Source organism: Chaetodon auriga, chromosome 6, assembly GCF_051107435.1.
Source record: "Chaetodon auriga isolate fChaAug3 chromosome 6, fChaAug3.hap1, whole genome shotgun sequence".
In the NCBI taxonomy this organism is placed as follows: Eukaryota; Metazoa; Chordata; class Actinopteri; order Chaetodontiformes; family Chaetodontidae; genus Chaetodon; species Chaetodon auriga.
The window spans coordinates 25,539,556-25,683,734 of record NC_135079.1 but is presented as its reverse complement, the minus strand read 5'-3'; the positions used below and the strand labels follow the sequence as shown (position 1 = coordinate 25,683,734).

Here is a 144,179-nt window from a genome sequence, read left to right as displayed (position 1 = left end):
AAGCGCCCATCAAATGCACCGAGTGCAATAGTGAAAAACACATAGCAGCTCTCCACCCTGGTCCTCCTCCACCTGCAGAGAATGCCCCAGCTCACAAAGAGGAAAGCGGGGAGCCGGCACAGAACACACCGGTAGCCGTGTCCAGCTTCTGCACTGAGGTATGTGGTAACGCAGACACCCCACGCTCATGCGCCAAGATCTGCCTGATCAAAGCATTCCCTGCAGGGGAAAGAGAAATAGCAATCAAGATGTATGCAGTGCTGGACGAACAGAGTAACAAGTCTCTCGCGAAGGCAGAGTTCTTCAACCTCTTCGGGGTCAATGCCAGCCCAGCACCGTACACGCTAAAGACCTGCTCGGGGACTACAGAGATCTCTGGCAGGCGAGCCAGCAACTTCATGCTCGAGTCCATGGATGGAGAACTGCAACTCCCACTACCCACGCTGATCGAGTGTGACATGGTGCCCGACGATCGATCAGAAATCCCGTCTCCAGATGTGGCACACAACCACCCACACCTCCAGTCAGTCGCGCACAAGATTCCTGCTGTGGACCCCAGCGCACCCATCCTCCTGCTCTTAGGAAGAGACATCCTGAGAGTCCACAAGGTACGGGAGCAGATCAACGGGCCACACAACGCCCCTTATGCGCAACGACTCGACCTGGGCTGGGTCATCGTAGGCGAGGCCTGTCTGGACGCTGTCCACAAACCAGCTGAAGTCAACGTGTTCAAGGCAAGTGTGTTACCCAATGGCCGTGCATCTTTTCTCCGTCCCTGTCCGCACAACATCCAGGTAAAGGAAGACTACAGTGGCAAGCCACACCGTCACCAATGCCTCTCCTCCACCCAGCAAATGGATGACCTGGACCGGGCACCGAGCACAGATGAGCTGGGACACACCGTCTTCGAGAGCTCACGGGACGACAACAAACCAGCGCTGTCGATTGACGACAAAGCATTCCTGATCATCATGGAGAAGGAGGTCTACCAGGATGACGATCACAGCTGGGTAGCGCCGCTACCGTTCCGGGCACCACGGCGTCTCCTCCCTAGCAACCGGGCACAGGCGGTGAATCGTCTAGCCTCACTCAGAAAGACACTGGAGAAAAAGCCAGAAATGACTAACCACTACACCGAGTTCATGCAGAGAATGCTGGACAACGACCAGGCCGAGCGTGCACCGCCCCTGGAGCCAGGTAAAGAGCACTGGTACCTCCCCACGTTCGGGGTGTACCACCCGAAGAAGCCGGGTCAAATCAGAATTGTGTTCGACTCTAGCGCAGAGTGTGAAGGAACCAGCCTGAACAATGTACTCCTCAGCGGCCCTGACTTAAACAACACGCTGCTAGGAGTGCTCCTTCGATTTAGAAAAGACCCGATCGCCATCACAGCAGATGTGCAACAAATGTTTTATTGCTTTGTGGTCAGAAGTGATCATAGAGACTACCTCCGCTACCTCTGGTATGAGGACAACGACTTAAGCAAGCCTGTGGTGGAGTACCGGATGAAAGTCCATGTATTTGGGAACACCCCATCCCCAGCTATCGCCATCTACTGCATGAGGCGAGCCGCCGAGAGAGGCGAAGCACAATACGGCTCCGACGCAAGACAGTTCGTGGAGCGTCAGTTCTATGTCGATGACGGGCTGACCTCTGTCGCCACACCCGAGCAAGCGATAGACCTCATCACAAGAACCAAAGACATGCTCGCAGAGTCGAACCTGAGGCTGCATAAGGTGGCCTCAAACAGCGAACAGGTGATGGAAGCCTTACCTGAACAAGACCGTTCCAAAGACCTGAAAGACTTGGAACTCGGCGTCGATCCTCTCCCCCTCCAGAGAAGCCTGGGCCTATCCTGGAACCTGGAAACAGACAGCTTTACCTTCTTGGTGTCGGAGGAAGAGAAGCCGTACACCCGCAGAGGTATCTTGTCCACGGTCAACAGCCTATACGACCCCCTGGGGTTCGTCGCTCCCGTTGTAATGCAAGGAAAGGCACTAGTCAGAGAGCTGTCTACAGAGCAGGGGTGGGACACTCCACTCGACCCAGAGAAAGAGACCCAGTGGAATGCATGGAGAGACTCGCTAAAAGCTCTGGAAGACCTGCACATTAAAAGGTGCTACATCCCCGTGCTACTGACCTCCACTCAGAGGCGAGAACTCTGCATCTTCTCCGATGCCTCCACAATAGCCATAGGCGCCGTCGCTTACCTGAGAGCAGTCACCGCTGACAGCAAACCGCATGTGGGCTTCGTCATGGGGAAGTCCAGGCTGGCCCCCCGTCCTGCCCACACCATTCCCCGCCTCGAGCTCTGTGCGGCCGTGCTAGCTGTGCAGATGTACGAGCTGATCAGAGACGAGATGGACATTGATGTGGATGCTGTCAGGTTCTTCACTGACAGTAGGATCGTGCTTGGCTACATCCACAATTCGTCGAGAAGATTCTACGTCTACGTAGCCAACAGGGTCACCCGCATCAGGCAGTCCACACATCCAGACCAGTGGTCCTACACCCCTACAGACCTAAATCCAGCGGACCATGCCACCAGGTTCATGCCGGCAGCAGAGCTACAGCAAAGCAGTTGGCTCACTGGTCCCAGCTTCCTCACACGTGAGAACACAGAGGAGACTTCAGAACCCAGCGTCTTCACCCTTGTTGAACCCGAAGCAGACGCAGAGATCCGGCCCGAGGTTGCGGTTCTGGCCACCAGAGCCCTGGATGCTGGTCTTGGGTCTCAGCGCTTCGAAAGATTCTCTAAGTGGAGGAACCTCTGCAAAGCCGCAGCCAGGCTTATCCATGTTGCCGCATCCTTCAAAGGCAATCCAGCCAGCTCGGTACGCAACAGGTGGGCCTCGTTCAGAGACACACTCACCACAAGCCAGCTGGCCCATGCAGAGAGTGTCATCATCCGTGCTGTCCAGCATGACGCCTACGAAACCGAACTAGACTGCCTCAGAGAGGGCAGAGCACTGCCCAAACAAAGTCCCCTCAAGAAGCTCAACCCAGTGACCGACGAAAGTGGCCTGCTGCGGGTCGGAGGTCGCATCTCATCCGCCCCGGACCTGCCAAGGGAAGAGAAGCATCCTCTGATTATCCCACACACTCACCACATCGCTACACTGCTGGTGAGGTACTACCACGAACAAGTAGTACACCAGGGGCGCCACATAACAGAGGGTGCCGTGAGAGCAGCCGGATACTGGATCGTCGGAGGTAAGCGTCTGGTGTCTGCTGTCATCCACAGATGTGTGATCTGCCGCAAGCTACGCAGGCGTCTGGAGGAACAGAAGATGGCCGACCTGCCTCCCGACAGGCTCACTCCAGAGCCTCCCTTCACCCACGTAGGCCTGGATGTCTTCGGACCATGGGCCATCATGACGCGGCGGACAAGAGGAGGAAGCGCGGACAGCAAGCGCTGGGCAGTGATATTCACATGCATGTCGACCAGGGCTGTCCACTTCGAGCTCATAGAGTCCATGACCACCGACAGCTTCATCAATGCCTTGAGAAGGTTTTTTGCCATCCGCGGCCCAGCCAAGCTTCTTCGTTCCGATAGAGGGACCAACTTTGTTGGGGCCTGTAAAGAGCTGGGCATCGACACAGAAGACTCCCCTGTCTCAACTTACCTCCAGGGCAGGGGGTGCTCCTGGATCTTCAACCCGCCCCATTCTTCACATATGGGGGGGGCTTGGGAAAGACTCATCGGCGTTGCCAGGCGCATCCTGGATGCCTTGCTGCTCCAGACCACACACACTCGCCTGACACACGAGGTGTTGAGCACTCTTATGGCCGAAGTCATGGCTATAATGAATGCAAGACCCCTCGTACCCGTGTCATCCGACCCAGATGCGCCCACAGTCCTTACCCCAGCTATGCTCCTGACCCAGAAGATGAGTACCGTCTCCGCACCCTCTGGAAACTTCCAGATGGCTGAATTGCATGGAAAGCAGTGGAAACATGTGCAGTGCCTTGCAAACACCTTCTGGAAGAGATGGAGGAGAGACTACTTATCCACGCTGCAGGGCCGCCGAAAGTGGACCGCCGAGAGGCCGAGCGTCAAGATCGGCGACGTCGTCCTACTCAAGGACAGTCAAGCCCACAGGAATGAATGGCCTGTGGGATTGATCGTCAACACGCTGCCGAGCGGAGACAAGAGGATCCGCAAGGTGGAAGTGAAGATCGTCCGTGATGGAACTGTGAAAGTTCTTCTGAGACCCATCTCAGAGATCGTCGTTCTGCTTTCTGAAGAAAGCTGAACACTATATCCTTTTGAAACTTAAGTGCATTTTGTGTTTACATAGTTTGTAGTGGCATAATAGTTATACGCCAAGCGGGGAGTGTTCTGCCTTCTATAAGAAGCCCTGTAATTTGCCGTAATTTGCATGGTGAATAGCGCCATCTAGTGGATGTTTTAGGTATTGCGGCATTTGCCCAATTATCCACTTCCTGTTTTTATCATTTATCATTAACGGGACGGACTTTCAATGCTCCCTTTTCGTTTTCAATCCCCACTTGAGTCTTGGACAATATTTGTCTGTGAGTATTGTTTCATGTTAGATTCATTTTGTAAGCAAGATAGCACTTACACCTTCTTGTTTGTACCCGTAATTTCGGTCTAAATGTCCCCAAATGTGAAGTTTAATGTCATGCCATGTTTGGCTAGTCAGATCGCCCTAGCTACGCTAGGTCTCGTTTCGTGAGGGCTAAAAATAGATTTCAGTGTGAATCGCTTTGTGTAACGTATTCGGATTTCTTATGTGAAATTCATGTATGTTATTTTCTTGTTTTATTGACAGTTTTACAAGTAAAAAGAGAGAGTGCTACGGAAATGTTAAGTGAAAGACAAAGTGAGAAAGAAGAAAAGTGAATAAAAGGAGAAAAGGAATTTCCATCGTGCAATCTCTTCACTGTTAGCTAGCTGTCTAGCTCTGCACAGTCACGCAGTTGTGAGGGCAGCATAGACGTACATATGAACGCACACACCGGTGACACAGCATCGGAGTCAGTTTTGGGGTTCAGTATCTTGCCCAAGGATACTTCGGCATGTGGACTGCCAAGGCCAGGGATCGAACCACCAACCTCCTGATAGCTGGACCGCTGAGTAGTGGGGGAACCAGTTGGATTTCGAGTAATGTGCTGAATGGAACAGAAAAGCAACACAGTGACGGTACACTGATCCTACCACACATTCAGCTATGATGCACCAGCTCAACAGGGGTTGAGTCTGGCAGCCCCACATGTAAGAAAAGACACTTGTTCTTTTCTGTTCAGTTTGCTTTGTATGAATTCCATCAGGGGCAAATTTTGGTTTGATAACATTGTGCTATTTTATGAGTAAATAAGAAGGCCCTAAATCTCTACTGAAATTATATTTTCAACTTCTTATGCAGGCTGATATCAATGCATTTCTTTTCATACTAATGAAGAACAATTATTCATAAACAACAGAACAGGGACAAAAGACACAACAGTGATCTCTGTGCATGCAAAAACAAGAGCAAACAAGACAGTTTCTGGGGACTAGCTACCTTACTCTTTCCATTAAAGATTAGGTTTTACCTGTCAACACTGAGAATTGAAAATAAGGGAAATTTTCCGTTGCCCTACCTTGGGTCGTCCCAAATCCCCCTTACATTTAGAGAGGGGTACACACAGTGAATCTTAAAATCACCACTTGGCAACCACTTGTTTTAAAATATCAGAGCAATAAGGATTGAATTAACTAGTTCCTATGTTAAGTGACTACATCCCTGCATTATTTAAATTAAAAGGCCACAAAAGGCCAGATAAGTTCAGCACTCAGATTATTTATATATTACTTGGAGGATATGAACACATCACTTACACATTATACTTATACACACATTATGAGACAATTGGTGGGTTATTATGAAGATGGATGGCAGAGATAGTGTAAATGCAGTCATGAGTGGAGCATCATCAGAAAACTTTCCTGCATTCTCATCACAAAATCTAGCATCAGAAGTTTGCAAAGGAACACAGGGGAAACATTTCACTGATAGAGGAAAGAATGGATTCAATGAAATAACAGCAAATTTTGGAAGCAAACATCACACCATCTGTCAAGACGCTAAAGATGAAAAGAGGATGATTTCTACAGCAGGGTAGTGATTCTAAACACACAAATTTCAAAATTCACAATGGACTTCCTCAAGAGGCAAGCTGAAGGTTTTGTCATGGCTCTCACAGTCTCCTGACCTAAACATCTTCAAAAGAGCAGTACAAGCAAGACAAGACTCTTTTTTGCCTTTTGCAAGGAAGAAAAGGGTCAAAATCCCCCAAAGAAGAACTGAAAAACTCTTAGCTGGCTACATAAAGCATTTGCAAGTTGTGATACTTATCAAAGGTACGGTAAAGTGCTGACCATGCAGGGTGCCTAAACGTTTGCTTCGGGCCAGTTTTTTTGTTTTTCCATTTTTATTATTTCAAAACTGTAAAAAAGTAATCTCACTTGAAATGGAATTCTTTTGGAAATCAGGTCATCTTTTACTTGCTTAGCTATTCACAGTACCCAAACCTTTGCATGCTACTGTGTATTCTAAAAAATACAAAAATCAACTGGGTAGCATGGGTAAACAATTCCATGTACAACAAGTTTCACATCGCAATTTTATAACCATAGTTATTCATTCAGTAAGGAGCAATAAGGAGGCTTTGTTGTGTTGGCCGCATCATACAGGCTACTTTAATGTTAGATCTGGAATTAGTAATGGCAATGGCGGTACTGTTGCCACAACCAAACAAACTTTTCCTCTCTTTTGTTGTCCCACCTGACAGCAGCAGCCTCAGCATCCCTCCTCCTCCTCCTCTTCCCCATGGTTATCTGATTGCCCTCTGGAGAGAGCACCTGATTGGTCAACAGTCAGGAAAATGTCATGGGACATGTCACACTAGGCGTGTCAAGACAAAAAAATTCTGACATGCTAGTCTTTTCATCTGGCTGTCATGTCATTGGGGCGTCCAGGTCATTTAACATGTCACACTGCACAGGTATAGATGCCCGACTGTCATTCATGATCAGCCACAACAACATTGTCTCAAAACTTTTAATTTGTATAGTCTGATCCAAGCATATGTGTTTGGTCAGTCAGACTTGCTGGACAGTTATGTGAGGAGAGCTCATGTGAGAAGAAGTACTCACAAATGCAGACACATAAGTGCATATAACTGCATATATACAGCAAAGCTGCCTAAAAACCTCAATGTTCTCTCTGTTTATATGTGGTATGTCTTTTATGTTCTTCTCTCATCCTCTATTCCTCTCACCACTGCTCTCTGCTCCTCTTCTCCACAGACAGACTTGTTTATTCCTCTGCTTTGCCTTAGATTGGTTAAGCTGTCCATGGCAGAGTAGCAAGAAGCTTGTTTGTTAGGACTGTGGTTGGAAGGACAGCGAGAGGCTTGATAGATTCATTAATGTTGCTTTGGTCTTCCATTTCAAGGCCGCACAAACATTCTAATGTACATGTGCGTGTGTTTTTGTGGCTGTGAATTTGTTTTTTCTTGAAAACATGAGGGAAAAAAGCAATCTAAGTGTGTGTGTGTGTGTGTGTGTGTGTGTGTGTGTGTGTGTGTGTGTGTGTGTGTGTGGCCATGTATTGCTCATGTTGTGGGGACATAAATCTCAGTCACATTGTGAGGACTAACATGTTCAGAAGGCTTAAGTGTTATATGGGGTTTTTATAGTTTCTCATCTTTTTTTATAGGCATTCTAGCATAATTTGCATTGTATTAGGTATGTGGCTGCAGAATCATGAATAATTTGACACTTATTTGACACTATCAGGCCACCTGAAGGTCTTGTCTGTTCAGGTCAAAGAGAAATCCTTGGCAGAAATCCTGGAGGAGCCGGGCTGCTGTAGGTCACAGCCGCTAACCACTGTGGTTGTCAAAACCAAATCAAAAAAACAGCAAGTCTCCACAAGACATCCAACATCATCTACTGACGCTACTGCCTCTACTACCCTACTACCCACACTGTGTTTAACTCCTACTGCCACTGAGATGGGTTCATGCACTTAACTTTTACTTTCCTCTGAGGTCAGAAAGGCCAGATAGAAGATTCCAGTGCTTCACTGTGAGCTTATTTGTGCACTGGGATGCTGCTGTATAGCTGAGGTGATGGACTGAACTGTTAAGGCTTTATTTTATGTGACATTACACCATTTATTTAATGCCTACACAAACACACTGATGAGTAATGGTTTAATTGAGGACCAACACTTGATATTAGAGGTTATCACAGGTCCATTTGAACCAGTGGATCTGAGATCCAACCCAGGACCTGTATGGGTTTGGAACCAAGTTTTATACGATCAATCAGATCCAGGTCAGGTCAGGTGCCATATCGCCATAGCAATATCCATGAAAAGACACAAAGCATCATACTATCATTGGGTAATAATTAAATACCTAGGAGTACAAATACCCAAGGATTTATCTGCCATCTATGACCACAACTATGCCCCCTTGACAGGGGACATTAAAGCAAACCTAAATTGCTGGTCATTATTACTGTTGAACATGTACAACCGAATAGATGCCATAAGAATATATGACCCAGGTTGCTCTTTCTTTTTCAGTCAGTGGGTGTTGAAGTACCTCCTAAACAATTTAAGGAATGGAATGGAATGGAATGGAATGGAATGGAACAGAATGATTTCAACATTTATCTGGGGAAAGCAAAAACCAAGAATTAGATTTCAGACATTACAACTGCCAAGGGCAGGAGGTGTTCTGGCTTTACCCTGCTTGGAAGATTACTACAGAGCAGCACAGATGGGTTTTCCAATTTTTTGGTGACCCTGAGAATGATGCAAAATGGAAGGACTTAGACCAAAGTCAAATAAGTATACCTCTCCAGTCTATACTGGGAGACAAAACTCTCCTGAAAAAACAAAAAACAAACAACAAACTGGATTGCAGTCCCTCTAAACATTTGGCATAATGAACTTAAGGATGTTGAATCTGAAAGAAATGCAAGTATATTTCATTGGATGGCATATGATGCAGGCTTCATACCAGCTCAACTGGATGGTAGATTTAAACACCAGGGGCCTCATTTATAAAACTTGCTTACGCACAAAACGGGGCTTGAAAGTTGCGTACGCAACTTCCTACGCAAAGGTTGTGATTTATAAACATAAACTTAGCGTGAGAATGTGCGCACCGGTACGCCAACTTTGATGCTTGATGGTGAGGTGGTGAATTGAAGCCATATTGATCTCATACATTTAATGTCATCACATATCAGACTTATAGACCCGCGTAATCATAAACACCCAAGTCTGCAGTGTTATAGATGTGTTCCTTTAGTGAGCCGTTAGGCCTACTACTGTATGCACAATGTTCATATATCATACTTTCATCTTCAAATGATACAGAGCAGTGGATGGCACTGATGGATTAGTAGTAATTCTGACAAGGTGTGTAACAATCATTCAATTTGCTGAGTAAGCATATAAATAGTGCGGTGACACTCGTGCGTAATGCTGCACAATGGATGCGCTGGCACTGCTGGAAGATCACGCAAATGGTAGGATCAGGATGGAGAGAAATTTTAGGGACCATGGAGATTCCCTGGCCCATGATGATGACTGGCTAATAAGCCGATTTAGATTCCCTAGAGCGGTGCTGTTGGATCTATGTGCTGAACTGGGCCCAGTGTTAGATAGACCCACCCGCCGGAACCGCGCCATCCCGGTGCATATCCAGGTGCTGACCACTCTGGGGTTTCTGGCGACTGGCTCCTTTCAGTGGGAATTAGCCGACAGGTAAGTGTTTGATATGATTAATATTATATAATGTCACATTGTCTGTCTAAAGCCCCTTTTGGGTATGATATAATTCAGTTAAATTGTGTCCTTAGGTCTGGGATATGTGCAGCAATGTCCGGTTTCCCAAATATAATCGACGCAATTGACTGCACTCACATTGCTATAAGGGCTCAGAGTGAAAATGAATTTGCTTATGTGAATCGAAAAAATGTGCATTCACTCAATGTACAAATTATTTGTACCTCGGACACGATCTTGACGAATGTAGTGGCACGGTGGCCTGGGTCAACACATGACTCATTCATCCTGACGCAGAGTAGTGTAGGGATCTGTAATTTCTGCCACAGATCACTCTGTGGCACTGGAACTATTCACTGCGGTGACGACGTGCCGCCACTCTTTTTTTTTTTTTTTTAATTGTATTCGTGACGCCACTACTGTGACCACCAAACAAAATATCCTTTCTGGCCTCCACCTCACCCACAAGCGCCTCGATTTCAGTCTCCGTAAAATTTCTTTTTCTTTTCTCTGCCATGATCGAACGTAAAATGCCATTGATCAGCAGGCATATTTATATGCAAAGACATTCATGAGGTACTTTGCATTGACCATTCATGGTAAAATGTGGGTGTGTCGGAGGCGGGATGTGAGGTGAATCCACCTGCGCAATCTTCCAGGTGGAGTGTGATTTATAAAGGGAAAATTGCGTGCAGGTGTGAGTACGCACGTTTTATAAATCCGAATATTTTTTGGCGTACGCCATTTTCAGCTTTTGGGCGTACGCACACTTTTAGTATGGATTCTACGCAATGTTTTATAAATGAGGCCCCAGATGCATATGGGTATTACTTTATACTGTATGATATCCTCCAGTAAAGGTTCAGGACACAGGACACATTTCAACAACTTATAGACTTATAAGATGTTTTCAGGTATCTTCAAATCAGACATCATTTTCACAAACAATATTATAACTACAGAAGAGAAAGGAATGTCTCTGATTAAAATATTTATTGAGGATTGTAAAGGTAATACTACCAGAGAACTGATTTCCAGGATTTACTCAGTCTTACAGCTACAAAGGGGTCACTCCACAATGTATGTTAAATCAAGGTGGGAGAAAGAAGCTAACAATTGTGTAAATAAAAAGTTGAGGATATAAGGAACTCATAGATCTGGTAATTTAACCTTGATTTTGAGTCCCTGCTTTTCAAACCTATGGAGCCAAAAGCGACATTTTAGGCTCAAGTCCTCCACCCGCTTCCTCAGGTTCAGGATCTCTTCTCCATTTCACTCTCCACACATTCAAAGCCAGGTCAACGGCAGCAGGCTCATGAATCGTACAGTAATCATGTTGACGAGACACTTCCACTCCACCCTCACCATCTGTGTCTTGTCAGTGCGATTTGTATAGTCAGCCACTGGTTTTTCTCTTCCGTCCCAAACACTCACACATTGACGGACGTGATAGCCATTCGACGCGAACAGCACAGGCAATGCCCCCTTTCTAAGACAATGAAATCCACTCGGAGTGTCAATCTGATCATCCGTTGGAAAATGTCACTTACCGCAAATCGCTAGGTGATGGTGAATATCTCCCTTCAAATGTTAACGTCCCACTTTGCTCTGAGCTCAGCATCACCTGGAAGGGAGTAAATGTAAAGGTACTTAGCTGATGAAGAGCAAAGAGGAACAGAGCAAAATTCCATAGAGCTTACTGCCCTCTTCATAAATTTTGCATTTTCTTTAATGCAGTTGCCAGCTGAGCTAGCCAATGAAATCAAATGAACAAATGATTAAAAATGTTAAAGGCACTATATACAAAAGCAACTGGTAAATACTATTAACGATGGGAAGCAGGAAGTAAACAGACATGCAGTTTGTAAAATGGATATACATCACTCTACATTGTGCATGTAGGCAAGTGGTAAAAGTGTTCATACAGACAAACACAATTTTGCTTTCTCTGAGAAAGTTTAATTCTCTTCTCATGTCCAATATTAATTTTGTGTCAATATATGCAGGCATATTTTATTATTCTAATAATTGTAACTATTTTAAGGCAAACCATTATCTTTTCCTAAACTTAACCAAACTGTGACCGTCACCTGAAATGTTTCTCAGCAAGCTTTATTATGAAAGTGTAAGTGGATGTTGCACATTTATTATTGTTAATTTGACCACGGAATAAAAGGGTGTTGTTTTCACACCAAGAAGATGCAAGATGTGAAAGACATGGTAGAATAGCTTGGACCAGCCTGCTTGGGCTGCAGGTAGGCCAGTTTAGCACCCAAACTCTTTCCCTATGGAGCCGTGCTGTTGTAATACGTGCAGAACGTGGTTTGGAATTGTTATGCTGAATTAAGCAAGGCCTTCCCTGAAAAAGTTGTTGTCTACTTGGTGACATATGTTGCTCTAAAACCTGTATACATTGTTCAGTGTTAATGGTATCTTCACAAATGTGCAGTTGACCCATGGCATGTGCACTAATGCACCTCCATACCATCATGGGTGCTGGCTTTTGAACTGTGTGCTGATAACAAGCTGGATGGTCCCTCTCCTCTTTAGGCTGTGTGAGAGGACAGAAATGGAGTTAACTCAAGAAATAAACCAAAATAAACCATCCGACCTGGATTGACTAATGAGCCTCAACTATTTCTAACCTAGGTGAAAGTGGCTTAAAAATCTTTTAAAACATTAATTTTTTAGTTGAGTGCAGGACCATTAGTTTGATAAAGAGATACATTGGATATATGGTCTTTGTTGAACATAAAGTGCTGACTTTGTATTTAAAGTTTTGGGTCTTTGGTTTAACTTTATATTGTTACCCCAATTCCAGTCAAATCTAGAACTGGTCCAGTATGTGTAAATAGTGTATTGGTGGATACAAGTGCTACACATTAAGCCTCAGAGTGTGACCCCTGAGTAATTCAATAGTGTGAAAGCTGTCGGTATCTGTATGAAAGTTTCCAAGTGGAAAGTCTTAGTTTTATCTACATGCTGCGTAGATAGAAGTTTCTCTGTGGGGAAGACTTCAGATTGTGTGAAAACAGCAGAGGGTAAGCAGTCCAGCATCCATAATACGTTTACAAAATTGTCACCCCTATCCTACCACCATTACTGTTATTATCCAACCTCCTAAAGACACAGCAAGGTCAATTAACCTCCTTCATTACCACTGCTATAGGCCTTGTGCTCCAAAGGATAGAACAAGATGGGAAACAGGATGTGGGAATGACTGAGGGGTGTCAGTGTGGCAGGAATAAAGGAATAAATCAGCGGAATGAAAAATAAGAAAATTTGTCTCACCATTGTCAGCTTCCGCTCTCCCATCCCGCCTGTTGCAAGAAGAGCATGGATTCACGAGCCAAGGCTTGCGTGTCAGCCCAGCTGCTGCATCTATTTAAATGAGACTCAGCTTCATGAACTGAGACCGCGTTTCCTTTCAATATGCAGCTCTGCAACTGCTGTGCATGTCTAGATGAAGGGAGGTAGACACAGCGTTGAGACAGAGGGAGACGGAGAGGGTGCCGTGTGAGCTGATCTGAGGGAGAGAAAAAGAGCAAACCGATTTTTGATGATAGCTCTGTGGATGCATGGGTGAGATTGAAAATGTGGAGGAGGTTTATAGCGCTAATGGGTTGCTGGGATGCACGCAGTGACTGTAAAAAACAAACTGTGTTGACAGGAAAGCCACTGACTCATTACTCAGTGTGTCTGTGGAAGGAGAGCAAAGGTAAACCAAAAACTCTCTCTCACTGCATGTGTTATATTTTATCCGATAAAGGAAACTTTGGAAGAGGCAAGCTGGCATTCATTAAAAATGCTTGTCTCGTGTGTTAGGAGGCTTCAACTTTAGATGGAGTATGAATGATACACCTGAGAGCTGTTAATAAGATATGAATTAGTAGCTTGACTTGAATCACAAATGATCTGATAATATTATATCACAAATACGAAAAGGAGCAAAACAAATATTTTTGTTTATTTATTTCTCTTTTATTTTGTTTGTTTGTTTATTTGCTTGCTTGTTTTTTTCTTTTTAAATTCAAGAGAGTTCTTCAAACAATTTGAAGGGGGACCAAACGTCTTGGGTGCTCATCATCGGAAATCAGTTGTATAATGTCTTCTGTGACCATGGAGGAGCTTTGTCAAGTCTGAGAAAATACCCCTGGTTACGTCATCAGGGTTATCCGAGCTTGGGCTCAATATTTTAACTGAACTGAAAGTTTTGGCTGCTACTGAGGCAGTAGATATAACCAACTACCTGTTGTTCTACTCTAGGAAACAAATGAAAGCATACAAAAGTATGGAGGCATGCAACTTTCTTGTTAGCAGTTGGGTCCACACCCTCAGTATGGTATATTCTTCTTCTTCTTCTACTTCTTCTTCTTCTTCTTCTTCTTCTTCTTCTTCTTCTTCTTCTTCTTCTTCCCCTCTCTCTGGGAACATTTGTTATATGCATAACATTCAGTTTGTTTCCTAAGTGTCAAAACTTTAGAATGTTTGTGATGCCACTGCTACCTCTGCCTGGTTACATCTTTTTCATTCAATAACCCAATCTGATACAAGATGTCAAGTCAACTAATGCTGACTAATTGCAATGGATGAAGGATGTGGAAAATGCCATCAGCAAGCCAAATTAGTTTCAATTATGGCCGATAAGCAGATATAGCAGAACTGTCAATCTCCAACTCACTCCGCAACTGGGACAGAGGGGGTGGGTGGGGTGAGTTGAAAGGAATAACAGCATGGACCCAAAGGGCAAGGGAGAAGAGAAAGGGAAGTCTGCAAGAGGAAAGTATGGACTTCTGAGTGCATTGGAAAGCGCTTAGAAGTATCATCACCTGTATGACTGAGAATCTTCACAGACGTAAGGTATGGAAAAAGAGAGAGAGGCTATGATAAATAAGAAAAGCAAGGAAAAGAAGGTGTTTGGCCAGCCAACACATCAGAGAAGCTTTCGAATTATATGCAGTAACAATTCACTCTGAGTGAAACTCTGCTGCCCTCTAAAGGTTAAATCTTGCAAAATATGTGCAGATTTGAAAGGCAGCGTGTATCCTTGTGATTTTGTGTGGCTATACACATGTGGAACGTGTGTATTTGTTGGTGTGTGTGTGTGTGTACGTGTATGTGGGTGTCCTGATTGCTCGTAAAACCGTGAAGCCCTTTGAAGGCAGACCAAGGGATTGGATAAGCTGTGGGTGCAGTGTCAGGTTACCAGAGGGTGGAGAAGGAGGAGAATGGTGACGATGTGAGGTGAGAAGCATGAAGGAGGGCCAGCGTCAGCAACCAGGAAGAATGGATTAACACACTTGGATGAACCCTCCCTTCACACACACACGCACACACACACACACACACACACACACACACACACACACACAGAGGACATCACATCGACTTACATTCCTTTACCCTCACCCTAATCAATCATAACCACTACTTGTCTAACTCTTACCCTTACCATACGCTAAATCTAAACCTAACTTTACCCTAATCTTAACCAAAGTTGTCACTCTAAAATCTAATGACTAATGTCAAGGGGACTTGCCTTTTGTCCCCCAAAAGAAGGCAAATCCCCACAATATGTAAATAACATGAGTAATACACATCCACACGCACACACACACACACACACGCACACACACACACACGCACACACAAAGAAACTTTTTCTTGAATTAAATTTGCAATAACAGATTTTTTCCCCAGCATAAACAAGATGACAGCACTGACCATTACCTTTTAAGATGATGTGCAACCTTGTTAGAAAACAGTTGCACATTTACACATCCAGCAGTTGCAGAGTAACATTATCATTTGTTTGGAGCCATGTTCCTGTCCACATGATGAATGTGCATGTTGACTCTCTTTTAGTTTTTGGTTGTCAGTAACTGCCGATGGGATGCTCCACTATGCCAACCAGCTAGTGACTAACTCTGTCTGCCATTTGGGTCTGGTATTTAGAAGAGTTGTATACCTCTTTGAATTATTCTACAAATGAAGTCAGTCTTGCAGATACAAGAAAACCAAAAAATCTGCAATTTTTTTCTGATTAATTTAATGGGTATTTATTTTTTACTAGTTTTTGTAGGCAATTCAGCATTTTCAATTCAAGCCCAAATATTCTGTCTGTGGAATGTGGGAGGAGACCAAAGCACTCGGAGTAAACCCATGCGGACATGGGAGAACATGAAGACTCTGCACAGAAACAACTGGGCTGAACCCAGGACTTCTCTGAAGCTGCAGTGCTCGACACTCAACATTGCCCTGACACCACGCCACTCAGATGTTTGCCACTCTGACCCAAAACATGGTTCTGCCGCCTTGAGGAGGGCTTCATTTGTGCTTGTTAATTTGGTGTCTTGGGTCAAGACAGAATGGTGATTTTCTTGACTGGAGGAAGTTTACAATCTTAGGAGGGATTTAGATGTCTCATGAGAGATCATCATCCACGTACAGCATCATAGGTGTGCTACTTGGCTGCTCAAATGATGATATGTCAGGTGTACAGGAATGCACAGATTACATATTTTCATTTGGGAGGTCTGGTGTTGCCGCTACAACCCTCTCATTTACCAGCTTTCTCATTTCTTGAAGCTGCACAGTCCTTTCATTGAGCTCTTTTTTTTAACTTTGCAACCTCTCTAATCTTTTCATTTAGCACATTGATGTAAAGCTGTTCTTGTCCACATGCAAGATCTGGTTTTGTACATCCATGTCTATGTAGTGTCTTTTGAGAGTGACAATGCTGCTTTTCAGTTTCTGGGGTTCATTGATATAACACATGCATGTTCATCCTTAAGACACAGATTATAGGTCTCCAGTCGTTTGACCTTAGCCCTCAGCTCATCGTGCTCTGACATACTGATCTTCACTTTGTGTTTGAGGTGTCTGACAGTTTCATTCAGGTTGTGTTTGTCTGAGCAGGCCTTGTTTAGCTTATTTTTGTGCATCTAGACTGTTCCTGTCTTTTTTTTCTTCAAGAAACTTGTTGGTGTCCTTCATTTCATTTAATGTAAAAAGTAAAATAGCATTCTTATTATTTTCAGTAGACGGATGCACCTGCACTTTTGTCATTTTCATCTTTGAAGCAGCTAGCTTCACATTTGTGTTTCCAGTGACTCAGTTTTGTTTTTTGTTTTTTTGACAGTGTCCTCTAATACAGACTCCTTCTGAGCCAGATCCTCTTTCTCTTTCTTCAGAGCTATTATCGTCATCTCCTGCTCTTTGTTCTCTTTCTCCGGGCCGAGATGTGCAAATTTTGCAGCCTCATTCAGTTTCTTTTTTCATCTTCAAGGGCTTCTTGTTTTTCTTTTTGAATAAATTGTAAGCTTTTTGCAAGCATTTTGTTTGTCATTCTTCTTGACTCTTTCCAGTCCATCAAATGTTTAATGTCCCAGGTTTTTGCTTCACTGTTTAATTTGCTTACATGTAATTTGGTTTTTAGTTTCCTCTCCTCTTCCTGGCAAGCTCTAGAGTTTGGATTTTCACCTCAAGATTAGCTATTTTGTGCTTTTGAAACATAGCCTCATTCAGATAATGCCTCCAGTCTGCCACAGTTGTATCTACCCTGAGTATTTTTGCTTGTTTTTTCTCGTCTCTTGCTATCTTGACTCTTGTTTTTTGTGTCCAGGTGCCTTACTAGTCCACAAGGTGTGGACTAGTTTGCTTCAGTCCACACCTTGTCAGTCTGTCCCTTGTGAGTACTCTGGATTTGGATTCCTACCTTGCTTGTGCTCTCAATTATCTCGTCGACCCCTTTATATGTGGATCTTGAAGATTTGTTAAACTGATATTTTCTTACTCTACTCCTGTCTCTGTCTTCTGTGTTTCAGAGTTTGGGTCCAGTTTCTCTGTTTGCAAAACAAAGCACAAACTCATTAACGTTACATTACATTAATTTGGCACGCTTGGTACATTTGACATTTTTCATTTTGTAGTAATGTATTTTAGTACTTCATAGTTTCACTCATTACATTTTTGAGGGAAATATAATCAGAATCAGAATCAGAAATACTTTATTGATCACCAAGGGGAAATTGTTTTTGTTACAGGTACTCCTTAAAAGAATAGAAGAGATAGAGAGATTTACATGAATTTACAAAAATAAGTTATATAACAGTGTAAAAAATAAATAAATGTATGACAGAATAAATGTATGACAGTGGATATTACACAAGTTGAATTATTGCACTATTGAGTAATTACACTGTTGGTTATTGCACATGATTATTACAATAGGTCAGTAGTGAACTGCAGTATAGATATGGATGATCTGACAGAGAGTGAAAAAGTCCAAGGGCCATTCAGAGGGAGGAGTTGTACAGTTTGATGGCCACAGGCAGAAATGATTTCCTGTGGCATTCAGTCGTGCATTTTGGTGGGATGAGTCTCTGAAAGTACTCTTGTGCCTGACCAGCACATCATGAAGTTGGTGTGAGACGTCCAAGATAGTCCGTAGCTTAGTCAGCATCCTCCTCTCTGACACCACCGTCACAGAGTCACACTCCATTCCCACAACATCACTGGCCTTGCGGATCAGTTTGTTGAGTCTGTTGGCGTCCACCATCTTCAGCCTGCTGCCAAAGCACGCAACTGCATAGAGAATAGCACTAGCCACCACAGACTCATCGAAAATCCTGAGCATAGTCCGGCAAATGTTGAAGGACCTCAGTCGCCTCAGAAAATAGAGATGACTGTGGCCCTTCCTGTAGAGAGCGTCAGTGTTCTTTGCCCAGTCCAGTTTATTGTCAGTATGTACGCCCAGGTACTTGTAGTCCTTCACAATGTCCACACTGACCCCCTGGATGGAAACAGGGGTCACCGGTGCCTTGGTTCTCCTCAGGTCCACCAGTTCTTTAGTCTTTGCCACGTTTAGTTGCAGATGGTTCTGCTCACACCATGTGACAAAATTGTCCACAGCAGCCCTGTACTCATCCTCACCACCCTTACTGATACATCCAACTATCGCAGAGTCATCAGAAAACATCTGAAGATGGCAGGTCTCTGTGCAATAGTTGAAGTCCATGGTGTAGAGGGTGAAGAGGAAGGGAAAGAGGACAGTCCCATGCGGGGCCCCAGTGTTGCTGGTCCACTCTGTCTGACACACAGTGTTGTAAGCACACGTACTGTAGTCTGGCAGTCATGTAGTCCACAATCCAGGACACTAGGGTGGCGTCCACCTGCATTGCTGTCAACTTGTCACCCAGTAGAGCTGGATGAACGGTGTTGAAAGCACTGGAGAAGTCAAAAATCATAACCCTCACAATGCTCGCTGGCTTGTCCAGGTGGGCGTAGACACCGTTGAGCAGGTAGATGACGGCATCCTCAACTCCAAGTCGGGGCTGATTGGCGAACTGGAGGGGGTCCAAGAGTGGCTTGACCATGGGCCGGAGCTGCTCCAGGACGAGTCTCTCCAGGGTCTTCATGACGTGGGAGGTCAGTGCCACAGGTCTGTAGTCCTTTGAGGCCCCGGGCCATGGTGTCTTTGGCACAGGAATGAGGCAGGACGTCTTCCACAGCATGGGGACCCTCTGGAGACTTAAGCTTGGTTTAGGCTTCTGCGTCGCGGCGACGCCGTACCTACGCCGTCGACGCAGACCCCTACGCGGACCCTACGCCGTAGCCTGACGCGCACCTCCAAAAAATCCTGACTACGCATCGCGTCGACGCGTAGTGACGTGAACGTCGAGGACTGTGATTGGTCCGTTCAGAACGTAATTTTCGGTTCAGTCGCAGCCCTATGGTCGCAGCACAACAACACCGCCATTTTCAAAGTTTCTGTGGTGAGAGCTACAAGAAAAACTGGACCAAGTCGAAGAAAGAATTATCGAGGAGGTACGCAAGTACGACCACCTCTACAACTCCTCTTCGCGGCAGCAAGAGCCCCCGAAACCATACAAAGACACAGCCGCACCCCCCTAGCGGCTTGGCGGTGAATTGCGGAGCAACGCGTTCCGTCGACGCAGAACTACGAATGCTCAGTGACGGCGTAGGGTGTACGCCGTAGGTACGGCGTCGCGGCGACGGCGACGCTGAAGCCTAAACCAAGCTTTACGCTCATGTCGAAGACATGGTGAAGAACTCCACACAGCTGGGGGCACAGGCTTTGAGCACCCTGGGGCTGACACCATCAGGGCCTGGAGCCTTGTTTGAGTGGAGTCTCATCAGCTGTCTTCTCACCTGGTCAGCAGTGCAGCACACTGTGGAGGTGACAGTTGGGGGAGGGGTGTAGTCCTCAGGTTGGAGAGTACACTCAGTCTAGCAGCCGGAGGAGGAGGAGGTGTGAAGAGCGCTCACACAGGAGGATGAGGGGGTGTAAGAAGGAGGAGGAGGGTTAGTATGTACTATTATGTACATTATGTACAGTTTATAGAAATACTAAATGCCATGAAAATCCTACTGTCCATAAAAATACTTTTGCCAATATTCATCTGAGAAAAGTACCAGCGTCGTATATTGTAGTGCACTTGAGAAATGCTGTCACATAGAAACGACACTGAATTTAACAAGTCTATGTATGTATATAATACATGCAATTTATAGAAATACTGTTGCCAATAAAGATGATTAATAGTGTTATTGCGCAGGATGTAATGTATTGTACTAGATGAAATGGATAATATGAGCATACATTAGCATTGATAACAGTAGTAAAAAAAAACAAAACAAAAAACATCAGTAGGTTTATGATGTAGAATTGGGAAAGACAGCATCAACACAGTGCTACATTACATGATACTGCCGTTAAACAGTCAGACTGTCCTACACAATGGATGCAGCAATCTGCTACTGAAGGAGCTGCTTAAGCCCCCCACCATCTCATGCAGGGGGTGGGCCATGATTGATGTCAGCTTGGCCAACATCGTCCTCTCACCCACCTCCTCGATGTTGTCCACAGAGCAGTTCAGGACAGAGGCATCTCTCCTGACCAGTTTGTTTAGAGGACCTGCTTCTCTTTAGTGAGGCATGACTGGGTGAAAATCATGTGTTTCTTTTACACATCCATCCACCCCACCTTCCTCATTTGTGGAAATCTTTGGTCTATGAAGCCAATTGGTGTGATAAAGCATTGTTATTTGAGTTGGAGAATCATCTGATTCTGTTGCCAAGGGTTGGCATGCTAATCAATGATCACTCTCACTACAAACTGTGCCTCCTACACTGGTGAGTAACATTAGATGCACAAATTTTCTGAATTCATTAATATTATGTGAGCCAGATGGGAAGCTGTGGCAGGCCAGATGTCCCCACAAGTCATTTTTATTTAATTCCAGCAGCCTTTTCTGAAGTCAGATTCTGAAGTCTTCTGCTGTCCTTTCCAACTTTATCTTGTAAAATTTCTTTGCTAATTCCAAACCTTTTTTGGCTTGCGAGCCATTAATAGCCCAGAGATGATACGATTTGTCTATCAAAACACAGTGTTTCCTTCACACATTGTTTCATGTCAGTTGTTGGAGCTTGAGGAGGTAAAACCCTTCAATAGTTCAAACAATTCCAGAAAAGTCCAAAGAAAGAAATAAAATTTCTATAAGTTCTGCTACTACTGTTTGACAAAACCTTGAAACGTTGACTCATTAAGGGTAAACAGTTTAAGTTTGTTGTGTCTGTGTTGCTGTATTGCTGACTTATGGCAACATTTCCAGAGGAATGTGTAACTTCTTATACTGCTAATATTTTAAGAAATAAGAAAGACACAAAAAGACATCAGGGCTCAAAACATACACAGAGACAGACAGGCACACACATGAGCGCACGCGCACACACACACACACACACACACACACACACACACACACACACACACATATGCACACAATGCTTTTCCCTAAAATTTAATGGTTTACTTTATGGGGACTTGTGTCTTGTCCCCTAAAGGGAGGTGGGTCCCCACAATGTGATTGTGTAAACAGATTTATGTTCCCACAACATGAGCAATACATAGCTACAAATGAGAGAGAGAGAGGGGACACAGGAGACACAAGGGAACACAGGAAACAGGACGTATTTGGGAAGCAATACAGTCAAATCCTGACATAGCCTGGCGGTAAAGCCAGCCTTTGGGAAGGTCTTCTCTTCCTCTCAGGTTTAACTGAAAATTCCACTTTCCACACGTCACCATTTACTTGCAAATACAACTATGAATAGACAAAACAATGAGATTTAGAATATATGTGAAAAAAGTGTACAAAATTTTCCAAAATGTCAAGAAAACACCACACATTGTCAAATTTAGGATACATCCTTCAACCTGAGCTGATGCTCCGAAAAACCCAGAAAGTTGATTAACTTTTTTCAGGCAAATAAAGGACTCTTTGATGTTGACGCCACACCAGATACACTTTACTGACTTTACTGAAAAGTAGGTTATGCAGTATAGCTAATTGCCTGGTTCCAGGACTTTAAATCCACCCACTCCAGCAAGTTGACGGATTGGCATCATGACATGAAACAGTGGTTTCTCATCTGAAAAAGCAGATGATCTAATGAGCGCCATGGGGACTAACGATTAGCCAATTAGCACCATAGGTGGGACTGACACCGTTGTCATGCTGTTGTCAAGCAATGTCAAACTGTGTGTCAGAACCGAGATGGAATAAAAACAACAACGTGACCATTATAGACAAGATAGACGCTGCTCCCTCCCACTGTTGTTTAAATATTTTCCCATTTTCCTGCATTTTTAACCTTTCTTAACAAAAAAAAAAAAAAATTATAGCGAAAAGAAGTTTATGTAAGAGATTTGTGTGCATGCTGTTTATCCATGCTTTTCTGTGTAGTTTGAAGCTGGCAGGTGGACCTGGTGGGAAAAGGTGATGTCTCACACTGTTGTTCATCAATTAGAATTTGCCAGCATTTGAATCAAACTCTCATGACAGGTGGTGGGTTGTTTGGTTACTGCTAATCAGATCTGATTCAATCACATTCATGTAGTCCCAGTGAAGGAGATTAGCCTGTATGAGTGTTAAATGCTTCAGAAATAATACTGGGGTGTTTTTTGTTTTTTTGTTTTTTTAAAATGTTTCTTATTTAGTCATAAGTATTGAACAGTACTTCAATGAAATCAAACGATATTGAAGAATTTCATTTGGGACACCTCTAGAGTGTGGAAGCATTTTTGGACCCATTTGATGAATAGTTGTGACATTGTGACAATGTGACATTAGAAATCTAGTGCAACCCTTTACAATCAGAACTCATGCCTGTATTGTTTCAGTGGTTTTGGAACGTCCACATGTTTTGAAGTCACTCTTTCACATTCACTTGAACTCAAAGAAGAACCGGTCACATTTTAGTGGTCAAGGGTAAAGGTCACCGTGACCTCACGTACATCACATACTCCTAAAGACAACATGCCAGGAATATCTGTAGGGAATTTCAATTCAAGGATGAACTGATTAGAATTTGGTGGTCAGAGGTCAGGGTCACTGTGAGCTTAAAAACATTTTTTTGGCCAGAAATCAAGAATTCATAGGGTAATTATGTCACAATTTCACTTGAATGTCTCGTTGAATAAAATGATGATGTAATGACAATTTATATGCAAAAGGTAAAAGGTCCACTTCACTCTAACCTCAACAACTGTTGGGATTGTAAAGATCTTCTGTGCTGCCGGCTTGAAGACATTTTACAGTTTGTAGCTTCTTTGCAGCAGCATCCATATTTGAAGCACTGTAGTCCACCTCAGGCTCATTGGTTCTGCTGACACTGAGCTTCAGGTGATTGTCGTTGCTCTGTGTTCTTCTGTGAACATAGTCTGTAAGTGAAGACAGCATGTCTCTCACTGGACATTATTCACTCGAATCATACAAACAACTTCCATTTCACAAAATAATACCTTGTATTAAATTCCATCAAAGTCATATATTATCAGTCTGGACAGACATGAATGTAAACTTCTTCTGTTTGTTTGCTTCTGGTTTATTGACAATATATTATTAAATATGACATATTCATCAGTGATACAATCCCACACTTATTTCAGTTGTTGTCCTTTTGAACTTGCCATGCAGATGAAGACAAAAGGTGTTTATATCTCAGACTCTCAGGACATGAAAATGCCACAGCCACCACTTTACCATCTCTCTCCGACCACTGTGAACTGTAAAAAATGGATTAGTTTCATTTGTAAGGCAATTATCTCTGAATGAGGGACAAGAAATGGAATACACCGCTGCCACGCACACACGCATTTGCAATCTTCAAAAAAAATAAAGGATTGTCTGAATTACTGAATTATTTTTAGATGAGGCATGACTTTCCACAGCAGACAGTTTCTAATCAATTTTAATCAGGTCTTTTGCTGCTTTTTGGAAAGTATTGGATCAGAGACGTGTCAGGCAACAGAGTAGAACAATATTGAACTTGGCTTTGAATCCATTATCAACATGCTGGGCTGAAAATGTGACAAAACTGCAATCTGATTAGATACAAATGAAGACTGGTCTAAGTCGACACTACACCGATGTCAAAAATTCTCAGTAGTTGTTGCTACATTTGTCTACAAAAAGCTCTAAAATAGCTGTCCAACTGAACTGCTATGAGATAACACATTTAATAAATGAAATGGTGACTTTGTTATGATATCTTAAGTAATTACATGTTTAGATTCCATTCATTCTGAAAAAACATTTTTAAATGAACTGCATTTAAGACATGACATGTGCTTTACCGTTAGCAGAGGTACAGCAGGATTTGACTCATCCACTGAGGAGGTGTGTATCATTTCATTTAACGGGACCCAATGTGTCCATAAATGAGATTTCAGCACTGTAACTGTTTGCTGTGTGAGCAATTTGTCTTCTTAGAGCTATGGCTAAAGTTATTATTCTCACTATACAACACATTTCTAAAATTAGCTGGTGGACTCACACCTCTCTGTGGTCGCTGCCACTGGCCATTCATGGGCAAAGTTGACTCAAAGCAAGCTCGAGCTGCCAGCAGCAAGTGTGGAATAGGTCATTGTTGTCTCCATGGCAACCCATGCCACAGCATGCATCATCCTCTATTGTGTGATGTTGTGACGGTGTCACTCTTTTCTGTCTCCCACACACATCTGTGCACAGATTGTCTCCAGTACCTGTGGAGACGCTCATACTGTCTGTCAAGGGCATCCTTTAAACAACTGTACTTTTTATGCTTTTTATCCTCCTCCCCCCATCTTCACAACTGCACACCATCAATCTAGTCATTTACTTTAACTTTATTTCTCACTCCATTAGTTTCTAGGACACAGAGTGGCACAGCAAGAGAAAGGGGTGTGGGGGAGGGACAGAGAACATGAAAAAAAACAAAAGAAAGTTTGGCTCCTCGGAGAGCTAAAATGTAATTTCACAGTCAACTTGCTGTGATATATTATTTTACAACAATGGGGTGTGGGCTGATATGAGCCCTGCTTGGCACCTGTACAGAGCAGTTAGAACATCAGTGATGGCTCTCTGGAGAGTTTGGTGGTTTGTGTGTGTGTGTGTGTGTGTGTGTGTGTGTGTGTGTGTGTGTGTGTGTGAAGGCAAAATTATCCCCAAAAAATACAATAAAATCCACTGAATGGAGACACAAGGAGGGCTCAGCCCAGTGAGCACAGTCCACTGTAAAATATGAGCAGTCATGATAGACAGCAAAAATAATTCCAGTTTTGTTTAGTTATTTAATATGAACTAATATTTCCCAACTGTGGTTTCGTGCCTTTCTGTGCTGAGGTTTAGTAGGAAAAATCTGTGTGACAGCTGGCATATATAAACCCAATCTGAGAGACTGAAAAGACAACATCCAATACTCTCCCATTCTTCAACAGGGTAGCAATGAGACAGCTCAGCCAAATAAAACAATCTAAACATCATTTATTGTAGTAGCTGCACACCCTTCTTGCTCCTGCTTCACCATTAAATACACTCCAGGAACATAGTGGAGCATTGACAGATGCCTCTTGCTTCATTAGCTGCGGTCCCTCAGCCTGGGGAGCACCACCACAGTATCAAACAGCTTTGACCACAAACCCAATGAGGCAACAAGGCTAACCTATACACAACGTACAGAAGATGGGATTAGACACATCATGTGATAAAATGTTTTAATTTCACTTCAAAAATAAAATCAGCTCACGTGCATTCAAGTGGTGCTTCTGAATTTTTTTCTTTTTGGATGTTTGATCACACATGTCAAAAACTGAAAACAAATTAAACAGATTCAAGTTTTTCAGTCAAAATACTGATGGTATCAAGTGCCACCTAACACATTCACGGGTGAGTCCTTGTCTCGTTCTCACAGTTTGCTGTTCTTCTGAAACTGAGCCACCAGTCCGAGCACCTGCTCTGATGCCTTGATGACCTTATTCTGCAGGTAAAGAGCGCTGTTTTTAGACGTCTCATTCAGGAAGTAGCGATAGTTCACCATGATGCCGCAGGAGTTCGCCACACCCCTCGGGCTGGTGTCAGCGTGCCAGTTGAGCCGCCACATGGTGGCGCCATTTTGCAGGTGGAAGTTGGCCACCGGGTTGAGAGCGTAACCTCGCCTCTTCTCCCCGTAGAGATACCACGCACAGAGACGCATCAGGGCAGGCTCCAGGACACGGCACAGCCGCTCGGAGTGCATCCACTCACTGGTGCCGATCATTTTGCGGAGGGCCTCGGTGGGTGGGGTCCCTGGGGCTGAGTCAGTGGCCTGTTCCACCTCCTTCCACTCCTGCTCAGAGAGGAGGTCAGGGGCCCGGCCTTCCTTCCTGTACTGGCTGAGCAGGCCTTGGAGCCAGGAGGAGAAGCCAGGGATGGGAGACAGGCTGGAGAACTGAGCCATGTGAGGGAATTCACTCTAGAAGACAGCAGGAGAGAGGGAGGGAGGTCGAGTTCAGTCTTTTGAGATCCAGGACCATTTTACACCCTGTCTAATTCATTGGACCCTTTACTCCCTTCTATTCCTCAATTTCAGGGGTCAGGCTACCTGTTAAAAAACCTTGTTTAGTTTTTTTTTTCCAACATCTTTATTAGTTACATAACAGCCCTACAGCTGAACAATACAAGAAAGAACAAAAATACTGTCAGACTGATGTCAGTTCATTATCTTTCCTTTGGTAGAGGTGATGGTAATTCATTAGTATCCATGTACCGCATGCAGGTGGTTGTTGATCTTTCTATTGCATGACTACACACCTGCTGGCTGTGAATAAGGTCAATTCTAATAAATCTGAGTTTGTTTTTCATTGACTGCTATCATAGTTGTGTTGTCCAGTAGGGTTACTCTTAGTTCAGTGGGGATGGTTATTCCTGTGATGTCATCAAGCACATTGATTACAAAAGTCCAATATGAATTTAGATATAGGCAGGCCCACAACATATGTACCAGTATTACTATTCCGGTTTTACATCCTTGGCATAACTGGGAATATTGAAGCTTAATTCTATTTAGCCTGTCAGGCATATACCTGATATAAAATTACACAATACAGTCGATATATATCGACTGTATTGTGTAATTTTATTACTAGTGTTAAATGAGAAACATTGACAACCAATACACAGGGCTTCCCATTCCAAGTCTTCACAATTACACTCAAGGTCTTCTTCCCATTTCACTCCTAACACTTCCCACCCTATGATTTGTGAAATTTCAAAGTATAAGATATAAACCCTTTTACTCTCTGATTGTCATGCAGAAATTCATCTCGAGGCAACTCTTCTAATGAGTTTAGATGGCCATTTTATTTGAGATGATTAAGTGCTTAACCTGGAGATATTTTAAAAAAGGGAGTGCAGTGTAGCCTGTACTTGGAGATCTCAACAGTCTGAAGGGCTCCATCTTAAAACCAATTCCCAAAAGTTGTGGTACATTTCATAAACTATAATTTTGTGATAACATCTCTCAGGGCTTCAGGTGAAGATGGATTTATGTGAAAAGGGGATTTTGTCATACTGTAAAAGATTGACTACAACCTGTTTCCTTCCAAACTTGTTGCCAGACAAGTGTGTATGAACAGTGTTTGGATTTGTTGTGTTAACCAGGAGTGAATTTAAAGAGCCGATACATGGTATTGATTCCAACTTCAGCTTTTCAGGTGTCTGTCTAATTTGCTTCCATATAACTGGGTGAGTTTTCCCTGCTTGCCATGTCCATACTGCTCTAATTTGAGCTGCCCAGTGAAAGTATTCAAAATTAGAGATTGTCTGTCCACTTTTTTCAAGAGGGCTTTGTAGTGCTGTCAGTTTTATCCTGGGTGGTGTGTTTCTCCATATAAACTGTGTGAGACAAGAGCTGAGTTGTTAAAAAATAGTTTAGGGACTGAGGTTGTTAGCTTCTGGATAAGACAGGTATTTTGACGTTATATTCATCGTAACGCTTGAATTAAGGACAAAAGTACGTCATTCCATCTCTTACAATTCCCTTTTGTATTTTTAGTAATGGCGTGTAGTTAAGGGAGAATATATTTTTAAGTTCTTAGTAGGTGATGTGATTAGGCCTCCACTGACACACAGTCCCAGAAGACTGAACATTAGCTCTGCCATTAAGAGCCATGACTACTCTTTTGTTTGCATTAATCTAGTAGCCTGAAATCTTCCCATACTGTCAGTGATCCATCAGAGCTGGGACAGACTCATCTGGCCTTGAGAGGTATGCCAATTTATTCTTATGGCTTTCATCATCTACTCTTTTGTAATAGTGACCTCTACTGTCTCATCATCTGATTGTTCAGGATGATCAGGCTTGCCTAAAAAATACTTAACACTCACACGGTGATGTCCTTGTGATGATTCAGAGTAGCTACAGGGTCTGAAGTGTCAAATTTAGACCATTTCTTTCTTTGCAAATGTGAGACATGAGGTATTTCCTACTCCCTCCCACCATATTTCACCCAATCACACACACGCCTGCACACACACATACACTTTCCTATAGGAAACATGTAACCCAAATTCCCCAAGCCCCTCTTTCTTCCTACATCAAAGTGCAGAAAAGTTATTATGACTTTCATGAGAGCCTTATTTGTTTTACTCAGAAAAACTGGGGGAGGAGCAAAGACTCTGCACTGTCGTCTTTCTGACATTACACTCTGCAGCTACATACAGCATACTCACTGTCAGAGCTCGACAAAATGAGCAACAGAAGCAAAAGTTTGACAGGCCTGGAGGCTCTGAAACACATTCTTGATCACAACAGTGAAGCAGAGGAGGATGTGTCTGAAGATGAAGACCATTTTGAGGTCAATCCAGTTTGTGACAATTCTGATTATGGATCCCCCGATATTGGTCAGGCAAGGTCTGCAGAAAACATAATACAGTGCCAGGGTCCACCAGGATGGCAGGGTCACAGACATCAAGTCAGCTTTTGAGCTGGTCATTCCCAATTCGATACAGAAAATCATTCTACAAATGATTTGCACTTCTATCTATTTTTATCTCTTTCAACTTAGGATTATTCTAAGGACATTTAGCCATCTAAATTGTGCCTCTCTGTAACCGTGTGGATTAGAGCAGTTTTGATCACTTCTCTGGTGGTAGGCAGACTTTCTTCTGATCATCAAGCCACCAGTGCACAACAACACTACAGCCGGGATCAGCTGATGGTTCTCTGACTGGCCGGAATGTCCTACCAAGTACACCAAATCCCAGAGGAGATTAGGAGAAAGCTTTGGGGGCTACAGGGAAAAGAAGGAGGTCAAGGCAGCGCAAGGCAGAGGCACAGAGGGAGAGAAGGAGACACAAGCCGTGTCTCCCCTCTCTCATCATGGGTAATGTGAGCACTAGCCAGGAGACAACAGGAGCTCAGAGAATATTAGGATTATTGATATATGTGAAAAAACGAATGAATGAAAATTTCCCTGCTCATAAAATTCAGAAATTTTGAATCTTTAAGTAAGTGAGATGCAAATCTCCATCTGTTATGTCTGGTTAGAGCACTAAAAAATTAACCAAGGGCAGTGTTTGTCTTACAAACTATATATGTCAACAATAAATACATTTATTGAGTCTGTGCATGAGAAATGATTGATTTTTGTTTGCTGAATGTATGTATGGCAGTTCAGGAAGTTTGGAAGTTTGAGGACATAATGTGCAAACTTTTTTTATTTTCAAGCATGGGGAGGCAGAGTTCCCAGAAGTTGTAGTTGTAGGAGAAGGGGGAGGAGGAGGAGACTGTGCACCCCAGTCTGTGCTAAATATGGAAGTAAAGACCTGAGGTATGCAGGAATGTTTGGAAAAAACTTTCAGTGTTTAAGGGTTTAAAAAATCATTTTTAATCCACTAACAAAAAAGTCTTAGAATCATTTATATGCATTCAGAGACAGCTCTTTCTCAACCTGCCTCAAATGGTTTGATGAGAGGAAAACAAAACAAAAAAACTCAAGGCAGGGACAGGGATGGCAATAAGCGAGATAAACACTCAACCTCAGCATGAAAACACAGAACAACATTTTCATCTTGGTGGTTTTCCTGCTCAGCTCTTCAATTCCTCAGACAGGGAAGACATTGTGAATCAACAACATTGCTTCATGATGCTGCCCTGCTGATGGAGATGGATGATCCCCTCTCTCCTTCCCTGCCTCTCATTCTGTCCTCCTCCTCCTCAGTCGCCTGCACTCTTACCTTTAATACCAGTCCCAGTCTCTGACCCTCTGTCTAACATCAACCAAACACACACACACACACACACACACACACACACACACACACACACACACACACACACACACACACACACACACACACACACACACATGTCTTTGCGTGCAGGTGTCTGGTGTCTGGGTTGATAAGTGACAGTGATGTGGCATAGGAATGATTGGATGCAGATCAAACTGGTGTGTCAGACAACCCCTGGAGGGACACACTGCCGTCTGTCTGCCTCGCTCTGCAGCATTGTTCTCACTTCTTCCTCCTTGATATCGCTTTCTTTTCACTTTAAAACTCAGCCATCTCACTTTACATGTCCCGCTGGCGCTCACCTGGTGTTTCAGTCACCTCCCTCTCCAACCTCTACTTTGTCTCTACTGGGTTCTACCTGTGTTGAGTGTGGGCAGGGTTAACAAAGAAAATAAGGTGGTGGATATAAGGACAGAGGTGATAGAACAGCTGAAAAGGGAGCAGGGAGGAAAGGATAGAGAGGAGAAGGAGGAGCAGTGCCAGAACTGTGCTCTAGGGTCCAATCGACAAAGACAAGCAAGACCTCCTGCATTCACCTTAAATCACGACAGTGACCTTTTCTTTTCTACTCTATCATCCATCCATCATCTCAGTGGTCCCTCTGTGGCTGCGCTGCTCCTCTCTTCGCCTTTAAGAAGGTAAAGCCCTGTCAGAAAATCAGGGCCTCTGGAGAATATGACTGTACTATGGTGTGGAGCCTCGAGGGCAGAGCACTGCACTGACACTTTCAGGGTCAGGGGTTCAATTCCCACCAGGGTCATAAAAAATAACTGTGGGATAATAAAAGGGTCCAGAAAGGGGTATGAAAGTCACACAGAAAAGTTCAATTTCTAACAGTGGTTATTCTGCCCAACAGTGGAATCTTCATGATAAGGTGAAGTTAAGATAGTGTAAAATCAAATATTCTTATGCTGCTGCTGGATTGCCTTGCTTTTAGCCTAGTGGCTAAGGCTAGCTTATTGCTTTTATTGAGGTTTTTGAGGTTTTAGCACTTTTACAGATTTTTATTCTTTTAGTTGTCTCTATGCCTGGCTGATTACCCCCTCGCTGCCATCATGGGTATATCTCTACAGCGAGTTAGCCTCCTTTGAGCAGCTCATCTTGGTCTTTCTCCAGTGGCAGACAAACCTTGGCTAGCATTGCTGGAGTGTCCCTATTCCACCAGTCTACCAGCAAACGTAAAACACCCTGACACAGCACACTCATCTCCTAGCTGTTCCACCTTGACCTCAGTGGTCAAGGATAAGAAGAGATACTCCCAGCCCCCTCTATGATTCCCAGGATGATGCCAATGACTTTGAGTGGTCTAACTCCTTTTCTCCAAATGTCACCTTCGCTGCTGAGTGAAGGTTGTACTGGAAGAAATCATGAAGTTCCATCGAACGCTTCCGAAAGGCACAGATTTCCGTACATCAGCTCCTGCTTCAACACCCGGAGCTCCTGCTGCTCTGCCTGTCCACGATCCCTCTGGCCAGTGGACTACATCACTGCATTCACTAAGCCCGGGTATCACATGCCTCAGCTTCCACCAAAGTTAGCCATCTAAATGGACAACTTTGACCTGACTGAAAATGTAACTGAAGCCACTCATCACCATGTAACACTCTGGATACAATGAAAACTATAGGGTTATTGGGTTATGGTTGTGGACAGTGTTTCAAGTCATGTCCTGAAGATTACAAATACATCTCCAAAAATAGGAATCTTCCCAGCTGCCTTGAAAACAGCTATTGTAAAACCTTTACTTAAGAAATCCAACTTAGTTGGTAACACACTCACCAACTGGCTGAAATCCAACATTCCTTTCATCCGTACGATACTGGGAAAGATTAGAAAGTTAACTCCTTTCCTAAAGAAAATTATATCCTGGAGGGATTTCAACCAGGCTTTAGAAAAATACCACAGCACATAAGCCCTGAAATGACTCTTACTGAAATAATCAGTGACCTCAGACAAAATTCTTTTGAAATTAACGTCTAAAATCTTGTCCTCTTAGACCTAAGTGCAGTGTTTGATATGATTAATGATGACATCTTAATCAATCACCTTGAAAGTTGGTGTTTTGAGTGTGTGTTAAACTGGTTTAAAACATTCATTGAAGCAAGAAAGTTTTTCTTCTTGGTCTCACTAAACATGCTGCCACTTCATGACATCATTAGAGAGCACTACGTATGTTTCCATACATGCGGATGACACACAACCATAAATCTCTACTGAAATAATGCTGCAGCTATAGACTTAACTTACTTAACCCCCTTGATTAAATCTGAGTCCTGGTGTTATACTAGATTCAGGTGTAAGTTTCAGACTCAAAATGGTGATGAAAACTTTTTTCCACCATAGAAACATTGCTAAAGAGCAACTATTCATAAATCAAAAAGATAATGAAATGCTGATTCAAGCCTATATTTCAAGCAGACTCCAGTACCGTAACTATATTTACTGGCACCAGAAAAAACACTTGCAGAGCTCATTCAAAACTCTGCAGCTCAGCTATTAATCAGAATCAAGAGGATTCCTGTATCTAATATTGATTTTATGGTTCTCCTCCTTGTATACAAAGCTCTTAATGGGCTACATTGGCAACTTGCACGTTCACTATTTTCCTTCAAGAACACTGTGTTCATCTGCTGCTGGTTTAGTGGAAGTTTAACCCTAACCCTAGCTGAAAGAAAATCAGGGATGCAGCCTTCGTCAATTCTCCCCAAAAGCTATAGACACACTACTACAGATATCAGTGAAAGGATTTTAAAAGAAAGCAAAAAACTAATCACTTCAGCCTTTAACTAGCTATGATTTTCCTAACGCAGGCCTGACACTTCTGCACTTCGCCTTACACAGCTGCATTTCTTTTAAATGTTGTATTTTACTTGATTTTATACATTATTTGCCGCTCAAACGTGAAGGAAGCTGCAAGGGCTTGGGCAATGTCCATATGAACTAGTGTAGTATTATATCCAAAGTGAACTACGTACTATATTTAAAAACTCTCTGTGCTGAATTCAGTCTGAATGAATTCGACCCAGTAGCATCTGTGACATGAAATGACAAAGATACAAAGCGTGAATCACAGTCAAAAGAAATTTTTAAACACTTCTGCACAAGCATTTTTTTTTTTATTTGTACTACAGTGATATTGGGTTTACCATGACAATTCCTGAGCCAAACTCGGTCTTAGACTTTTTATGAAAAAATTTAATTCCACTGCAGACAAGCATGTCGCTTTTAAGAGACTGAGTTTTAAAAGAGTTAAAAAAAAAAAAAAAAAGGATTCTGTTCAGAAGTTGCAGATATATGACTTGTTAGAAAGGGGGCAGAGCATGTGTAACTAAATGACCAGCTGATTGGCAAGATTTTCATCAACAGTTGCTCTTACATTAGATAATGAGCAGGACTGAGCCTGTTTTTATCAACTTATCTAAGGCCTTTGATATGACTGACCATCAGATTCTTTTGAAATGTACTGTATTAGTGCTTTGACTTGAATTAGTCCAAACTGCTCAGTCAAACTTTTTATCTGTTATGGACATTAATGATGTTATTTTTGTCCGTTCTTCTGCTCTCACTCTTAAACCTCGAGATGCAGTCTTTCATTCTGCCATTAGGTTGACAACTGGGGGTGGCATCAGAACACATAGATGCTTACTATATGAGAACGGAGTTAGAAAAGAACGGCACTGCACTCTGTTTATCTATAAACCACTTCTAACTATCTGAGTATCTCTCATGTCTTCTGAACTATAAATCAAGTCTGCACTGCACAAAGTCCCAAGACTGTTTGGTCCTCAAGCATCATATCAATACTGAGACTGAGAAAATACCATGCACCACACAAATCAACAACCTCCGAGCTGATCCCTTTTAATCACTTTTAATCTCATTTGATAGATTTAGAGGGGTGTGAATGTAGGTGATCTATTCGAACTGACATTTCTCACATTGTGCTGTTTTACATGTATTGTAATTTTTAGATGTATTTTTTATGTGTTCTTATCAGGTTGTCATTGTAAAAGTAAAATAAATAAAGAATGAGTAAAAAAAATAACTGATTTCATTATAAATATCAATAGCAAACACACAGCAAAACAGATGTGTTTAGGTTATACAGCAATAATTTCTTTGGGTAAAATAGTCGGTAAAAAATGAACACATAGCAACCTCTATCAAGATTAATAGTACCTCCTTCCCAACCTTGGACACAAATAGCCCTAATGCTACAGCAGGAAACACAAAACAATATCTGCTGAGCTCACTGAACAGCATTCTTGCCATTAATAAAAAGGCGAAAAAAAAAAAAAAGCCAATAGGTGAAAAGCTTGCAGCACTCAACAGTCCCGTTGTATGAATAACAAAAGTGGAGGAAGTTTAAAGCTCTGAAACCTGATTTTTATGAGGATACACTATAAAGAGCTATTTCCCATCTGCTGGGGAGAGTGGCTTTTGATGTTCCATTCAATGTTCCAATCATTTAACAAGTGCGAGCTGGAGTGGCCCGACATGAAGGGCTCTTCTGCGCTTATTGAGAGAGATGGATGAGATTTCATTTCTGCCTGTCTAGTGACGACTGCTGTCTATGTGTGTATGCATACAGCAAGCGCTAAAACAAGTGGGAGATTTATGATTCAGCACAAAACAAAAGCTTTTCAAAAGCAATCAAAAATGATACCGCTATGCCAGCTGGGCCACACCTGAAGGCTTCTGTATGCAAAGTGAAACGTGTTGTTTCTGGGAAGGAGACAAATCACACCTTTTGCAACTCCACCACAGGGAAGGAGCTGAGGAGCTCTGCAGGAGGAGGACAGCTGTATCCTTGCCTTTATTGCGTCATGTGCATCATGATAAGGTGTTACTATCTAGCTACAATCAGACAGGAGGGTTTAAAAGCTTCACTGATAAGAAAGGATATTTTATGGTTAGGTGTTTATGTAACCTTGCTTCTTTTGTGACCTTTTGTACCTTCCCTCAGCGTTACTCAAGCTAAGTCTTCATAGGAATTCAAATGGAACCATTCAAATAAGTATTTTACAGTGGTGTTGGCTTCATTTTCATTTAATTTGTAAAACTATTCCTAAAAACATTCTGCAAATTTAATCTCAGCTTCATCTCGCATATCGAAGCAGGTAATATACAATTCAGAGGGTTTATTAGAACCTCACAGCATTATGTTCATCACTGAATTTTAATCATTGTTGCAGTTATTAAATATGCTGTATTACAGTAAATGAGACATTCAGACAAGGCAAAATTGTGCTTGTGAATGTACTTCACTGAATTGGTTTCTTTTTTCCGTTATCTCCACCACTTGTGAACATACCCCAACTAAACTTAAATACGTTTGTTTTTTCAAGTTCATTTCTTGGCTGCCACATCCATAGTTCTTAGACCAACATGCTGCTGACAAATGTACCACACGACATCCTGCTTTCCACCCACACTCACCCGTAGTTCTCGGACCACCCTCTTGATGAGGTAGTTGCCCAGCTCCACCCCTTGTAGGCCCCCCTGGGTGGAAGAGATGGAGTAGAAGATGGCTGCATTTATCTTGTTCACATCCTCCTCAGAGTGGAGAGTAGCAAACTCACGGACGATACTCTAAGAAGAGAAAACACACATTTTTGTCGAGTCACAAAGACAAACTCTGTATTACTCACCCAGATAAAAGCCCATTCTCACTCTTCTTAGCTAGAGACAGCAGTCCCTTACACTATTTCAGAGCTGCTGGTGCACAACTGTGGATATCGCTGCACTATTTCACACCATGGAATATTTCAGTGTTGTCAAAAGCACCTTTTCCTCACTGTAAGTGGCAAGAGAAAGAAGTCAGCAGTGTGGAGGTACTCCCGCAGGTATATGCACTTTAAAGGTCTCGGTATTGTTTTTCACGCAGCAATAATCCATTTGTCAGCAGAGCAGAGGAACAAAATAGTAAATCCCAGAAGTTTAACTATCCTCCAAGGTGAGGCAAAGTGAGACAAACGACTGTAACAGCCTGCAGCTATTGCTTCTAACCTGAATGTTATCAGAGATGTCTTCAGTGAGAGCCACGTGGAGCACAACCAGAGGTTCTCCTGGCATTGCGGCATGGGTGAAGGCATAGCAACGGCGATATGGCCCCACTCTGCGCTTCAGGTCAGTCCAGTTCCTTACAGGGTGCACTGCCTCATACCTGGCAGAAGGCTGATGGTCAGTCTTTCAGTTTTCAATCAATCACTTCAGACTGAGGTTGACAAAAGAAAGACTTTCATTTACAGCTCATTTTGCTCCTGAAACAACTGTCACTGGCAGATTTGACTAGCTGTAGCTAGCAAGGTAAGAGTTAGCCACAGTTATCTTAGGGGGTTGGTTTAAGTGCCATCTCTGGATGACTTTTTCATACTTTATGCTAACGTGTCTTAAATATATACTTAGGTTAGATTTGCACTTTCAAAATTCTAGATAGAGTCGCAAAGCTGTGATTGGACAATCACGATTCAGGGGAGAGGTTTAGCAAACTTGTCATAATGTGCTGCATCATTAGTATGTAAGAAAAGAGGTTATGATGAAATGAGAGAGGAAGAGAAAGAAAAGAGAAACACAGGTGCTCTTACTGGCTGATCTTCTGTAGGATCTCACAAGGGGACTGCCAGGTGATTCTCTCCAGTCGGAGCAGACCGACAGAAAACCACTCAGACAGCAAACTCTTCAGCGTGCCGTTCAGGTCCTGGAACAGAAAAAAGGTGAGAGCTTAGAACATCCACATCCAGCTGAAAATTGAAAATTTACCACATTCTTTCCCTCGGCAGCTAGTCTGCTGGGAAAAATACAAGCAGAGTCTTGCATTTGTATTTTTCAATGGAGCAGGCACCATATATTATATAAATAAAAAACTGGAATGCAGGTAACTCTTTCATGCACATGTTGAGTAAGAAAAAGGTCATGGTAGCCACTATATTAAGTCATGCCAGCACTGCAAGAATGTCCTTTTACTGTATCTATGGAAGATTTTTTTTGTCCTTCCGTCATATCTTATAAAGAAGAAACATCATAAAAGTGTTCTCCAGAAATTACAGCTTTTATATGACTAATAAAGAGCCGGATAAACACACTGTCTTTACAACCGCACCACCTCTTTTACAGCTCACAAGCTCTACTTCATTGACTGACAGCGAAGCTGCTTAAGTTTGTCTGGGGGCTATAAACAATTCCATACCAGTATCTTCCACATGGTGTGGGGTGCACGGTCCCCCGGGTGTCTGTGTGCTGCTTTAATGTTTTACACATTATGAGTAGTGATTTGTTTGAGCTTGCAATGGCTGTATAGGAGGCACTTCAATAAACAACTTGCCATTTCAAAGCAGGCATGTCCACCTGCAAAGGTCAGACTTCATTTAAAGCAAATCTCCTGCAAACACACAAACAAGCGCACACAGCATGCGCACGCACGCACACACACACACACACACACGCGCGCGCACGCATGCACGCACACACACACACACACACACACACACACACACACACACACACACACAAATAAATACAGCTTGTAAGCTTCAGGCTTACATTAATGCTCGCTTGTCAGTCATAATAAAAGCTAATGCAAACATGCTCATATACAGTGCAAAAGGGACTAGCTGAAGTTCTCTGCAGCAACTATTGAAAACAAAGCTAAACCACACTTGAAATTCTTCCCCACATATATGCATCAGGCTCTGCATTATTCAGCGAGCGGTTGAGAGGTTTAAAAATTCAGTTGGAAAAAAAAAATTCAGCTAAATTTCCATCACTACTTATGTGATGATGTATGTGTGTGTAAGTGCATGTGTGTATTTGTGTTCCTCTAACTTCACAAACTGCCTGAGGTGAAATAATCTATGATGGTTGATAATCCCAGCCTGGCATTTCTGTGGAAAAAAAACACAGCGCATCAACAAGCCATGAGAGTGCAGCTGCTGCCTTGGGTAGCCAATTCTCACCCACACAAAAGGAAGGCCAAACTGAGATGTGTATGCCATTGACCCAGCAGAAGATGAAGTCCTTTGAAATGGAAGAAGCCTGAGGTTAGGAGGGAGGTGGAGGAACGGAGTGAAGGCACCACAAGAAAATCTTGGACTCCATTAAAAAGAAAATAAAGCAACACTTTTTGACACTGCTGCTGTATCAATGCAGTGAGGCACCGATGTTAGGGGCCAATACAGCCTCTGATACCTTGAGCTGCAGTTGTATTGTGAGGGTGAGTCTATCCAAGGCCAAATGGCCTCACTGATACTTTGTGAAATCCCAGGAAGCCAGCTAAAACAGCATCACTGACTTGTCTTTACATCTTCCATCCACTCAGTTTGTGGACAGGTGAATGAAAGGAGGAGGGAGGAGCAAGCAGGAACATCAAAAATCAATCAACCAACCAAGACAGATTAAACTAGCATAGAACTCAAAGAGACACTCTTGTGAGACCTGCAGTGAATGCAGTGTTGTGAAATCCAAACTTTGATTACTTTAGCAGTTCTACAAGTTGTATCGTTCTTTCCCTCTGTGTTTCCGTGGTACTTTGATTATCCGCTTCATTGTTTTTGCAATCTTTTCCAGTTCCCTGGTATGCACATGATATAAGCTAGCAAAAGCTTCATATCTGCTATGACCTTTTCTATTTTTAGCACAATCAATTCTGGCAATAACAACAAGATTGCTTTGCACACCCAAGACCAAGGTGGTCGCACTCAGTACCGGTAAGCACTCTGTAGGTAGCTTAGACCTTTTAAAGCTACAAAAGGTCTCAGTGGGCCTTGGTTATTGAGATTAAATGCATCTGAATCACCTCTCAGCAGGACAAAAATAGATTCTGAGCAGGAGAGAAGAGGCTAGAAGTCCTCTGGCAATACAGCAGTCAGGGTCTTTGAAAATCATGTTCAGCTCAAAGCAAACAAAACACAAAATCTCTCATCAGGAAGATGACAGAAGGCTGTTCTGGCCCAGGATGATCTCTAGCAGGACAGTTTGAGTTGGACCATTATAGCTTCAGACGGTACACACATCAGGTTTGTCATCTTCATCACTGCATCTCAGCATAACAAGTATCCATTCAGCCATTTGCATTTCATCTAGTATGTTGACATCTATTATACACTATGGAGGCTTCTGCTTGAAGAACTACTGGCGGCCTGTGACACACAAATAACAATTCTCCAGCCAGCGAGCTTCTAAAAAGACACAGATCAATTAATGTGTGCAGCTTCACGTCGGCTCGGTATGATTTCAACTTCGACATAAAGCTAACATAAGGAATACAAGCCAGACTAATGGATAACAAACACCCTACTCCAACAGCTCTGTAGTCTATGTGCAGCTTCAAAATTCAGTGATTAAAAAAAATAATATATCCTGTTTCACCTTGTGGATAACTAAATACTGCAGGACGGATATTGATTGCCCTCACTGAGACGCATATTCATTTCTATTACGTGCTACAGCCTCCCATACAAACAATGAAACTTGAACTGGAACAAGTAATAGATTAGTTGATAAATTCAAAAATAATGGCAACTGTTTTTTACAACTGACTCACTGACACTTTGCTTTTCTCTCTCTAATGTGATAGTAACTTTAATATCTTCAGCCTTTGGTGGCCTTATGTGGTAACACTGGGTTTTAGGAAACCGTGATGGACATTTTCTCTGACTTTGTGATATTTAGACCAAAAAAATTAATCAATGAAGAAAATAACTCGTAGTTGAACCAATTAAGGAAACACCTGCAGCCCCAAATAAAACAAAATAAAACTACTGCAGACAGAAATAAATACACTCCCATAGATTATGGTTGGAAAAATAACTACCTGTGCATTTATGTACACAGTGCTTTAGTGTAGGTGATGCACCGGTGGAGAAAGTTGGATATGCTCATCTGTAAAATGATTCTCTTTGCACTGACTGGGTGAGCATGAACATCTATGGTACATTACACATTTTCTATACATTTGTGCTTCAGCCTCAGATGCTTGATTTGGTAAAAGGTCTCAGATGGAATCAAACCATTCAGTTCATTTGAATACTCAAATACACTTAATGCAAGTGATTAACGTGAGAGTAAGCTTTCCATCTGAAAACTACTCTGCTCTTATTTCAAGGTGTCCATTGAGACTCTTACACTCCAGTGCTGAGCTGAACTGTATTGAAAATTGTAATTATATTTGACTGAATATGAAAGACTGAACAATGAAGTAAATGCCACAAAAAAATGTAGCTTTTATGAAAAATATGTTGGCAAAAAAGTGCCCTAAAGGGAACAATAAGGGGACCATGGGAGCCATGTCTGTGTGATGGATGTTTTTTCTATCCCACTGCGAGTCATTTTTTTTTTTTCATTTTGACTTCAAATTATTCATGACATTGACATGACATAACGTTTTATATTCTGCTCTTTAACCTGGCTGCAGCATGGTGGCTCTTGCCCCTTCATGAATACAATTAAACTTTGTTATCGGGTCTATTTTAACCCACGAGCTATCCAGCAGCAGAAGGAAGAAGCAGCTCTGACCAGAGAAGCTGATCTCTGCAGACAAGACAAACAGAAAATATGAAGAAAGGCCTGAAACTGAGCTTGACTGGTGTATTGTGCCAAGCAAGCTGTTAAAACTATCCCCCCCAAAAAATCCAAAGCTATGAAGAAACAAGATCTAATTCGCTTCCTCTAGCCTGGTGAGGAGGGGAAACTGGGGCAAAGGTAATTGCCACTCAAGCTGTGCTGTCATGTGAGCCAATGTGATGGGGCAAAGCCAGGGGTGCAGTCTGTGCCTCAGTGCTGACGTTCCTTCTGTAAGCAGCTGCACTGCTGATGCTGTTCACTTATACCACATGCAATGCCGCTAGAAATCCAAACATTCAAGCTCAGCAGGGTGCCAAACGCCTAAACGCGAACGACACCGCTTGACTCATGCGAGCACCCGTAGAAATAGTAAACAATGTTTTACCCTAATGTGCGGGCTCTCGCTCGGTTTGGATGAGATTATTTCAAGCACATCGGCTCGGAGATCCACCAGAAACTTCACCCCACCCTCGACCCTGCTTATATGATTCAGCAACTGTTTATATCGGGGGGTCAAGCTGTACCGCAGCCTGTCTTCAACTTGCAAAATGGTCGCCAAGTCTCGTAGCTGAGTGTCCAACAGCTTCACAGCGAGCTCTGAAACGCTTTTGTGCTCTACTCCGAAGTCTTGAGACAGCTTCGCCAGGAAACTCAGTTTGTCTTCCTTGTCGAGGCTGTTGTAGAAGTGCATAAACTCCAAGCTGTTTGATTCGGGGGGAGGAGGGGATTTGTCTCTCGTTTCGTATGTAGGTAAAGGTGCAACGACTCTCGCTAGTATCTCATCCATGCCCGTGACACCGCCACGAATTGGGGTCGAGTACCAGCGCCAAATGCCGACGTTCGAGCCCCCCAGAGTCGCTCTGAGTAGTGCCTGGTGTCGCCAGCACCTCACACTCCTGCGGAAAGCCAAAATAACAGGGTGGGATATCATCGCCGGGAGGGAGCTGCGCTGTCTGTTCGGGACCCGCGACCAGTGAGCACACAGGAAGACACTTCCGGGTTCTGGGTCTCTTAAAGAGACAGTACGGATGTGCTGGCGTCAAGTGAGAAGGTTTGAGTTGAGGCAAAGACAAGTCAAGGCCATTCTTAGAAAAATAACCCAAAAATATGTATCATAATTTATCAAATGAACACACACACACACACACACACACACACACACACACACACACACACACAAACACACACACACACACACACATCCGTGTATCCTTGTACCAAATTCATACGTGAACAGAAATATGTTTGTCCTTTATTTTCATTATACAAATCAGAAATACTATTATTGATATAACATCTGTTTTAACTGCTGCTACTTCAAACATTTTGTTTCAATTCTTTTTTGTTTATATTTTCTGTATTAAGCATATTCATGTATTTGTCTCAATGCATGGTTTTATTTTCTGCTCATACAAAGTTGATTGTTGATGACTGTAGTGTAAATGAATAGGATGCAGAATGAAAGTTTATTTTTAAATCAAGTTTTCTTATTTGCATGTGGCCACAAATTAATACGCTGTCATTTGGATTTTTTTATTCCACAATCTGTTAACCTTTAAACAAACAACAAAGGATGATTCTCTATGATATGAAAACTTAAAAGTCTGCAGACAGCATGTACGTAGAGCTTGGTTTTCAAACCAGCAACTGACTAATGAGTTATATACGGTACCCATAAAAGGTGAATCCAGAGAGGATCTGTAGCTCAAAAATGAGTCTGCTTGACTTTAACTGCTCAAATTTAATGTACCACGATATGAAAACCACACTGGCACATTTGGCACATTTTCTGTGAGCATCATATCGTATAAAACAGTAGGAGAACATAATAAGAAAATAAATGCAGCATTTCAAGAATGCACACTCTGACTACTACCATTTGTCCTCCTTTCCTTATGAAAAAAAACTTGGTGTGTACATGCAGGATGTCTCTAGTGAGTTTAATCAGGATTGCTCAAAATCGTCTTGGGTTATGGTGAAATTGGTGCAAGTGGGTGCATGTCGTGCACATTTTGGTTAATTCTTGCCCCCACAGCATACACATCTAAAAATCTGGTAAAAATTTGTTCACTGGACATCAAGTTGGTTAAAGCCCTAAAAGGCTTGAACCCTAAAAGTTCCAAATTCTGTTTTTGACCACTTGTTAATACTGCTCTCTGCTATTGAAGCTGATAAATTAAAGGACAGTCTTGGAGCTGTAAATACTCCATGTTTTTTTGTGTTTGGTATATCACAGTATGTGATGTACACAACAATATATACACATCTGTGTCCCAATCTATTCTCTTGCTCTGTAATCACTATCAGGAAAAATCATTGCTCCGTACGGTTAACAAATGGTCAAGGAACACAGTAAGAGGTCATCTGACAGGATCAGGGGTATCTTACAAACACTTTCCTTTTACCTTCCATGTCCTCAATAATCTGCAGATCATAACCTCTTAAACACATTTTTGTAAGCAGATTTCTGTTGGCATCCGTGACAAAACTGGATGATGTTACAAAGGGTCATCCAAGTCCTTTGTAGTCATGTTACATTTTTTTTCAACTACCATATTTAATCTGTTCCATTTAGTTTAAAGCATTTTGTGTATATGAGGTAAAGAACAATCTCTTGTTAGATTTGGCCAACAGTTTGTCATGAATATTTTCTTCTGGTTAAGGAATGCATTCTAATTAACATACTGAGACCCCAAATCCTAAATGTTTATGGCAGATACATAAACATATTAGATAAATGACAACACTTGTGATGTGTTTCAGTGAATATTAGTATTAATAGATAATTTGATGGGAAAGGCCTATACTCAACATTGCTGGCAATAGTGCATGTTCCTTTGGTTTTGGATAAGTATGAAATACAGTATTTCGGAAAAATTTTGAATTGTTCATGCTCATTCTTGCCAGTTTATTGTCTAACATTTGAGTAACAGGAAACCTGCATTTGAAAGGGACTTATTGTTATGTATTTGCTAATTATTCCTCACTAGATAAATAAATAAAGGCAAAAACAGGAAGATGATAATGATGCCTTCCTATTGTTATATTTGATCGAGAAGAGCTGTAGGGTGACAGACTTACAGTTACATACACCACAGCGCATCATTTTACAGTCCTAATCTACTGGCTGTACAGAGAATAGAGTCTTACTTATGTGCTTCACATCACAAAGGGTTTTTAACAAACATTTTCTAAACCTCTATGCTGCTTTAATGTAACTTGAGGTGTGTTTATCTTCAGTCAAATAGTCATTTTTATTGGCTTTTCTTATGTGTATTACTCATACCTGTGAGAATACAGTAGCCTCTTTAGAGAAAAACTCCACTGACAACATTCTGCAGTCCACCTCTGTGGGTACATGCTGTACATTATTGCTTCTGTCTGCTGCACTTTTCCACTCCATCACATCCTCCAACTCCCCTACTGGAATCCTTTATCTGAGGAGAAAGCATCAATCATCTGTCCTGTGTTGTCTGACAATGTTTGATCTGCCTCCCCACAGACTGATATATCAATGCTTGTAATACATTAACTATGGGCAGCTCAATCCTGTCATTTACTGGGATTTTTTTTTTTTTTTTTTGTTACACAGTTGAAGAATAGAAATTCGAAACAGTCTGCATGATGTTTGAATGCTAACATTTTTAGTGAGTGAAGTTTTTTAATTAATCAACAATGTAAATACAATACAATATCTGTTATTGCTTCCACATAGTCAATAGGGCATAAGGCTCCAATAATCAAAAGTAACTTAATTATCCAGTTTTTTTAAGAAGAACTTTTAATAGTCTTACTGCTGATTTTCCATTCTAACAAGAATGAAATTATGATGGGAATAAAATATGGTCTCTAATTTTACATTTAAATGCAGTCTAAATTAATAGTAATAATTATTTAAAAGCTTCAGCAAAACAATGATCTTAGTATTGTCTGTTAAAAAAATCACAGTTTTGACACTCGTGTTAGCAGAAATTCTGAGCAGCTTCCAAGTATGATCCATACTGTCGTATTTCTCCTCTGAGTCTGGGATGAAGTGCAGCTGATGGAGATAAATTTTTGCCTCAGGCAAGGATGAGCAGACACTACAAAAAAGACTTGATTTCTCTGTATAAATGGCAGAGAAAGTGAGAACAAAAAAACTGTGGACTTAAAGAGGGGATGTGATGACTATAATGCAGTGCAATGGCAAAATGTGAAATACACTTGTGTCAAGAGGTTAATCATGAGGCAAACTGAGGTCATAAAGCCAAGTGCTCCTTCGGACTTGCTTGTTTGACCCTGTTCGGTGCAACTTGGCGCCTCCAATGACTGTGACAGTTTCTTAGTCCATTATTTATGACCTGGCAAATATTCTCTCCTTCCAGCAGTGTTTTTTTTTTTTATTTTTTTTTTTATCACACATATACATCAGTTCACAAAACATTTTACTCACTAAACAATAATATGGCGCAACGCAAGATGAAACAATGATGCAGATTTTGATCACTACCAAGATGCTTCACCCATTGGAGTTACATAAAAATAGAACAAATTGTGTATAGCCTTTTAAAAGATATGCCCCTATCAGCACACCAATCCTTAAAATAATTCGAACGCCCCAAAACAGTGATGCTGCTTCTCATGCTTTGTGGTGTAGTCAGATTGGTGATATCCCTGACATGACAAATGTCTTGGAGTTCCCAGCCAGTCATCTCTGCAACACCTAAAGCTCAGCCCTGAAGCCACGCATATATCTGACTTCCGCACAGACATCACCCTGTCAGAACAGGTCACGGAGTCCGACGGGCCACAAAGTACGTATTAACACCATCGAACCTGGCAACTCTGGGTACTTCTTCAACCAATCAGAATTGAGCTGGAATCCACGCCCTCCCAGCTCAACGCCAGGAGAAATCGGCATTGCGCCGTGTCCATGACATGAATTCAACAGCGTGAAAGGTTCGTATTTTCACTGAACATAGTCGAGTATTTGACGACATTGCAAGCGGTGAACGAGTCTGTGATACTGTAACGTCACATTTTCACTAGCCAACGTGGAATAAGAAATATTTGCTGACTAACGCTGAAGTTAAAGTTGCTTTTTTCTGCCGGCATTAGCTGATGTTAACTAGCTAGCAGTTAATTGGCTAACTTGGAAAAGCTAAAGCACTCCAGGCCGCTCGTATTTGTATTATGAACCTTGATTTTTTTTTTTTTTTTTTTTCCAGCAAATATCTTTGCTTCCAGTCATTTATGATTCACTGTGCTCTACGGAGGAACGTGTGAAAGATGGGAAGAGAGAAGGATGTTAAAGGAGAGGGAAAGGCCAAACTCAAAGCAACCAAGCTGAAAAGGCTGAGTGACTGTGAAAGTGCTGGTGCGGGCGGAGATGCGATCAAGAGCAGGTGAGCTGTGTGTGAATGTGTGTGAGAGTCAGGACGGGTAAATTACTGGCTGACACTTACAGTTTATCTGGCACTTAATCATTATTCCATCAAGAGCAAGTCAGGTGCCATGATCAAATAAGTTCCCCGTATGGCTCCCTATCGTTATTGCCAAGTTAGAGCAGCTCCTTAATCTATGCATGTGACCTGATTGCTGCCCATCCAACATCTGTTCAGCAGCAGCTCAGGCCACACATCACAGCTGAGATTTTTTGCACGGATCCTGTAAATAGCATTGCTTTTCATGTTGAAATGTGGAGACAAATTAATTTTGAAAAAAATACTTGCAATGGTGATAAATGAGTAGGAACCATACAGCAGTGCATGTGTGTGTGTGGCCACTAAAGGACGGACTCAAAGAGGTGTTACAGAGAGAGAACTGCACTGGCTGAGCTGTCAAGCCGGCCGGTGGCATTGAGTGCATGCATTCATTTCACTCAGTACAGTGGGTACTCCATCTTCATATGAATAAATTAATTTACCTTGATATCTGATGTGTTTATTACCATGCATACTGTATGAGAGCAGACAAATGAATGTGGAGTGATTTGTCATTGGCTTGTGTAATTGATGAGAGCAGGGAGATGAATAGACAACGGTAAGCGCTGCAGGCAGTAGAGCAGGCAGCTTTCTGTGACAGCTAGCCTCATGTTATTTCATGGCACACTGACTGAATTACTGATTAAGGATCAGCTTATCCTCATCAGCTACAAGATTCATGGATCTAATTTTCCTGAGCATGGAAGGGCTTCCTGCTTTGAGTGTTGTACTGCCTTTGATGCTCTAAAGTTGTGATGTCAGATTTTTTTTTTTAATTAGAATAGCGGGGGGAATAATTGCAGCTCAATTTCATGTTACGTCGAGCCCTGAAGGGTGAAAAGGTCAAACTGAAAAGAAACATGTTCAGAGCTGTAGGAGGATCCTCTGAGACATTGCTTGTCTGATTGGTGGCATTTTATTGCATTGTCTGACTAGAATGATACTAACCAGGCAAAGACATGAATCTAACATCAGCTTAATATGCTCTCACTCTAAGCCTGCACTTAAAAGGGCAGCTCAAAGTGTCTCGTAAGGGCTTATTCAGTCATGACACAGTAAAAGGGAAAGCAGCCTTCCCCTCGCAGTTCTACAAGATTTCTCTGACTGCTCATGTGTTACAAACACTGCATCACTAACAAGCCTTTTCTCTTCCTCTCGTTTTCATCTGTGACTCATCTTGATATCCTGATGAGCAGTTCAAAGTCAACTAAATCTACAGAGAAAACTGATAATGGAAAGTCTCGTAAGAAGGTAAATCACTCATTTTCTTCTCAGCGTACTGCACAGGCTAGAATTTGACCTGTTTAGTCTGACCCCGGTTTAGAACATCTCAATGGAAATCCGGTGTCCTCTTCTCCAGGGGAGGGATTGTGATTGTCATGTGAGTCCATCCATAACTCTTGCCCTGTTTGGAATTAGCACGTCAAATACCAGGGTGAGAATTCCAGCTCCTGTTACCCAGTGAGCTCAGCTCTGCCTGTCAGAGCTACAGTGTGCGCAACAGCATGTCCTAGTTCATCATCTCAATGCTATTTGATTCCTGCAACAGTGGAAGTGTATATTTACATGCATACCAATACTCAGAACCGTGGAAATAATGATCTTAATCCTCCCCTCCAAAATAAACAACAAACACTCAAACCAAAAAAACATTTTCACATTGTTTACCAGTAAATTGCGAAATGGAGTAGTAATTTCCACGAGTTCACTGGATCATGCTCTCAGCTTTTAACCAAGAGCCTCAGATAAAAGATTTCGCTTTGCATGTTAACGTGTTTCATGTTGATATGCAACAGCTATGCATACGTCTCACCGGGAGTCTTGGCAGATATGATATAAGCGTGTGTGGTTGTATGGGTATTTGAAGACTTCATTTCCACATTTGTTGACGTTATAGCATGAACTAAGGCTGGACGATATGCAAAAAAAATGTAAATTGATAAAGAAAATATATATCACTGCAATTATTTAGACATTTTCTTTGAAAAAATATACAATTGACCGAGTTCCCATGTGTCCTGGAAGGCAGTTGACACATTTTCCAGTCATGGAAAACACATGGAAAATGACAGAAAAAGTAAAAAGTCTTGGAAAATCTTGTGTTGTCCTCAAAAAGTTTTTCAGCATTCCAAATATTTTCCTCGAGCTGAGAATAAACTATTAGGCTCTCTGTCGGAAGTCCCCAAAACGGATAACATTGCTTTGTGAAAGGCTATTTCCAGGATCTTATTAATGTTCAGATGGTAGTTTATGGATGAGAGTGTTTTGAATAGGCTGCTCTTGGTTATGTTGTGGAAATGCTGTGAACTACAAGTCACATCACATGGTAACACATGCAGGTTGGATGACATTTATGATTGAAATGGCCGAAACTCTGAATAATGTAAGTTACATTATCGTTGGAAATATTAGTCACTGCTGGCTGGTAACTCTGGTAGTTTTTAATAGATTTATAGATTAATGTTCCCTTCATCCCAAGTTGTTTTAAATGTTTGAATAATGTTGAATGTTTGGTTCAGTTGTCAAATTTGACATGCTTGCTATCTTATTTTGCCTGCAAAGGTTCAAAGGTTCTATATTTGACATTTGAACATTGATATAGCAGCAAACAACTAAACTTAGGGGATACACTGGAGATCCATCATCTCACCCGCCAAACAATCTCGCTCTCAAGTCACAGTGGAGAAGACTCGTTCTTTCTGTTGTCCCCTATACCACTCTGGATTATGCTCAACTGCTCTGCACTTCTGTCATTCAGGATTTTTCATTCACTTTCAACAGCATTTGTTTTGGTCCTGAGATGCTGATGCACTAGTGTGACATCTAGGGGCTGAAAATCTCATAGAACCTTTAGAGTTGGTGATTTAGCTGTGGCTAGGAGCCGTGGCTTGAAATGTGTGTTGGTTATTGTAGATAGATGCGCATGGTGTCCTAGGCCATCTGTGTGCATGCTCTTGCATTGCAGTTGTGCTGTGTGGAACTTAAGACATGGTCTCCCCTCAGGTCAAGACGCCCAAGATGGAGAGCCCAGAGTCAGCCGGCCGTCTCAGGTAGGGATGGAGTCATATTACCAGTGCACTGTATCTTATTAAAGGCAGTCATAAGATGCTGACGAGCTGCTGTGGAGTGGTTGTGGCAGAAATCTTTTCTGTCTCGTCTTTTTTTTTTGTCTTTTCCTCCATCTTCCCTCCTGAAGTGATGGAAATGAATTTGTGTGTTTTGATGTCCAGGGCCCTGGACAGAAGACATTGCCATTTTATACAATATATTAAGCTGTCTCACAGAAAATTAATTTTGGTCTACACTGAGGACAAATATCTGTGGCTTGTCAGTAAAGTAATAAATGAGAATGCATGGTTTGAGTAGTTGGACGCTCAGGAGGGTGTTTCTGGGATGACAGACTCTGGCCGAAGGCCTGCTGCGTCAAATCTGTCTCACAGCAGTGTTTTTACAGAGTTGTTAATGGATTGTTTCCCAGATGCAGACTTAACCCAACTCAATATTATGAGTGATATTTCAAAGGACATAAAGTTTTCAGCTAAGTTCTGGCTTTTAAAGTTTTGTTTTTCCTCCAGTTACCACCTTTACCTTTTCCTCCAGAAAGGTGATAACTTTGCTACTGAGTAGGTTTCATCCAGGGAGCAAAGTTAATACCTCATAACAGAGTTTGTAAATGTCGGTGGATGCAGTAATTCAACCTCCTTTGTACAGCTTTGTTTTGTTTTTTGATTTTGCTCAGTGTAAAAAAACAGGACCGTTCCTACAGACACGTTTTTCTCCTCACATTGAGCAGTCAAACCGACCACAGCACACACTTAGGTTTGCAAAGTAAACTAAAAAGACGACGCGCACAGTCAGGTAAAGGCTTCCTCTGCTGTATATGTGTAATCACCACGATGGTGGAATGAGCTCTCCACATCTTCTGTCAGTTTGGGGTTGTAGCCGCATGATTGAATGCACTTATTTTAAGTCACTTCAGATAAAAGCATCGCCTAAATAACTGTAATATAAAGTCATTTCAAGTGAATAGAAAAATAGTTTCACAAGTACTGCTGCAGAGGTTAGGCACATTGACGTGTCAGTGTGAATGTGATTGTAACAGCTGCAGGCAGGCCGTGGAGTCTCTGCATTTACTGGTCATTAAGAATCCCTTTGTCCCTGACAGGAGCTGACGCACAGAGCGTTATTCAAAGGAAACCTGTTTGAGTGCATTTAGTCAGTGCAGCGTTTCCTCTACATTCATTTAGGAGTGGTGGGCCGCCATTCCTAAATCCTAGCCGCCGCTCCTTCAAATTTCTTTTTTTCTTTATTGTCGCAAATACACCACCGCCGCATGTCTCCAGCTTCACAACAGAGTCCGACGTTAATTACTCGCCAGAGCGCGGCCTTGAAAGTGACATCACGTCAAGCACCCAGGCACCTGATCAGAGAGTCAGAGGAGTGTCATCTTGGAAAGTAGGGCAGCGACTTACCGGAGAAAAGGGAGACGTATTAGCCTAAGATAACTCATAATAGATTTTACACGTTAAATAGACATTCGCAAAATATTGATGGCCAGCTAACGTTACGTAACATATCGGTAGTTTAAGTTACTTGTGCCCGATGCCAATTCAGTGTCGCTAATGTGAGTAAACTAATTGATAGCATTAAGCTAATATCTACACGCCATGATTCTACGGCCCCATCAAGAAATTATTTATTGTTTTTATTTTTATGGATTTAATTTTATTGTTTTATTTATTTATTTATTTATTTTTACATTCAGCCTTTAAAAAGCAATTTTCAACTGGCCATTCAATAAATAGGTTGTAAAAGTAAAATCTGCAGTCAAGTGTCATTTGTTTACGCCGCCACGGCTCCCTGGAGAGCCCGCCCCTGCTGCTGAAAAAAATCCTAGAGGAAACACTGCAGTGTGGCTGTATTTGGTCCTTAGTTGCACATTATGGCTATTATTGCAAGCACGATGCCTTGATGAAGAATGTCAAGCAAGTTGGAAAAAGCACTTCAGGTGTGAGCAGACTTTCATGCAGTGTGGGTGTAGTTAGGACTTGAGTCCTTGATTATGTTGTCGTGAGCTGTGCAAGTGCTACTTTCTTAAGCGTGATGTTTTTGATGGTGTTATTATTGACTCTTGATGAAAGCTGACAGCTCAGCATTCTTCTTACCCTTTTTTTTTAAAGCTTCTCTTTAAAAGTAACTAACACTTATTCACCCAGAAACAGCTTATGTTTCTCTTTATCATATCTCCTCTTTATCTGCTGCTGTGTGTCTGCAGTGAATCTAATGCTGAGGAGAGACGAGGAGTTTCGCCTTGAGCTGTTTCTCATCAGTGTCTTTATTATTGAACATGTTAAAAATTGTGTTTAAAGTCATTTTTTTATGCTCTTATGATCTCTCAAAGGTGATGGCTGCGTTAGTGTTGAAACTTAATTAATAAACGTGATTAATATTGATTGCCCTGAACACATTTATAGACAGCTACATTTATTTTGTCATTAAAATATAATAATAACAATAAGGGCTGTCAAAATTGGCCACAATGATTTTCGCGTATTCCCTGTATAAAAAACGCAAAGGTTCAAACTTTTTTCATATCCATTTTTGAGCATTACATCCATAAGAGGCCAAACCAATACAACAAGAGACATACTACTTGAGTATTGTGTCAACATAAATGTCTTTTAAAAGATCTACATACCTACATGTTACAAAATATACAAATAAAATAATTTCTTACATTGTTGTTGAATTATTTGCTCGTTTGAGCTACATGAAATTTTCAACCAGTGACAGTGACGCGTGCGCAGGTCCATGTGTCCTGGAGGACTTCAGAGTCCTGGACAAACAGGAGGAATTGCAGTCACATATTATCTGACTAATGGAGATCCCAATTTTTTGTTCAGTATTGAACGAGAGCGCAGCAGCCGGCAGACATGAACAAGCTTCAGTTTCAACCCCCGGTTGCTAATGAACCGTCAGCGTACATCCACTAAAAGTGTTTGTGTTTGCCACTGACAGCCTTAGATTGTTATATAAATGTCTGAAAACGTTATGGAAAAGACCCTTCCAAAGAATACCAGACCAGCTGTTATATCGCTCTCACCAAAGCCGCTGGATGCCATTCACAAAAACAGTGATTTCATCATTGCAAAACAAAGTAAGTAAGTAAAACTAACCTAAAGCCTTCTTGGTTTGTCTTCCCACTGTTCCAGTAATCATCACCAACTCTGGTTTGGTTGAAATAAACTCTTAATTCACTGAGTCAGGAGAGGAGCGAGAAAGAGGGGTAACTAAGAATGCAATAAATTGTAATATCAAATGGCAATACTTAAGAATTTCAATACATATTGAATCGGCACCCAAGTATCTAGAGTGACAGTGAGCCAGCAGGCATGATACCAGGACACTGAAGCTAAAAGCAGCTAAATAGAACTCAGCCATCATTCATTTCATTATTTACACCAGTGCTTTTCTGACTGGGACCTTTACATTACAAATGTGTTAAATGGGCTTGTATCTTATGTTATTAAATGTTCCTACAGCAAAATTCTCCCTTCTGTTTTAGTTATTGAAGTCCAAAATGTATTTTCTCTAAAGGTAAAACAAAAGGTCCCATATCATCTTTGTTTTACACCTGAGCTCGGGCGCTTACAGCATTTACAACAAAGACCAGATGGAGTCAGAGACCAGAGAACCTGAGAAGGCTCATTACTCTCAATCAGAAGCCATCAGGGCTCAAACTATAGAAGTGTGTTAGGCTCGCACAGCGTCTGCCAGGTAGTTACCGTAGTGGCTTGTAACGGGGATTCATTCAGCCAGTTTGGCAATTATAGGCTACAGTGCTTTACATTTTCCCTATTTCCCCCTTAACTAAATGTTATGTGTGCAGTAAAGGAGAATACTGTCATTTATTAGCAGGAGTGACTCAGATTTGTTGATTTCTTAGTTTCGGCTGTATCTCTACCCACCAGATCCTCACTCTGCAGGGAAATCCAAGCTTGCAGTTGTGCAATTATTACTTTTTATTTCTAATTGCTGTAATTATGTCATTATCATTAGTGTTTCAATGATGTTGCTTAATTACCATAATTATGTGATTTCTTGTGGTCAGTGTGTCATCACTGTTTTTTTTTCTTCTCTCTATTCCACATGGTGGCTGATTTTGTCCCAACTCTGTCACCAGCTGTGTGGCAGACAGCAGTGAAAAGCACGATTAAGCTTTTATTTGGCCTTGTTATTAGCTCATTAAGTGGGGGCTAATTCAAAATCAGCCGCTCAAGACAGATTTTCCGAGTCAAAACTGTGAAAAAACAGTACAGTTTATAAGATCTTAGAATTTTGGTTTGAAAACCAAGCTACCCTTGTAAACTGCAGTTTGAGAGGGTGACTTATTTAACCATAAGCTCAAGTTCAAAGCTGCTGTCTACCATGTGCTGTGTGTTTAGAAATATGGAAAGAATTAGTGCTACATGAGACTACAAAGTAGAAGGCTGTGACGTCACTGAGCAAGGGCCAAAACATCACCAGCTGACAAAGGAAGGTGCACGCTGGACGTCCATGCCAGGGTCACCACACTGCTCAGTGACACATACATATTAAACACTGAAATGAGATCCCACTAGTGTATACAAGGAAAGGCCATAGGATGTTTACAACAGCCACAGATGGAGAAAACAATCAATTGTGAACAATATAATTTCCTATATCCTGGAGAAGCCATTCCATGCACGTATGAGCACCTCAAGGCTCAATGAAGGAACCTCCCTTAGGCACATATCGGCAGTATCAACTCAGTTTCTTATAACACTGCCAAACATGTATCTACCATCTTTGCCCCGTTAGTTGGCAACATGCCTCACCATATTCAAACCTCCATGACCTTCATCAACAAGAGTATCTAGTATATGCGGTCCAATGCAGTGAGGAATGTCAGAAACTAAACAAATGCATGACTCAACACTGAAGGGCCAACTCCTCAGGTCAAGATTCAGCAGGTAACCTGTAAGATAAGGGACACTCATTTCAGGGCAACAACATACATATTTTGGACAGGGAGGACAGGTGGTTTGACAGAGGAGTGAAAGAGGCTATTTAAGTATTAAAAAAAAGAGAAACCATCCCTGAACAGAGGAGGAGGTCTACGACACCACTTAGCCCACAGCTGCAATGCCATCCTTTCATGCCTGCCCAGGACATTAAGCAACTTTTCACAGTTGGCCACATGTGACAACCTGAACAATTATTGGTCACACAGCCGGTCACACCCGACTGGTTTCAACAACCGTGCTAATGACTACACAGAGCTGAAATACCTGGCACTCTCCACCAGTCAGTAAGGACTGAAGAAGCCTCTTTGATGAGAGGCAAGACGTTGTCACGTTTCTACAACCAAGTCCAGTTGCCCTTGATTCAAGCCTTCTTGGGTAACCATGACCTGGATGACTGAGAATCCTCACAGACACTACAAAGCAGACTCTGAACATCAGCAGTATTATGACGAGCTCACTGAACTTCATATTACAAATAAACATTGACTGTCCTCTCCTCTTTTTGTGGTTTAGTGATGAAATTGTGAGACAGGAGCCAATGGACGATGACTTTACTGCAAGCAAGAAAGGGTTGAAAAGGAAAAGAATTAAGGATGAGCCCATGGATGACACTTCACATTCCACTGTTACACATTCGTAAGTCTGATCAGGTGTTTAAGCTGTGGATTGGTATGTAATAAAGTGCTTTTTACACGTTAGGCTTTTTCTAATATTAGAGTATGGTTCACAATGTTATGTTCACATCTCAGACACTGAAATATTTGTTTTTGAATATTTGAATTTGGTAGTTAATAAGCTTCCAACCTTCAGCATCGTGTAAGCTATTAGTATTCTGTCTGTTTTCTGGTTACCTGCAGCTCAAAGAAAAAAGATAAGCAACATGGGATGGAAGAAGAAAGCAATGGGGAAGCTCAGAAAAAGAAGTCAAAGAAGAGAACAGAAAAGGTAAACACTTGTCTTCCTGAGGTAATCTGTCTCCCATCAATGATACTGCCTCTATATGAAGTTTGCTGGAAAAGCCGTTCACAATGGGAGCGTTTGAATTCACATCTTAAGTGTTTTTCCGCCACAGACGGTAAAAAAAGAGGAAGGAGAGCATCCCGTCTCCAAAAAGCCCAAGAGGACAAAGGAGGAGGTAGACGAGGCAAGACAGTTGAAGATCAAAAAGAAGGAGGAGGAGGAGCAGAATCGCTGGAGATGGTTGGGAAACGCTGCTCTTTTCATCTGACATTGACCCGACCCACCCCCAGCACACACACACACACACACACACACACACACACACACACACACACAAATACAAATCATGCACAAACATGGGGAAGGTGGAGAGCAGCAATTTTCACTTTTCACATGCGTCCTCATTTTTTCATCATCTTGCTTTGTGTCAGGTGGGAGGAAGAGAAGTATGAAAATGGGGTGAAGTGGAGGTTCCTTGAACACAATGGACCCTACTTCCCTCCTGACTATCAGCCTCTGCCAGACGACGTTCACTTCTACTATGACGGTCAGTTGAGTATGAATGTATCAGACAGGGTGATTTATATAGGGTTGAAAAAGTTTTACATACATTATTTTGGCACACTCCGCATATTTTCCTCTCATGACAGTAATTTAAGCACTGCACAGTAACATAACTTTTTGTTTTTCTGGGATCCAAAGCAGCAATAAGAAGAAAATAAATAAAATAACAGATTGTTGGAAGAGAATAAAATGGGGAGTCAAAAGTAGTGATAATACAACAAATAATCAAAAAGAGAACTAAGCAACAACAGGGCAGTATATCACAATCACACGTTATGTTTCATGAAGTACATACATGGAAATTTGTAAAACCGAAGTTAAAGGACCAGGATTTAGTGGCATCTAGTGGTGAGGTTGCAAATTGCAGCCAACTGAATACCCCTGCCTCACCGTTCCCTTTCCAAGCTTGTAGGAGTTTGGTTTGGCCATTCTTGCCTACTGTAGAAAGATGGCGGGGGAACATGGCGGAGTTGGTGGAAGAACAGATGCTCTCTCTGTAGATATAAAGGGCTCATTCTAAGGTAACAAAAACATAATACACTAAGAAAACTATAATTCTGAATATTATATTTCGTTTCTGCCAGTAATCTTAGAAACAGGATTTTTTAAAGAAAAACTTCAAAGCAAGTAAACAAGTAAAACACACCATATAATTTAAAGAGTCAGTGACATGCTGCATGTTAAATATATGATCTTACTCCGGCCTCCAGACTAACTTTCTCCATTTGTTGCACTGGTGTTACATGGCACCCAACACGTTCATATTTCGTCCATCTTAACCATATAACTCATGAATGCTTTGGTGATAAATAGACAGTTTGCAGAAATAACAATGGGCTGTTTTATCTTACAGTCACAAAGTGACATAGTTCTTTAAGAGAGTCAGTTTTCATGGATTTTTAAAGGGAGGCTGCTGCACCTCCTCAAACCAGATATTCTAAAAACATGAAGTGATAAACAGTTTAAACTTAGTGTTAAAATGACAGTGTTTCTTAGCGTGATACAGGCTGGGAAAGAGGATTAGCTCGTTTTTTTTGTCCGTTTATTACCACATGTATGAGTCCATTATTAGATTCCTTGTGATGCTGACTCGCACAAACTCATTGAGGTATTTTACAGAAAGTTTTTCAAATATTCCACCAGGGTTTGAGACTAACGGTGTCCTGGGGACGGTAGAAAATGTGTTTGGAGCAGACAGAGATCATGACTATTGCTTAGCAGATGAAAGCTGAGCTGACCTCAGACTACAAGGGAGTACATCTCCTCACGCGAGTCTGACAGTTGCTATCAAATATTATTGTGGTTGATTCTGTGATGTTTTGGTTCACAGTGATGTTGCGCTGCGTTGAAATCTCAAAGGAGGCAGTCAACTTACGATAGATGGGGACACACCCTATTTTTATCCCTGACAATGCTAAATTGTGAGCAACAAATAATGTTGTGAAATGGGCAGGAGAGCTAGATAGCTGTTAGCAGCCAACAATATCAAAATATATTTTATGGCATGGCCGACCAATCACCAGCATCGTGCCCGTTTGTGAATGACAGTGGGGTGGGCTTTCTTTTCTTTATTTCGGGGCACACAAGGCTGCCAGCATCACACACAATGCGACTGATGGTTGCTTCACCTGCCTCTCTGATGACATCTGAACTCGTGTGTGTGTGTGTGTGTGTGAAATAAGACATGCTGTGATTAGTTGGGGTCATACGTGTAGTCTTACCAGTAACCTGACCCAGTGCAGACTGGTCCATTTCAGAATGAAATATTTAACTGCATTATAAATATTGATCTATATGTGTTAATATCACTTTAATGTTGGTTAATGGGCTCATTTTAATTACTTAACATAATGCTGGGTCACTTAATCTATAGTACCTATGAGACAAGAAACACAAGGACACCAGGGAAGACAGCTAATTACTGACATGCCTTAATGGGACATAAATTTGCACAGAGAGGAAGAGGAGGAGAGCGGGGCTCAGTGTATGATAGGAAGTTCCCCAGCAGTCTAAGCCTATACTAGCATAACTATGGGCGAGTCCAGTGTTCCAGTCTCTGTAACAGGATTTGATGTTCAATGGTCAGTCATTGATTAACTTTGATGAAAGAGGATATTCATTTCTCAAGTTCTACCCACTTCACACTGCAATTGTCCAGCTGTGTGAAGGTGTGAACGGAGCCAAGATTTGAACTTCTCTCTCGTTCTCCTTTTTAACATTTTGCGTGTACAACCAAGTGTGCACAATGAACGCCCTCCAGGAGAGACTGTGGTACAACGTGCGCTGTTATCACCACATGTAGCCATTATTGTGTCTGTATGGTAGCCGGCTTGGTTGTGCAGAAGCGTCATTCCCCAGCAGGACAGTTGGGCATAAAAATGCATCGAAGTAACGTCGAGCCTCTTTGAAGTTCAAGAAAAAGTCTTGAGTGTTTAATTTCATGGCTTTCCCTCTGCAGTTACAAGACCTCTGCCTTTTTGTACACATTTGAAAATGGGACAGGCAAATTATACCCTAACATCAAAAGAAACGCTCCGAGATGCCTTAATATCGCTCTGGAATAATGTAGAGTCTCAAATTTTCTTGATCTTACAAATTAAGACCAGAGTGCAAGCTCAGATTTAAAGGGCCACAGGAGAACGAGCAGTTCAGTTACATTCAGTTCAGATTTTATTTGTATAGCTCTATCTCACACAAATCAGCTCAAAGTGCTTACTTCAACAAAGAAAATAAACAAGAATATCCATTCATGCATGAACATAAATACACACACACACACACACACCCACCCACCAACCCCAACATACATATTGTACAAAGCAATTCAAAGTGCTTTACATAGAAACAATGCAGCCAACAGTACTTGTAAGTAAAGATGTGTGTATATACCTCCACATAAATGCACATACACATACAATCATACATGCAGTACAAATTTGGTGTGTCCATTTAAGAAAATGCTGGACTGCAAAGGAAGGTCTTTAGTTTGGCTTTAGAAGAACACAGTGCTGGTCTAAGTCTAACATCAGCAGGCAGACTGTTGATCATAGATGCATAAATGCTGAAGACCCTCTCACTGGACTTTGTGAAAGTCCTCTGCACATGGAATAGATTTCCACTTTGTGACTGAAGAGACCTGGTGGGATTGTAAACTGACAGCATGTCTAAAATGTATTATGGAGCCAGATGTGTACTGGGTCAAGCACTGATTGATGACTGTAATTGTTATTGCTTTGTTTAGTGATCCAGCCACAGCGATGACACACAGGGAGTAGGTTTTATCTGTGAATTCCTGTGTTTGCATGTACTTGTTTGTAATTCAATCTTAGTTGTGGAGTTGAATGTACATCTTTGTCTCTGAGCATATTTCTATCAGTTGTCTGACTGGACTCTAGAGGAGTTGAAGTGTTATTATAGCTTGTTGGATTTTGATTTGAGCTTTCAGAAATAGCTTTATGTGTTGAATAAAAGTGGCGTGCTTGTGTTTTCTTTGTCTGCAGGTAAGAAGGTGAAGCTCAGCCCTGCGGCTGAGGAAGTGGCTTTGTTCTTTGCCCAGATGTTGGACCATGAATACACCACCAAGAAGGTGTTTCGGGACAACTTCTTTGAAGACTGGAAGAAGGTAAATAAAGAAAGACAGTCAGCGCGTGTCTGTTTTTGAAGAAAAAACTGACACCTGCAGCTCAGAGGTTTATTCCTACTACTAACATTAAAGTCAACAAATGAAATGAGGTGAATTTTACATTTGCATCAAAACAAGCCCCCCTGACCACTTTTGTCAGATTTGTTTTTTGACCATTTCCCTTAATGACAGTACAGTTATGACGACTGGCTTTGTCAGCTGTGGTCTATGTACGTGACTACTTCATCTTAGTCAAAATTTAACTTAATACACGAGCATCATGCAGTGTCAGCTTGTCATAATGTCAGCGCCACAAACCTTGTCTTCATAACATCCTCAGTGCGGCACTGGTTGTCTGTATTCCAGCTTTGTGTTAATGTACGTGAGTGACTGTGACTGCTACCTGCACGCTGGTGTCAGTCAGGGTGTCCTCTGTATCGAGAAAACACCGTGCTGAGCCCCAAGGCATATCATGCAGAATTAATTTTGCGCTGCTTAGTGCTCAATGCACTTGAAAATACGATTTGTGTGAAGGCATTGATATGCTAATCCATACAAGTAGCTCCCCTGCATATGAACAAATCCAATTAAACAGTTTTATTATAGCCGGAAAAAACTCTCCTCGCTCCACTGCCCTCAGTGCCCACCGACTGTCGGGTGTCAGTCATGCTTAGACACGCAGACTGAATACGTGTCCGCACCGTCAGAGGGATTCTGGAGAGAGGTGTGTGTGTGTGTGTGTGTGTGTTTCTGTGTGTGCGTGCTGATCTAGAGGTGTATTTTTGCATCTCATCTCCTGTGACCATTGGACGACACATCTGGATCAGATCGATCCTGCACTGGAAAGCTTATAGATGAGTTATTCCCTCTTTTCTCAATGATGTGTTCAGGTTGGAAACACTTTTGTTTGTCCGGTGGTTACCTCATGTAAATCTTCCTTCCATTATGATCTATGTCTTTATGTGGTAACCGTTAGCGTCAGTGCCCTGTTTTTGATGAGCGCTGCTGCTGTCATGCGTGAAGACAATAAAATCAGGATGATCAAGATCTCATTAAAAGTTCTCGTCATTGTTCACTGATACATTCTACCACTCAAGGCCAGTTTGACTTTTAAAAATAGATATCCATACAATGGATTTTTGGTCTGAACGGGCAGATACTCCCCAAAATGTTGTCCCGTTGTTGCAGTAGCTTTCTTGGTTGAGAGCAGGAGGCCATATGAAAAGCCACTTGCGTTGTCATGACATTTTAGCAAGAGAGACCTCTGAGATGACCATAAAGCCTCTGCTGAATCGCTCTGTGTTGCTGCCCTGTTAGTGACCTCTTTGATGGGGTGACCCCCTTGTGCAATAATTTCCGAAAGTTGACAATTACAGCTGAAACTCTGCTGCACTGCTGCTGCTCCCTTCAGTGTACTGCTGTGTCAAGACTGTTTAGCTCGCTCAGCAGTGGCCTTCTCAGGAGGAAATGGTATACACCGTGCCCTTTCAAAACGATACCACTTCATTCGTTTTCTGTCTGCTCTGCCTCCATAACGATGAGTAATTAAATGAAAGGTCACTGATCTGCTTTGATCACACTCCTCTCATTTGTTTTTTATGATAGATTATTGTTGTAATGCCCTATTTGACAGAGGTTCAGTCCTCAGTATTAATAGCTCCCATTAAATTGAATAAAGCAGCATTATGTGCAGGTCCTTTGTCTATGTCTTCCTTCATTTCAACATTTTGACTTGGCACGTGGAAGTGTTGGGATGTGCATACTTTCTGTGATCAGTATTAAGAGTTTGAGTTAAAAATGCGTTTGTTCTTTTAATCCTTTATAACCGTTGAACTGTGGATAAAAGATGGATATTATTGCTGTCATTGATGCAGTTGAGTTATTCCAGCATCCCAGGATACTTGGGCTGCAACTAACAGTTCTTTTGATAATAGATAATCTGATCATTTTTTTATATGTTTGATTAATTGTAAACTGCCCCTGTGTGAGCAGTCAGAAAATGGATGGATGAATGAATGATTGTTTAGTCGATAAAATGGTTCCCAAGGCATTGTTCATTCTTGCTTGATAAATGACTGAAAAGATGCATTGATGATCAAAATTGTTGTTTAATTTTCAAATAGACTAATTGTTTTATCAATTAAAGATATCCCAGTGTTTGTGCAGACAGAACTTCAGACAAGCAAACTCAAGAGGGGATCACACGTCAGTGATGAAAACTGTGTCTGTTTAGGAAATGACCCATGAAGAGAATTCGCTGATTAAAGAACTTGACAAATGTGACTTTGGAGAGATTCATGCTATGCATAAAGCCAAAGTGGAGACCAGGAAAAACATGACCAAGGAGGAGAAACTGGTGAGGTTCTGACTTTTTTTTTCTTCTGTTGTTGTCATAACTCTTCCTGTTGCTGTCTAAAGAAAGTAAGCATCATTTAGGTTGTGGGTGATTATTATTTCTTTGTTTTATTTCTGATTTAGGTTTTGAAAGAGGCCAACCAGAAGATAGTGGATGAGTACGGCTACTGTCTGCTTGATCACCACAAAGAGCGCATTGGCAACTTTAAGATTGAGCCTCCGGGGCTGTTTCGGGGGAGAGGCGAGCATCCCAAACAGGGCATGCTGAAGAAAAGGATCCAACCAGAGGATGTCATCATCAACTGCAGCGAGTGAGAGGGGGGCTAAGGGGTTTTAAACTGCATGCAGAGATTTGTGACAGTGCAGTGATGCATAGATAAGGTGGTGTGATGAAGAAAAAAAAAAAAAAAAAAGTCCCCCTTGCTGCTAAAAACCCAGTTGTCACACCTCTTGGTACGACCTTCTAGCTGGATGTGCATCAAAGAAGAGCTCAAATCATTTGAAGTTTTTTAAAATATACATGACCGTGCTTCTTAGTGTGCAGCAAAGTGTATCCATATTGACAGCTGCACAGGCATTGGTAATACACTCCTGCATATGGTATAGAGTTTTTGATTTGCACAAAATGAATGTTTTCTTTACATAACCTCAGACATATGCTATGCTAAAGACGTAAAATCACTCAAGAATTCTAGTTATGCTTCACTTCTCCACTCTGGTGTCGTACATTTATGTGTAAAAGGCTTGCAGCTTGTATTTCAATGCTGTGACTGCTTACACATGCACACACATTCATTCACGTTCCCCCTCTCTCATTGTCAGACAAGCCCGTGTCCCTGTGCCGCCTGCTGGTCACCAATGGAAGGAGGTTCGACATGACAACACCGTGACGTGGCTGGCCAGCTGGACTGAGAACATCCAAGGCTCCATTAAATACATCATGTTAAATGCCAACTCAAAACTGAAGGTACATCCAAAAAATGCTCCTACACACACTGTGTGTATCACAGGATGTCACAGTCAGCTCAAGGCTAAATGAACACTTTTAATCTGACCAGTTGTTTTAACGATGTAGTTCAGAGACAGGCAGGCACAGGCACTCAAATTTGATTCAACAGGCTTTTTAGATTGGGTTTTCACTCCGACAGGCATCTGAATGCACCACCGGTCAGGTGGTGCTCGATCAGCCTCCGTACTCAGTCAACAAAAATCCAACTTTGACAGAAATGACAGTTGTCATGTTATTCACCACAGCAAATTATGTATCTCACGCACGTTATACAGGTCTATAGGTAGGGTTGGGCATCGAGTATCGATTGGAACCGGGACTAACTTTCCGATTCTCCCGGAATCGTTGAAATTTTTAAATTTCGATTCCTAGTTTCGATACCGAGTCCGCTGACCGGAAGAAGAAGCCGCCGAACACCAACAAAGAAGAATCTGCCGGAAGTGTTTGCATTACCGCACAACCATGGACAGTGTACGGCGGCAGTCTAAAGCGTGGCTTTGATTGTAGAAAAGCGGAGAATAACGAGTCTGCCGAAAAAAAAGAAAAAAAAGATTTGCGAGTTTTTTTTTCTTAGCAAATCTATCAATCATGTTCCCCTAATGACCCCATGCATCGTCAAAGAAAAAAGAGAAAGAACTCTGGTTAGCTAGCTCATTTAAAACATGTAAACTTTCTTGACCCTGCCTCTTAAAAGAATCGGAATCGAGAATCGTTAGGAACCGGAATCGAAACGAGGAATTGGCATCAGAATCGGAACCGTAATTGTTCAAATTCAAACGATGCCCAATCCTATCTATAGGTTGAGTTTTTTTTCCTCAAGTGACAATGTTGTGAATGGAGTCCAGTCCACTGCCTGAAACAGAAAAAAAACCCATGTAGTCTGCCTTGGAAAATGCTCAACATAGGCGTTATTTAGGAGAGGGCAGATGAAATTTAGGGTGTTTTTTTTAAACAACCTGTTAAGCTTTATTTTTCTCCTTTGCCTGTTATTGTCATACTCTGTAAGTAAAACACAAAACAGGTTCATAGTGCTGTGAAAAGGGTTGTGTGGGATTTTTTTTGTCTGTTTGTTTGTCTGTCTGGATGTGGAGATAGCAACAGGGTTAAACAGTGACGGTGGTTCAGTTTTAGAATTATGTAGGCCAAATCTGCACAAAGACTAAAAGAGAATTTCTGGTTCAAAAGAGACGCTCGATAGCAATGCTGAAGCAAAGTTCTGGAATATTATGAGATAATTTGAGTCACACTGGTGTGACTTTGGTTGAAAACAGTTAGAAGTGCTGTTGCTGCACTAAAGGTGAAAAAGAGTTGACTGACTGAGTCTCCCCATGGTTAAACAATAACAGTATTAATTAAGAAAATCTGTCGAGCAGCTGAAAAGAAAATGGAAGAAAATTGTTCATCATAATATATACAAAGAAGCCATTACTGTCTGTAACAAAGCAGTACGTCCGGAAGACTTGGAATTGGACACAGGTCCAGCTCTACTAAACAGCCTCTTGGAGCATAAAGCTCTCTCTCTCTCTCTTTTTTGAAAACCAGTAATATGAATACAACTTTTGCCTGTATCAACACGAAAGTGGGTAAACAGGACTGAGAGACCCTTTCTATTATCAATGAGAAAGATTGGTTGAAAAACATGGGCGTCATCAACCATAAAAGGGGCGGTGCTTTGCAGTAACATGGCCAATTAACAACTGTCCAATCATCATAAATTGTGGTACGGGTCTTCAGGCCATGATTGGGAACAAGTGTACGGAAGAATTCAGAGTCCAACCTATAGGGGGCACTACAGATGCCAAAAATGTATACCTCAAAACCCACTATACAGAATTTCACCAATTTAAGTGTGCATGCTCTTACCAAAATCTGATGTGCCATATTGACAGGTGCAAGTGGGCGTGGTCTGTCACATATTTGCTCATAACAGCAATCCTGATTAACCTCACTGTCGGGCCAACTCCTGAACGTACACGCCGAGTTATGTTCAAATGAAGGGGGCGCAGATGATGTCCGAGTGTGCTTTGTTAAATGCTGCAGGTTTTGTGAACGTGAAACAACTAGACTTTGCTCACCTTTGCAAAGCCTGAAAATCAGTTTATTGCTGCTTGCAGCTTTAAGTTCGGCCAATTCAGCTGCTTCCTAATGTGGAATGTAAAGGGGCTTGAAACTTGAAATACATTTACACATTTGTTTCCTGACATCATGTGTCTGAGAAACATGACGTCTGTTTTGGGGTTGCAGAGAGCTGCCTTGGTCCATTACTGTTCTCCCTCTACGTGCTGCCACTTGGTGACATCATTAGAGGGCACAATAAATGTTCCCATAGTGATGCGGCTGACGCACAACTGTACACCTCCGCTGTCGGTTCTAAAACAAAAAGAGAAATGCTGTTTAATAATCTGGGGAAAGTAACTCCCTGGTTTAAATTTGAGGTTACAAGTCTTGCTGTTGTCCTTAATTCAGATCTAAGATTGAAGTTCCACATCAACAAGGTGATGGAAACTTCATTTTTCTACCTTAGAAACCCAGCTACAGTTTGACCATGTCTAAATCAAACAGAAACGCAGAGAAACTGATTCATGCCTTTATTCCAAGCTGACTTGATTACTGTAACGCACTATTTACTTCAGCTCATTCAAAACTGTGCAGCTCGGCTATTAGCCAGAACCCAGAGGAGAGAGCACATCAGTCCAGTTGATTGTATTACTGCTATTCAGTGGGTTTCATTTCACATCTTCTGTGATGCATTCTCTTTATTCTATTTTCATCCTTCTTTTTATCTTATTTTTACTATTACTATTATTCTCCATCTTATTTTACTATCCCTGTTTTTATGTTCATTCTGTCTTTTTATGTGAAGCACTGGGTGCATGTAATTGCTTTGTTGTAAAGCACCTCGAGCTGCATTTCATGTATGAAAGGTGTACGACAAATAAAATGTATTTTTTATGTTTTTGTATTTTTTTTTGTTTGTTTTTTTAGATAAGGAAAACAGACTGCTATCTAGCTATTTCCTTTTATGAAGGCACAGAAGATGTGAGCAAACAGCCACCTTTGTCTTAAAGATTGTAGTTTGTTTAAATGTGACTTTAAATAGAAAAGTTCAAGAGGAACTCCACCGATTTCCGTCAGGTCTTGAGGAGTACTACTGCATATGTGTAAAAAGGGGTAAAAACCTTTTATCACTTCAACACTTGTACTAAATGTCTGCTTGTTGGCAGAATATTATGGCCTGTCTGCATTCATGTCATCAATACCACGTTGAATAATGTGTTGATTTTTTGAGGAAAATGACCCGTGTCGTTGTGTCATGGCCTGTGTCATCGTTTTGTGTCATGCGTCTCCCTTTCCGGACCTTTTCCTTTCCGCTCACTGTTGCTTTCTCTTTGTCTACACCCCTCTTCATCCTCCTCTCCCCTTCTTTTTGTCCCATGTATGCAGGGAGAGAAGGACTGGGAGAAATATGAGGTTGCTCGGAAACTGAAGTCGTGCGTGGACAGCATCCGTAACCAGTACCTCCGGGATCTCAAATCTAAAGAGATGAAAACACGGCAAAGAGCTGTGGCCCTCTACTTCATAGACAAGGTCTGGTCTGGAGCCAGTGGTGAAGGAAAAACTCTGAAGTGAAGATGCAGTAATTAGTTCTAATTGTTTTACACGTCAGTGCCAGAAATATGCTGCAGTCATTTTCACAAATTCTCCTCAGTGATTAGGGCTGATACCAAGAGCCAAGTGAACACATTGGAATTCAATGCAATGTGTCTTGATTGCTTTTTCTCACCTACCTGGGTGGAAGATCTTTTGCAAGGAGAAACACTGATTATATGGAGCCATTTTCCTCCAGTGACTCTGAAGTTATTTATCTCATTTTGTGTTGAGTTAAATGATAGATCGAGTGTTCGATTGCTTTTGGCTCATGCCAAAGACTATTTACATTCTGATTTGGCTTCGTTGTGTTTATTATGTCATCCTGAATTTCTACTTCATGTTGTGTGTGTTGGGTGTATATTAAATGATTATCTGACTGGCACATATTTGCACAGTGAATGGGAGGGATGGTGGTGAAAGTGCTGGGGGAGTATGTGAAGACGTTTTAATGTGTATTTACCTCTATGTCTTCTGGCCCCAAGCTGGCTCTGAGAGCTGGCAATGAGAAGGAGGAGGGAGAGACGGCCGACACGGTGGGCTGCTGCTCGCTCCGCGTCGAGCACATCACCCTCCATGAGGAACTGGAGGGCAGCGAGTGTGTGGTCGAATTTGACTTCCTGGGTAAAGACTCCATTCGCTACTACAACAAGGTCCCCGTCATCAGGAAGGTAAAGCAACCAAAATTGCACAAAAACACTTCCTCACACACACTCTTTCCTGCTTTCATGTGTTTGCTTGGACCTGGGGATGATGATAGTTGATCTGAGGCAAATCAGTCCATAGAAGAGAACCTCGAAAGGAACATTAGCTGAGCTGTTCATTGCAATACACAAGCAGTTTATTTCATTATAATCTAGGCTTTGCCCTTTGGGTTTTGGCAGCAGCCCCTGCAGAGAAGGTCACTTGCATACATATCGACATGCACAGAGCCCGAGGCAAAGGGGGAACTGAGAAATGTCTTCGGGGCACAGTTGTCGATTGGATTCCTGCAGCTGTGGTGGTTTCATTTGTCTGTAGGTCCCTATGAAATCTTTCTGTATTTTTTCCAGATTCCGTTTTTTTTTTTTTTTGTATCCCCCCCCCCCCAAATTCCATGTTTTGCACTTTTCGGAACTGTGTTTTACAATTGAAGCACGCTTTGTTATCATTCCGAATGTCTAATCATGAGATGATCAATAAACTGTTCAATGACAAAATATTAAAAATGTTATGAATATCAAGGAATTTGATGCAATACTACATTGCACTATTTTTTTTATCAAATCAAATCAAGTCTTCTGCAAGACAGCCTCCATCTGCAGCACATCATCACCAACAGAATACGAGTCCCCACTGAACTCGTGATTTGCATCTGCTGATGTGGTTACTCTTCTGAGAGTTTGTTGAAGTGATGAGCTCTTGCTGGTGCACTGTCTCTCTCTCTCTCTCTCTCTCTCTCTCTCTCTCTCTCTCCCCCCCCCCTCCCTCCCTCCTTCTCTCTGTCTCCCTCTTGCTTTATTTTTCTGTTCATTTGGATTACGTGCTGTGAAAACTTATAAAAGGTGGGAAAAATATTTTTGATCAATTGCATCCACATTTTGGCAGTGTAATATAATAATATTGTATTTACCCTAATAAGGATTAGACAGCCTTGTTTTAGTAGTTTTAGTATTCAGCAGTATCTCATCGGTAACAGTTCAGTTTGGTCCTGTTAGAATTGTACTTCCATCAAGATGAGGGACTTGCAAGAGCCAGAAAAATTGTCAGTATCGAAGCAGCAGACTCTGAGATGACCTGTATATCAGTCCGTGTTACGGGTCGAGATCCAAAAACACTGGCTCCTACATTTCCCCACACAACTTAGTACCATCTTTCATTAGACCCCAGCCTGCCTTTAGAAATGTCCACACCTCCAGTAACCCAGGCTGTCTTTGAGGCCCAGACTGCCAACATGGGTATTTTAAAAGAAGAAGTTTTGTAACAACTCTAGTCAGTTGTTAGTTCATCTGATACAGTAAACGTTGACGCGTGCTGTAATGAGCAGGTGAGCTGATACCACAATACAAGACAACAAAATGTGTACGGAAGCTTTTTTTCTTAATTTTGTTTAGTAGTCTGTAATCTGTCAAACAGCTGTCACATTTGTGTGTGTGTGTGTGTGTGTGTGTGTGTGTGTGTGTGTGTGCGTGCGTGCGTGCGTGCGTGCGCGCACATGTATGTGTGTGTGTGCACACGTATGCATATGTAAATTTTCAACCCCTCCTCATGTGTCACCCCATGCTATCTTCTTTTCCAGAGATGGAGAAAGCAATGTTAGCACCTGACAGCCAAAGTGTTTTGTTTCTTGGCAGAACATATAATTATTCAAATGAGTGCTTTCAAAAGCAACACATTAGCTAGAATTAATTAGTCCCTTGCATATTTTAGCATTGTCAATTCCCAGGGAAATCAGTGAGATTGCTGCTAAATGTCACATGGAATAAAATAGAACAAGGATGCAAGGAAGGAATTTCCATTTCTAACCTCTGGAGGGGTTTGTAATCATTTCATCTAATGCTTGGGGTTATATATTTGGCCTGTATATACTGAATATGCAATGTGCAGCGTCTACAAAAAATCTACATGCAGACAACATAGGGCAGTACTATGAATGAATACAACAATGGCAATGAAGTGGAGCCACGCTATGCATGATATGGACCACCAATATGGTATGTCCCACATGTGATTTAATGGAAAGCAAATCTGATCGTGGGAAGTAGCCGGAAGAGTTAAAGCCATACACACTTGACTAATGAGCACCTCAGTGTCAAGGTTTGTTGTTTAAAAAACAAGCACCTGCTTATTACTCAATTTGAACACCCGTTAGTGCGCTGAATGACTTTATCAAATAGCTCCAGAGTGTGGGGACACCTGCAGATGTAGAAACGCATTGTGTTGGGTAAGTTCTGCCTGCTGAGCATTTATTCATTTATTTTTGAACTGATTATTTCCATTCTTAACACACACACACACACACACACACACACACACACACACACATCACTAAACCAATTAGGCGAGCTCACTTTGGTGTTTCTGCCTCTTAGACACTGATTTACATTTTCATCCCAAAAGCACTTGCAGTTTACTTTTTATATTTTTAGTTTGTTTGCCAAGGGGAACAAAATTGCCACACAAATCAGCCAGTGAATATGTCGGTTTGTTTTTTTAAGCAACACGTGTTGCTATTAATTGGCGTCTTGCATATTTTACTATTTTATTAGGGGAACGGTGCATCCAGGCTGCAAATGCTGGAAATGTCAGCTGTAATTGTCCCAGTTTCACTCCTCTGGCTCTGCTCTGAGATGGACAGATCTCTTCTCCTTACCTTAATTTACTTGGAGAAATGATGCCACTGATTGGCCAGATGTGAAAAACTGTGGTATTTACATTTATTTGATCAAATCGCCAGATAAGACTTACAGAAATATAGTTAGCCTAAAACTGGTATTTGGATATTTGATCCACCAGTGACAAAATGCCTGCTGCGTACTGCGTGTCAGGATCCAGAGGTTTCCATTTCTTCCTGCTTGTGCCTCATGTTGTTGCCTGTATCCACGTTTGTCTTAAAGGCCCAGGTTTCGGTTCAGCAGCTTAGAAAGCGTTCGGTTTGGGTTCTTTACCCTGCTGGTAGTGCATCCCACCCCACAGCAGCTTTGAGGCTTTTCTGATGTTTGCTGTTGGATGCAAGTGACACAGAGGCAGCGTCAAAGTCAGTGAAGATTGTTTTCCCCTCCAGGTGTGGGCGGCACATGATTGCGCTCTGTCTCTAGTGAATGCAGTTTCACCTCCAGTGTTTTAAAAAACATCCAAATGGTGTCATTTGGACCTGAAATGTTGGTGACTGATTGGCTGTTCTCCAGTTCTTACAATACAAATACATGAATGCCCTTACTAGTAGTCCATAAGTGAAACATAAACTTCAAATAATCGGGACCCTTATCAATTTCCATTCCCAGTTTCAGTGGTTGGTAAGTGAAGTGCCGTTTCAGCTTAGGGTGAGATATTCTACTAAAATAAATGTTCATTTTTATGGTGTACACTTTTAAGTCCTTTGATCAAATTAGTCTGTGTATGTTTTCAGGTTTTTAAGAATCTTAAGATGTTCCTGGAGAACAAGCAGCCTGGAGACGACCTCTTCGACCGTCTAAATGTGAGTGTCTCACTAACTGCCTCTGTGTTTGTCTCCTTTGGTATTTTAACATGTTTTCAGCCTTTTGTTAAACACTGCCAGCTGATGCACTGCATTTCTTTTGATAAAAAAAGAAAAAAAATGTTAAAACTGCCCACAAGCACTTTGAATAATTGCTAACTTTGTCAGAGAGTACCTGAATTTGTCAGGGGTTGTGTAAAATGTGTGGAAGACTTCCCTCAGGTGTGTAATATTTGAAAAAAAGTCAGAAAAAGATTGTGGAAGCAAAATAGAATAACATGTTTTTTTCATGTTTTCTGGAGACAGAAGATTGCAGTAATGGAAAGGCAGGGACTAAATTGTAAGGTGTAAGAGATGAGATTGAATGAAGATGAGCCATTGGTGTGGAGAGATGAAAGGAGTAAAGAGAGGAAACGGGAGTGAGGAGAAGGGGAAGGATATTGGAAGCAGGGAGACTGAAAGCAGAAAAGGAGTTTCAGAAGAGAGAGAGGATGGACTCTGCTAGATAAAAATGAAACTGAACGAGTGGAAATTGAAAGCGAACATGCTGGGCGGATGAATTTCCACACATAGAAATCTGGCGTCCTCTCAACCTCTTCGTCTAGCTGCAGGCAGGAAGGCCACACAGAATGCAGCAGTGGTACTCATGGTTTGGTTAGTCTGCTGCAGTGAGATGCAGGGCTTCTCTGGACACACTCAGTCTTTACAAAACAAGAGCAACTGCATTATTTGTCTATTTCAGACTTTACTCCAGGCTGAGAGATTGTCTTTGTCCAGGAAATATATTTAGAATCACTCAATGTGCAGGTTTCTTCGCTGCCTACCTCGACCTGTGTGAGACGACAACTTCCACTGAACTGCCGCTGCTCGCATGCACATCGTGTCCACACAGACGGCCTTGCTGCTGCTTACAGCCACATTTTTCCCATATTGAGTTTGCCTTTGATAATGGCGTTTAAACAGTATTGATGACATAATATTTGTTTACCCTCATTTAGAGAGAGAGACAGAGAGAGAGAGAGAGAGAGAGAGCACGCACCAGATATTTTTATGTGACTATTCTGCAGATAAACTGTATGATATGATGTCAAAATGACTATCAACGGGTCATTTTTAAAGTCTGATTTTGGGCTCTGAAATGAAAAACAACAGGTTCCATGACACACACGCACTGCTCATGCAGGCAGGCAGTGTGTCTCAGGCGTTGGAGTGGAAATCGGGTTACTGCTGCAGCAACTCACAGCCTGGTGACCTTGGGTTAAGTGCTGTTCATTGCTGAGAAATTCATTGTGATTCGCTCAAGAGAGACGGGGTTGTAGGTGGGAAGGTATGCAACAGATGAATGGTCGCATTGGAGGAGAGGGGTTTAATGAAACAGGAAAAAAGAGATGCAAAGCACAGAGGTTTGAGAGCCAGCCCACGTGTTGGTATAGAAAGACTGACAGGCAGGAAAAGGAAGATACAGAACAGGACAGGAGTGAAGAGGGTGGGGTGACGCGATGGAGCAATTGGAGGAAGGGGTGCAGTGCCTCTGCTCCTTGCCCTCTAGTGTGTCAGGAAATGTCAGGGTGTGTTGGAGGTGGAATGGTAATGGCTGCTGTGGGCAGGCCTGATTGACACCCAGAAAGGCCAGGCCACTGAGAGGGCGGAGAGTGGCGGTGGGGGGGGGGGGGTAGGAAAGTGACAGCTGGTCCAGGTGAGGGGAGGTTAGGAGAGAGAAGGAAAAGGTAGGTGGTGGAAGGAGAGGGAGGAGAGAGGGAGCGAGAAAGCAGCTGTAAGATGTGGAAATGGAATGGAAGAGGAGCGGTGGAATGATAGAGTGTGCCTTTATCCTCAGCTGGCCTTATGTAGGAAGACATCGCCGAAATATGAACAGCAGACTTGGGACTGAAAGGTAAATAAGAAAACCAGAGTTACGTGACTCCTAGCCATATTAAAGGCTTAACATGCTCACCAGGCAGACTAGCTTGGTGTTATTTCTTCTGTATATGTGGCAAAGGGCTTGAAGGACAGAGGAGCCACTGTGCTGCTCACGATGCCTCAGACTGTGTTCATCTAAAGAAATATTCACAAAACTGCGTCCTGCAAGCTCAGTAGTGTTGAGGTGTCAGTATGCTCAAGAGAAGTTAGTTTATACAACGTGCCGGAAGTGTTTGGAACTGTTTAGAACGGCCACACTACAGAGCCCGTACGCTACCAGTTTGCACTCAGCACTGGTGCTACAGAGGTTGAACGTTTTGTCGTACAGCACGAGTACAAAACCTCTGTTACCTTCTCTCAAAATAACCTCAGGTCGTGCAGTTCATCACTTAAACAGGCGTGTGACTGACAAAGGACATTAATGTTGCATGCAGGGCAACATCCAGCAGGAAACGTGTTCAGGCCAGTGTTTTCTTTATTCGCCCATAATGGTACATTGCAGGGACATAACACGTCTTGTAACACAGTTCAAATGAGCAGCACCAATCATTATTATTTATATGTTTTTGTTCGGTTATTAGTGATTTATACAAACAAACATGGGAATTGGTGTAGCAAATAAAAACTAGAATCCAAAAGATGTCTTTGTTTTTTCACAAACTGCAACAGATTCAAATCATTGGCCACATCTAAGGTGTGTGAGCAGACATCACTCAAGAAAGGACTCATTATTTTGGGGGTGTCTCCTCGAGTCTTTTGTGGAGCCTCCCTGCACCAGCAACAGAACAGAGCTGCTGTTCCTCACTTCCCTTAATACATTTAATTTACTTAGTCATTTAACTTAAGTGTTTGTTGTAATTATGTCTTTTTTATCAATTCATTACATCCCATGAGCAGCAGCAGAAGTATGGAGTTGAATTGCTAAAACAAAACCAACCAGTAAAGCCTTTGTTACACAAAATTGGTATTCGATTGTGGGGAAAAAGCATCTCTTGTTCTTGCCTGGGCCGCTGCACTGAATGCACTGCATGACGGACAGAAGTCACACAACCAGAATTTCCAGTATCCAGTATTTACTTTTTTTGTTTGTTTGATTTTAGTGGGAAGAGCTGTTGAAGTCTGACATATTTACATCTCTCTGGACATAATGTCTGGTGAAAATAAGTCCTGAACTAGATGGGAAAACATTCTGGCTCTCCTCTTCCCCCCCGCTGCTTCTCTGATGCCCACACTCTCTTTCACTCCTCTCTAGTTCAGTGAATGAAGGGTTTATTTCAGCCCTCTGGGGTTAGTGGTGATTGTTGAACAGTGGATAGATGAACCAAGAATGTTTTGGTCAGTTTTATTTAGTTTTTTTTTTTAATGAAATGTGTTTTATGATGAAAATGAATATTTCTGTGAATGGAGTCTGGTGGCTTTGGCGAGAACAGTGTAGCAGTTGTTTCTGGTTACAGATTCTAATCACATATAACAATCTGAGTCTGTCAGTGGCAAAAACAAACACTTTTAGTGGACATGCATTGATGGTGTCAACATGCCCAGAGGGATTACATTGCCCGGCTGCAGTGCTCTCATTCAATACTGAACCGGAATGAAAAATTGTTGTCCCCACTGGACACAGAACATGGGAAAATAAGGTCCATAAACAGATAATATTTGAAACAACATTCTCCCGTTCGTCTGGGAAAAGACTTGTGATTGTGTGAAACTGCTGCCTCACCTCCACTTACCACCTGGTCCTGGTCGTTTCAGAAAAGTCAAAAATGATCAGATGCAGTCCCCCAGTTCCTACATCAGAAAAGTGTCGGGAGAGGGCATCATGTTGAGGTCAGAGTGCCTGCTCCAGTACAGTCTGCAGTCTCAGGTTAACTGGGGCCTGTGTGGGATTTCTTCAACTAAGTCTTAGTCAAATATATAAAGTTACCACCTGCGGTGTGACGTATTCCCCATGAGCTGCTTTATTTTGGCACATTTCATTATTTATCCTTTACTTGATAGTACTACCGCCATCGAATAGAAGGTTTTTTATTATCTTTTTCTTCAGCTAACTGATGCAGGGAACACACTAATTGGACCCAGCGAAAAACGAAAAGCGGGTCATCATTGCTAGTTTAGAAGGGAAACAATCAATATTTCTCTGACATCAGTTGCCATCACCTCACATTGGCTAGCAGTATATTCATGAAAGTCCAGAATAGCATCCTGTTTTCTAGATAGGAAATTACAGCTGCAGTAATGACAAGTTGTAATAATGTCTTAGGAGATGACACAGATGACACACACAACAGAGGTATCGTACTTACCCCTCAGACGTGCAGACACCTTCATTAGTGTTGCGGGAGCAGAGTGGTTGCTCATTAGTAAGGCAGGCACGACGGCAACTGTGTGTGTGTGTGTGTGTGTGTGTGTGTGTGCGCGCATGTGTGTACCTGAATGCACATGTATGTTTACATGAAAACCCTCCTCATCCTGTTTCTAAAAGGCTCCTGTGGTGAGACACACACACACATTTGTCCAGATTGGTGACCCCAGACTGCCGGGTCCTGACCTCGCTGTGATTAAACCAGCCACATTATTATTGTAATCTTCGTCAGAGTCATGAGAATTATTCCTCCTTCTCCCACAGCTGTGAGCTCCACAGCAAGCTCGCATGGGCGTTCGTTTTTCACATCTGTGTGCTTTTATCTGTGTTTAGAAATCCATGTGTTATCTGCCTCTCAAGTGCACATGTTTGCAAACTCCTATCAGTGTGTGTGCAGTGAGCGTCCATGTTTGTTTTGCCTTCACACCAGTGCTGTGCCCTTACACTGTTCTGGTGAAGCTGCAGCCATTTGACATGAGCTAATGGCTCTCTAACCAGTGGCTATGACAGCTCTAACTTGTTATAATACCTGCAGAAATGTCAGAAGGGAAGTAGTGCTGTGATCTTTTTTTAGTCTCCTTGCTCTAATGGATGATGACGATAATGCAGGCAGAGCTGGTATTTTATGTGTTTTGTTTATTATGGTATATAACAGAGACTTTTAACAGTGCAGTGCTACAATGCCATACTGCCACCTAGTGGTAGAGTTGACCCAGTGGCTTTGCAATGGCTGCATTTGTTCTATACCATGCTGATGTGAGTGTGCTGGTCTTTGCCTGTTTCTCTTTGACCATTGCTTTCCTATTTCTCATTACAGACCGGCTCGCTGAACAAGCACCTGAGTTCTCTCATGCCGGGTCTGAGTGCGAAGGTCTTCAGGACATACAACGCCTCCATCACTTTACAGCAGCAGCTCAAAGAGCTCACAAACAGTAAGTCGCTCACACTCACTATGCTGTAAAGCAGTTTAATGTTTCATAAATAACTTTTACTGGGTGCAGCTGGACATGTACCAGCAGCTTCGATGCTGGAGCCTTTTATCAGTCTGGCTCTTATCATTGGCTGCTTGTGTCATGGAGTCCCATGATAAATCTTTTTTTTTATTTTTAGCTCACTTGATTCAAGATACCCTGACATCAGCCAGCTTCTGCAGTCATGGCAGGTGCACATTATCACTGTACCCAGTGCTGTGCGCCTCTTCCTCGCTCTTATCGCCGTCCCATTGGTTGCCTCTGCCATAGTTTCCCGTTCAGAGATAGAAGTGTCACAATCTCCTCTCATTCCTGAATTGCCACTGAGAGAAAATCTGCAGGTTGACATGTGGTTCTACTGGATGAGTTGTGGTGTGATGGTGGGTGGGCAATAACAACATGAGGGACCCCAGAATGGCTTTATCTTTCACATGTCTGTGCATAATTGTGGTCGTATGTGTGTTCTCAGTTGGATTTTCCTGTTTAAATACAAATGAGTGTTCTGTCACCCTCCGAAGAGTCTGACAGTACGGCAGAGAAGCTGCTGTCCTACAACAGGGCCAACAGAGCAGTTGCTATTCTGTGTAACCACCAGCGGGCACCGCCAAAGACCTTTAATCAGTCTATGGCCAACCTCCAGGCCAAGGTAAGGACCGCTTGACGTAGTGCTTTGAACACAGTCATCCTTCACATCAACAGAATGCAGGAGCAGGGACAATAATGTGCTGCTGTCACAGTTTATTGAGAGAAGACCAGCATAGAATTCAAGAGACTTTGAATTGTAACTTTTCCAGCCCAGTCAATGACATTTTGAAGCTAACAGTAATCCATATGTAAAAACATGCCTGTGTTCTCAACTCAGATTGATGCTCGAAAGGAACAGCTGGCGCAAGCAAAGATGGAGCTGAAGCAGGCCAAGAAGGAGACCAAGACCAAAGGCAGCTCAGACCCCAAGCTGCAGATGTAAGAGTAACAACGAAAAACCCCGCAAGCTCTGGACATCAAACAACCAAAAATGATTGACAGCAATCTCAAAATACAAACATGTCTTCTGTGCAGAGTAAATCAAAAGGTGCACACACAGACCTGTAGGAAGGTACCCTGCACACATTAACAGCAACGGCTTCACTGTGAATAATGAGCCGTTAATGCTGTGGGAAATGTTAGATCTTGAACAGGAAATCGCAGAAGGTGTGATGATAACCCTGCTGTTCATTTGTCTTTGTGTCTAGAGCCAAAAGGCGATTACAGACACTGTGTAACACTGTGTTACAGTGCAGTCAGACATCCACATATGGACTCCTGCTTCTGTGTGTACACTCTGCATTGCTTTTAATTCCTGATTGAGAAGTTAATCCTTGGATTATGTAGTATTGAGCAGCACAGAGAAAAAGAACATTTGGCTCTGCTGGACATCAGATGCCATTTGTTACAACAAGAAAGGAGACTTAGACAGAGTTTGCATTTCAGCCAGGACTCAAAATCACACACTGACATACGGTGCTGTCTGTCTCCCCGAGACACTTTAACTCGTTTACAACATTGAATGATTTGTTTTTTGTAGACAGTGGTTTTCTGCAGGTGGGACATTTTCTCCTGTTTTTAGTTATTTGGTGTCCTCTTGTGATGAAGGCTACACACTGATGGAGACACTCCTTTTTGCCTGCCCACAATGTGGGAAGAATGCACAGAGAAAGATCAGGAGTCTTATTGCAACTCTGTTTCTGCCAGAGGTGTCTGACTCTGTGGCACCTGCCTTCGTGTAAACATATTTTCTGTCAGGCTGGTGAAGCGAAAGAAGGCGGCAGTGATTCGCTGTGAGGAGCAGCTACTGAAGATGGAGGTCCAGGCGACTGACAGAGAAGAAAACAAACAGATTGCACTGGGTACCTCCAAGCTCAACTACCTGGACCCGCGCATTAGCGTGGCTTGGTGAGTGAAGGTTAACACTGTAAACAAACTTGTTGCCTTGGTGAAAACACTTGTGAGCTCACAGACATTGAACTACCTGCACCACCTCCACCCGGGGCCTGTAGCAAGCCTATTGGGTCAGCCTGCTCATTGAGACTTAAATTTGGGATTTTTAGTTTTGTGAAGCTGGTTCACTTTTTATCCGTGTTTATCGTCATAGTAACCTGAGTTACAGGCTCAACCAGGTGGGCTCAGCTCAGAGGATCTGGTCAACAACCCGCGTACTGACTAACAATCTCTCTGGAAAACCTGTCATTTCCACAAGTATTGCATTCACAGTACCTCACTAACGGATTAAAACAATGAGATTACAGATCAGTACACTCACTTGGTCTGCTGTAACACTTTTTTTGGTTTATTTGGTTTTATTCCTATCATTTCTGCTGCTTATATTCTTGCAGTGTGTTTATGGTCTCCATGTGGACACCTCTGTTTGTTTTTAAGAGAGAGAAATGAGACCTGTTGAAAGATTAACTGGTGGGTTAACCTTGATATTTATTTTGCAGTCTATGCTTAACAATCTTGTTCCCATGTGTTCAGGTGTAAGAACATGGAGGTACTTGTAGAAAAAATCTACAATAAGAGCCAAAGGGAGAAGTTCGCCTGGGCCATCGACATGACGGAGGCAGACTTTGAGTTTTAACTTTAAACTCCAGTCTCATCAGCTGATACTAGGATGCAGTTAAGGATCTGTTTACTTTCTAATACTTACAGTTCTTAACATTGCATTTCTAATGTTCATGGATTACTGACGTACTTCATTAGATCGTGTGACATGTTTTGATTGCCGCTGTTCATTTCGGTTTGATGCTCTTGGCACTTTATTTTGAAGATCACTGTGGGTTAGTTGTTTTGTTTGTTCATTTTGCACTTGCATTAATTTGAATAAAGTTTCTTTCTATGCAGTGAAGTGACAAAGGTGTGGTTACAACCTGTCTAAATGCTACCTTTGAGTGCACATTGTTGTAAATACCTCTAATTCCATACTCACTAAATGCCGGTCAAAAATATTTTATCGACCATAATAAAAGATATATTTCCAATTCCTCAGCTTAGAAATACTAAAATGGAATTTCACTACATGTAAACTATATAGACCAAAAAACATGCAACACTGAGACGTTCCAGATAATTTGCATTATAAAATACATTTGTGTCTTGAAAAAATAAATACAGAAAAACACTGAGCACCTCATAGTTAATTCTATTTTTAGAAATTTACTTAGCACCTAACTTAATATTTATTATGTAACACATGACAAACAGCGTTGTATTAAATAGCTTTAATAGAGGAAAATTAGAATTGGAATGCATCCCACACCTTGGTAGTATCAGTGTTGTTTGGAAAACACTGCAGGCTTCAGATGTTCACTGTGCCCATTTCCCATGTTGGTGGGAATGGAGGTTGTACTGGCCTGTTCGCCTGTGGGTTGTACTGCTCAGAACAGGTTCGGGCCAAACTGTCCCCCTCGCCTCGTGGGATTTAATTAATTATATCTGATGGTAGCGAAATAACCACCATGGCTGTGCACAAGTCCATAAGTTGCATTCCTGCACATACTAGGTTCTGAAGGGCATATCACACTATTCTAGCTTACAAATAACGTTCAACTTTTCAAGTCATGACACAACTGGAACCGTTTATCACAATATTCGATAATATAAAAAAGCATTTCACACTACAACACACCAAATCAATACAAGTCATTTTCAGAATGACAAAAAGTCTGCTGCTCCTGAATATAGGACCGACTTCACTCAGTGTTACTGAGGAACCTGCGGACAGATAAAACACACGGTCCATGATGGAGGAAACAGGTTCAAAGACAAAAGGTGAATTCATTCAGAAACAGGTGAGCTTACATTTTGACACATTTACATGTGCAGTATTAGCACCAAGTGCTTCAACTGGCAACAGACCAGACACATCTATCTATCTATCTATCTATATATATATATATGTCTGTGTGTATTAAGAATATATGAAAGTACACTGGTTTATACTGGTCTACCACCTCCTTTTTACCTTCATTATGAGCCTTGACCCTCTTTAGCCTTTTCCGGTGTTGCCTCAATCTCTTCAACACCCGCCTGGGTCATCAGATCAGCAATGTTCTTCTCCAAGTCATCGATGCGTGTGCTCATCTCATCAAGTGGACAATCCATTAAGGAACATAATTCACAAATTTACTCTTTATAAATAATAATAACAAACTTTACTTGTATAGCGCCTTTCACACAGGAACTGCAGCTCAAAGTGCTTTACTACAAAATAATGTGCGAGTCAGTCTATATTTTGATTATGAAAGGAAACTGGAGAGTGTGTGAAACAAATGAGAATGTAAGAACTGTACATTGAGACCTCAGTCTAGTATTGGATTTGATTAAAATTCTGCACCTTAATGCATTAATCTATGAACAATGGATTGCTGCCATTTTAAAGTACTGGTTAGGATATTCCTCCCGATGATCTGGTCTGACATGGTCTGGAACTTGTCCTGCATCTGCTGCAGCAGAGTCTGGACCTGTGAGACAGACAGCACAAATACTGTCATTGAAACAGTTGAGCCACAAATCAATGAATCTACTGATCAAAGTGGGTTCACTGAGGATGGCGTCTATACATCAAAACTGCCAGTTTAATCTGTAGAGGATGTCAGGAGGTAGTAAGTGGTGAACAGACTGTATTTATATGCAGCTTTTCTACTCAACCAGCCACTCAAAGTGCTTTACACACATACCACCATCACCCACACACTGATGGAGTTCAGTATCTTCTCCAAGGAGACTTCGACATGCAGACCACTGACCTTCTCTATCACTGAAACCACAGCCATCCATAGGAACACACATACCCCATAATCCCACTGTAAGTGCACTATTCAAGACTAACAATGCTCTTGAAACATGAGCCCTCCAACTCTGATGCACCATGCCTGTCTACTCTATGAATTATATAAAAAAAACTGCACCTGTTGATAACAAACCATCTTTAAAGTAAGTTTTCTTGACATCAATGTAAACTCAGTAACCACGACAGACGATTATTTAATTCACTATGAAAGCCACGTGTGTTGAACAATGAACGCTCCATAAATTCACACTGCTCTGTATTGATGCACTGTCTGTCTGTCTATCACATCACGTGACAGTGGTATCCAAAGTGATGCCTTCTCCCCAGACAGTGATCAGAACTTTAACTTCACCAAACGGACTGTACACATGCTAAAGCCTGAGGTTAAGAGGGGCCTTCCTCTGAGGAGGCACGAGGATAAAATGAAAGTGAATCAAAAATGTAAATATAAACATATATAACTGGGAGCCTTGACAGGAATATGTTGGGATTTTTTTAGGCTTTACTCGACAGTTTCAGTGAATACAAAAGTGTATAGAAAGAAAAATAAATAAAACTACCACTGATATTTTTAACGCTCACGCTCATCTCCATGACAACACAGAAACATTACCTCGCCTGTGTTTGTATTTACTGTAACAGATGAGAAGTAGATTTGCAAAGTGAAACTGTACATTATTCAAAATGATGACAGCTGACAGTAGAACAGTTACTATCAGAGCACGTATCTCTACATAACTGACGTTACACAGCAGCATCACTTGTATTTATGTAACGCTATGCGGCTTACTTGGTTGTGATTTGGTGATGTCATTTACGGACCAACTGACCATTACATAACGTGATGAAGCTAAACACAAGTCGGACGTTCTGGCTTCACTAAACAGCTTGAACACTTAGAGTACACGAACCCACATTAATACACAAACGAGTAACTAGCACGAAATGCTACCGATACGCTGTACTCTGGCTAAGCATTGCTCGCTAACCGATAGCTTGCCATCGTTAGCATTCTTATTGCCTTTTGCTAGCTAGGCTAACGCTAGCTAGCTCGATCACGACTCACCACATTGGTAAGGTCCTGCACCGACTTGGGGTCCGTCTCGGCCATGTTGTAGAGTAAATGATTATCAGTGCCTAAACAGTACTAAAATTCAGAGAGCTGCCAACCGATTATTTTACTATCAGGTTTGTAACTGTTCGAAATAGATAGCAGTCCCTCACACCACCCTCCGCACAGTCAGCTGTTCCACAACACAAAAACTCTCGCGACAGCTGCGTCACAGCGCTAAGACTTGTGGAACATTGAGTTTTGAGTGGGGAGCATGTACAGTTGGTTGCTTAGTAGTTTTGTTTACCTCCTCCCCCCCCACGAAGACCCCGTCATTCAAAGCATTTTTCCATCAGAATCAGCCTGCGTCCCATTAAATGCCCCAGCGACCCACATGTTTAATGGAGGAGTTTGCTGCGTCTAAAAATGATGCAGAACCTGGATGTGTGTGTATTTGTGCGCGCGTGTGTAAGTGTGCCTGCCTGCGCGTGCACTCCTCTCCTCCTCTTGAGAACGAGTTCGGATCTGAAAGTTGGAATGGCCAGCGAGCTAAGTGCGCTTTGACGCCGAGACAATTCTGCGGGTCGGTGTTTCGAAAAGGTGAAAGAAAGTGGATGAAGGTGAGTAAAGTTCTGTCAGACGGCCATAAAATCTGTACCAGCAGCGTCAGAGGGGGGAATGTGCGTGTTGTGAGCGCGGCTTTTAAAACTAAAATGACCATTTTGGAACAAAGACGTTTGTTTTGGATATTAGAGAACTGCTAAGAGTGCTGAATTCAACATTGCACACCTTAAATCTGCTCTGCACGCTGATATTACTGTGTAACAGTGTAGCCAGACGCTGTAATAGGTGCTCCTCGGTGAGCTTCAGCGCTGTGCTGTGCTCAACTGTAGTTGCCCAGTAGCCCCAAATTGATGTGAGAGTGTTCAGACATGTCAGTGACCCAGCCCCAGGAAGCTATGCTTTGCTTACATAACACAGCTCGTTCTGTTACTGGAGGTGTCCCAACACATTCAGGCTCCTGGTGTCTGAAGTTATTCACACGGCGAGGCAGAAGGAAATAGCTTGGGTTGTTAAATCCCTGAGTAATGTTTAACTGTAGCAAACCTGTAAAAAAGACATTTATGGATTGTGTTTTGCATTCACTTCACATTGTTGATAGTTTAACAATCCCGAGTGTATGTGGTTTTGCATTCATTTTGCATTGTAATACAACCGCAATTCCCCCAAATCAAAACAGAAATAAAACAGAATGTGGTAACTTGCTACTCAACTGAAAACAATATAAAGACAATATCTTTAATGTTTGACCTCATCAGCTTCATTGATTTCTGTTAATATATTCTTATGCTGAACTTGATTCAGCTGCACTTTTCAAAAAGCTGTGACAGGAGCTACTAAAGACTCGGAAAGTTGTGGAATGCTCCAAAAACACCTGTTTGGAACATTCCATAGGTAAACAGGTTGATTGGTAACAGGTGATAAGATCATTATTGGGTATGAAAGGGGCATCCTGGAAAGGCTCAGTCGCTCACAAGCGAGGACGGAGCGAGGTTCATCACTTTGTGAACGCATGATTGGATAAAGGAGTTTACTACATGAGCTCGGCAACACCTCACATGATTGCATTCTGTTTTTATTTATCTTTACACTGTGCCCCAACCTCTTTGGTGGTCTAATTTTGCTTTTTAAAGTGCTCTGCAGAAATGACCTGGAGACACGCACTGACCTGCTGTATGGATACCTTGAGAATTGGCTGGAATTGCCTCTACCGTTTGTGTAGCTCTATCCGTCAGAGCTTCTGGGCCTTGGCTGGGATGTTGAAGTCTTTATGTCCTTACTTACAGCTGAGTTATGTGAAACAACACATGTCTAATGAGTAATCAGACCCTGTTCATCTTCTGAATCACTGCTGATGCTCCAAGTGCAGCTGCATCTGCTGCCGTGTTGAAATAGCCTATTATCAGCAGTCCAATCGTGATGGTGATAAAAAGTCACCACCAGACAACCTGTTCGTGAGGTTTTTTATTTTGTTATGACTTATGCACATCTCACTGTGTTAACCCAGTGTTGACTGCTGTTTAAACTGCACTGAGTGACTTTCCAACTGACACTTACTGCCAAATATGTATAGGAGCATAAGATTTTATTTTTATGCTGCCCCCTGTTTTAGATTGTAGATTTGCCAATGAAACTATTGTTATACAGTCACACAAGAACCAATTTTCCGTACTTCTCACTATTTGCAACATACTGACTGTTACATCAAGAGTGTCCACATGCCATTTCCTTTCCCACAGAGTTGTTGATCAGAATCAGAAAATCAAATAGTCTGAAATGTGATGAACCACTCTGTTTGTTCTGTGGGGGGCTCTGGAGAACGAGTGGACACAGCCTGGTCATCAGAAACAGACTGTCACAGGCAGAACAGGCGGTGTTCACTTTGTCATAAAAGAAAGAGAAAATCTCACTTTTTGCTATACTGTGGGAAGTACAAGGATTTGAGAGAGGCTTTCTTTCAAAAAAGTAAGCAATATGTGTCCTGGGTTCATCCACCTGCCCGATCCTCATGAACCACCTTATCTATGTGTGGAGAAAAGTCAGTGTGCAGTATTATCTGCAAAATATGTCGACTGTTGTCATGCAATCAGAGAAACAAGCACGTAGTAAATGTCTCTGAATGATTCCATCTCTAAAAGATCATGTGTGTTTCAAGTCCATTGTCCCTATAGAAACTGATGTTATCACCCCTCAGGAATGCCTGCTAACACCTGCCAAAAACACCATTGTTTAAAGGATTAGAGTACACAAGTATATGAAGTAGCTGTGCTGCAGACATCTTGTTAATAATATGTGTTTAACTGTGTGCACATTCAGAGTGAGGAACTTGTAGTGTTAATTACTAATTCCTTCTATAATAAGATAACTACCATGCTTCCTCTCTGCCCGTGGGTCCTGAATTTATAGACAACTGATATGATTGACTGCAATAAAAAGGTTTTCTAATCAGTTTTTCAGCTGGTGAGTTGTTGATGGTGGATTAGTGGCAGACATAGAGGTGGAGCTGTTAGTGTATTTGTTTCTGAAGAGCCTCTGTGAAGCTCAGTGACAGTGGCTCTGGCCATCACCATCTTGGCACTACCTGACTCTGCCTAACTCCAGACTACTCCAAAAATAGGGGGATGGAGCTGAGGTGGACCAAATGAAGACTGGTTGCTGAAAACTAGCAGCTAGGTGTTAAAGCCTTAATATAATTTAACAAGTGAATTGTACAAAAATTCACCCCCATACAGTTTTAGCTATAGAGACCAAAGCCTTTTTGTACCATGCTGTAAACATGTACGCATTTATTTCTTTTGTAAAGTTGGACATCTTAATATGCGGTCTGTGGGGATTGACTCGCTTTCGGAGCCAACGTCAAGTGGCCACTTGAGGAGCTGCAGTTTTTGGCACTTCAGCATATGTATGTTTACCTGTTGCACCACTTCTACTCACATAACCTTCAGGTGTGACCATCTCTACCTGTACAGTATGTGTCTGAATACTGTATGTGCAACTGCATGGACAGCATGTGCATTTGGGCTACACAGAGGAAATGTTTTTTTTTTTCGTTTTTTGTAAAATGTATCACTATTATTTAATTACTTAATAATTTGCTCCAAAAATAATTTTAAAAACCAAAGAGAAAAAAAGCTGAGGTATTTTTTCACTTACTAATCAGTCAGTAAGTGAAATAATATTTTCTGACTTATTTGGTAACCATAACAAAATGTAGGAAAAGGGAAAAACAGGCTTGTTCAACCTACAAGCATTGAGAGACGCTGACTTGTTTACAGTAGCTACAGAAAAAAGTCTGCACTCACACGTTAGTTTAAGAGTCTGTAAGTAGAAAGGTGAAAACATGGTCACTGACTGAAATCTGTATACTGAGTTGTTGTTGTTGCTGCTGTGCATATTTAAGAATATGCTGTGTAAATTGTATTTTCTCTAAATCTGAAGATATGTTAATGTTTGCATAAGCTTGGCCATTAGGCCAGAGCCGCTGTCTTCCTTTAATGAGATTTTGTTGTAGTGAGAGAGAGTATTGTGCAGTCAGCAGGGAGAGTTATTTAAAACAGTCAAAAAAGAAACTGGTCCATACACAGCTGAGGCATTTAAGTGTAATCAGCTTAAAAAGTGTTACTGCTGTTGGCCTGTGGGGGAATGTTGATTTCAGGCCCTGTTATTGACCTCTGGTTACCTCAGACAATCCATCCACAGTCACTCAGCTAAACTCCCATTATTTTGAAAGTGATCTGTCATTTTGCTGCCTCCCAGGTGCAACCTCTAGACCCCCTGGACACCCCTAAGCGTGTCTCAGAGTGATGGATGCAGAGGTGGTTCTGAAGGAGGAGGACATGGATGGCTCGTGGACGTTGCTGTCCTGGCTGGCGTCTTGCCTCATGGTGTTTGGGGGAGCCCTGCCCTATGTGCCACAGTACCAGGAGATCCAGAGGAGCAGCAACAGTGAGGGCTTCTCCACCAGAGTCTGCCTGGTGCTGCTCATAGCCAACATCCTACGCATCTTCTTCTGGTGAGGAAGACAGGGAGATGTTCGTGTATTCATACGATGAGTTTTCTTATGTCTTCTGGATTTTTTTTCATCTACTTTCTTGCTTTCTTCTTTTTTTGCAATTTGGATGAGACAGGCCGTCTACAAAGTCATTCCTCAGATAGAATAAAATGAGATTGATTATATCATCTGAGCCATATACTGTATCCTGGCGCTTAATTCATCTCAAATTGTTTTACACATCAGGGAACCCAGGTCATTGTCCTGACTTGAGGGGCAATGGCCTGGAAGAAGAGGGGATTTAATAGATTTTTTTACAGAATATGGTTAGAGCATTGTATTATTTATAAGGTCTTTCTGTGCTACTTGTAGCCCAGACAACATGTCCTTTAAGAAAATCCTTAGAATTGAATAGAATAGTCTTGTGTGTTAACTGTGGTGTTTATTTTCCATCTTTATGCATTATTATTATCACTTTAATTGCAAATGCCACATGAATTTGTTGTCTGTACTGTATGTTTAGATTGTATTCTGTAAGTTCTCTCCATCTGGAATGTGATAGGTGCTTTTGTTGCGTCCTTGTAGGATAGGGAAGCAGTTTGAGCTCACCCTGCTGCTCCAGAGTGTGGTGATGATCATCACCATGTTTGCCATGCTCCACCTCTGCTGCGCTGTCCAAAACACCAACCGAGTGAGCACCAAGCAACACCGACTTTCAGGTAACCAGCTTTGTGCCAAAACAGTCTTGACTTCTAACAGTCATAACTAACAGCAGCTGACACAACAACACAATCACTGCGTATATAGTAATTAAAGTTCAGTGTAGTGATATATCCAGCATACCACTTCTCTGTGTCAGCATTTTAGATGCCAAGGGCTTCAACTCCTGCTTCTTGCCAAAAGAGGGGGCCATTGGAAAAGCTTACATGGCAAGACTGCTGTTTTCAAAATTCCTTGTCTCTGACAACCACTGATTGACCACTAATTTGACATTTATTTGCCTTATTCTTTTCTGATTAGTGACCTAAGGCTCCTTATGTCTGATATTAAAACAGATGCAGTAACACACTGGTAATGGTAAAGCCTGAATGGTAATGAAAATAAGGGTCATAAGAAAGTGCAAGGGAAAACACATATGTCCTATGGATATGTTAGTTGATCTACTGCCACACATAAGATTAGTCTTGAGTGTGTGTTTGTGTGTGTGTTGTCTGCAGAGGGAGCAAAGCCATCCAGAATTATTCAAAGGGTCACTCTTTATAGGGCACTGTCTTTTATGGTAATTGTATTTTTTTTCCATAGAGATGCTGGAGTTGATTGCCTTTGTAAATGGGCGGACAGACAGTCAATCTAAGCACAATTTTTATTAGATAACAGCCTATGAAGTGAAACTGAATGATTGAATATTGTAATACTTAGATCATGTAGAGCAGAATGCATTATTAAAGACAGAGATTATGACATGTGTTTGGTTTTACGCTGTTTGACCTGCAAGGGAGGCAATAGAAAAGGAGAATGTGTGTCTTATTTGTGTCGCTGTCAGTGACAATTTTGTCAAAGTGATTTAGGAACCAGAGACTGCGTGTGTTTGGACACAAGAGTAATGATCATCTTTATTATAGGCATCTGTGAGCCGGTGTGTTACTCATCACAAGCCCTTTTTTATTTCAAGGCCCACGCTTCAACTTTTTCATGACATAACAATTTATGGTGGTGGATTGCTTGTTTTCTCTGAGGGAGAAGGATCTTCATTGGCTTTATATCTATCTGTGCTCAGTATTTGTACACGTGTTTCACACACATAGGACGCTAAGCCTGCCTGCAAGCCAATGATGCAGCTCAGGATCAAATTTTCTCACACCAAGTTTGTCTTTTGTGACCTATCGCTGAAGCACAGCGTGACCACCCTCTTACAAAAAGCCCCCCTCCCTCTCTGAAGGGTGGGCCTGAGGTCTGGTTTCACAGAGCAAGAAGGGAGATGGTGGGGGTCAAGACGAGAATAGATCAGGGCAGCCTTTCGTCCCAACTGTCCAACCCAACTTTCGTCCCTCCATCCCTCCAAGTCTTTCCAGCTGATCGAGGTCATCTCTATGTAAAGAAGTTTCTTTTCCCAAGATAGACCTTGGCATGAGGTGGAACTATTTTTGAAGATCTGTCAGGCTGAACTCTTTCTTGACATTTCTCCGCTCCCCACCCAGCATCCTTCTCTGCTCTTTAGCTTCCTCTTCTTCCACTTCCCTTCTCTTTTCCCCACTTTCCTTTACTGTTGTCCTCCTGTCCTCTCTCCCTCTTCTCCTTCTGTTACTCTTCCATCTCCTCCCACCTTTCCTCCTCCTCTTCCCTCCCCTAACTCCTAATTTCAGATGGGACATCTGAGACTGAAGTCCATGTGCGCCATACCAGGGTCATCCTGTGATCCCACTGCCTGCCTGCCAACACCTGTTCCCCACTCACTGACCTCAATTCCAGTTCCTGAACACACACACACACACACACACACACACACACACACATTGAGAGATACTGTGAAATGGAGAATTGCTTGTTACTTGGTGAATCTGATTCGTACATGTTACATGCTGTTGTTGTTGATTGGGCTGATTTCCCCCAGCCGGCTTTTTTCATACTGGTGAAGGGATATCTTGCCATGTGTATATTACTGTAGGTGTTTTCTGTGTTTTAGTGATGCATATATTCTGATATTGCTCTTTATATCACTGAAGGGTGTTCAGTGTGCTGCAGGCAAAATCTGCCATGCTGTTTGGACTCATGTGGGCTCCAACCAAGCTTTTTCTGCTAAGCACAGCTGCTTGTAGTAATGCTAAATGCTTAGATATAACATACCCAGGCCTTTTTCAAAGTGGGTTTGTTTGATTGAGTCCCAGCCTGAGTTTGATTGCCTGCTCTCCCCTGAACCTGCTGGTCTACTTTAATACTTGTTTACTGTTGTTTCCATCCACAGTACATTTACATAATGCTTTCCTCAACAAACCGTAGGTGTTAACTGTTGTTGCCAGGAAACAATGCTGGATACCTTTCTGATGTACGATATATAAGGGAAATGGAGAACAGTGTATGGGTGTAGCCACGTTAGTAGTCTTTATTGTCATTTCAATCATATACATCTAGTACGCAGTGAAATGAAACAGCAATCCTCCAACACAGAGACTACACACAACCAATAACCATCTTGCACACCGCAGGGCTACAACATTTTTTCCCACTGAGGTTTATTTATACTTGATAGTGTAAATAGCTCTACATCCATTAAGTAGTGAATTCACCAGTGTCAGATCACCAGTGTCAGATAACACTCAATAAGTATCGCTGGATAAACAATTCATTTATACTGTTGGATTTATACCCTACATTCAGTAGGGTGTTCCTAAGTACTGTTGGGCTTGCAGCACATCATCAATCATGAGAACATACTAAAGAGGAGCCCCTGTTTCATAGACCAACAGTATAGAAACCATTAATAAACTGAAAGGAAAAGGAGAACACAGTTGTCAAGTCATACACAGAGGATGTAAGTTGCAAGTGGTTGATTTAGGGAGTCACAAAAAGCAGTGGATGTCCATTTCCTCATTGACATGCGTGTCTGGAGTGTAGATCCAGAATAGTTCATATGTAGTTCATGTGTTGCTGTGTCCGCCCTCTGTGGGAGTTGGACATGTTCTATTCCAATGTAACTGAGAGGCAACGGCGTGGTTCATTAGACTGATGTGTTTGGCCACAGGGCTCTTTTGGTCATGGTTTCTGACTTGTTCTGAGATTGTGTTTTTGAGTGGTGTGGAGGTTTTGCATGTGTATGGACATCCACAGTGGCATTTGAGTATTGATGTCGCATTGGTGGTTTTACCTGAGATGATACCTTTAGCAATAGCAAATAGTTTCCTTGTCTGTGGCTGATGAGTGTCTTGGTTTTGCTAGTGAAATTACACTCTTACAGTCAGTCTCTCGAGGGATCTTTTACATAATGTTATCAGACACATAGAAGAACAATCTGAGCTTGTCAGTGGCAAAAACAATCCGTTTTAGCAGATGTGCTTTGACAGCGCACAGACATGGCCAAAGGGACTACACTGCAGAACATTTTGCAGCTTCTTGCTACAGCGCTCTCATTCCGTACATGAACAGCTTCAAAAGTTGGTGTCCCCATTTTTTACTCACACACAAAAACAAATTGTCTGGGACATTGAACACTGGCAATGTCCTGCACCAAGGGAAACCCTGATGCACCGCCCAAAGCTCCACACATTTCAGCGGCATTTAAAATGAGATTTTGCTGTAAAAGATAACAGTTCAAAATGCTTTCTTCTTTTTAGACTAATTGTCTGTTTAAACTTCCATTTCATTGTTAGGGAAATTAGTCGTTAGGAATATCTCTGCTTCTAAGTGGGCTACACTCCTGTAGTGTGACTACAAGGATGGTCCACCAAGAAGGATACAAGACACACTCCTCCACAAACCTCCTAGGAAAGACAAAGGACAACTGTCACCCGAATGAGCTTCACCTTTTCATTTAATTTGGAGGCTGAAAGAGAATCAACATAATTAGACCCAATTGAATTTCAGGTCAGGTCAGGTCACCTTCATTATCATTAATGAGCAAGTATGGACAGGGCGAATTCAATGTATTTTTCGTTGTGTGTGTGTGCGTGCATGTGTGTGTGTACATTAGCTGTTAATGCTGCTTAAATCTTGTGATGTTGCAGCAACTGCAGAATGAAAGGTCAGCAAAACCAAGCTGTTTTTGATCTGTGTCAGCCTTGTTTTGGTCATGAGGGGTCAATGTTACTGTTCAGGTAATACAAATACAGATATCTTTAATCTCATTGTAAATATGTACAATGAGGCTCAGGACGCCGTGTCAGGCTACACAATAGAAAAGGAATATTAATATAAAATATAAATGTGAAATATAAAAATTTCAAAATATAGAAATAGGGGGAAAATGATAAATAGGCAAAGAAATTGTGCAAATTGTGTGTGCACACAGACCCATAGAGGTAAAACTAAAACATCAATATGTAGATATTTAATAAGGAAAATATGTTCTGAATAAATTCAGAAGTGAAAAATGTTGAAAATGAATTTTGGTTACTTGTGGACTTAAGCTGGTGCTTCATCTGCAGAGTCTTAGTCATGGTCTCTACGCTGAGCTGACTCACAGTTATGACTTTGCAGTGACTTCCAGTGGCTGCCCCAGGGTGCCATATTAACAGTCCTGACCTTATGATACTGGGATTTCGAGACTGATAGGGGGTTGAGGGGAGAGAATATGCTCAAAGGCAACTGTGACATTAGGCTAAGTGCAATGAAAGTGAGGAGCTACTTTGAACAAGTGCAAGTAGAAAGTGCAAAGACTTGGGAAGCAGAGTAAGAACTGAGGAAATTGTTATTGCTTACATTTAGTATTCTGTGAATTATTTACACTAAGTGTCAAAAAATGAATAGAATTTTAATGATTTGAGCATCCAGAAGTTCATATTTGATCCAATAAAAAGTGGAACAACATCCTCCTCTACTGGTTGGATTGGGTAAAGCATAACCTGACTACTTGAGCACATTTCATATCAGCTCTTAAGCTATTTTTTAATTTGTAACATGCATGCATTTTCTGTTCTTGTACATTATTTTTTCACATTTAACCAGCCAGCAGTTTTCTCCTGCTACACCACTTTGTGAGTCACCTGGCAAAGAGCTACAATTGCTTTTTAGCATCCTCTTTGTGGGAGCCAGCGAGAGCTTACCAGACCATAAACAGGAAGAGATGGGACTCTTGATTGCTGGTCTTGACCCTGCGGTCATCCTTAAAACCGTTAGCACTCAAGTGGTGAAAGCAATTTCAGTTTGCTTCAGATAACCTCTTTGGGAAAGGTTAGACAGAGGACGCGTGATGGGAATCATTTAAAGAAAGTCTGTTCAGTCAGTCAGCGTTCTAATACTCACTGCTAATGTTACAAAATGAACTCTCTCTTTCACACAACCAGACTAGAACACGTGATCACTTGCGCTATTTTCCAGCAAGTGATTGCCTGATGAATTTGCACCAGTTCTCTGATGTTCTGCACTGGGCAGTGGTAACAAACTCGAGTTGTTCAGGCTGTCTTAGAGCTGGAAATTCACAGAGGACCAACTAGTATACCTTTGAAATAAGTAAGTGAATCAGTAGGCTCATAACTACTGTTCACTGCTTTTAGATGTTGATGGGAAGCTGAACATTTGACTTTTTCACTTCCAGCTCACATCTTTTACCAGACTGCACCAAAAAATATGAACCTTTAACTTCCCTGTGTTGAGGCTGCTTCTTGGGCTAAGTTCCCTACTGTCCACATGACCTCCTAATGCATTATTAGTGGAGGTTGAAGGTGTTTCCCCAGACAAATATGTGACTTTTTTTTTTTTTTTGGCCTTTTGTAGACGGACAAGATGCAGCAAAGGGCAATAGGTTAGGAATGGAACACAGCCTTAATTCATGGTGCGCACCCTCTTCCAGGGGAGCTAACCGGGCACCACCGAATGTATAGCTTTTGACAGCATTTGAGGACAACATTTCTATGAATGCCTTGTCTGCATGTGTTTTTTCTGTTCTCTTGTTGAGTCTTTTGCTCTTGCATTTGTTTCCGACTTTGACCCAATCCACTGTCACAGTAAGGTAATTACTGAATGGTGCAGTGCAGAGTATCACGACTCTGCCACTCACCCTTATCTGCAACATTCTGGCAGCACTGCAGTGGGACGAATCAGATGTAACAAACACAAGCACACACAGACACACAGTGACTCTGACACACAGACATAGACGGTGCAACCCAAACAATTGCATTTAAATAGAACCCAGAAAAATGTTCTGCTTACTTTCAACGTCAAGTGCATTTAATTAAAATGAAACCCTTGATAACAGCTCTGTTTAATTAGCAAGTCAAATGAAGTCAGGTAGGTGAGAGGTGCTTTATCAGTCGTCGACCTTATTGGATTACATGGGCGGAATGTGTAAAATATGGAAACAAAATACAAAGCCTCAGAGGGAGAGTGTGGACATGATTTTTTGTTTTTCACTGAAAACAGAAGAGCTGCAATGTCAAACCACTTAATGTTTCCCGTTATATTTGGACATAGTCCTTGAAAAATGCTTATGAATGGGAATTGGTAAGATTTTATTGATACCAGTTCCATTATTTATTCTGCTTATCGGTCCAATTCTTTTATCCATTCCCTTATTGATTTCTGATTAGCTTGAATGAAGCTGGCTATAGCCTGAGAACTCGCTGTAGAGACTGTCTGTCTGTCTGTCACCATCTGATAAGGATGAAATGAGAGAATGTATGTACAGCGTTTGTTTTCATTTAGGTTTTATCAGTCAATCTCAAAATCTTCTAAACCTGCCTGTGTGGCACTAATGTTAGTATAAGAGGATATTCACCCTTGTTTAGAGACATGCTGCTCAGCTGTGGTACTTGTGTCAAATACATGGTGTTCCTGGAATTTGAGCCCATGTTGCATTGAAAGATGTTTCAGCATATAACTCATTTTTGCTTGAGTTAACTTGAAAATTGCTTGAATTTTACCTGTTACCAAGGTTTGAATTGAAATAAAAAAAGAAGTATGGATGTGAGAAGTCGGGGTGCTGAGGGGCTGCAGCACCGGGTATGCTAAAACCAGGCATTATAAAAACCATCAATTGATGCAGAGACAGAGTGAGAGAGAGAGAGAGAGAGAGTGAGAGAATATGGACAGCAGTGTCGACGTGATAAAAAAAACTTTCTTGATGTGGTTTATCAGTGGAGTGTATGAACTTCACTGCAGACTGGAGCCTCTGTTAACAGTGACAGACACACAGAGCTGTGCTTAGGCTTTGCTCGTCATCTCTATGAAACGTCTGTATCCTCACTGTCCAGGCTCTCTCTCTCTCTCTCTCTCTCTCCCTCTGCATCGCCTCCACTTCTCATGCTTTGACAAATGGCGTTCAAGTCTGCTGTCTGCTGTCGCGTGAAACGTTCTCAGATTAGCATGATTCTAGGAAAATAACTGTATAATTTATGCGAGACAGATTAGCCAAGAAATCTGCCATTGCACATATGATCATTCTTTTCTTGAAAGACAGACAGTTGTGGTTAATATTCTGATTATGAGCCTGTGCATGTACTATCTTAAGAACCACAACTGAGTAAGCACCTCGAAATGATTGTGATTAGAAGTTATTATGACTCATGCAGGCTGTGGATGTGTAATATGCCATGTTGACCAGCCAAATGGTGTGTTGCTATGAATTTAGCCCCTGTAAAGAATTGTTTGGTGGCATTATGTCATTTCCTTTGATTACGGATGGTCCAGTGTATTCTTTGCTAAAAGAGAAAGGAAGCACTTAAGTCACTCATTTCACTGTTAGAAATCTTCGTAAGCAAAAAAAAGGACTATTCAACTACAGCCCTGTTACTGTGCATGCAGGTTGTTAATGTTATTAGTGACACCTGTGATTTTCCTACTGTGACAAATCAATATGACTGATGTGAAAAAAACCTGTTTTCTTGTACTCCATATCGTACATTCTTTCCTCAGTCTACCCTTCAGAAGAAAACTTTGCTTCTCATAGTCAGATTTCATGGTGTAATTTTTTCCTTGCAATACAGATTGTACATTCAGTGAATTTTTTGCTGCCCACTCTCAAATCCCAAATGGCTAATTTTCCTACAAACACATAAATGCACCCATCAGAGGACTTGATAAATAAGTTTGGACTGTTTTCAACACGTTTTCAAACTCTTCCACACCCGCTGTACTACCACACTGGTGTACACTCTTTCACTTTTTCCTGATTAAACCTATTCTCAGGACTTATGTTAGCTTTGTTACTCCTGACGGGACGAGACCAATCACAGCACGCCCAGCATCATTTTGAGCAGAGGTCTGATCTGCCAAAATAAGGGCAAAAATTACGGTATGCTTTAAAGAACATGACAAATTGTAAAATTAGATATAGTTTATTTGTTGTAAATGTGCTAGAACATGTAAAAGACTGGTGCTCTTTGATCCTTGAATGATCAATGAATTCAGTGGGTGACATTTCAGAGAGCATTCACCCACAATCTCCTGATCAGCCAGATTTCGTAGGAGCCATTAGCCCCTATATCTTCAACTTATTGTACAAGATTTAATGGAGACACCTCTCATCTAACATGTCACACTAAGTGTGAATCTGAATGTGTTCTTAATTGACCCAGCTGGTCCAGGAAAGGTCACATGAAACAGAATAAAAACTTGCGGTAATGGAACATTTGATATTGAGAACATTTCTCAGCCTCTCTCTGAGGGTCTGCCCCGATACCTTGTGGTTATTTATGGATGTGGATTAGTAATTCATTAACTTGTCTTTGACCCTGCTGAACTGGTTGTGTCAGTCAGGACAGTGTGTCACCTCATTAGACCAGCACGAGAGAGACGACCTGACAAACAGACACCATCTATCTCCATCCATCTCCGCCATATGACCCGACAGTGTATGTGTGTGTGTGTGTGTGAGCGTGTATGTGTACGTGTGAAGAGACTGGACGTTAGAATATGTGAACCCATCTGTTATGTGTGTGTACGAGGGCAGTGAATGAATATTCTAATTTCTATTTAAATTGTAAAAAACAATCCATACATTCAGTTGTGAAAATGAATATTCAGTTGTGCCAAAAAAAAAAAAAAAAAAGCGTCATCTGCCACAGCGACTGCACTGCATCACACTGTCCAGTAATTAATACATTTTGTTTTGTTTTACTGAGAAAATGTTTGTTCATTCAATTGTTTGTTTCATTGTTGAAGTCCGGCAATTGGAAGTCTGTTCTATTGTAGTGTCTGGTGAATTAAGAATTTATTTTAATAAATTCAGAGTTAGTGATGATTATTGGAACAGTGAAAAGACATGTTGCATTTAGAGACTTAGACTTTTACTTTATTGATCCCAATTTGGAAAATTCTTTATTCTTTTTTTTCTTTCAATGATAAAATTCCTGTTTCTGTGAATGGAGTCTGGTGGCTTTGGTAAGCATGATATAGCTGCTGTTTCTGGTTAAACAAAACAGATCTTACTGTTTAACACAGTGGTCTATCTCTGTGGGGATCTTTTCCATAATATTGTCAGACACTTACAACAATCTGAGTCTGTCAAAAACAAACACTTTCAGTGGATTACATTGCAGCCTGTTTCGTGGCTGCTGCCTGCAGTGCTCTCATTCAGTACTGGGAAAGCTTCTAAATTATGGTCTCTGTTAGTCACTTTGACACAAAAACACAGGAGTAGACAATACAATAGGGTCCATATTCTGATAACAATACCGCAGCTCCTCCTGTCTGTCCAGGACATTGAAATCTTTCAGGACTCGTGGACCAGCATCAATTGGAAACTCTGTACACAACGTCACTTGCATTGATTGAAAATGAAATGTAAGACAAGCTGATACAAAGGAATAATTCAAAAACAGTATAAGACATTATTTTATTTGTTTTTTTTGTAATGTGGAGGGATGCAGATCTTTTAAAAGGCATGTTGAAATAATATACAAGTAGTATGTCTCTCGTACAACCTTTTTCCAAAGAAGTTGGGACACTGTGTAAAATGTAAATAGAAACAGAATGTGGTGATTTGCAAAACACTGAAAACTCATATTTAATTGAAAATTGTTTTACATAGCATCCCAACTTTTCTGGAAATGGGGTTGTATTGGTTTGCCCTCTTATGGATATAATGTGCAAAAGTAGATCTTCAAATGGTTCAAACCTTTGTTTTTTTTTTAGAGGAAATATTTGCATGTCATTTTTGGCCAATTTTGACAGCATTAGACTGTACTACATGTGGCTGTGTGTCAAGAAGGAAGTCTCAGGGCATTTTGTGCATCTGTTTTTGTTGTGTTTTGTTGGAGTTGTGTCATGGACAAACAGGGATTGAACCAGACCAGGCGGGCCTGGTGCAGTCCAGTTAATTTATTAACACAAAAAGTCAAGCAAACAAAGACTTACAGGAGGGAGATGGTGGCAAAAGTCGAGACCAAAGTAGTATTCCAACAAAGGACAAAGGGTGCTCCACTGTGACTGGGCATTGAGTGCATAAATAAAAAAAAAAAACAGGCATCCAAAAAGGGAAAAGGCAGGTAAACTTAAACTAAGACTGGAACACTGACACAACATGCACATGGGGTGAACTCACAAAGGCTAAGGGGAACACACAGACTTAAATACACTGGAGAGGGAGGACTAATGAGGCACAGGTGAAAGCAATTGGACAGTCACACAAAAGAAGTAAAGCAAAATGTGACACATAGGGTAAACCTACAACATAAAACAGGAAATAACAAAACCAAACAAACCAGATCATGACAGTTTTAGTGTTTGGGTAGGATTGTGTGTGTGTGTCTGTATGCCCTGCAGACCTGGAGAGCCCTCGCATTTCAAGACATAGCAGTTACATACCCACAGTTTTAGATGTATGCATGCATGAGTTTAACAGTTGGTGAGTGTGCTATACCCAGAGCCATATCAACAGAGGGTTAAGGTTAACCCTGTCTTTCAATGGCACTGGTTACACCTAATGAGGCATCAGCTAATTGAGTTTTAATGTTAATGTTTTGATTAGCCCTGCATTGGTTAACCTAATTTTATCAAGCTAATGTTAAACTTGCTACCTCCAGTGTATAATGTCAGCCTGTCCTTTGTAACGTCCTGGGAACCAGCTATAATTTGGATAGCTGGTTAACTCTGGCATGAATTCAGGATTTGGTATCAATAGCAGTAAAAATTTAATTCATCCTCTAGATGAAAAATTTCTTAGATTTTAGTGGCAGGGCTTTTCTTTTAGCATCTCAGCAAATGCTGATGCAGCATGTCTTTGTCCTACATTCAGTCAGTTAAATGTCATTTAATAAAGAAGCTGAACATAAAAATAATGATAATTATTCTTTAGAGGTATCTCATGTTTTAGGAACACCTCAATAAACTGTCTAAAACTGGTGACCTTTTGTAATTTAAGCCTACTGTCTTTTTTAAAGTTAAACTCTAAAAAAGGTAAAAAAAAAAAAAAAAAAAGAGAAAAGAAAAAAAGAAACAAACAAACAAAACAAAACTGGTGGCACAGGCTTCATCACTGTCAGGTTCTGTCACGATATGCATTTTGCAGTACTGTTAGAACCATGACAAATGTTTTAGAATATTAAAAATAAACTGCTTCACTATGTCTGCAATTACACAGGTAGAACGCAGTGCTCCTTCTCAGAGACCTGGAGTCACATCCAGTAACTACTGTTATCCTTGGTAAAATGCTGACTCTGTTAACACGAAGATAAGGTAACATTATGAGCATCGCATGCCAGTTTGTCTGTTGTTGGCTGCAAAAAATCAACACAAAAATCTCCTTCTATTCCCACCATAAGATGAAGTGAAGATCCATTGGATCAACTTGGTGGACATTTCCCCACAATAACAACTGAAAAAGTCTTGGGCCATATGTGTGTGTTAATCATTTTACTTTGGACTGCTTTGAGGGCCAACACAAAGCAGGATTCACTTCAAACTGAAGTTTAAGGATGGATCTATACTGACTTCAAACTTAGAACCTGCAAGCTTTGCCATTTTCATGTTGCTTTAGTGTCTATTTTGCTGGTTAGCTGTTGAATTTGGCATTAGCATGTTCTGCGGCTAATGTGGCTAGTAGCATCTATTGAAGACCCACATGCTGGATCAGTGTTGGTGTATTCAAGAGAAACTGTGTGAATGTTAAACCTCATTTGAAGCAAATTAAATAACCACAGTCGTGGGTTGGATGTGGGAAACTGTTTTTTCACGTTACTTTTTGTGTTGTCTCACATAACCAGAGCTAACATTATCTCACACACTTTATACTGCATTATCATATTGTCACAATACATTTTCTTATATGGTTTATATCAAAATGTATGCTATATATAATGTGATGCTGTAGTAATGCTGTTATAGTATTTGCATAGTATCCAAATACGGACTGAAGCTTGAAGAAGACTGATCAGCTGCATTGCACTGACTGGATGATTATTAAAGTCACACATCAACCAAATTAAATACAAATTCACAAAGCCTTCTTTGTCAGGACAGTGGTTGCGGCTCACGGCAGCCTGCTGTAGGTGAAACTCACACAGTAGCAGGAAAGCTCATTCAGCTCCTAGGCAGCTGATTGTCTTCCTCTTTGACGTTACAGTCCCTTTAGTTGTCTGTGTCCATTGTGTCTTCATTATCTCTATTTTACAGCTTTTCCTTCCTCTCTCTGTGTCTCAGATCTGAAATATTCTTTCTCATCTTCTCTTGATTTGCTTGGTCTCTTAATCTCATCACTGCATACTTACTAGTGTTGCTTTTGTCAACGCAAATTATGACTAAAAGTCGTCGTCAACGAACCTTTATCACGTGACGAAAACAAGACAAGATACAACGTAAACGTCAGGTGACGATAGCTATAATTAAGTATATAATGCAATATTGTTGACGAATAAAACGAGACTAAATATGATTTACAAAATAAAAACTCTGCTAAAATGTCTCTTCATTTTTGTTGACTAAAACGAGACGAGACAAAATGTTATTTTGTCTCGTTTAGTCGCGTTGTTAGTATTATTTTGCAGTATTTCTGTTTCCTGTGTCTCACTTCAGGGGCTGCGCCGGGTTGCACTGTACAGTCACAGGCAACGTCACTTCCTCAATCCCCACTCGTGGCATTATTTAGAAGATGGTAGGTTAGCGTTAACGACAGACAACTGACACAGAGAACAGGACCGATGGCCGGCCAGCCGGCTTTGGTTGGTAAAATTAATATGTTGGAAATTCAAATCAGAGCATCTTCCGTGTCTGGAATGGATGTATTCTTGAGTCTATAAAGTAATAATAATTAGACAACCTTGTTTGAATTGTGAAATGGGTTTGGCTAAAAGAATATTTTGGTTTTGTCTATACCACTAGGTACTTATACTATATTGGCTGGGTTAGATAGAATTGCATTACTGAAAAGAGACTAAAATACAGTTTTCATTGACTGAAGCTAGACTAAAATGTCATCAGTTTTCGTAGACTAAAACTAGATGAAAATAGTCACAGGTAATTCTGACTAAAATAAGACTAAAATGCTCAGACTTTTAGTCGACTGAAACTTGACTGGACTAAAACAAGTATGAACGTGACTAAAACTAATAAAAACTAAAATGACAGCTTGACACAAAGACTAGACTAAGACTAGAATTAAAACAGGCCACCAAGAACAACACTAATACTTACCTCCAGCAAGGAAACAGTTATTTTTTGAGGTTAGCATCTTTTCTGTGAGGCCAGAGGAGAATCACACCACAGAGAAACAAATCTGCTGATTATGAACAAGCTGTACCTCTGCTAGACTGTACAAATTCTGGCTTTTAGATGCTTTCCAAGCTGAAATTGTGTGGCGTCATGATAAATCATAGGAATCTCTATGAAACTCCTCCAGCAATGTGAGAGAAACTGTAGTGTGGCTCATGCGATTCTTGCATTAGTCCTTGGCTCCACAATGTCAAGGAAGTGCCATGGTAAACACAGATCCTTGTGGGATTTAGGCTCATTATTCCCTCCATGATTTGAACTGAAATCAGATCGGCTTCAACCTTTTTCTCTTTCGTTCTGTCACGGCTTCAAGCTCAGTGTGTTGTGCTCTGATTAGACCCGATCAGAGGGAACGTGATAGAGCTGAATTTTAAGAACCCTCTGGCTCGATCATTAAGAGAAAACTCTCTCACACACAGACCCAGAGACACAATAATAGCCTGCCTTAAGGAAAATATGCACACTAAAACTAGTTGTTGTCAAAAATCTTTGTTCGTAATCTTTTTTCGTGAGCTTTCCTTATTCCAGTGAACAACTGGCCAAAGTGACATTATCAAGGGTGTTAAAGAATGTAATGCTGTAATTAAATCTGCTAGTGTCAGTTAACCATCCAAGCATTACTAAGTGCATGAGTGACTCATGAGTTTGAGAGACACTGGGTTTCCTAAGCTATAACTTTAACTTTAAAAACACATCCTTTCATAGAAAGTTTTCAAACCCTAACCTCTACAAAAAAATCCTGATCCATTCTGTTGAGGAACAGGAACTTACAGCTGTGTGTATAGTTGTGGATGTAGCAGGGTGCCTGCTTCCTGCTGTCCTAATTGGAGAGATGGTGCTGTGCCCTGGGCACTGTGGCATGAGACACTAGACTTGTGCAGATTTTTCTGACTCGTATCACAACATGCCACACTGCTCTTCCTGAGAACACCAGTGCCTGCAGGACTGCCCTCAAACCCAAACACACACACACACACACACACACACACACACACACACACACACACCTGTAAAGTCAAACCATGACAAACATCCAAATTTGGCTAGAAAAGTATCCATGTCACTGAGAAACTGTATCAGACTCTCATGCAGACTTTTGGAACTTTCACTGTTCCTGCATATCAGATAGTTATAGCAAAGCATGGGGACTCAACAAGCAGCTCAGATAACTATCAGAATAACAATTAAAAAAAAGAAACCTGAAGCTGTTTACTAATAATCAACTAAAAACTATGCAATGACTATATGTGTTACGATTCAGGAGAATCAATAATAGAGCTGGACCAGTGAAGCGGATAATCATTAGGAGACAAGGAGCCGTTAAACAAAACGGTTTATTATAGACCAAAATACAAGAACACAAAATCAGCCCAATAAAACAAAAGATCACTACACTGTGGCAAGCGGGTAGGAAGACAAAACCTGCACAAGACTATGACAAGAACCAAAACCAAAAAAACTCATATAACCAGGACTAGACCGGAACTAGGAAGCGAAGCGAACAAGGCTACGAAGAGCAAGTAGACTATGGCACAAGGACAAGAGAAAAATGGCTGGAGAGTCTCGGCAAAACTGCTTTGACAATCTGGCAGTGTGGCAACGCTGCCACGCTGCTTAAGAGTGAGCGAAATCAGTGGAGATCTGCCTCAGGTGCGTCGGAGACTAGCAGCACTGCCAGGCCACACCTCCACTGCAGGTGAGAAGAGAGAGGGGCAGCCATTACCAAAACAAATCAAATACACTCAGAAACACATAATAATAATTCAGACTATGACAATATGTGCAGTAGAAGTTCTTGTAAACTCATTTGAAGCAGGTGAAGGCTGTGACCAACATGTTCAAGCTGAAGTGGGCTCTTATTGACAAGTTTTACTCTTTACTGCTGTTGGATCAATCCGAACTGAATCTAATTAACATGATTCATTTAACATAGACACTGCCAGACACTCCACAATACTTCCATTATTTAATGTTTGAAACTTGCCAGAAATTAGCATGTTGGAAGCTTCTGTGTTACTGTGTCTTAATATAAGCACTTACTATCAGATGATTGATTCTGTGCAGATCTTAGGATAGAGCAATAAATACATTGGGTGCACAGAATTATTTGAGTAAGTGTATTTACTGTAGCTTTTTAATAAAATAACAGTACACTTTGAGTAGCCACGGTTTACCACTATTTCAAGGATGTTCGTCTTGCACTCACATGGAGAAGAATTGCTGGAAAACGTCCCATTTCCCCAACGTAATTAACACCTTGACACTGGAACAGTGGGCACACTGAATGATGAGCTAATGTCACATGGAAACACACTGCAGAATGTGGAAACCAGTAAAACTCAGGCAGCAGACACATTCAGATTTTAAGTACTGGTGTCTTTCAAATTTATTGGCCACTCTCAGCAAGGTTTTGCAAATATCAAGCATATTTGATGTGACTGTGCCTTTAGAACAGCAGGGCTCCAGCTTCTGGCTGCTGTTAAGTCTTTCCAGGATGTGTGTTTTGATCATCTGACTTGAACGAGTCCCATCAACTCTTACAGCGAACATGTCTCTGGGTGAAAAGCAGCAGAAATAACCATGTCCTCCTTCGCTCAAACTTCATTCATTTACTCCTGCGACACTGTGTCTATTTAAAGCCCTGATATCTCTCCGTAAGCCCAAACTGTACATCTTGTGTTATTTCTCTCCTCCTCCTTCTGAAAGCCGGACACATGTCAAGAGCCAGTGGTGAGATACTGACCATACATGCCCAGTTCCTATTATTTACACATGTTTTTGACAGTGTGAAAGATAACTCATTGTTGACACCAAGGCTGATATTGTTGTGTGGTGAATTTCTAGTATTTCTGTGGACTATGATGTTATTTACATAGTCTGCTAATGTCCACCAGCCTTTATGTTGTATATTTATATTGTTATGATCTGAAAAGGCTGTCCTATCAAAGTAGCCATGATTCACAAAGCTGGTTCATCTTCCTGTTCTTTGTCAGAGTCCATATATCCACACATAACTTATCTGTTTAGATAAAAACAGTAAAACATGCACACATTTTATACATGTTCACATTTTGTGACTCGCACTTCTGAGTCACTTCAAAGGGAGATACAGAGCATTTTTTAAGTTGAAAAATATAAAGAGGCTACAATGTTTTTGCTTCTATAGCACGAAAAAAAACTAAACTTGAAGCACTCAAAGAAGCAAGTGATGCTTTAATCTTTGATGTAATGTGTCCTATTTAGATTAAAGAGGCACAATGTGGAACTGACATGAACATATTTTGTACAAACACGTAACTAAAGCACCAGCATGTCCACCTGACAGCCAGTTGCTTCATCTTAATGCTGCTCTTACAGTAGTTTAAAACACACTTGTTCAGAATTTGCCTTCATTTCAACATTGTAAATAAACCTCATCTAGCATCTTGCAGTTTCCTTTGGCAGTCAAAATGCTTGCTATGGATTCCGTTTATTCCTTTCCCTCTCAATCACTATTATAATCACATAGCTACAGGTATAAACTGTCCCAATAAACTGCACTGGACATTATCTTTGGGTGATAACTACACACAGGGAGAGGGGAACAAAGGAAAGGAGCCAGTTGCATAGTGAGGAAGGTCAATGGACATTCTATCTAAATAATGACTTTTAATGAGGCACTGCTATGCTAATTACTGTCTGCTCAGACTGAGTGATGAGGTAATTGTATCGTGATGAAGAAGATGGAGAAGTGTTTGTGGCTGTGCTTTACCACTTGTGTGTGTGCTAAACCTACAGATTAACATATAGAAGAAGATCATGCTGTCAGCTGCTGATTCTGACTATTCCCTTACATCTCAGAGTACACTGGGAGAAAAATAGCAGCCTTTATCTAAGTGTTAATATTCAGATTAATTGAATCTAGGATAAGTATTTGTTTACTGTATATACATATAATAACATGCATTTGTAATTGACATCACAGTCGCAGTTTTCTCTGTCATACATTCAGAATTAAAGCCCATCTCCGGTAGTGTGGCTAAGCATGAGATGTGGAAACCTGTTCAAAGATTTACAGCATTGAGTGCACTGACTCAAGTTCCCAAGTGAGACACCTCATGATTCATCATGAGTAATTTATACAACTGTAAGCTTGGTTAAACATGAGATTTTCCAAAATGTCTCTTAAATCCATATTCTCTCATGTAGTCACACATCAGACAGACTTTACATGTTAGCAGGATGCATCACAGGTGTTGAACAATGTGACTGCAGGGAGCAGTAAGGCTTATGATGTCTTCCTTTGAATCCATTAGGAAAATGACATTAGGAAATGTCAACATGTGCCCTAACGTGTCCAATAATTACATAATGTTAATTTCACAAGCTCCAGGCAGTCATTGCCTTATAATGCTTTTAAAGCTACAGTAGGTAACTTGTATAAAAGTAATTTTTTGTCATATTTGCTAAAACTGTCCCAATGCCCAGACAGCAGTACATGAAACATGTAATCTGTGAAAAAAAACAAAAACAAAAACGTCTCCATTGGTCCTACCTACTGCTCCTACTGCGATTTGCAAGAATCCACCGTGCCCGACACAAAACAACCAATCAGAGCCAGAGGAGCGTCTGAGGGAATATCTGACATCTGTCAATCACTACTCACACACACTGCGAACCGCCCCCTCCCTCCGCTCATGCTGCCGACTGCCGCTCAGTCAAACAGCTCTGTGAGCGGTGTCAGGAGGTTAGTAAAGGCTATGGCGGAGCAACAGCCACCCGCAAAGGAGAAACTGCCCATACCGCCGCTGCCAACAACAGCATATACAGCTAAGACAACAAATAACCAGAAAGCTAAAATGGTGATTGTTACAGTAACACTCTGCAGCGCGTACGGTATGTTAGCAACTGTGATGTAGCAGCTGGGCCGAGTTAGCTTGTTTCCGATGCTAAGGCTAACGTTACTGGTTGTCACGGCAGCCGTGCAGACGAGAAGAGAAATTTTCAGGCTAAGTCACATTTCAGTTGCACTCAGTTGTCAGTGTGGCTTAAACATTAAACTGAACAGTCAATGTATTCAGACCATGAAGACCACACAAAAGGAATGCATGTTAAATTTGAACTCCTTATGAAGGTGACATTGTTTCGTCTGGAATGCTTTTGACATCCACAGTATAATTCTGCAGCAATCCCCCCCCCCCCCCCCCCCGACTTTGTTTTTCCTATATTTTATTTACACCTGCTTATCTCTATAGGAACAAAGCCTCCCATCGATTACGTGTCTGACCTTGTAGACCCTAGTAAGTAGTTTGGAGCTTTTTGATCTCCTGTGCTGTTGTGTCCTTATCTGGACTTCATGACTCTTCCATCTGGTCAACAGTTGATCATTATCGGACCAATTCACCTTCACACACAGTGTGGCTTAACTTTGGCTCTGTGAGTGTCTTTAACAAGAAGGAAGCAGGGAGAGAAAGAGTGCTTTTGTTTATGTATGTACATCATGAGGTACTGTACTGTGTTTACACACATCAGTAATGTGTATGTGTGTCTACAGTGAGTGAATGAGGGAGACAGAATGAATCAAGAACAATCCCAACTGTTGTTTATTTGATCTTCTCTTCTGTCTTTGTCATACTCTACCAGTGTGAGTGCTCCAGCAATGCTTCACCTCCTCAATTCCGTCCACTCCACTCCACCATCCTCAGCACCAAGGTCAATGCATCTCAGCACTTTGGCTTCACTGCTCTGTCTAGTTATCATCCATAAGGCTCACAGAACCATAGCCTACCCCTGAAGCCTTTCAGAACCCTTTTATGTCTAAGCAGGTAAAAAATGAACTCAAGACAAAAGTAGTGTTACTTTATAAAAAAAGGTCTCGGACAAATGGATTTGTGGCGCATACAAGTGATCTAAGAAAAAGCTTTAGGTGTCTTAGGTTGGAACTAAATTTATAAGTGGTCCAGACCTGTCACATGAGTCATGTACAGATAGTCTGCCTCCCTCCATTGGGGAAAATCACTTCTTTAAGACTGATATATTTAGTTAAACTTTGTAACCAAAATCAGCTGAAATGCAAAATGAATGTTGTGTTTACCATATCACACTTGCTTGCCAATTTACTATATGTCGTTGACTGCTGTATTAATATGGTTTTGGTTCCCCTAACACCACTTCTGACACACTGCTACATTTGTTATGTTGCTGTCTGCAGGACTTAAAAACCATTTTGGGGCTTGATGATTATGCAAATGATCAAATGTCATGAAAAAGCACATTTTCATGGACAGTTAGCCTTGGAACACTTGTAGGAGCAAAAGTGAGAGAAGTTTAGGATTAGAATATGAAAATGTTACGTGACGCCTGAATGACCCAAACAGGAAATAACTGCTTGAGCAGTGAGTTCCTTCATTATTGGTTAGCCATGTTATTTATAACAAGTATCACTTTTTCTACATAAATGTACACCTTGATTCATTCAATGTGAAATGCAGCCAGAATCTCCTGATGTTCCAAATGAAGCGTGTGCATTAACAACAAGTGATAATTACACTGTATGAAGACAAAACATCATACGATCAATAATTAAGAGTCAGTGTATTGAAAAATGTAACCTGCATGTTTGACTCGAACCAAAATCTGAGCAAGTTTCAACACCATACTCATCACTAGATACACAACAGACTCACAGCAGCTGACAGAAGACTTATACAGAGAAACATTTGCTGTATGCTCATGTTACTTATAAAAGGGAAGCAAAAAAAAAGGCAACGGAAATGCTGAGCTTTGAATCTATCTATCAGGAGTCATTAATAACACCATCAAGCACATCATGTTTAGGAAAGTATTTTAAAACACACACAAACGGCAACTGTTTACTACAATTAAGATGATAATTAGCCTGATCAGCCACCGTCAGAAATACAGACACACACATTATTAGACTGCAAACCATTAATCAACCAATAACTATCTGCAGTCAGTGAATGTCAGACTAGCAGTTACCGAGTGTTTCTGTGATGGTGACATAATGTTAAAGAATATAAAACGGAAGCTCCCTGCGCTCTTTGGGGAAAACATTATGCCAAACCCCGTTTAAGAAATATGACATATTAGCACTTTCTTATGTGTCTGCAAAAACACATTACTCTAGTAAGATAACATAAAAGGTGTTGGCTGTGAAATCAACGTTGATATTTTCATTTTCCCGTAGACAGCAAATTCCTAATCAAGCAAAGAACTTCAAAAGGAGAAAGCTGAAGCCTCTTAAGGGCAAACCACCCGCAGTGTTGTGTGATCTTGAAAAGATTTGAGACATTTACAGATTTAACTGGTTTTGTGAGGGAAGATGCAGATGAATGATTATGTGGACACAGTCAGGATAAGTGAAGGACACTGCCAATGAAGGACCTTTGTTTTTATCTCTGATTTTTTCTGCTTAATGGAACTTACAGTATTGGACAGATGCAGAAGGAGAATACAGGGAGGACGAAGGCGTGCTGTACTGTGACTGACTGATGAAAAGTGAGTTATAACGAGGACAGCAAGAGACAAGTCAACAAGACATAGAGAGTAGAGAGTTTTAAAGACATTTACTGAAGCCTAGAGCTGGCCAGTGCAGTTGAGATCATGTTACTAATGTTAAGAATGTTTTTCCAATATCAATAATAATAATAATAATAATAATAATAATCAATATTATGATGTTTTGTGGCGGCACGGTGGCGCAGCAGGTAGTGCGCGTGCCTCACAGCAAGAAGGTTGCTGGTTCGAACCCTGGGTCGGGCAGGGCCTTTCTGTGTGAAGTTTGCATGTTCTTCCCGTGCATGCGTGGGTTCTCTCCGGGCACTCCAGCTTCCTCCCACAGACCAAAAACATGCTCGTTAGGTTAATTCGTCTCCAAATTGTCCATAGGTGTGAGTGTGAGTGTGTGAGTTGTCTGTCTGTGTGTCTGTATATGTAGCCCTGCGATCGGCTGGCGACCGGTTCAGGGTGTACCCCGCCTCTCGCCCATTGCTAGCTGGGATAGGCTCCAGCCCCCCGCAACCCCGAAATGGGATGCGCGGGTAAAGAAGATGAATGAATGATGTTTTGTGTTGTGATTTATGTCTTGATGTAATGCTGCAATTTGGACTAAAAAAGTATTCTGTCTACAGCTATTTGTCTATATACTGATACCGAAACATTTCAAATGCATGCAAAATTACAGAATGCTGGCCTGTCTACCTGACTGCACAGGAGTCTGACTTTCATTTTTTTGAGAGCTGCAGGGGCCAGCCACTGACTGTTATGGAGGAAAGTGGACAGATGCACTAGAGTGAGAATGAATGTTAAAAAGTAGATTTGCTGGTGGCGGTGGATGTTTGGGTTTGACAGAATGCCATTATTGTCAATGTGCGTACAGCTGAAACAAATGTTGTTTGGGTCAGAGACGTCATGTAAGGACTGCGTTGATAGATAAATGGTATTCTGTCAGGATAAGGGCTGATAAGCACATGCAATTGAATTGTAAAAAGACAAAACAGACATTGTGAAAATGAATATTCGATTGTGAAAACTAGCAGCACTGCCACAGCGCCTGTTCTTGTGTGGGCCTGGGCCACGGCACTAAATGCACTGCATGAGGGACAGTAAATGTCACGTAAATGAAGCTTCTGTTATCTGGTAATGAACTGGGGGAATCTGCTGAAGTCCGACATACTTACCTCTCTGTGGTCACAATGTCTGGTGAAAATGATTCCTGGGTTGGATGTAATAAACGTAACAGATGGAATATTAGCTGTAATATTCAAGCTCTACATGCTGTTTCCCCGCTGCTTGATGTCCAGGTTTAAGGGTTTATTTTGACCAAACCTGAGTTTGTGGCGATTGTTGGAATGATGACCATCATACCAAGAAGGTTTTGGTTTATGTTTGAGGTTGAATGAAGTGTTTTCTTTAATGATAAAATGATTGTTTCTATAAATTAATCTTGTGGCTTTTGTGAGTGTGATAGTTTCTGGTTAACAAAAAGGATCTTAATGCCTATTTCACTGCTGCTGGCTGCAGCAGTCTCGCTCACTATTGGATAATAATAATTTCAAAAATTCTTGTCCCCATTAGTCACTTGGACACAAGAATGTAGGAAAATAGAGTCCATAAACAGATAATATTTCACTGGAATTTCTCCCATTTGTCTGGGACATTGAAATCTTCCAGGACGTGTACTGGCACCAGTTGAATGAATTATTCAGCAACACAGTAGAGGACATTATTTTATCTGTTTAATTTGTAATCTGTAAGTATGTAGGTGTGTTAAAAGATGTTTATGTTGAAATGAATATACCTGTACAAGTAGTTTGTCTCTTGTTGTTCTGGTTTCCCCTTTTATTAAAACCATGCACAAGAGTAGATATTTTAATGGTTCAAACATGTTTTTTAGAAGGAATAATTGAACCTCACACAGGAGTGAGCCGTCATTCTCCTCTCGTGAAGCTGAACATCTTGACCAGCTGGTTTACAAAAAATGTTTGGATCGACCTTCTCTGCCTGTCTCTATCTATCCATTCTGTTAATGGATAGATGGAGACAAACAAGTGGCTCCTGTCATGCGTACAATGTGAAGGTTGTTCAGTCCCTGTCACTGAAGGATGTGCATTCTGACTTGTATATGGAGGGTTAGGGTCACAGACATTACTGTATGAAAAGGGGAAGAACATTAAATCCATTAGTGCGTAACAGAGGTCAAGCAGTCCCAGAATTGTTGCTGTGTGTCATTAATGCCAATAGAACTCATTAGTTACGCCTCACCTGGGTCAAGAGGCCAGAAAGTACACACAAACACTCAGTGGAGAAGCAATCAGCTGTGGAAACACAGTCGTGGTTTACTCACAAGGTCAAACCTGCCCTCTTTCAGAAGAGCTGTTGCGGCAGATACTCAGAGGCAGGAGTGTTCGTGAGGAAAGATTATTTGCTGAATGCATGAACAGAAGACATTTCTCTCTCTCTCGTAGCACAGTGTTGTTGGTATGTTTAGTTGTGTTATTTCATCTTTTTTTTCTTATGTTATTTTTTTAATCAGCTGTCAAAACATGCAGTAAACAAAAGGTAATTGAAAAAATACTTAACAGAGGAGACATAATATGATCTGTCATGAATAAGATGTATAGTATATACTGTATACCATAAGTACAGAATATATATATATAGATATACGCACACACACACGCACATATACATACAAGCAAGGTCCTGTTAGCCAGAGCAGCCTAAGGGAAGGACACAATACTTTCTTTTGCTGTTTATAAACTGTCTTTTTCCTGGAGTGCATTTTGCAGTCGCAACACTGCCAAGGTGATGTACAAAGAACCAGCAAATCCAGGCTCTTGAGCCAACCTAGCAAGTTTGCTGGTTGGCTAAGGAACATCTATAGCCATGATGACCTAAATGAAAACACAGGTTTCCAATAGCTGTTGTGCCTGTGAATTGTACCCCCAGCAGCAGCTGAGAAGAATTGTTTGAGTTTTTGTCCTGCAGGTCATACATTTTTCTCTTTTTGCACGGAGCTGCTTCTGACCTCAGAATCATCCAGTGATTGCATGGAGCTAACTGTCCTGACATCACACTCTTCTTACCTTTCAACCTTGCAGCTTATAGCACATCATGTGTAGTTGCCAGTAGGGACCGTCTATTCAAAGGCACACAATGTCTCACCATGAGGCATTCATGCAAGCAACTGTAAAACCATTGACTTGTGAATGTATTACTGTGATGTTTCTGCATGAATGGCTTTTTTTATACACAAAATATTATGCAAATGAATGTGCCAGCCGTCCCTGTGAATAGATATGCATTAGACAATGCAGACAAGCCTTTTTTGTTTTGGTGAATGTGACCAAACACAGCTCAGAGAGACCACTGCAGGGATTTAAGAAATAATGTGGCTCCCTGTTAAAACTTCATTAATTTTGTCCATTTACTGCACAGAAAAGATAAAAATAGACGATGTGCTTTCAACCTACAGAGCAGTGAAGCAACAAATTCAGAACTGGACTAAACATGTAAGCTGGAAGGATTATGCAACAGAAACAAATCAAAACTCCAATACATAATGCACAGTACAGCCTATTACAGTATGCCTCATTCCCCTGTGGCAGACATACACACAGAAGCTAGTGGAAGCTGTAGTTAGAGTAATTGCACTGGACATTGTGATTATCTTGTGTGTGTAGGGCCCAATGAAATCTGTTTAAAGTTTCCCAGATTTAATTTCATCAGATTTTTTTTTCTGAGTTCCATGTTTTCTGTTTAATATTTCTGAATTCAGTGTTTTACAATTTAAACACATTTTGTCATTAGGAAGAGCATCTAATCGTGGGTGGATAAATGAAATTTCAACAGTTCAGTAAGAAAATATCAAAATTGAATGCATATCAATGAATTTGGTGTAACACAGGTGGCTCTGTGAAATTGTGGGCAGAAGTAGTTGAAAGTTTTAGTTGTTCAGTCAGCGTTACTGTATTTTTCTTAATAAATTAACCAGATGTTTTACCAGAGATGTTGAGTGATGTGTAGAGAGTTGTGTAATGAAGTTCCTCTTCTCCTAAGTTAAATATGAACTAGTTCAAGAGAGGAAATCTACTGGGAAGGCAATTTGTTCTTGTGTGTGCTTCTGTGTGTTACATTCCCACAGTAACTTAATGAGTGGGCATTATTTTAGAAGCTTTTGTATTATTCAGAGAGCTGACAGAGAAACAGGGAGACACAGAGCAGTGAACCCTCTCCTGTCTGTGTTCACTTTGTTCTCTTCTTTTGGTGGACCAACTTACAGTATGTTTCTGCTGGCCTGTCTTGGTTTTCAGACACAGAGATAGAGAGAGAAAGAGTTCGGCTCAGTGACTTTCTGTACGTACACACGAGTGCAGAGCACCTGTGGTGTCTCTATTAAAGCTTGTCAAGAAGGTATTAGAGGATTTTTCTGCTGTGTCTGTGCTGCTGATACTCACTGTGGAGTTGAGTTCATGAGCTGAAAAAGCACATGCATTCTGTATGTTCAGCTCATACATACTGAGATCACCCTTGACCAGTGTCTGGATCCTTGTGTTGTCAGCATGATCTGTGGGCAAACGAAAAAGGCAAAATAGTCTGCAGATTAGATCAGGGAGCCGAGCATCCAGCAGACAGCCTACAAGGGATGTCAAACAGAAACTTTCACACGCCTTAAAATACACAGCCGAGCCGAGTCGCTCTGCTCGCAGACGGACAGTGCTGAGTCAGCATATCTCTCAAGCTCTCTGCCTGTCAGTATCCATCCTTGTCTCTGTCTCAGAGTCTGTCAGCTCCATATTGTGTTTTCTCTGCTCAGCCTGATGGGAAACAGCGAATTCAGCCTCCATATATCTACTTGACCGACTCAAGGCTACTACCCCTCTCTTTCTGACTCCCTCACCCTCCATCCCTCCAGCCCATCTCTATTCCTCGGCTCCCTCCTCTGTGCAGCCTGTGTAAGCCAACATCTAATAGTGCCAAAACAAAGTCTGGATAATGCTACACCTCAGATAGACCCAGAAAGGCTGTCACAACAGCTGTCCAGACTCACGCTTGCATAAATTGAGTGACTTATCCCGCCCGAGCAACTTCAGATCTTCCCAGAATAACTTCACACGCACGTATTGACTTCCCTGTCGCTGCTTCCTCACCCGTTTTAGTAATTGAATTGTTTGATCTTGAATGGGCTTTGTGTAAACATGGAGTCTATGTGAAAAAAGAGCGTCTTGTCTCCTCCTGGCACTCTGGAGCCTTTGGGGTCTTTGAAGTGCAGCTCTGGCCTCAACAAACACCAGACAGGAGGATGCTGTTTGGAGAGGCCAGTCCAAATGTACTGTCCTGGGGTGTCAGGGCAGCAGCCACAAAGGAGGTGTGTATGTGTGTGTTCTTGTGTTTAATACACGTTTTTAACCAACAGAGTGGGGACATTTTTGGAAAGTGAGTTGATGGTTAAGATTAGGGAATGCATTATGCACGTGTGTGAAAACACTTTTTTTGCAGGAATGATGCATGATATGAGAGGAGGACAAATAAAAGAGATGACTCCATGAATGATGCATAGCATTCCAGCTTCCAGCTTATACTCTTCCGGGCAATTTGATTATGTAGGTAAACATACAAGGTTGTATAAGACAGGGATGAAATGGGATAGAGAGAGGGAGCGGGGAGAAGAGGAGGGGAAGTGAGTGTCTTGCTTTATAAATGAAAATAGATTGGATTACCTGGTATGAGGGCAGGAGAAGAGTGTTTGTTGTGTTTGAGTGTGTGTGTGTGCAGGTGCTGCTGATAAGCGGGAGAGAGGGAGGGGAAGCTGAATTGAAAATGGAGAGATGAAAATGTGAGAGGCTCAGCGGGAGGCTTTATACACTGAAAAGTTGACAGTAGTTTTGAAATACCGCTACTCTCATTGTTGCTGCTGTCAGCATGTTTATGCTTGGCCACCTTGGCCTCATTCAAACTGAAATGAAAGGGCTTTTATGGTGCTGGTAAAGGGCAGCCTCTCGGCTTCCCCTGGCTCTCTCCCTCTGCCAGATGCCAGCGTTTGCAGTGACTCTAGGTTTGATGTTGTGTTAGTAAAGGGACATCGAGTGAAGAGGAACTTGTGAGTAAGTGTGTCAGGCTCTCTGTCTTCAGCTCTTCCAGTGTCATATTTTGTGAGAACAGACATAAGTCATGCCCCGAGAGTTGATATTTGTCAAGAAGCATGTGTGTGAAAGAGCTAAGAAGCATGTGTGTTTGGCTACATCGCTCTCCTCGTCCATCTTGCGTGCTCATTGTCAGCTGTGGGTGACATGTCTTTTGTGTCTCCGGGTGATAAAGCCATTCATCACATTCACTGTTTGCCACAAACACGCCACACTGCACTCGCTGCAAGATGTCTCACTTCCTCTGTCCCAAGATGCAACAGCCAATGCAGCTAACTGGAGTGGAATGGTAAACATCCCAGGGTTCCCACGCATCCTGGAAAAGAGAACCAAAACAGAACCAATTTTCCATTCATAGAAAACACACAGACAATGAAAGTAATGTCCTGGAAAATCTTGTGTTGTCCTGGAAATTTTTTTCAATGATCTCCTGTTTTCCTTTAGCTGAGAATGTTACATTATTCTTGTAAATATTAGTCACTGCTGGCTGGTAACTGTGTTAGTTTTTATCTGGTATATAGATTAATGTTGCTTTCTTCCCAGCTTGTTTTAAACAGTTGAATAATGTTAAATTGGTGCTTGTGAAGGTATAAAGGTTCTATATATGAGATCTGAACATTAATGGCATGCCATCCTGAACAGAGATGAAGTTCCACTTCCTCTGTGTGTTCTAATCCAAGCTTCTCTGATCTTTGTTTTGGAAGTTGGTCCAGATGTACATGTATGTGCATGAGTCCCACCTTGTGAAACTCTTGTCCCTCCACGTATTTATGAAGAGACTAAGTGACCTCCCACACAGCATTGTAAAAGCGAGAAAGGCAGAGTGAAGTTCAAAGCGATGCTGACAGTGTCCCAAACCGTCAATTGAAACCATCAAACTTTGGCCACCTAAAGCATGTTTTACTTGATGTTTTAGGGCTGCTAGCATTTACAGGATAGCTAACAAACTAATAATTACATTACACAGACTTATATAACTCAGCATGTTGATGAAATAGCTCCTTATCAAGCTGGATATGTTACTAATGTTGCCAAAATAATTAAAAATCACTTAGTTAGCTAAGATACACAGACTCTTGCTTGCCCAGAGTGCTTACCTTGTCACTTGACATTGTTCACAAAATGGGAAACTTTATTTGGTTGTTTACCTTGCGTGTTCAGGCACTGCTTTCTCTGTGTTTTACACCTTGCTGGGAACAGTAAAGAAGGTGGAGAGGTGTGGCCAACATGCCCCTTTGTTTTGGTCCGAGATGCTGGTGCTAGTGCAATATATAGTGGCTGAAAATGTCATATATACAGTAGAACCTATAAGGCTTGTGATTCATCTCTGGCCAGGAGCAATGGTTTCAAATGTGTGTTGGGTGTTGTTGAGAGAGTTGGATGATAATGAATGGGAAGCTGGGTGAAAGCAATGGCCCCGCTGTATGTTAGTTAACCACTGGATAAATACTGCCTAACCTTTTTGCTTTGGTGGTATTATTTCTTTAAACACTGCATTGTTAACGTAAAGTTAACTTTGTTTTATGCCAACCAACACCAAGAAGGCATATAACTCATCACCTTTAGCTCCCCTGGGAAGATATGATCACAACCTGGTGCACCCCGTGCCTGTGTACAAATCTCTCATGAAGGCTGCCAGCGATCATTGGCACTGTGAAAAGATGGTCCAACTAGACTGATGAGGCTTTGAAGGTCTGTTTTGATACAACTGCATTGTGATGCTTATGGGGAGGACATTGACAGCCTCACACACCGTGTAACAAAGTATATCAATTTCTGTGTAGACAATGCTGTACTGACCAGTTCTTTACAGTGTTTTTCCAACAACAAACCCTGGATTACTCCTGACATAAATTGAATTCAATTCAATTCAATTCAATTCAATTCAATTCAATAATATAATTATTTGTCCTGCGAGGGGAAATTCCAGATTACAGCAGCATCAGTAGAGCAGATTAATATAAGAAGTGCATGCAAATTAGAAACAGCATCAGTATATATACAAAAGAGTAAGAATTTTAAATAAAAAGAAAAAGAAAGAAATAAGGTCCTCCTCAAGGAAAAATGGCGGTCTTTAGGTCAGGTAATAAATAGGAGCTGAAGAATATGCAGAGAAAGGATCGAGATCAAAACAGCTGCAGAAGGAAGAGCAGCCGCCCTGTACATCTACTGCATTTCCTACACAATGCCCTACCCATTCACTTATAACCTCCAGCATGGCCCTGTTGACCCAATGTGTTCCTCACAACAAAGCAAGGGAGAAACTCAGGGGGAGGCTGCAGGTCCGGTGGCATTAGCTTAAGGCTTCTCAAGGCCTGTACAGACCATTTCTGGGAGATAGTTGAATACAATTTCAACATGAGCCTGTAGCTGGGGAGAGTGCCACAGCTGTGGAAAACATGGTGCATGGTACCTGTTGTCAAAGACTACACACCTCAATGACCTCAACAGCTTCAGGCCAGTGGCACTGTTATCACACCTGATAAAGACCCTGGAGAGGCTGGTCCTTGCTTACTGACACTGAGATGAATGTTACCTGCTGCATTGCTTTCTGGGTGCAGCACAGTTTTATTCCATCCTCCGTGCGGCTTCAAACCCACACAGGGTGTTTTATTTTGAAAGCTGACTGGATTCTCTGTGCTATTCCTGTGTCTGACTTCCTGTCTGACTCTGATCTGCTCTATGCACCTTAATGTAGCATCCATCAAAAATAGACTGGGCGTGTATTCTCCACGGAGCAGAACAGAAACCTGCTTCCTGGAGGCTTCTGAAACATGCCGCTGTGCACCTGGTGGAATTACAAGCATTGCCTAGAGTGGCAGAGATCAGCTCCACCAGCAGCGTTGTGGATGGAGCACAGTGCAGCCACAAGTGGTAAAAATTAAGGGGTACCCAGAGCAGACTGTATGTGTTGAGGAGAATAAGGTCTGTTGGAATTCGGGGGGCACTCCTAACACACGGGCTAAGATATATGTACGAGACTGTAAACAGCAAATACAGGACATTTGTTGGTTGCCAAAATAGCCACTGATTTATTTTCAAATCTATCATTTGTTTAATTGTTGGACCACTGGTGTACAGTACACTCCTAATCTTAATCCAAGTCCTGGCCAAACTGCTGCTGGAGCAATTGCTCATAGATATTCAGATATTCAGCAACAATTCTGATCAATCATTTAAGTAATGTGTTACCAAAAATGCATTGTCGTTTCAATAAAAGGATTAGCTGCTTTTCTCAGTTTTGTGATTTTAATTTGAATATCTCTGAGTTTTGGATTGTTGTTTGGACAAAAAAAGTGATTTGCACAATCACCTTGGGTTTTCTGTTTATTTATTTTCAGCTTTACTCAATAGTTGACATTGGATACAGGTCAGGAAATGTGGGGAGAAAGAGCAAGGGGGATGCCAAACAACATAGTGCCTCAGCTGAAATCGAACAGGAGAAGTTACAGTAAAATTGTACAGAAGTGTCAGGGATGACGAGTTAAGGAGATCACTTGTCATTACATGCAGGGATTTTATAGATTAAATGATTCATTAAAAAAATTGACTAATGAAAATAATTTGTTACAGCCCTAAAACTGCTGCAAGATTTTTCTTATAAGTCAACATTTGTCTTTCATCAATATGTGAATTCACGGACATAAGCAAATGCAGAACACAGACACACACACATATTTTTGCTGGTTTTGGTATGCAAAATAATAGCAGCACATGTTAAAGTCAAATTCTACACTTGAGTGCTCACATGAACTTATTTAGCCATCAGTTCCTTTTAGCTGATGTCAGCTGGTTTTCTGCAGCTCTATAGTCATACATAAGCAATGAGGGATCATCAGTCATCTCACATTATGGTCCCTAAAGGAGATGCCTAATGGTGACGGGAATGTAGTTGTAGTTGGCCTAATGTTTCCCCTAACGAACTACAAGCTACTCTTACACCAGGATCCAAGCTGTGAACAGTGGGAGAGACAATGTTTTACGGAGCTTGCTGGACCACTGTGACTATTTAAATTTTCAATTTCAATTCAAAATTACACTCTGACTTTTGCACTCAGTCCTGCGGAAACCGCCTCCTCCATTTACATTCAATAGTAAACAACAGCTTCAAACAGTGGTGGTATTGATATTTATCAGAGAATTGTAAAAGCCACAAATGATAAATAGAGTTCTGTCAGTGGAAAGATAGCTTTATACCAAAGGTAATACATTTGCTAAATGTATAGCCTTGCTTCGCCAAAGGCCAGGTTATTCCAAAGTAATAGAAATGTAAAAGCTTTGCAGTATCTCATTTGTCTTTGTTCCATTCACTTATGCGTGTGCACAGTATTGATTTAGGAGTGCTGTCTTTGCAGAATATCTATGCATCCCTTAATGAAACGCTTTTATTTCTGCTCTTTTCTCCTCCTGTCTTTTCCCGCTATATCGCCCACTCTATGTCTGTCACTACTGCTCTTTCCAACTTCACATACTGTAAGCACCTTCTCACCCTCCAGCTCCACACACACACACACACACACACACACACACACACACACACACACACACACACACACACACACACACACACACACACACTTCCCCACTCTTGCTCTGCCTTGTTATTCGATCATCTCTTCAGGCTCTTCTGTCTGCTTTCTCTTCTTTAAACCCTCCCACACTTTTCCCCAATCTTCACTTTATTTCAGGTTTCCTGTCTCCTCTACCTGTCACATCTACTCAATTTATCTTCCCCTTGCTGTAAACAACACTGATACCAAGTATTGAGCAAAAGTTAAATTGTTTCTCTGTATCTGCCTTATTCTCTCGTGTCTTCAGACTTGGACTTTCGCTACTTCTGGAAGTGGAGCACATTTGAGGACTACCTGCTCTTCTGCTTTGGCTTCACTGTGCTATGTGCACTTGTCACCTTGCTGCTGCTGGACTCTGCTGTGTTTGTGGAGACACTGGGGTCCCTGGCCGTGATGTTTGAAGCCATGCTGGGCCTCCCACAGCTGCTGCAAAACTTCCACAACAGCTCCACCAAAGGCATGAGGTAAAGCACACAAGTTGGTACAGTCCCTCCTTTCAGGGCTCATGTTTACATTTGCGTTAATGGCAGAAAACTAAGTAGAAAAAAATAGAAAAGGGTAATGATGACACTGTAAAACAAGAATGTGTCAGCTATAATGAATTAAATGAATCAAAATATCTCCTCAAAGAAATATTCTTGACAGTATCATTATATGCATTTTAAGATAATTTCCAAGGTTTATACTGTACCCACATTGAATTCAAGTCACCTTTAATGGAGAGAGGGAGTAGAAGATGAGGGAGGGGACAAACAAAAAGCTGAGCTTGCTTTTTGAATGTTTTTTTGTTGTGAACAGAGTGAACAGAGGTCAATGTGCAGACTGCTTAACCTCTCAGGTAGATGACTGTGGGATCAATTACACCCCTAATGGCACAGAACCTCATACTAATTCTGATCATTATTTCCTAATTATACCTCTTGTCTGTCATCAGTGCAAAAACCATTCATATAAGGGTTGAATGGTGTGTGTGTGTGTGTGTGTGTGTGTAGTGTAGCGTTCACACACATTGTGTGAAAGCATGCTTTGCTGGTCAGTTGATTCTGAAAAGAACCTGTGAAGACTAAACAAAGGATTTTGATGATAATCCTGAAATTTGGATCTTGAAGTGACGTCGAGGAATTAGCAACTCTCCCTGGAGTTGAGAGTAGTTTTAACCCTTTTCAATTCTTGACTCAAAATTCCTTCAAATTCCTTCATACACAAATACACAGTCACAAAATATATGGCTTTTAGGGTTGCAACTATAGCCCTATCAGAGAGTGTTTTCCGCAACTACTGCAGTGTGTGTGTCTATGTCTGTGATCTGCACAGTAACAAAAAAAATGGACAGGCATGTTGCCTCAACCCAGAGGTATCGTGTTTGTGCCCGTTATAGGTCAATACTTTTGCACATTTGTCACAATTAAGAAAGTCCAGGTCTTTTCTAGCTTTGTCAGTAACAACTGAGAAATTTCTCCAGATGTCTGTCTTGCCTTACTTTGCGTTTGTATTGTAATGAGCTGCTTTGGTCTTCTTTTCAACTTTATTTTTTGACTACATCCTTCTGGTTAGTGCCAGCTCAGTCCTGGGACCTGGCATTAATATTTTGACCACCTGCAGCAACATTCCAAAATTGTTTGGGCCGTCCTTTCCGGCACCCTGGAATAAACTATTGCAAGGAGACTGAGCAGTGTGATCTGCATACTTCCATTGAGCCCATCTCAAAGTCCTTCTCCATGGCTTCCCCTAACTTCTCCCACACCTGGGTTTTTGCTTTAGTGACTACCAAAGCCATAGCCCCGCTTGGCCATCTGTAACTATTGGCTGCTTCAGGAGACACCTGGGACACCAAATCTGAAAGGCCTCCTTCTTCAGCTTGACGGCCTTCTTCATTGCTGGTGTCAACCAGCGGGTTCTTAGGTTGCTCACCACGTCAGGCACTGATGACCTTCTGACCTCAACTCCTAGCAGCCACTCCACTCCACAATGGAGGTTTTGAAGATGGCCCACTTGGATGGCCCAGGATGCACAAGAAAAGTTTGGGTTTACCAGGTCTGTCCAGCTGCCTCCCCTGATCCACTGTAGATGGTGATCAGATGACAGCTCTGCTTCTCTCTTCACCTGAGTTTCCAAGACACATTCCAAGATTCTGTTGCTTGGTAATGGCTATAGTTTACTCACTCATTTATCCTCCTCTCCTCTTTCATCTTCCTCTTATTCCTCTTATTTTTCTTTACCATTGCTGTTCTGTCCTAGTTTGTTGTGTTATATTTTTTGTTGATTCCCCAAAGCATAACAGTACCGTAGAAATACTGTACACTTGGGGAAAAAAGGGGGGATGAGAAGTGCCTGTGTATTCTCCAGTTTTGACTGTACATCGACAATTCTTCTTCAAGTCCTCCATGTTTTCTCTAGATGAATTGTCACTCAGTATTGTCACAGTAGCTTTGCAGAGGAAAATTCAATCAAGCCTGCGTATATATTACCTCACATGCATCCTAAACATAAGAAATAAGCTCTGAATAGACTTATATTTTGAAGTCTTCAAGTAATACAGTACTGCTACAGTATAGTTGATTTACTGTCTAAATGGCAAGATGGCCTTTCTTGGTAATATGCCCCATTTCACATAAAGTGTCCTCAGGGTGGACATCTGGGCTTGCACTTCCTATGAGCACTCATTGAGCTCAGAGTGAATATCACACCAAAGATTAAATACACAATAACACTACATTAGGGCTGGGATGACTGGTGAATGAGTGAGGAACATCAATTTGTTATGATGAGCCACCAAAAACAACACAGTTGCTGGAAAATATTTCATAATAGCAAATTACTCTCAATACTTCACATTCAACATGAATATTTCCTCACCTCAATATCGATCTCCACCACCTAATTGGACAAATGAGCCCGTGTGGTTGAAACAGCTGATTCAGCACTACTGCGTGCATAACATGTTTCAGGTCTTTTGACCTCCATCACGTGTACTTAAGGATTGTCCCATTTGTTCAGTTAAGCTTGAACAAACTGTTTCCCAGATATGATGATTCAGCACATAGTCTGCACTTCCCCTCATGCTATCCCATGTGAAACGGTTACTTGTTGTTGTTCAGTCAGACTCCCCTGAGTCCTGTTACTGAGGTGTGGTGATGAGTGTATAGATCCTTTTCATCAAGGACTGCTCACTTTTTCCAGGTCACCCAAATGATCGCCTTCAAACAGATGCCTGTTATGGAAAACCAGAGAGAGAGTTCGAGCGCGAGAGATGAACACGCTGGCATGTTAAGTTGTTCTTGTTGTAATTATGCTTCTTGGTCATTATTGACACTTTGCATGTGTGCACGTATGTGCCCACATTCACACTCATACCACCACTCCTGGGAAACCGAGGAACGGACAGAGTGGTGATGGAAAAATGCAATAAAGGGGAGGCAAGACTGGATGAGGTGCAGAAAAAAACGATGGAAGTGATAGAGAAGGAAATATATGGCTTGTAGAGATCGCATCTGACAATGAGCCCACTTTATTTCTAGCCTCATTTTCTAACTGGTACATTAGTTTGATCCCGAGACTGGCAGAACAAAGTTGGTTAGGGAAATCAAAAGAGCTTCTCCCTCCCTCATTAGCACAACTGAGGTCTCCTTGAGCAAAGGCCCTAAACCCCAACTGCTCCACTGGAGCTGCTCAGTGGCCATCAAGTCAGAGTGTGGTCGTTCTGGGCAGCTTCAGGGTGCCAGTGTTTGTAATTGTGTGAGTGTGAACAGTGCACTGCTGCAAAAGAGAGTATTACACTCTGTGAAATTTCAGCGAATATATAAAAGAATAAAAAAAACTGGCCAAGCTCATAATCAATCATTTTTGTGAGCTCTTTGTGACCACCAGAAGATAAAAGCATGAGTTGTTCTCATTCTATGTAGTAAACTTTGATTTTCTAACATGGGTTCATGTAGGGCTCTTAATGCAGGATGACAGTCATCAACGTACATCACAGCAGAGCTTCTTTGGTGTGGAATAAGTGAACCAAACCACAGATGTGTTACTGAATGGATTTACTATTTTGTATATTTACCCCTCCAGTCTGTTTCCATGACCTCATTTTGTTTTCAAATTGTATTGTAACCGTACAGTAGTACTAGTACTTGTACATGCTGTTCAAAGAATACATTTGTTTAAGTTTTCATCTGACAGCGTTTGGTTGTTGAGTAATGCTGTCACCTGCCTGACACTTGGAAGCACTGATTCCTGAATGGTGAAGTTGCAATTTGTTTATATAAATATGAATGTTTTTGTGTGAGCGATTGCTCAGCACTCTCTGCTCGGCTGCCTGGGGATCCTGCCTGTTTTTCTCTTCCCTCTCATTAAACTTTATCTATTTTGCCTTCTCTACAGTTCTCCTCTTCCAGCTCTGCACCAATGTCAGTGATTCAAATACAGAACTGCTTCCCATCTCAACGGATACTTATCTTTGTTCGTTTCCTTCCCTTAGACAGCTCCTGTGCTGTTCGTCATCTCTACTCTTTTCTGCCTTTCTCAGTAAAATTTACTGTTCTTTATTGTCATGAATATGACAAACCACCATTCAACTAACATTCACTTGAGTCCAGCAAAAAGAATAGATGCACGCCTGTCCCATTGTGTGTGTGCTGCACATTCAGCTACCATTCCCTCTCTGTGTCACTCTGTCTCACTCACACCTTCACAGCTAGCAGCTTGTTTCTTGCTGTCAGTTCGAGGTGACACCCTGCAAGCGTTAATGGTGGTCCTATTGCCATGTCCTTTCAATAGCAGCCTATTGAAGGTTTCCCGTTTCTCTTGAGGTTACCTTGAGACCATTTCAGACAAAAGGTCCGTATCTTGGCCCTGGAGGATACCATGCAGACCTGTGAACCAAAGTTGTGAGTCTTAAAATGGGAACACATCTGTAAGGTGAGTGTGAGGACAGTGGCTGCATACACAGTATGGTACAGCACATGTGCACAGTTTTGCTCTCCTATCAGTGATTCTGCTGTACAAGAAACTAAATCACTTATATTAAGCTGCAAACGTACTAAATGTTACCATAGACTGCAAAGCACTGAATGTTGATGAGTTAAAATAATGGAGAAATCCCATTTCAGATCTCATGTTGTCTTTCAAATTATTGTCCTTTTTTTTTTTTTTTTACAATGAAACTACTTGTGATCCAGACACTGGCACCATTTCTTCTATGACCACTTTGGCTGACAGTGTTGTCAAACAATGACCAGGATCCACAATTTTTATTTGTGCAGATTTGATGCTTTTTACATCACAGATGCACTGAACATGTGCTTTGTAGGCTCTTATAGAAGTTCAGTCTCAGATTGTACTGTAACTAGGCAGAGTCTGTGAATGTTATAATATGTCTCATAACTCCATACTGATGAACAAGCCATATCTACAGCTATAATAAATCAAAGTCTTAAAAGCTAAACAGCATAAGTACAACACACTAAATTCCAAGTTGATTTAACTTAAAATACTTCACATATGAACTGTTTTGCGTGATTATTACATTTAACATTTTAAGTTCATGGCACTTAATTCCAAGTTGATTTGATTCAAAATGAATTGTAATATTGATTTCTTAGTCCTGTTAATATCTTCAAAATGTGTACAATTTTTATTTCTATGTTTGTTGTAATTTGTCACACATTTTAAGAAACAGAAAATAAAAATAACAAAATGACATTATTTTTCTGCTTTATTTCACTTAATAAGTTTCAGCTTGAAAATACAACATTAAAGTCATGGTACATAATGCCTTGCCTTAAAACTTTCTTCAAGTTTTAATTCCTAATATTTAAACAGAAGGTTACAACCTTTCTCTCTGAGAGCTACCAGCTCTAGTGAAAGAATGCCTGCTAAGCTACTAAAAAACAATTACAGCACTACTGGCAGCTCCTGATTTACAGGTTGGAGTCCCATATTTTAACAGATCAACAATGAATCATGAGCTCCTGAGAACATATTTTGAATAAAACATTTAAAGGTGTATAAACAAACTTTCTCAGCTATTTTAACTTTGGATGCTTAAACATACAAACAGTAGGATCACAACAAATCACATCAAAAATATATAATTGAATACACCCAGGTAGGGAAAATGAACTTCAGTTCTTAAGTGAACTTACAGATTAATATATCACTCTAAACATTTGCAAAAAAAATTAAAACAACAGCTTTAATCAAACCACGATACCAGTGCCAGCAAGGTTGGCCAGCTCATCCATCACCACACTCCCTTCCAAGACGATTCCCACTCTGGATGGGTTCAGCTGAGGGTTTCATTCATCGATGCAGGGAATTCCCACTGGAGTTTGACTGTATGAGTCCTTGTCAGTTGCATCCTCACAGAGAAAGAAACAGATTGACAAGAAGTTGGCACAATTATCAGTTAGATAGCACTGTGTGGTCCACAGAAATTTCCTTCCGATGTTTAGAATGAAAAGCCCCATAGAAGATGAAACCATGCAGGATAGCAGACTTAAACCAAAGTGTTTCCGTTTCATTTGTACAGCCACAGCGAAATATTTAATGTTAACTGATCCCGTTTTTATAAGATTAAGTCAAGTCTTTTCAGTTCACATCAAGTCATGTCATGCAGCTGTAACATTTACAACAAATTTATTTACTTACGGAGCCGGTCTTGAAGAAGGAAGAAGGATCATCTCCCAGGATGACTGACAGTTCCCGAAGACAAAGGCAAATGATGTGTGTTGGCTCAGTGGTCTGGAAGATATTGGGCACAGAATACAGCACACGGTTATGCATGTCTATTCAAACTAATTTTGGAAATTGCCCACAATTTCTTCGGACAAGCATAGCAAATTTACAAGTCGGAGTGGAAAGTACAAATGAAGACATGAAAGGAAAGAAGAGAGGGCAGGAGAAAAGGAGACAGGAGATGAGTGGGAAGGAAAGAGGAGAGAAGAAGCAGGCAGAAGAAGAGAGATGAAACGAGCAAAGCAGAAAGGAAACAAGAAAAAGGACAAAAGGGACATGAGAGGTAAGGATATAAGATTAGAAATTGCGGAGGAAAACGATAAAGAGAAAAGAGGAAACAGAAGCGCAAAGGAGAAAAAAGAAGAGAAGAAACTGAGAAAAAGGAAAAACAAATGTAGAGAAACTCAGATCACAGGAAGATAGGGAGTAGACTGATGCAGACAATTTAACTCACCTTTGTCTGATGTAAAAGCTCAGCCAAAAGCTGACCAGTAAGACCTTTCTTCTTAAAGAGGTCCATCAGGCTTGGAGGGAAAAGGTGAAGTGCATCAAAGAAGTTCTCTCTGAGATCTTTTCCCCACCACTCAGCTGAACTCATAATAAACCTGAAACATAAACACAGCAAACAAACAGCATGGGTAAGACCATGGTAAAATAGACTTTTCTGTCAACCTCAACACTACATGATTTGAGTGACATGTTTAACAATCTCAGGTGGTCCTACACATCCATTTCCCAGCAGCATGTTGTATTTTAGTATCTGTATAATTATGGTCCGCAACAGAGGTACAAATTCTTTATTTAGACAGCTTGTGGCTGCTTTACTATTTGACTTAAAAAATGTCTCTGTGCTCTCTTGACTGCACCTTGATTCACATCACTTAAGATGTATGAAGCAATATGTACACCAACAATGTGCAGCAAAGAGTAGAGCAGAGGCATCTTTTAAAATCAGATAGTAAAGCAGGCACAACCTGTCCAAGGCATGAATGCACTTCTTCGTTTACAAGTTAACATTACGGTAAGAACACACAAGGCCAAAAAATCCTTTGCTGTGAATTTTCAAACACTCATACAAACCTGACTTTCTGTGAAAAGAGATGGCCATCAATGTACCATCTGGCTGAGAGCAGGCTTGTCTTTGACAACTTGCTTTCTGCAAAGAGCAAATGTCACATCCATCTCTGTCTTAATAAAGGATCCATTTGGTCTAGTCTTCATCATTTCATTGACCAGAACCTGACAAGCTCCTTCCAGGTTGTGGTCATCCATCTGCTCTGGATAATCAGGCAGGAAATTTGTTTCCCCTTTCCTTGGCTTCTTGATGTCTTTGTTGGGAGGGTCACCACTTGTAGTGTGCCTTCCTCGTTTACCACCATTGACAGTGACGTCAAGTCGACCTAGCTGGCACATTTTGGTTTGATAGTTACCCATCTTGAACTTTAAACTGTTCTTCCATCCCAGCCATACAATGATCCTGTTTCTTTAAGACATGGGTGTGTTTGCACTAAGGCTTTGGCAACAGCTTCAAAATCTTCATTTGTCGGGTATGCTTTCAATGCATACATGGTCACAACCAACTTCTAGAGGATGCCATGTTTCAGCTCTTTTGTCAGTTTGACATAGGCTGCATCCCTGAGATGCAGCAGGTTGCCTTGGTGAAGTCTATAATCACCATCTACTGTAAATTTAGGGATTTCAAATACCTCTGGCCACTGAGAACTTCGATCTGAAGAGGAGACGGACAGGATCTCTGTGTCTGCCAGCCTGCTTGTCTCACTACATAATTTACACGCTCAATCACTGGGACGATTTTGATGGTTGGTTTCTCTGGGAGCTTAGAGAGATCCATGAGGTTACACAATTTGTTGTTAAATTCAGGATCTTGGTATTGTAAGAAGAAGCTGTAGTCTGTTTGGAGAGCGCCTTTGAGCCAGCCGCTCAAATCTTCAAGTGTGTCTGGTTGTGTTGTCATTGTCATCTTTCTTCTATCTCAGAGACAATAATGGTCATGGTTAATTTCTGTTGCACAGCCATCTGGAGAAAAATTAAAGAACATGTATTTAGCAAAAAACAAATTGTCTCAGTGTCGCCATAAGCTGTCCTCGTACCCTGTATGTTGATAAAGGGAGAGCATCATTTAACTCTGGCATCTTGACTACACACATAGAGATGACATCATTACAGTGAAGTTGATAAGATTTTAAATGCTCAGAGTACCGTGCTCTTTTCAATCTGGGCAAATTCAGGGAGACCTGAGCATGAGCCAGCAGAGAGTGTCTTGCCTGTATGATACTTGATTCCATCTGCACAGACAGATGACACATCAAACACTGACCCTGGCATTGTAATGGTTTGAACAATGGCTGTCTGAGCTTTCTGAGTGAAAGTGGCAAGCAACACTGGGATAACCTTTGACATCTCAACCGATGAGATGAGCCACAGTCAAGATGGTAACTGAGTGCCTTCTGGTGTTTCATAGCAAGTGTCATGGCAACATTTTTGAAGTTCTGAGCATTGCAAATTACCCTTTTAAAGAACTTGTGCTTCCCTTCGTAGCACATTGTCCAAACCTCAGGTAGGGGACCAAATTTCCTTATAAGGCCTGGGTAATGTTCCACATGGTGATGCTTTGTCCTTAAACAAAAAATCTGGAAATGTTGACTGCAGCAAGCATCTGTGCTCTGCTATCTTGCAGTCCAACACATGCAGTGATTCTTCCGTATGCTTTGGTGCTGCAGCTAGCTCAATAATGTCTTTGAGAAGCATGAGAATTTCCCAAGCATTGTCAACCTCAGGGGCATAGTGCCCAATAAGAAATTGAATTGTGAGGCACCAGTTCTCATGGGCATTTCCACCTATGGTCCCTTTGGTGGAAAATCCCTTTCCAATCATCTGAGGCCAGACTGTTTTGTCAGTAAATGTGTAATTAAATTGCCTGATGGCCTGGTTCAGCATATCTAGTGTGAAATAACTCTTGCCTATCATGTGTGTAAGATACAGGGACGACTCAGCTGGAACAATGCCTTGCAAGATGTCAGGAGGGTACCTGCTGACCACATGAAAGTGCTCGAGATGATCAGTTAAAGGACATGCTCTTTTCACACCGTGAGTCCGAGTCAATCCTGGGTCCTTTCTCACCTTCTTCACCTGTCTTCATCTACCTGTTGTTAATGAAATAATTTAATTAGATATTAAATCTGGGCTAACAGTGTAACACTGTTTTTTTTAGACTGGTTTACCCTATTAAATTACTTATCAAGCAAAAATGCCAGACATTCACATTCAACTCCAGTGTGAGAACTTGTTGCTTTTTTTCTATTTTATTGTGAATTCAGTACCTGAGCTTTTGAACCAGTTGTCAAATGAAACCTTGCGCTTGCGGAAATAGTCACAAGCTTTCAGTGGCTATTTTGTTGTTTAGTTTTTTTTAATTTTTTAGACTTAACTATAGATTAAAAAACAGACAGTAATGGGCAATGATTCTGGGTGGCAGCTCTATTTTGAACATATTAAAGATGATGTTTGTATAGTGTGAGGCATCTCAGGACATCTTGGCATGTTTTGTGCATGTAAGCCAAGTCCTCACACAAGCTTAGGAGTAAGTGTGATGGATGTCCAGCAAAAAAAAGTTTAACCATTTGTTTGATATGCTCATGTATGCATTTATGAGATTGCTTGCATTTCGTGCTTACGTAGTATAGTGTGTCGGCAAAGCACATGTAAGAGTGTTTGGGTGTGGTTAACACAATCAAAACCATTATATGGGTGAAGTAGCTCTCACTGTTATATTAGAATCCTGTCTGTCCTGGGGCATCACAAGAGACTGTTATGAGACCCCACATTTGCTTTTGTTTCCACAGTACAGGGTAGGGACAGGGTAGGGATAGGAGCGATTTTGGGTGTTTTTTTGAGCACAGTAGTCTTTTTATTTGTAAGAGAAAAACAGAAGACAAGTAAAGTAGGTAAGACATTAGAAAAATGATGAGTGCATTTGGAAACAAATTCATGCAAAGAATGTCTCCTGCACAACAACATATTCTTTGCCATTATAACAATAAACGTATGTTAAATGATATGACCATGTTGATTCGACAGCTCTGGACAAAAGTGAAGCTGACTTACGTCAAGGCCACAGCACGCTGGCAACAGCCTTCCCCATTATTTCCATTGTAAACCAAAACACTAGTGCAACAGTGAAAAGCAGTATGTTTAGCCTGTTATTATTGTGTGAGACACTTAAAGATTGTATTTTTTGAAAATTTTCACAGTTTTCTCATGGACTATAAGACATGCATGAATCTGCTACCTTTCTTGCACAATTGTCTGTCACTGTGCAGATATGGATCGAGATGCGGAAAAAAAACATTCTCTCTATACTCAATAGGCAGGTTGTAAAAGGAATGTGTTCGACACATGTTCAATACTGTAATCTTGGAAAATTGTCTTGTATTGAACTACATGGGTACTCAAGGTAAGAAGATGTCAACCAATCAAAAAAGCTGTCTGAACATGACTTCCTGTGATATATTTGGGACACAAACATTTTGGACAGACCATGCAAAGACATCTGCACTACTTAGACACATATTGCAGACATCACTAGATTATCCCTGTAACCAAACACATAATGGGAATAAATTGTGATTTAACTTCAGTCCCTTGCTCTTTATGTTAACGTGTATTATCATAATGTGAGCTGAAGTTCATGAGTTACTTGTGTTTTATCTTATAGGGATTCCTTGTGTCTATCCATGAGTAAATACGCTTTTGTTTAATCACTCATTTCACTGACAATTTTCCTCCTGTGTATGATTCCTCCTGTTGACTGCTTATGTAAATGACATTTTATCCATTACATACCACAGAGGTGTTTTGTCATTGAGTTGATCTTGACCACCTATGATTTCTATGAGTGACAGGGACTGTTGTCTATACTGTAGTCTTTGCATAACTTGCCACACTAAAGATAGGCTCTGTTTGAAATGTTCCTGGAAAAAGAAAGGAATTAAAAGTGTATCAGTAGTAGTGAGTGGATATAATTTCCTATTGGCTTATTAAAACACCTTTTAGAAGGTTGTGTAGCCTTGCAAAATATGCTTTTTGTTTTCTATGAGCATCTGATTTTTCATTTAAGAAACATTCACGACAAATAGAGCACTGTTTTAAATCAATTATGAGAATATAGACAATAAATACACTTAAATAGCCATCACCATCAGACTCATCTCATCTACTCTGGTTTGTCTACATTCTGAAAAAAAAAAAGCATCTAAAATAGTCTTGCGCAAACTCTGTGCGTTATTCTTTTTCCTCCTCACCTCCCCTCTGCTTCGTTTGGTGAAGTAGAATCCATCTTTTTCTGGCAGGTTGGGAACTTTTTGTTGTTTGCCTGTGTGCAATCGATCAACATGCATAATTCATAGTTAGTGGGTTAAGAGCAGCTCGGCTTCTCTCTCGCTGGGCCCTTTGATTTCCATCTATCTGCCCCCCTCAGGGAGAGCTACAGCCCTGCTGCTAAATCATCTCACACGCTCTCTTGTGTAGGCACACACATGTGTAGTCAAACATTTACAAGCACGGACACACACACATCATAGCAACGTACACAGAAGAAGATACAGAAGAAGAAGTGGTGACTGAAGCTTTCAGCATCAGCCCCTGCTGCTCAAGTGTGTCTCTTCCCGTAGAGTTGTATATTAGTATTATCAAGCATTTACAAGGACTGTCTCACCCCCCCACACATACAAAGTGTGGTCCCCCACATAAAGATTAAAGCCCACACAAGGTATAATTTCTGATCAGCTGCCTATTTATCTCTGCAACCGCAATGGAAAATTTTCTTTCTGTCCACTGGGTCACAGAATGTTCTCAGTCATGAGAATTTCACCATAAAATGCAGAGAAATCTCCAACACTGTTCAAAAGTTTGAAATCGCCTGCCACAAAAGCATGATTCAGCACAGTCAGCTGGCTGAGAGGCTACAGTGTATTTTTGAATCATCGTTCATGCTTTTAGGTTGTAGAAATTCCTCTTTCGAAATAGATTATTTGGTATGACGGCTTTGGGGAAAAAAGGGGTTAGTACCTGGAGAAGAGAATGCTGTATAATGGTTCAGTCACCAGTCAACCATTGGTAGAGCAGAAAGAGAAAAAGATACCTTTTAGCAACATTTAAAGGAATATGAGAAATAACCAGTCACAAAAAAGAGCATTGCCTGCTGGAATTCACAAGTGTGTTGCTTTATCAAAGTAATTCTTAAAACTTCCAAAATAGAAATAGAAGGTTAGTCTATAGGATGACGTTGGAATTGAAGCATTAAATAGCAGCTGAACACATTATGGACTGCCAAATCACAGTTTAAACCTGTTGGGTCTAACCACTGACAGGTATTTACAGGAAAAACATGGTATGGTGGGTAACAGTATTCTCCCCTGTCATGCAACACTGTGGGAACATCACTTCATTTAAGTTTTAATCATTTAATTGCTCTTCATTGAGGCCCAAAACTATTCAATGTAAATAAATGTAAATAATACATTTGGTGTCTGAAACACATTGTTTATAGGGGACAGTGGAAAGAAGATATAGTAAGTGATCCCAACCTTTTGTGTACCTATGCAAAATCCGGACATTACAGAGTCAATGTTAGTGTAACCAGTGTACCCAGTGTTTCTTTTTCTTAAATGGGAAGATGGTTCTGTCTGGTGATTTCAGTGTTGCAGAATATAGTGTTTCTATAAATAAATATAAATATAAAAAATAGTAATTGTTTCTGGATCTACTACACAGTCACCTTGACATTTGTACTCTGGACTGTAGTCGTATAATTTGCATATATGGCTACAAACTTATGTGCATGGTTGCAGAAACATGATAGCAGTCTGTTCTGTATGCCGTATTTCTCTCCAGCTGGCTATTTCTTCATTCCAATGTCCATCCATCCATCCATCCATCCATCAAGTAGTCCCTTGGGCAATGGACAAGGTGAAAGTCGGCAGAGGAGGCTGGGACAAAAAGATAAAGAGACAGCAGTTGACAGGAGTAGTGGCAAAGAAGGGAAGGAGGAAGGAGGAGGATGAAGATTTAGAAGCGGGCTGGGTGTGAGGAGTGAATACAAAAAGAGAGACAGATTAGTTTACATATATAAACAAGCAGAGGCACACATTGGGGAGCTGCAGGCACTGGGCAATTGCGCAGGGAGGTCAAAAGATGCGAAAAGGACACAGAAGAGAGTAAACCTAATAAAGCACCTGTTCTAATGAGGTATATCTGTTGCAGTAAATCAACCAGCTGCAGCAACAGAGATCCTGTTAACCCTCTGAACCCTGTTTTTACAAATGTTACATGATACACCAGTACACTAAATGGAACCTGCCTGTAATCCCCATGGAGATATTTGGTTACTTTAGAAACTTCTGGATCTTGATTTGAATAAAATATGAAGCTGTATGGGTTTGACAAGTGCATTGCCTGCAAAGCATATTGTATATTGTGTAGGGATGCAACTCATTATTATAGCTACTGATTTAAAAAATGACTCCACCACGATATTGACCATTACAATACAGTCCTTTTTGGCCTTTGTTATTCATCAGCTAATTGTTTCATCACTTCTAATCATTTTAGTAAACTTTTTTTTTTCTGTCCCTCTCAGAGCTCCCACAACCCTAGCAGATCACTGCTTACAAAACTGCAGATGTCACCACAGAATCCTAAATAGTTTTTAACAGGGACCTACATACTCCAAAGGACCTCAGTCTTCTTAGCAGGTGGAGATGACTTTGGCCCTTCCTGTACAGGACATATGTGTTGTTTGTCCAGTCCAGTTTGTGGTTGAGGTGAACACCCAGGTATCTCAATGTCCAAACCCTGGAAGTTCAATGGTGTAATCCATGGCTCATTCCTACGGAAGTCTGTCACCACTTCCTTTGTCTTGCTGGTGTACATGTGCACGTGGTTCAGTCCACACCAGGTGGCAAAGTTGGTGATGACCTCCATACCTCCATGTATTCCAGTTTGTTCCCGTGTGATACACGTCCAACGATGGCTGTATCATCGGAGAACTTCTGGATGTGACAGCTGTCAGTGTTGTGTCTGAAGTCCAATGCGTAAAGGGTGAAGAGGAAGGTAGAGAGCATTGTACCCTGCGGAACCCCTGTGCTGCAGACTACCACATCAGACACACAGTCACAAAGCCTCACTTCCCAGTCAATGGAGTCAAAGCAATCCCTCAGTGCCATACTGGACTCCTCTGACCATCTTCTGATATACCTTATGGTTGGTGGTTGTTTATTCACCAAATGCCAATAGGCAGGGAGCAGATGAACCAGGTTGTGATCAGAACGACCAAGCGGGGGGAGGGGTGAAGAAGTGTAAGCATCTTTTTTGGTTGCCTACAGTAAGTCCAGTGTTCTGTTGTCTCTGGTGTGGCATTTAACATACTGGGTGAAGCTGGGCAGAGTGGAGGACAGAGAAGCATTATTGAAGTTTCCAGAGATGAGTTCCTGAATGCTTGGTGTGCTTTTGGTGTTTCTACACAAAATATTTTGCAGACACTTGCGACTTTAAAACAGGGGTTCGTTCTGCTTTTCTCAGAAAATCTTTGTATTGGAGTCAATGAGGAGCAGAGACAGACGTGTCCACACTAGGCTGCTAATTCAAATTCTGTAAGTCTCTGATTTTTTGAGCACATCGTGAGAGACAGAAGAAATTTGTCTACAAATGTGGAAAAAATCATGCATCTAGAGCGTAAATTGTGGCTGGGAGGAGTGTGGAAAGACAAAAAATTTGGAGTTTTTTTAGGCTCTGTCACTCTGACCGATGACATCACGCACTCTAACACGAACATTCCGTGCAATACACACCCATTATAATCTCAAAATTTCTCCAAAATTGATCATGGTCATTGAACAGTGATTGATCAAAAACTATACGTCCTATCAAAACATGGAATAATACACCAATACACAAGACTTCTGTCTACGTTTTAAAGTTGGAATGGTGTCTCTAGGTGAATGTATGCTGGAGCAGTAGTCCTTTGAAAAAGGTGGAATTTTTTTCACTTTTTTCACCTCATCCCCATCACTTTGAATGGGAAATTTTCATGCGGGCACATCACGCATGCACGAGAAGAACATGCAAACATAGAAAGGCCCTGCCCAACCCAGGGATCAAACCGGCAACCTTCTTGCTGTGAGGCACGCACACTACCTGCTGCGCCACCATGCCGCCTGTAGAAACATGTCTTGTACAATATGGCGGACTTCATGGAAGAGGACCTGCTCCCTCTGTAGATATAAAGAGTTCATTGTGAAGTAACGAAAACATAATTATTTTTATTTGCTGACTGCTTATATGACCAATCAATAGAAAGCGAGTACCAAGTTATAAAAACACACTGTGTTTTTTTTCATTTACTGCTACCTGCCTGTCTGCACAGACAAACAAGTAAACTTTGTGCTGCTTGTTACCAAGACAATGCAGCTGATGTGCATCTGTTCATCCTCTCTCTCTCTCTCTCTCTCTCTTTTAGACGTTCCACAAGATGTGTTTCACAAAGTGACATTTAAATATGTATCAGACAAATTTGCATATATTTGGGACACAAAATCACTAATGTGGCAACACCACACTTATTATCCTCTCTCCCATGTGGCTCTCTCTCTTTCTGAATGCCAGTCAGCCCTGTTTCCTGCAGTAGTGTTCCACTCGTCCACTCCAGCCGCTTAGAGGAGCTAATAGCTGGCCTGACAGCACTTGTTCAATACACAGCACAATTACTGCCTGGCCCACATACAGCACAGCCATCACACTGTGCAATCAGACCCCCCCTCTCGCTTTCTCCATTGCTGTCCCCTATCCTGTCACTCTCCAACTCTCCATCAGAGTGGCTTGGATTCTCACCCTTCTCTAGATTTATCGTCCCCCTGCCCAGCTACATTGTCATCCATCTCTCAGCAGTTTCCTTTTACCTCCATCCTCTTTCATCTATCTCCCAGCCCCCATCTTTTCCTTTCCATCTCTGAATTACACAGTTTCACAGCACCATTTCACCCTTTCCTCTCTCACCTCTTACCACTTGGCTCAGATGAAGGTGTCAGGTCAGTAGGAATCAATAAGAGACTGGACTGAGTCAGCGCGATTGTGCGTCAGTATGTTTGTGGGTGTTTGTGTGTATGTGTATGCCCTTTGAAGAGACCATGATACAAATTAACAATTTTATGGTTTGCTTGTGCTGTTTTTGTGCAAACTAAGCAAACTGGCACACATTCTGGTTGATGTACGTGTATGTGCATATGTGTGTGTGTGTGTGTGTGTGTGTGTGTGTGTGAGACTCAATTTGTCGGTCAATAATCTCAGTCGATACCATAATAACCCTCACTCAGGACCAAGTTCAGTTGTTTGTTCTGTGTGGCTTTCATCATCTGTCAGCTGAGCCACAAGTCCCACGATTAATTGTATCACAGCCAGATGGAGCAACATGAGACTAGCATGACAGTGTGTGTGTTTGTGTGTGTGCGCGTGTGCGTGTGTGCTCCTGCCAAAGATGAACGACCTCCAACACTGGTGTTTTGTCTCCATTCCGCTGCGCTGCTATAGAGACTGCTTTTGTACAAATGACCCGCCCCCCCATAATTACATTGTTAATGAGTCATCCTCGTTAATGCTGTTTGCTCCCCCTTTAGCTAATTTCTTTGCTCTAGAGACAGCAGAGAATTTGGGAGAGCGAGGGAGGGTGAAGGAAGGGAGGGAAGGTTAGGCAGAGGCACAGAGGGTAGCAGAAAAGGACAGAGACAATGTTAAAAACTTCTACTGAGAGTTATATGGTTATACAGTGCAAATTAACTACAAATATAAAAATATGATTTATGTGTTTAATAGTGAAGTCATGTGCTCAGATTTATGGCCATGGTTTCTCAGTGTTCCATAGCCCTTCAGCAGAGGGCATGACTGCATTCACTCAGCCTCTGTTAGAACATTGGTTTTATTCAAAAGGTGAAGTCAAAAATCAGTCAGACTTTTACACTGGAGAGCAATGGTGTAAAAGTAATTTGTGCGTCTCTGAATTCCCATGATTACTTTCCAGTCTTGTTGAGAATTGCATAAAAATCTGAATGAATATTGTAATCATTTACATGAAGATGTAGCTCATAAAAGCCTACATAGCCGATTTGTGCTGTTTTTCATTCTGTGCACTACCTCACACAAACTATTCCCTCTTGCACATTTGGGCTGAAACATCTGTAATATGTAATTTGCCTGAATTCATTTGAATGCAGCACAGGTGGCCTAATGCAAACTATGTTGTGGAAATGACGTTGTTCAATGACAATCTTCGATTTATGGTGAGGAATGCAAAAGACTCACATTCTCACATTATTGCTCCGTTGTTTTGGTGTTACATTTATCCATCTTGCTAATTTTCTCCATTTTGTGCAAAAGACAGCAATTGCATAGTTTAGTGATTTGGGTGAGACTGACAAGGCATGGCTTGTTGCACTTATACACTGTGAATTTTGAATAGATAATCACAGATCAAAAATTGTTTTTAACTCCTCTATGTTCAAATGGTAACTTGAAGTTTGAATAAGAAGTGACAGTATTATTTCTATTCCATTAGCTTAACTGTAATATTACCACATCACAAGTCATTTTTATGTTTCAACCAGCAGGCTTACTGTGCTGTAAAATGCAACTTTATTTTTTAACTTGATCATGTCCCACAGTAGAAGCTGATAAAAGTCACAAACATTATTCCCTTTTATATAGAGAAGGAGCAGAGAAAAGACAATAGCAGAGGCAATAAAAGTGAAGATGACAGTTGAGCAGGACAACAGAGAAAAAAAGTGGCACAGTGAAAGGAAAATATGCAAGGAGAGATGAAACAAGAAATATGAAGTTCACCGAAGGGTACTCTCTGAGGAGCAAAAAACTTCTGTGGAATAAAAAGCAGTTATTTTCCTTTAGGAATACCGGCAGCTTAGAGAGAGAGAAGTAAAAGCATGATGACTGTGAATTCTTTAGCACACATCCAGCTCCTTGGTCAGCCTCTGGGAGAGGTGGAAATAGCCTGATTCTTACTAAAGCCTGAGGTGGTTAAATTGGGTCAACTGTGCCTCAGAAGGTAGAGCGGGTCCTTCACTAATCAGGAGGGCTGTGGCAAGATACTGAACCCCACATTGCTCTGTGTGAGTGCTGTGTGAGTGTCTGTAAATGTGGCATGCGTTGTACCATTTACCATATTAAGTGGAGGTGGGAAGATCAGTTGGACCAAAGAGGGAAAAGCAGGGAGCTGTGTGTTAACTGAAGCAGATTGGCTTCATCTTGTTGGCTCTTTTTCATCTCACATCAAGGGTAAATCTATTCTAGCTTTGAATGGAAATAAATCAATAACAGAATGTATTTTTGCTGAGCAAAGGCCACCATACACACAAGTGACAGCCTACAAGATAAGGGTGAATAATAAAACCAAGCCTAAGGGAAGCACAAGTACAGTCACAAAGACAGTAACACTGACTTAGTCGTGTCATTTATACAACTTACAAGTTTTCTAACAGAAGCCTCTGTAAGCTACGAGTCATGCCCAATCAAACCTCTATTGATCAAGGGTCTATTTTCATGTGTATGAGTCCAACCTTTCATTTGTCAGAGGAAAATTGCAACTGTTCTTCACATTTGTCAATTTCTCTGAAGCAGATTACATTTGTGGAAATATCATCTAGGCTTGAAGTCCTCCTTCCTGTTTCCAATGGAAACAGCCTGACAGAAACTGCAGCTAGTTAGCCTAGCTTGCTAGCATTGGCACTGATCACCACTTGTCTGTTCAAAACTCACAGCAGCGAATATTGCTGTGATGTCAGCACTCCGTATGTCACCCTGTTGAATCACATTATTGACCAATAGTGTACAGAGTCATAGAATAACGTATGGAAAACTCAAGTCACAGTTGGAACTAAGCATGAGCTGACAACATCTGAATAACAGCCTGTGTGTCCATTGGGATGTCACATGGTATAACTAACTATTCTTAGAGCTGATCCGCACAGATATTGGACCAATCAAATGACCAGCACCAATATTGTCAAGCAGATACATAAATGAAACTTTGACTTGAATACAGTACATTTAACAACTTCCCCTACAGTGACGGTCAGTCCACTTTGTGACATTTAATGACTCAGTTTATGAGTCGGTGGGGATGTGATTCCATATGAAAGTGTCCAGATGTCCAGCTTGACTGTCCATGTATTGTAACAGCTCTGAGTTCACCTTCAATCAGCATCCTGTGGCTCTCTAGCACAGCCTGTGTTTGCAGCACGCACTAGTTTGCGTTATTAATCACATTTCAATACAGCATGTGTCTACATTTAGTACATTCCCTGATATGTTGAATAATAATGTCCTCATTTCCATGCAAGGGCAGGATTATTCGTCGGAAATGTTTCAGTTCCTCATTGGGCCTGAAGGGAGCCCAGGGGAGAGTTAGGAGTTTGACATGACTCTGCAAGGAGAGATCAAGGATTTTACAGGACAGCTGTCCCAATAGTCATTAGGCTGCCTCTACCCCCATACACACTCATCATCCATATCTATCTCATGAAGGTCTCCTCCCCATTCACAGAGGTTCCTCTCTTTCTCCCTGGTGGTTCTTGCTGTCTTAGCCCCGTCTCTCTTACTGCATGCTAGATAAATGCTGTCCTCTGCAGTCTCTCTGTCTCCTTTTCTCTCTTTTCCTTTTTCTCTCACCCCTCTGACCCTTACAGTATGTTTCATTGATGACTGATGGTCCTGCTCCATCCCCAGGCCCAGTCATCCCTAATAAAAAGAATAAACTCATATTACATTCATACCTATGAGACTTCACTGCCCAGAGAGCAAGAGCAGAGGAGGGAGCAGAGACTAAGTGGAGTGAGGAGTGAGGGCAGAGACTGTGAAGGGTAGGAGTTAAAGAAACATGACAGTAAATGAGTCGAGGCGGCAACAAAAAGTACAGAAAGGGGGTAAGGAGGAACAGCATGAGAAATGATAGAAAGTGATGAGTGGAGTGCAAGAAGGGGTATTGTGTTGGCATCTGCCTGCTGGCATCTTTCTTCTCAACCTCCATGTCTCTCAGATAGGGGTGGGTGATATGACCTAAAATTTATATGACAGTATATATTTTGGTTTGCTTGTTTTTTACGGTTAGGGTATTATATTATGGAATAACAAGACTAATAAGGATACTCCACTCAAAATGTGATTCAACCCCTTTTCACTCTATTAGCAATGGAAGGGAACATATGTTAAAAGAGAGAAGCTGATAAGAAACAAAACAAAACAGCCTTTATTGGCTCCAAATAGGAGGTCTATATGTGCTTTGGAAGGAGTAACCTGCCCCATGATGTGGTTGATTAATAAATGTAATGTGAGTTAGATATAAGGTAGGGTTAGACATCTCACAAGCAGAAGTATATTATAATTGTACAAGGGTAAGTGTACATGGGGCTTGTCTATCAAGTACATTTACATACGGCAGCAACAGACACACATACTGACGCAGCACGCAGCACAGGGGGCTTTCCTGTCCAACAGTGTTAAGGGTCCTATGAAATCCATCTGAATTTTTTCCTAATAACAAATATATTTTATCCCAAATTCCATGTTTTCTGTTTATTTTTTTTTTTCTAAATTCAGTGTTTTACAATGTAAGCTCATTTTGTCATTAGAAAGATGACATATCAAACGGATCTTCTGCAGGACAGCCTTCATATGCAGCTTGAACACAGTCGGTGGGTCACAGTCAGTGCTGTTCGGGCAATGCTTCTCCATGTTTACAATGTTTGACCAGAAATAGATTTTTTTTTTCCAACAGAATATATCAATCTTTATTAATTTGCACCAAAGTGTAAAACAGCACATCCTGATAGCATAAGGGGTAAAGTGCTGCATTATCTCTGGCTGGGACTAATAACCTCCTGAAGTCACAGCTGATTGCTTGGCAGCTGGTCCTGCTGGGTTAACTGGTGTCTACACATTTGATTCTTGTACAAATTAAACAAGATATAAAGTGTGAATTAGTGAGCTTTAGAGATGCTAGTAGGTGGACTGTGTTACCTTTAAACACCCAGCTGTTTCCACTTTTTATGCTAAGCACATTTTCCAAGTGGCAAATACAGAATTTTTTAAGAGAAGACTCCAGGGGCCCCTGGACGCTGAGGCTGTGTCCTCACCACAGCGGCACAGTGGCCCTTTGGTGCATATTGTTCCCAATCTCTCTCTCACTTTCTGCTGTGTCACTCTCTGGCAAATTAAAGCAAAACCCCAAAGAAATTAATAAATAAAACCATGTCTCTTTCTGTCTCAATTGTTCCAGTGTGAAGATGGTGCTGCTCTGGACGGCCGGTGATGTCTTCAAGACCACCTACTTTGTGATGAATGAAAGCCCGACTCAGTTCTGGGTTTGCGGAGTATTCCAGATCATAATCGACGTGGCCATCCTGCTGCAGGTCCTTTTCTACAGCCAAGACACACGGGTCAAGCTAGGGTGAACGTGGCTATTGCTTTGGGCTATGTACAAACTACAGCTTGTGTGTAAATTTCAACAAATGTGATAATTTAAGGCTTTTTGATAAAATCAGCTGTTGGTGGAATTGTCATGGGAGGCATTTAGCATCAAGAACAAGGAGAAAACCATAGTCAATATAGTTGATATAGCCAAAGTTTAAGTTATATGGGTCTTACGCAGACCCAAACCGTCAAGTGCAATTAAAGAAGTAGTTTTAGCCTTGACCAAACTACCAATAACCAAACACCTTTGCCTTTAAACAACTAGTAAGGTAAGGACGTTTTTGGTGCATTTTTATTTTTTTAAAATATTTGTTCTGTGTTGAACATTATTTGGATCCTGAAGTGTAGTGGACATGGAAAGTGGAAGAGGGAAACATTACTCACGTTGGCAGCTCACGAACAGCAGATCTGTGCTGCTGTAATGGCAGCTGTAATAACCAGTCCTGCACTGATAGCCCTGCGCTGGCATCTACTGCCTGACTGATGAGTTTCCCACTTCACACTCCACTCCTTACTGTACTGTTCTCACCGTACATAGTGTGTGTGTGTGTGTGTGTGTGTGTGTGTGTGTGTGTGTGTGTGTGTGTGTGTCTAATGTGAAAAAAGGTGGCCATGCTGTCATGCTTCACACTGTACCTCAGACACAAAACCTTTCGTAGACGCCAAAGAATATGTCAGACTCAGGTCAAAATGTGTAACTTAATGTAACTTAGTGTTACTGGATATTTGTGGCATTATTTCAACCACATATGTCATCGTCACATTACTTGTTTTTAGTATCTCCTCATCTTCTGATTCTGTGATGCGTTTTTGCTCTTTCAAAAAGTGCTTTTGTTCTTTGAGACCGTAACAGTGAAACATGACATGACAGCAGGACAGTCATAAGCTCTGTGGATAAGTGATGGTTGAACATACTCAGCAGGAATATTACAGTATATCTTCCCTTCATCTTTTATTGAACACATTTCGTTTTAACACTCCTAAGCAAGAAAGACTTTGTTTAAAAATGTATGAATTAAATGGCCTTTTTCCAGAGGGGTCTAAGTCCTCTGCACACTAAACAGGAGTGTGGCTCTCCCCAGCCTTATCAGTATTTTCTGTGGACCCTCCCCTTGAATTGAAAAAGACTGTAACACTGAGGCCCGTCATGATAATTACATTATCGACTTATCCTGTGATATGGTCGTGACCATGATCGTGTTTGCCGACCTTGATGTTGCCTGTTGTGTTAATATGCATGTTTGTTTACACAAGAATGTCACCTACTTTTAGTCAGAGTAAAGAGCAGGGTTTTACCCTGCCGCTATAAGACTTTGGCACAGTGCCTCAGCCCAGTGAATCACTCTATTTTATTTTATTTTGAAAAAAGCTTGTAAAAAAAATAACTACTGCCACTGAGTGACCTTTGTGCTTTGAGGGTACAGAGGGCTGTAATATTTTTACCCCATCAATCAGATCGGATGACGTAACTTCAGCAGCATCAGCTCTATGTCTGATTGTCCATCACAGAGCCACTGTCACGCTTGTGTTGCATAACTCCTATGTAGCTATTTATGTGATTAAATATATCAAAGGGAAGCTAAAAGACCCCCCTGCACTCCCAGAATGTCACACTACCCTCCCTTTGATGACCCTTAGATTAGAATATTTAAGTTTCCCTTTCATTGCATGTTTAGCCATTTGTAGACAGGCAATCTAAAGTAGTAAAGGACTTTGAAGCTTCTTCAATCTCTCAGAAATGCTCCATTAAACAGAGGACTGTTTACGTAATGCATGCCATTACACAAACATTAAAACCTTATTTATCCTTTCCAGCCTTCTGAAATGCATCCATATTTTATTCAGAAGTTCTGTTTCTAATCGAAACACTAATCTAAAGCTCTGGTTCTCTCACCTGTTTCTTGATAGAGTCCTCTTACAAAAGCACTGCAGGATAAAACGAATCAGTAGCAGCAGCTGATCAGTAGTCAGCGCAGGTTTCTTTTTCCTCCCACTAGGCATTATTTAATTAAGTAATAAAGCTACTGCACCTGCTTATTTAGTCTTTCAGTCACCTTTTTAATTCGGCAGCCAGTTTGTGTCCATCTGTTAATCTATAGCTGTCTGTTTTTAGTTTCTCCTCAGTAAACGTCTTGTTTAGATTTCACACTGCGGTGGTTATGGTTTGCATCATGCAGACAACGTCTTCCTGCAGCTGCCAGTATGCCTCAGCCACAAGATAACAGTTGTAAAGATAGCAGAATTGCATCTCGGTGTATTTCAGTATTATCCTCACGGCCAGCATGTAAAAATATATAAATATATGGAACAGAATGTTGATAAAACTTGACTGGCTTTTCATAATTAGACGATGCAAGGTCCTTCTTAATGCAACAGCGACTGAGGATCACAGCAAGCCTGTGGTGTACTTTGCATGAGCATTCTGAATATTGTGATAGGAATTATCAGTTAAAAGTGTGAGGAATCAGCACACCTACAGTCATTATTTTTGGACATGCCGCATCAATTAGTCTTTTCATATTTAATTCTTTAACCCCTCCACACACACACACACCCCTTTGTGTGTGTGCGTGTGTGCATGTGTGTGTGTGTGGTTTGGATGAAAAACAGGATGCAATGTTCTATAAATAGTGTGGCAATTAAAAAGAAGTTACCACGACTAAACCCTCACAGGTTCCATTAATTCAAGTTGTTTTGAGATTTACAGAGGTGTGTAAATTACAAATTGGATTCTTAGAAACTGTTTAAGTAAGATTTTTTATGCTCAAAATCTTTTCTGAAATGAATGTAAGCACACTGTCGGAAAT

The 144,179-nt window shown here is 41.5% G+C and overlaps 4 protein-coding genes across 4 annotated transcripts; 2 read left to right on the top strand and 2 right to left on the bottom strand.

Annotated features, from left to right (window-relative positions):
- Positions 1-23,717: 23,717 nt before the first annotated feature.
- mlycd (malonyl-CoA decarboxylase) lies at positions 23,718-41,991 on the bottom strand. Its single transcript, XM_076734046.1, has 5 exons — positions 41,379-41,991; positions 37,021-37,133; positions 36,443-36,599; positions 35,873-36,025; positions 23,718-26,612 (listed from the first exon to the last, which is right to left on the bottom strand). Exons 1-5 carry the CDS (start codon positions 41,922-41,924, stop codon positions 26,067-26,069), a joined length of 1,515 nt encoding a protein of 504 aa, XP_076590161.1. The 5' UTR covers positions 41,925-41,991; the 3' UTR covers positions 23,718-26,066.
- Positions 41,992-45,515: 3,524 nt separating this feature from the next.
- On the top strand, positions 45,516-78,961 carry LOC143322085 (DNA topoisomerase I, mitochondrial). Its single transcript, XM_076732988.1, has 20 exons — positions 45,516-45,931; positions 46,201-46,377; positions 47,652-47,706; positions 49,459-49,505; positions 55,017-55,139; positions 55,361-55,448; positions 55,576-55,703; positions 55,895-56,010; positions 59,528-59,649; positions 61,883-62,005; positions 62,128-62,315; positions 62,827-62,971; positions 66,458-66,601; positions 67,147-67,332; positions 70,770-70,838; positions 75,938-76,052; positions 76,610-76,737; positions 76,954-77,054; positions 77,874-78,023; positions 78,603-78,961. The coding sequence occupies exons 2-20, from the start codon at positions 46,262-46,264 to the stop codon at positions 78,703-78,705; spliced, it is 2,247 nt and encodes a 748-aa protein (XP_076589103.1). The 5' UTR covers positions 45,516-45,931; positions 46,201-46,261; the 3' UTR covers positions 78,706-78,961.
- Positions 78,962-79,330: 369 nt separating this feature from the next.
- On the bottom strand, positions 79,331-82,183 carry hsbp1b (heat shock factor binding protein 1b). The gene is made up of 4 exons (XM_076732987.1): positions 81,983-82,183; positions 80,521-80,587; positions 80,089-80,215; positions 79,331-79,838 (listed from the first exon to the last, which is right to left on the bottom strand). The coding sequence occupies exons 1-3, from the start codon at positions 82,025-82,027 to the stop codon at positions 80,094-80,096; spliced, it is 234 nt and encodes a 77-aa protein (XP_076589102.1). The 5' UTR covers positions 82,028-82,183; the 3' UTR covers positions 79,331-79,838; positions 80,089-80,093.
- Positions 82,184-82,510: 327 nt separating this feature from the next.
- Positions 82,511-141,455, top strand: LOC143322537 (solute carrier family 66 member 2). Its single transcript, XM_076733787.1, has 5 exons — positions 82,511-82,587; positions 86,285-86,540; positions 87,105-87,238; positions 119,342-119,558; positions 141,179-141,455. Exons 2-5 carry the CDS (start codon positions 86,332-86,334, stop codon positions 141,351-141,353), a joined length of 735 nt encoding a protein of 244 aa, XP_076589902.1. The 5' UTR covers positions 82,511-82,587; positions 86,285-86,331; the 3' UTR covers positions 141,354-141,455.
- The last annotated feature ends 2,724 nt before the right edge of the window (positions 141,456-144,179 follow it).

What these genes read in the sequence shown, in the direction of transcription:
- mlycd (XM_076734046.1), bottom strand. Translation starts at nt 41,924, where the DNA reads ATGATATCCCACCCTGTTATTTTGGCTTTCCGCAGGAGTGTGAGGTGC. An exon ending in GCGAGAGCCCGCACATTAGG is followed by an intron (nt 37,134 to 41,378) that starts GTAAAACATTGT and finishes TTTCTGTTCCAG; the next exon opens with GACCTGAACGGCACGCTGAA. An exon ending in ACATCTCTGATAACATTCAG is followed by an intron (nt 36,026 to 36,442) that starts GTTAGAAGCAAT and finishes TTCTCTTCTTAG; the next exon opens with AGTATCGTCCGTGAGTTTGC.
- LOC143322085 (XM_076732988.1), top strand. Translation starts at nt 46,262, where the DNA reads ATGGGAAGAGAGAAGGATGTTAAAGGAGAGGGAAAGGCCAAACTCAAA. An exon ending in GCTCAAAGAGCTCACAAACA is followed by an intron (nt 76,053 to 76,609) that starts GTAAGTCGCTCA and finishes CACCCTCCGAAG; the next exon opens with AGTCTGACAGTACGGCAGAG. An exon ending in TCAGACCCCAAGCTGCAGAT is followed by an intron (nt 77,055 to 77,873) that starts GTAAGAGTAACA and finishes ATTTTCTGTCAG; the next exon opens with GCTGGTGAAGCGAAAGAAGG.
- hsbp1b (XM_076732987.1), bottom strand. Translation starts at nt 82,027, where the DNA reads ATGGCCGAGACGGACCCCAAGTCGGTGCAGGACCTTACCAATGTG. An exon ending in TGCAGGACCTTACCAATGTG is followed by an intron (nt 80,588 to 81,982) that starts GTGAGTCGTGAT and finishes TCTGTCTCACAG; the next exon opens with GTCCAGACTCTGCTGCAGCA. An exon ending in AGACCAGATCATCGGGAGGA is followed by an intron (nt 80,216 to 80,520) that starts ATATCCTAACCA and finishes TGGATTGTCCAC; the next exon opens with TTGATGAGATGAGCACACGC.
- LOC143322537 (XM_076733787.1), top strand. Translation starts at nt 86,332, where the DNA reads ATGGATGCAGAGGTGGTTCTGAAGGAGGAGGACATGGATGGCTCGTGG. An exon ending in CAAGCAACACCGACTTTCAG is followed by an intron (nt 87,239 to 119,341) that starts GTAACCAGCTTT and finishes TCGTGTCTTCAG; the next exon opens with ACTTGGACTTTCGCTACTTC. An exon ending in AGCTCCACCAAAGGCATGAG is followed by an intron (nt 119,559 to 141,178) that starts GTAAAGCACACA and finishes CAATTGTTCCAG; the next exon opens with TGTGAAGATGGTGCTGCTCT.